The 133,841-nt window shown below is 43.5% G+C and overlaps 1 protein-coding gene across 1 annotated transcript; it reads right to left on the reverse strand.

Annotated features, from left to right (window-relative positions):
• Nucleotides 1–63,388: 63,388 nt before the first annotated feature.
• Nucleotides 63,389–120,917, reverse strand: timm21 (translocase of inner mitochondrial membrane 21). The gene is made up of 6 exons (XM_063035346.1): nucleotides 120,532–120,917; nucleotides 105,602–105,664; nucleotides 92,118–92,215; nucleotides 83,267–83,340; nucleotides 65,602–65,704; nucleotides 63,389–63,801 (listed from the first exon to the last, which is right to left on the reverse strand). The coding sequence occupies exons 1-6, from the start codon at nucleotides 120,836–120,838 to the stop codon at nucleotides 63,709–63,711; spliced, it is 738 nt and encodes a 245-aa protein (XP_062891416.1). The 5' UTR covers nucleotides 120,839–120,917; the 3' UTR covers nucleotides 63,389–63,708.
• Nucleotides 120,918–133,841: the final 12,924 nt, after the last annotated feature.

Consider the following 133,841-nt stretch of genomic DNA (forward strand, 5'->3'; position numbering starts at 1 on the left):
GAGAGAAGGAATTTGATAGGAGAGGATAGTAGACCATGGGAGAAAGGGGAGGAGTAGGGCATCAGAGGGAGGTGATAGGCAGGTGAGGAGAAGAGAAGGGGTAAGAGGAGAGCCAGAATGGGGAATAAAAAAAGAGACGAGTGGAAGAAAACCTTCCATGTGCTTTGCATGTGAGAATGTGCTGATTATATTTAGGTTCAATTCAATAGTTCAGGACATTAAAAATAAAGTGATTTTCCAGATCATTGTATGTAATTTTTGTGAATACTATGAATGACAGGGTAAACTAAAGTGCTGGAGATAAAAGTACTGTCACAAGCTCCCACAGTCCCTGATGACCCAGAGATTTCAGTCTCTGAAGCTGGCGTGAGAGCATCCTTCAGGAGGATGAACCGACGGAGAGCATCTGGCCCAGATGAAGTACTTGGCCAAGTACTGAAAACCTGTGCTGATCAACTGTCTGGAGTGTTCATTGAGATCTTCAACCTATCTCTTCGGCAGTTGGAGGTATCCCTCTGCTTCATGCAGGTTTCAATAATACCGGTACTTAAGAAGGATGAGGAACTTGCCTCAATAACTAGTGTCCAGTAGCACTTACGTTCTCTGTGATGAAGTGCTTTGAGTGACTGGTGATGAAATGTATCAACTCCTGCCTGAGGAGCAGCTTGGATCCGCTCAAATGTTCCTACCTGCTCATCAGGGCCACAGTAGGTGCCCTTTCATTGGCTCTTCTCAACCCTGTAACAACTGGACAGTGAAGATGTATACATCAGGATGCTCTTCATTGACTACAGCTCTGCCTTCAATACTATCAACCCCTCAAAATTAATCAAAATACCCAGGCCTCTATACTTCCTTGTGCAACTGGATCCTGTATTTTCTCACTTGTAGACCCCAGTCAGTTCTGATTGGCAACAACATCTCCACTGCAATCACCATCGGCACAGGCTGTGTGCTTAGTCCCTGGTCTACTCTATTCTTATGGCTGTGTGTCTAAGCACGGCTCCAATGCCACATTTCACCTTGCTGATGACACCACTGTTGTTGACCGAATGAAAGGAGGTGATCAATCAGCATATAGGAGGGCTATTGATGATCTGGCTGAGTGGTGCCAACCACTCACTCAATGTCAGCAAAGCCAAAGAGCTTGTTATCACTGTTTACAGGAGGAGGAAACTGGATATCCATGAAGCAGTAATCATCAGGGGAGTCGGAGGTGGAGAGGGTCAGCAACTTTACATTCCTCGGTGTTATCATTTCAGCAGATCTCTCCTGGGTCCAGCATGTAAGTGCCATTACAAAGAAGATACAGCAGCGCTCTATTTTCTTATAAGTTTGAAAAGATTCAACAAGTCATCTAAAACTTTGACAAGAGATGGTCAGTGATGGAAAGAGTTGTGCATTTAATATTTCAGTGATATCCTAAATATATTATTTGATTAAACATTCCTTCTTGTCCATAATGCATTGTGGGTCATCTGTAAAGGTGCATAACTGGCACATGTCATCACACCACCATAATGTACGAGCGTCCTCACTTAAAGTAAAAACGAAGTTAGACTCACATTCCCAGCTCTTTTGTTTTCCTTTCAACTAGTTTTTATGTTTCGGAGTTACAAGACATAACAGTGGTGACGAGGAAGTTTAAAACAAATCTGAAATGACTAGCTGCCTGTTGAAGTACAGTGGGATGTCTGAGTTTTTAAAAGAAACGCAGCGAGTAAAATGAACAGTGCACATGTGATCTTCAGAAAAGGAGGCACACAAAAAAGGCAAGAAACAGAAGAATTCATGGGTTCATAAACAGTGATAATAATCATAAAAACAGGAGCAGAAATGCTTGGCTACATCAGAAAGATTGACATGTTTGATTGTGCAATGGATAATTGGATAGCAAATTTAGCAGTAATTTAAAGCAAATGAAATAGCTGATGAGAAGCGAGTGATTTTTGCATTGTGCATTGGATTTAAAGGCATACCAAGCTGATGAGAAACAGTGAGGAGCCATTCACGACAAAAATCACTGTTAGTGTGCAAGAACAAGAGACTGTCAAACAGCTTAAGTATCTTGGTGCCATCACCAAGCAAGAAGGATCAAAGCCTGAAATCCTTGCAAGGACCCAAACAATAGCAACGCTGGCTAAACTAGAACCAGTCTGGAGAAACAATAACATCACTCTCAGATCCAAGTTGAAACTCCATCCACATGTGCTCTCCATCTTCTTGTATGCATGTGAATCACGGACTGCAAAAGAAGAGCCAGTCAGTAGAAATTAGATGCTTCCAAAGGCTTCTTGGCATCTCCTATACAGACCACATCTCAAACGATGAAGTACAAAGAACCATCAACTAGCACATGAGATGCTACCATCTACTGTCCACAGTAAAGAAGAGGAAACTGAGATGGTATGGCCGCATAACTCTCAAAGACCATTCTTCAGGGAATGGTGCAGGGGAAAAGGAAAAGGGGCACACAGAGGAAGAAATGAACAACAACCTGGCAGAGTGGACTGGAGAGAGCTTTGCCACAACCCAGGCACTGGCCCACAACTGTGAGAGATGGTGCAGTGCTCTTCTGTGTGTGCCCCTACAGCCCAGGTGAGTTGTGCTATCCGTACGTTTGCTTAGAAATGTGACTGCTCCAACCAAATCAGCCAGAATTAGCTTTGCTGATATCATGAAAGTAATGCAGAAACATTTAAAACTGAAACCATTGTTGATTGCAGAATGTTCTAGGTTTCATAAGCAGAATCAAAAGGGGAGTCCATTTCAATGTATGTAGCTATACTGACGAAGTTGTCTGAGCATTGTCAGCTTGGTAATGGCCTTAATGATGCACTGAGATATTGTTTAGTTTGTGGAATCCTACAAGTAAGCATTCAAAAATGGATTCTAACTGAAGCAGTTCTTATATCTAAAGGAGTAGTTGAAATAGCTGTATCAATGGACGCCACAGAAAAAGACACAATTGAGTTGCAGTCATGAATGAAAATGAATGTGAACAAAATTGAAGTCTCTAAATAGAAAACAACCTGGCCGAACAAGTTGTGTTGCTGTTGTTGTGGGAGCTCACATATACCAGACCAACGTAGATTTAAAGGCATAACAAGCAACAAAGTAGGACATATACAAAGAGCGTTTCAGGCAGACCGAAATAAATAGGCTGCACAGGAAAGAAAAAGATAACAATCAAGTTGCAGTTTCAAAAAGAGCACTAATCTGAATGCTGTTGCCGAACAATCTGATAATGATGAGAATGACACAGGATTGGGTAGCCTTGAGACTTAGTGTATAATGTGAAAACTAACAATAGACAAGCAATATGGCCTTCGCCATATTGAACGTCAAGTTAATTTAGAATGAAATTTCACAAAATTAATTTGGGCGCTATTTCAAAGATACTGAACTGAAGATATCCAACTAAGAACTTATACTGGAAAAAAGTTAACTCCTGTGGGAATAACATTTGTAACAGTGAAATACAACAGCCAAAAAGACACATTGAGTTTGTATGTGGTAAAAACAGGAGGGCCAGCATTGTGGGTGTGTGAGTAGCTGGGGCAACTACAACTTGATTGGCGATCCATCCACCATTTGAATGCCACATCCCCTACAAAAGAGTCAACTTCAGTTAAGAAAGATACTGTCTCCATACTGTCTCTCCCGGTGGTTAACCATCTACTATCTGAATTCTGTTTTCTAGGTCTGACCATCTCAGTAAACGACTCATCTATGAAGTTTCCATTCTTCTGGATAGTCCAGAGTCCATTCACCTGCAGCTCCAGTTCCTTTACCTTGTCAATCAGGAGCTGAAGTTTTGTGCACTTCCTGCATCCTGCCACACTTGTTATGCCTCTAACTTCTCAAACTTAACTTCTACCCTGCGCCTGTTCTCGCTCATGTCTGTTGAGCTAGACCTGACCACTCTAACACTGGCTACTCACACCATGGCTGCTTCTCTCTAGCCACTCTTCTTTTTATTGACCCGTGCTAATTAATCCTAGTTACTATTAACCCAAGCAAACTCCCACTCCACAGGCAAGTCCCACTCCCCTTCTAGATCAGCGAATCAGGAGTTCATGGCCACTTACAAGCTTTCAAATCGTACCTCTTGTATATTGAAATTATAATGTATATTGCAATCTGCAAGTCCTAGAAATGATCCCTGAGGTATTCCACTGGATATAGAAAGAAACTTATTTTCTTTCTGAGAAAGTCAAAACGTTTCACATGTTATCTTCCTCACTTTATGAAATAAATATTTTACAAGCACAATAATCTTATCAGATAAAGATACTTTGCCTCTCACTGCTGAGGGGATGTCTGCGGAAAGAAAAAAATATAGAAATGGCAGGGTAGAATTTTAGGGAGAAAAAACAGAAAATTACAAATTGCATTGCATAACTTGAAGGGATTCACTAAAATAATATAATATGAAGTGCATTGCAGAACCAAACTGCAAGGTGTACTACTTGTTAATTATTAATTATTTGGATGCTTTATTCTTGATTCAAAGGACTTTGATCTAGTGAAAGCTAAATTTCAATCAACACAAGAACCTCTCATCCCAAAGGTACCAGCTTTGATTCCTATTAGAATGATGACTCCAGCTGTCAAATCCTTTCTAATAATGGTCTGCAAGTTCAAATATCAATAGCTAATTTGAAACTGTAACAGTGTCACAGAAAGTGAGCAGCAGGGATAATCTCTTCAGGATTTTTCTAATCTCCTGCTATAATTTTGGCAGAAGGCTGTGAAACACCAAGACAAACATGACAAATAGTAAGAATCAACCGTTTTTATTGCACCTTCAAACTTTCATGTTTGAATAACAACAGAAGATCAGCAGAATGCAATGGGAATTCTCTCAGAATATTTCCTTATTAAACTGTACTCATATGATCTTTACGTATAGCTGTTCCGCTGGCTCACAATGGACAACAAATACTAAACGTTTTGTGTCCTGGTGGGTCTCTTCAGTGCATGTTAGCCAACATAATGTATCAGCTTGGAAATGTAAATCAGTATTTTGTTTAATTTATGCCTGACTCCAGGTTTTGGCTAAAAACTGACTCTAAAGTTAGATTGAAATTGCATCCATCAATGGTGCTGATAACAAACTTTTCCAAAACTCCAGGCTCATGAAAGCAACAACTTGAACCTAATAAACACCCTGATAAGAAAGGACGTCCAAAGGCATTTCACAAATACACTTGAGCGAAGTACACTCAGAGGCCACTTTATTAGGTGACCTGTACACCGGCTCGTTAATGCAAATATCTAGTCAACCAGTCATGTGGCAGCAACTCAATACATAAAAGCATGCAGATATGATCAAGAGGTTCAATTGTTGTTCAGACAAGAGATGTGACCCAAGTGAGTTTGACTGTGGAATGGTTATTGATGCCAGGTGGACTGGTTTGAGTATTTCAGGAAATGCTGATCTCCTGGGATTTTCGTGCACAACAATCTCTGGAGTTTACAGAGAATGGTGCAAGAAGCATCCAATGAGAGGCAGCTCTGTGGGTGAAAACGCCTTGTTAATGAGGGAGATCGGAGGAGAATGGCCAACTATCGCAATGAAGAAACCAGCGTTCCTCGGGTGAAGCTGTCAGTCATTCTGCAGAGCCAGTCCATCTTCCGACCCCGGAGAGATTTGGCCATGACCTGGGCCCTTGCCAAGGCTTCCTCTCTCAATGTTTGTTGGTGTTTGAACTCCAGCCATTCCGGTTCCTTACGGAGCACGGAAAGGTGACCTTCATGTTCTCGTTCCTGCCCTGGGCCACGGCACTTTAGGAGCAAAGCTCTAAGATTTGCTCGGATTCAGAGGAATTCATGGTCGCCATGAAGAAGGTGTTCCATCACCCTGCTGGAGCAGGCTGTGCATCGGATCATCTGATGAATGTGCGTCAGGGTAGTTGGTCAGCAGCTGACTGTGCTATTGAATTTCGGACTTTGGCCGAAGAGAGTGGCTGGAATGGGGAGGCCTTGGCCATTCTTTACCACCATGTGTTTTGAGACAAACTAAAGGATGCCTTGCCTTGGGAGAGCTAGTAGAGGACTTAGAGCCTCTGATCCATTCACCTCGATAATTGCCTGGTGGAGTGAGAATGGGACTACCTTACAAGGTCGAAGAAGAATAGGCTGAGCCCAGCCTCAATGCATCACCGTTCCATTTCCCAACCTGAGACAATGACCAGCCCATCTCCTGTTCGAGATTCTGTCAAGCCCTTGCAAACTGGCTGCACAAGACTCTCAGAGTCGGAGTCAAGATTGTTGCTATTACTATGGGGAAGCAGGTCACCTGCGGGCCACATATCCAAAGCTGCAGCCATTGGGAAACCGAAAAGACCATCTGGTGTCGGGAGGACTGTGACGATAGCAGCTACTTTTCCCAACCCGAATGATTCTGGTGTCCTGCTGAAGGCGGAGATCTCCTGGGGTAAGAACTGACAAGAGGTGAATGCCTTTGTGGACTCTGGGGCAACTGGTAACTTCCTGGACTTGGGGACTGTCTGCTGGCTCGACATACCTCCGCAGGAGTTGAGTCGGCCATGCCCGCACCAGCCCTGGATGGTTGCCTTCTTGGTTCTGGGCTGATCCTGCAGCAGACATCAGTTTTGCAAATGAGGATAGAAGGATATGCAGAAGATATTTGTTTCTGTTCATCTGTTTTCCTCGCATACTACTGATCCTCGGGCACCCTTGGCTGTCCCAGCATAACCCTTACATGAACTGGAAGGAAGGGAGGATCATTGCACGGTCCAGTCAGTGCAAGAGGGTATGTTTTCAGCTTGGTGTTCCAACCCCCAGACTCTCTAAAGAACTGCAGCCAATGAGGAGACAGACTCTAGTTCAGAGTAACCTGGAGCCTCTGAGAGACCCATTCCTGCTGCCAGGACCATGCGTACCCTAACCCTGTCTAGTCGGGAGTGCACTGGAACTATAGAGAAAGGGTCTCCTGTTCAGGATCAAGCCAAAGAGGTGCCCAAGGAGTCTGAAGCTCCAGCAGCCAAGCCTAAAGGATCCAGATGCCAGGTCCTGTCGAAGAGAAAAGCTCCTAAAAGTAGACCCTTTGAGCCTAGTTCCAGGAGCACAAAGACTATTCATAGTGCCTTTTTGCCATTGTCTGAGGATGTGGGTAAGGATTTGGACTCTGATTTGGTCTTTATTTCAGCTAAAGACTCGTGAACCTAGGGTGATCCTGAGGTCTGCCAAATCACCCCTGCTATCTAATGAGCTTCACGAATTATCCTTGAAGGGAGGTTCGGGGTTAGTTGTGACACGCAAGCTTGTCAAAATCCCTTCTGTCTTCAAGGGTTTCGAAGAGGTCTTTAGCAAAGGAAAGGCTTCAACTCTTCCATTGCAACTGTGGTATTGATCTACTGCTTGGTACTTGTCCTCCGCAGCATCAATTATACACATAAAGGAGGCTTGACATGGGATTCATTTGCCCCTCTACCTCACCAGCCGCGCAGGCTTCTCTGTACAGAAAAAGGACAGCAGCCTGTGGCCATGCATTGACTATATAAGGGCTGAATCTCATAACGGCCAAAAACCATTACCACCTTCCACTCATGAATATGGCCTTTGAGATTCTCCAAGGGGCAAGAGTACTCTCGAAGCTAGTCTCATGGAGCGTGTACAATCTGGTCCGCATGGAGGGCAACAAGTGGAAGGCTGCTTTCAACATATATTGACAGGGCCAATGAGTACCTGGTTATGCCCTTCAGCCTTGTAAATGCACCAGCAGTTTTCCAGGCCTTTATAAATTACTTGCTCCCGGATGTTCTCCATAAGTACGCCTTGTCCATGGAGGAACAAATCGTTCACGTCAGAGATATATTAAAGAGGCTTCTAAATCATGGACTTTATGTCAAGCTAGAGAAATCTGAATTTCACATGACCACCATTTCATTTTTGGGTTTTATCATCTCTAATGGCAAACTCAAGATGGACCCTACTAAGACACAGGCAGTCAGAAATTGGCCACAACCATTCAACATGAAATTAGTCCAGTGATCCGGCAACTTTTACAGGAAGTTCATCAGGAGCTTTAGCTCAGTGCTGCTCCACTGACAGCACTAACTATGAGATCCATGGGCACTTTTGCCTCGGATATCGGAGTGGATACAGTATGGTCTCAATGGACACCTTCAGACAATAAAATGCACTGGTGTGTATTCTTCTCCAAGTGGCTATCCCTGGCAGACATGAACTACAACATCAGGAATAGAGAGTTGCTCACAGTCAAGATGGCTTTCGAGGAATAGCATCGCTGGCCAAGAACCAGTATGGACAGACCACAAGAATCTGGCTTATATTCAGGAGGCAAAAGATTGAATTCCAGACAGGCCAGGTGGTCTCTTTTCTTTAACTGCTTCAATTTCATCATGACCTATTGACCAGGGTCAAAGAATCAGAAGCCACGTGCCTTGTCTGGTCAATTTGATGAACCCAAAAGAGAGGAGCAGCTACCATCATTTTGCCGCAAGCTAAGGTGAAAATGCTAATTTGTTTGTTGGGGAATCAACACACTTGTTCACAAGGCCTAGACGCTAGAGAAGGTTCCCAAGAATGGTCTGTTTGTCCCAAGTCTCAGGTAATTCAATGGGCACACTCATCATGAATAACCACTTATTGAAGGATTGCCAGGACCCTTGAGTTCATTAAGAGAAGATACTGGTGGCCTGGAATAGGGAGAGAGGTCTGACAATATGTGCAGGCATGTGAGGTGTGTGCCCTGAACAAGAACCCCTGTACCCAACCTTAAGGGCTCCTTTCACCCTATACCTGTTCTGGACAGACCATGGGCACACATCTGCATGGACTTTTTCATGGGTCTTCTGCCTTCCTTCATCATGGTAATTGTAGATCTATTTTCGAAGGCCTGCTAATTAATTGCCTTGGACAAATTACCATCTGCAGTGGAGATGGCTGAAATTGTCCTGCACCAGGTCTTCAAGATCCATGGATTTCCAGTGCACATTGTGTCGAACCTCAGCCCTCAATTCGTGTCACTTTTTTGGAGGGCATTCTGTAGGCTGATTGGGGCAACAGTGAGTATTTCCTCTGGGATCCCCACTCCCTCTGCCCTACAGACCAACTGCCAGACCAAGCTGGTGAACCCTAAGATGCCTGGCCTCTGAAGAACCAAACCAATAGTGCAGCTTTTTGTGTGGGCAGAGGTCAGCCACAACACTTTACAGCACAGTGCACATGGGATGTCCCCATTCAAATACCAACTTGAGTATTCCTTGCCACTCTTCCTTGAGCAGGAGCTGAGGTTGGGGTTCCTGCGGCCAAAGATCTTGTCCAACGCTGCAAGAAAAATTGTCTGGGGCAGGGGAGATTTTGTTGGTCTACCTGGAAGGCTGAAATAAAGGCTAACCGCAAGAGTTGACAGGGACCAGCTTTGCAGCCTGGACAACAGGTCTGGCTGTCTAGTCAGGATTTGACTCTCCAGGTGGAATCTAGGAAGCTGGTGTCCAAGTTCAAAGTTCTGAAGAAATTAAACCTGGTGGCTTACTCTTTGCAACACCCCAAGACCCTCAAGATCAATCCCACCTTCCACATTTCCAAACTAAAACCTGTAAACACCAGTCCTTTCACCCCACCACCAACAGTTCCGCTGCCACCCAGATATGTCAATGGGGAACAGGTCTTCACCATAGATATGTTCAGGGTGTTCAGCACTTTCTCATGGACTGGGGAAGATTTGGGCCTGTGGAACGGTGCTAGGTTCCTGAAAGGGACATCATGGACCTAGCTCTCATCTATGGCTACCATCATCATCTTTCTGACCAGCCAGGGCAGTCAGGAATCAGTCGTATGGGAGGGGGTCCTGTTATGACATGCAACTGACCACCCCGGCCTCTGAGGGTTGGGTGCTCTAACTCTCTGGAATGTGGATAGCTGGAACAGCCACTTTAAAGATTCAGGCCTGCCCTGTTAATTGACGACCATGTTTTGGGGCCAGAATTTAAATAGTTAAAGAGCACCTGATCTGGGATCGGTGCTCAATCATCAACCCTACTTTGGATTCTCATCTAGCATCTAGATTAGAACCCTCTCCTTTCCTTGTTTCAGTCCCGTATTGTGTTCGGATACTCCAGCACCTGGGTCCAAACCATTGTTGCCTAGGTCTCTCATCACACGTGAGAGCATCCTTCATGGGGGTGAACCCACGGAAAGCATGCGGCCCAGATAGGATACCTGATCAAGTGCTAAAGACCTGTGCTGCTGATTAATATCTTTAATCTCTTGCTTTGGCAGTCAGAGGTACCCAACTGCTTCAAGCAGCTTCACTTCTACAAGTACCTGAGAAGAACATGGTTCCTGCCTCAATGACCATCAGCCACTGCACTTAGATCCACGATAATTAAGTGCTTTAAAAGTTGGTGATGAAACATATCAACTCCAGCCTGAGAAGTGTCTTGGATCCACTCCAATTTGCCTACCATCACAACAGGTCAACAGCAGATGCTATTTTATTGTTTCTTCACTCGACCCTGGAACATCTGTATAGTGAAGATATTTACATTAGGATGCTCTTCATTGACTACAGCTCGGTACTCAATACTATCATCCCCTCAAAACTAATCAATAAGCTCCAAGACCTTGGCCTCAATACCTCCTTGTGCAATTGGATCCTCTATTTCCTCACTTGCAGACCCCAGTCAGTTCAGATTGATAACATCTCTTCCATAGTCACCATCAGCGCAGGTGCACCATAAGGCTGTGTGTTTAGCTGCCCACTCTACTTGCTTTATACTTATGACTGTTGGCTAAATACAGCTCTAATGCTATATTAAGATTTGCTGGCTCCACTGAAAGGTAGTAAGGATTCAGCATATAAGAGGGAAATTGAAAGTTTGGCTGAGTAGTGCCAGAACAACAACCTCTCATTGAATGTCAGCAAGATCAAGGAGCTGATAATTGACTTCAGGAGGAGGAAACCAAAAGTCCACGAGCCATTCCTCATCAAAGAATCAAAGGTGGACAGGGTCCACAACTTTAAATTCTTCAGCGTCATCACTTCAGAGGATCTGTTCTGGCTCCAGCAAGTAAGTGCCATTATGGAGAAAGCACAGCAGTGCCTCTGCTTTCTCAGAAGTTTGTGAAGACTTGGCATGTCATCTAAAACAGTGACAATCCTCTGTAGATGTGTGGTGGAGACTATATTGATAGGTTGCATCATGGCTTACTATAGACACACCAATGCCCTTGAACGGAACAACCGTTGCAGGTAATGTTGCAGCTATATAGGACCCTGATCAGACCCCACTTGGAGTGCTGTGCTCAGTTCTGGTCGCTCCACTATAGACAGGATGTGGAAACCATAGAAAGGGTGCAGAGGGGATTTACAAGGATGTAGCCTGGATTGGGGAGCATGCCTTATGAGAATAGGCTGAGTGAACTCGGCCTTTTTTCCTTGGAGCAACGGAGGATGAGAAGTCACCTGAAAGAGGAGTATAAGGTGATGAGAGGCATTGATCGTGTGGATAGTCAAAAGTTTTTTTCCCAGAGCTGGAATGGCTAGCACGAGAGGGCACAGTTTTAAGGTGCTTGGAAGTAGGTACAGAGGAGATGTCAGGGGTAAGTTTTTTACGCAGAGAGTGGTGAGTGTGTGGAATGGGCTGCTAGCAATGGTGGTGGAGGCAGATATGATAAGGTCTTTCAAGAGACTCCTGGACAGGTACATGAAGCTCAGAAAAATAGAGGGCTATGGGTAACCCTGGGTAATTTCTAAGGTAAGGACATGTTCGGCACAGCTTTGTGGGCGAAAGGGCCTGTATTGTGCTGTAGGTTTTCTATGTTTCTAAACTACAAAGTGTTGGATTCGGCCAAGTCCATCGCGGGCAAAGCCCTCCCCATCGCTGAGCACATCGACATGGAGCACAGTCTCAGGAAAGCAGTGTCCATCCCCAGACCACACTCCCTTCTCATTGCTGCCATCAGGAAGAATATATAGGAGCCTCAGCACTCACATCATCAGGTTCAGGAACAGTTATTACCCCTCAACCGTCAGCCTCCTGAAACCGAGGTATTAAACTTCGCTCAATTTTACTCTACTCATTACTGAATTGCTCCCACGACCTACTGATTCACTTCCAAGGTCTCTTCATCTCATATTCTCAATATTTAGTGCTTATTTATTTATTAGTATTGTTTCTTTGTTTTTGCATTTGCAGTTTGGTGTCTTTTGCACACTGGTTGAATGCCCAAGTTGGTGCATTATTTATATTAATTCCTTGTTTATTTATTATTAATATTCTTTCAACTCAAGCTAGTAAAACTTGAGGTACAGGCATACTCATTTCTCAATTGCTAGGATCTTTAGGACTATTCTACTGGTGTTTAGTATTGTGGCTTTCGGAGGATGTGCATAAATATTGTAGCGTAGGCCTAATTGTTTAATGCTATTGTGTAGTAACTTTGGGATGACACCAGTTGTAGATGTTACTGTTGGGATAATGTACAGTATGCCCTGTTCCTGTTACAAAGTCTTTCAATATTCTCTTTTAATTCAGCATATTTCAGGTGTTTTCACTTATTGATACTTATGCTTCATATTCACCCATAGGTTGTATTGTACCCTGCTACTCTATTTACATTCTACTAGCTCTATTGCGCCTTTCTCTATGCTTAACGTTCCACACTTACCTAGTCCAAAGTTCATGTTAATAGCACTAGAACAGTTCTACTACTGAATTAATTACTTTAGGTTTACTGACAAAGGAGGGTATAATTTCAAATCATCCATGTATAGAAAATATGTCAAGGTATAATTCATTTGGTTGCCTCTGATTTTCTGCCAATTAGAGAGTGGGTTTAAAGCTAGACATAACTATAGTGGGCTTAGACTGTTTCTCTAGAAAAAACCTAGGTTTATTTTGAATATGGTGGTTGTTTTTGTTTTGGTTGTTAATAGATAGGGTGATTATAGTACACCAATGCTTCATCAGATGTAGGAATTTCACGAGTATTTGAAGTCATTTATACATATTAAGAGCTTCTATTAACCATGAGCATCAGACAGAATCAAAAGCTTTTTGGGAGTTATAATATAATTATTATAATTAAGTAATATAATTTTTTTTTATTTGCACGGTTTGTTGTCTTTTGTTCAGTGATTTTTGTCTTGTTGGGTGTGGTCTTTCAATTCTATTGTGTTTCTTGCATTTACAGTGAATTCCTGAAAGAAAAATAATCTTTGTTGTATATGGTGATTATATGTAATTTGGTAATAAATTTATGATGTAATAGGGGGTAGAGGCAAGGTGCATTTAGTTTGGAGTTCAGTTGGGTGTGTGGTGATAGATAGGAACCCAAGGAGAATTCTACTGGTTGTTCGACTGACGTTGGAAGAGGATAACAACTTTTCTTTACTACTTCTTATTGCAAGCATTTCCTGTGGCAAAATATTCTGTGATCCATGATCTATGTAAAGACATTTCATCTGATTCATCATCTCATTTTAGTGACAATTTGAAAGTGATGACTTTTCACATTAATTTCTAATTGAGAATCTTTTCATATGAACTTTATTATAAGCCTCTTCTATTAATCAAGTCCTTTCTATTGGATCCAGTAGTCTTAGTAGTTTACATGTGTTATTGAAATTGAAGTTTCTCTTTACTGCCATCATTTTAGGTGAACTATGCAAAATTCTTTATAATTGTGATATTTTTTCCTATACTGGATACACAATGTTACACACTCAGTGGCAACTTTATTAGGTACCTCCTATATGTAATAAAGTGGTTACTAAGTGTATGTTCATGGTCTTCTGCTGCTGCCGCCCATCCATTTCAAGGTTTGATGTGTCTGTTCAGAGATGATCTTCTGCACACCACTGTTGTAATATGAAGTTATTTGAGTTACTGTCACGTTTCTGTCATCTTCAAGCAGCCTAGCCATTTTCCTCTGAACTCTCATATTAAAAAGTCACTTTCACCCTCAGAACTGCCACTCGCTGAATGTTTTTTGTTTCTTGTATCATTCTCTGTAAACTCTAGAGACATGCCCGTCCCCGGCAACAAGATACTCAAACTAACCCTTCTGGTACCAACGATCATTCCATGGTCAAAGTCATTTAGATCACATTTCTCCCCCATTCTGATGTTTGGTCTGAACATTAACTGAACCTTTTGACCATGTCTGCATGCTCTTATGCATTAAGTTGCTGCCATATGATTGGCTGATTGGGCATTTGTATCTAATAAAATGGCCCAATGAGTGACATAATGGATGTAATTTTGCCATGTTCCCTGTTTTTCTTTCTGAACTGCCTTCCAATTCTACTGCATTCTTTAAAATTCTCAAGATTTTGTTCTTAATTACTAATATTTACCCCCTTCCATTCAAGTATAAGTGTTATATAAGTATACTGTGTAGTTCTACAAAGTTCCATATACTGTAGTATTCCATAAAGAGTCCAGCGTTTCTGAAAGTTGATCTGTTTTAATTTTGTTATTTATTGAAACCATATATCTTGGTCAGGTTTCTACATACCTTACTGAGATTTGCTTTCTATTTTGCACTTCATTACCCTTTCCAAATTTTGCATCACTGAACCCTACAGTTGTGATTTTCCAGTTGGTCTCCTACTACCATGCAACACAGCACAGAAGCACGGTGGTCCGCACAGTCACTTTACAGCACAAGTTGGGAGTGTTGTGGATAGTGTGGAGGGCTGTCAGAGGTTATTGCGGGACATCGGTAGGATGCAGAACTGGGCTGAGAAGTGGCAGATGGAGTTCAACCCAGATAAGTGTGAACTGGTTCATTTCAATAGGTCAAATTTGAAGACAGAATATAATATAAATGTTAAGACTCTTGACAGTGTTGAAGATCAGTGAGATCTTAGGGTCTGTGTCCATTGGACACTCAAAGCTGCTGCACACGTTGACAGAGTTGCTCAGAAGGCGTATGGTATGATGGCCTTCATCAACAGTGGGATTGAGTTCAAGAGCCGTGAGGTAATGTTACAGCTATATAAGACCTTAGTTAGACCTCACTTGGAGTACTGTGTTCATTTCTGGTCACCTTACTACAGGAAGGATGTGGATACTACAGAGAGAGTGCAGAGGAGATTTACAAGGATGTTGTCTGGATTGGAGAGCATGCCTCATGAGAATAGGTTGAGTATACTTGACCTTTTCTCCTTGGAGTGGAGGAGGATGAGGGGTGACCTGACAGAGGTATATAAGATGATGAGGGGCATTGATCATGTGGATAGCCAGATGCTTTTTCCCAGGGCTGAAATGGCTAACATGAGGGGGCATCGTTTTAAGATGCTAGGAAATAGGTACCGAGGGGATGTTAAAGGTAAGTTTTTCTATACAGAGAATGGTGGGTGTGTGGAATGCACTGCTGGTGGTAGAAGCGGACACAATAGGGTCTTTTAAGAAACTCTTAGATAGGTACATGGAGCTTAGAAAAATAGAGGGCTATGCAGTAGGGAAGTTCTAGGCAGTTTCTGGAGTACGTTACATATTCGGCACGACATTGTGGGCTGAAGGGACTGTAATGTGCTGTAGATTTCCGTGTTCTATGTTTGATGTTCTATGATCATTGATTGGGTTGTATGTTCTTCCTGTGACCATGTGTATTTCCTCCATATGCTCCAGTTCTTCCCCACCCACCCCCCCACATTCCAAAGAGATATGATGGATTTTCGGCATGGTGACAATTTCAGGCTGCCTCCAGCACAACTCACAGAATGTGTTGGTTGCTGACGCAAAATGATGTATTTCCCTGTATGTTTTGATGTACATGTGGCAAATAAAGCTAATCTCTTGTTACCTTTATTTTTAAACGGAAGAGATTCTGCAGAAATGCAGAGTAACTCATACAAAATGCTGGAGGAACTCAGCAGGTCAGGCGGTATCATAGAAACATAGAAACATAGAAAATAGGTGCAGGAATAGGCCATTCGGCCCTTCGAGCCTGCACTGCCATTCAGTATGATCATGGCTGATCATCCAACTCAGAACCCCAATGAACTGGCCTCAACTGTTTCCTGTGGCAGAGAATTCCACAGAGTCACCACTCTGTGTGAAGAAGTTTTTCCTAATCTCGGTCCTAAAAGGCTTCCCCTTTATCGTCAAACTGTGACCCCTCGTTCTGGACTTCCCCAACATCGGGAACAATCTTCCTGCATCCAGCCTGTCCAATCCCTTTAGGATTTTATACGTTTCAATATGATCCCCCCTCAATCTTCTAAATTCCGAAGAGTATAAGCCTAGTTCATCCAGTCTTTCTTCATATGAAAGTCCTGCCATCCCAGGAATCAATCTGGTGAACCTTCTTTGTACTCCCTCTATGGCACTTGTTCCACTTGTTCTTTTCTATGGATGCTGCCTGACTCGCTGAGTTCCTCAAGCACTTTGTGTGTTACTCTGATCGTTACTTTCACATCAGTTATTTGCCGACGTCATAAAATAAATGCAAATCAAGCATTGCTTTCCTTGCTGAACAAGAAACATTCTGTCCTAACATGAGATGCATACTTTGACTAAATGAAATAATTTTATCCAGATCAAACCTGAAATGATTAAAAAAACCATTTGTTTAAAAATACACCTTGTATATACAGTCCAGAATTCTAGCACACACGCAACACTCCATAGCTATTAAACGTAAACAGGAATAAACTCATGGCACATCAATATCTTAATAATGATAAGCGATAAACATACTACTTCCTCAAAATATATCTACTAAATGTTTACCAATATTAATAAAACTGAAGACTCACAGATATTGCTTTTAAAGAGAGGATTGTCAACGGGTTCGGACATGGCCTATGCGGAGTGAGAGACGCTGAAGTAGTTGGATAGTTCACAAACTCTTATGCAAACAATGTTAAAGGGAAACAGAAAACAATAAACACTAGGCCACACAGGGCCGTTGACTAAAACACTCAAATGGAAAACGAAGCCTACACTGCAGCTGAAAAGAGAAATTAAGAATAAAACAAATACCACTCGTGTCCAGAATCAGTTGACTCGACAGTCCAATTTCTCAGGCAAGGCGGAATGCAGATAACGAAGCGGAGCTATGTCTGAGTCTTGACAAATACTAGGGCGGAATGAATGGAGTTAAATACTATCACGATGAAATGATAATTAGCTGACACTTGCATATTCACAAGTGCAGTTGCCGAATCCGTGGTTGTGACAAGGATGAGAGAGACTTCTTTCCACTGTGTGCTTCAAACTGAAACCCAAATTAACTCTCATGGGAAATGATATAAAAAATAGTTTAAGTATAGGCAGTGATGTTCATACAAAATGAGCTGTGCCTCTAGAGGCCAGAACTCTCTCCACCTGGCAACCATGGGACGTCAGACTTAACTATTGAAACCAAAAGTCACTGACGGGAAGAGACTGTCGCTGCAGTGTTGATTTGTACCCCGGGTATCCACACAGATCAATATCAAGCTGGTGTGATAGGGGCTCAGCACTCCACCACTACATCAATGCCAGCACACTTGACCAGACAAGAATTTCAATTTCATTGTAACTTTTGAGAGAGCCAAAATTAAGAGGGTTACTGGCTGATGCAAGGAACAAAAAAATGCATATGCCTTTCATAGTATCTCTAAGAGTTTCACCAATGACACTCTCAATTTTCTACAGATGTACCATGGAAAACATTCTAGCTTGCTGTATCACTGTCTGGTATGGGGAGGAAAAATGCTACTGCACAGGATCAAAATAAGCTGCAGAGAGTTGTAAACTTAGTCAGCTCCATCATAGGTACCAACCTCCATAGTATCCAGGAAATCTTCAAAGAGCGATACCTCAAAAAGGTGGCATCTATCATTAAGGACCCCCATCAGCCAGGTCATGCCTTGTCTCATAGCTACCATCAGCACACTCAACAATTCAGGAACAGATTCTGAATGGACATTGAACCCATAAACACTACCTCACTACCTTTTTATTTTTATTTTTGGACTACTTATTTAATTTAACTATTTAATAAACTATATATATACATTTACTGTAATTCAAATTTTTCTATTATTATGCACTGCATTGTACTGCTGCTACAAAGACAACAGATTTCTGACATATGCCAGTGATATTAAACCTGATTCTGTTTCTAAGTTTTATATTCCAAGAAATAATCTTATAGACGAATTATGGTTACAATGTAGGAAATATGGCTGTCACTTTGCACTCAAAGAGCAGACAGATAACCCGGTAATGATCTGGTAACCAGGTAATCAGTCTCAGTCATTTGTGTGAGGATTAAATATTGACCCAGGTCTCCACTGACATGCCTGTTGCTCTTCAAAACAATATTACATGATCTTTAATGTTTGCTTTATGAGTTTTCCCACTGTTAACACACAATTTCAAAGAATAAAATATTATTTGGTGTTGTGGACCAGCCAGTGATTAATGTGATTATTCAGTCAAAACAATAAATGTAAATTCTTTCCAAACCGTCAGAAATGATAAATAAAATAATCACTAAAACAGCCACAACCTCAAGAAAGCTGCAAGAGTTGGGATTAATTTATGAGCTTGACAAAATCATAGATTATGTTAAGAAAAATTCAGGAATATAAAACAGAGTTTAATGCAAACCTCTATACTCGATTAAGGCAACAATACATTAAAGTCACATTTTAAAATGAATCCTTTATAGTTATAAGCAGTTTTGAAGAGATGGAGTAAAAATGTTTGTTTGATAGCATTCAGTACTTGTAAAACAATCAGAAATAATAGTGAAACCAGCAACATCAGTGCCAGAATTGTTCTTTGTTTTGTTATACAGTCATATATCACAATATATAGCAGCACGTTACATGACTGCTAGGCATTTCATTTAAATATTAAATTACCTGCAATAAAATGTTTCAACTCAATGGATGAAATCAATGTAAAAATAATAAATTTAATGAAATACCAGGGGAAGATCTGGCAAAGATTTGAAAATAGTGCTTTGCATTGATTTTTTGGTTGGAATCTCTGCTCAGATTAGATGCTTTTTTTCTCCTCCATTACTGCAAGTTCAGAATGCTTCATTAATTAGAATGGCACTTCTCAGCATCTTAGAAAGTAGAATATAAAGCAAAGGATTCTGAATAAAGAAAATATAATTGCTGAAAGTCAGAACTGCTTGCATTAAGCAGATATTCTTCTGAGTAGGGGAATAGTCTGACATCAATTGGCAAAGGGAATATGAGAGGATCATGGGACAGGGGCTCTTGTCTCCATCCCTCTCCCTCCTGTCTTCTCTTATCATTTTGGATCTCCCCCCCCACTTTCAAATCTCTTACTAACTCTTCTTTCAGTTAGTCCTGACGAAGGGACTCGGCCTGAAACATCAACTGTACCCCTTCCTAGAGATGCTGCCTGGCCTGCTGCGTTCACCAGCAACTTTGATGTGTGTTGCTTGAATTTCCAGCATCTGCAGAATTCGTGTTGTTTGCATTTTTAAGGTATAGGTGTACACTGTGTTACCCTTCATTATTAATATCTGAATTACATCGACCAGTTAATAAGTGGTGCTGCCACACTACATATTTGCATTCTTCCGTGCTAGTTTTCAACATCATCAGACCGTAAGCATATTGTATATCATTTGAAAAAATATATAACTTGATAGTTCTGCAGTTGATTCTAGTAATACCAGATCTAATTTTGATAAAACTGAACATTTTGACTCTTTCAGGATGAGGAAGTTAGTGTTGCATTTTAAAATGTGAAAATATTATCATTTGTTTAAGGGAAAATAGAAAGGGGTTGGCTCCTGTAATATTGAATCAATCTGCTGCATACATATGAACTCCTGGCAAATAACTGCTACAACACAAAAGGGACACTGTCATTGAAATCACTGGGATCAATTCAGATATATGCAATCAATGGCCACTTGATTAGGTACCTCCTGTCCCTAATAAAGTGGCCACTGAGTGTATGCTTGTGGTCTTCAGCTGCTGTAGCCCATCCACTTCGTGGTTTGACATGTTGTGAATTCAGTAATGCTCTTCTGCATACCGCTGTTGTAATATGTGATTATTTGAGCTTCTGTTACCTTCCTATCAGCTTAAATCTGTCTGTTCATTCTCCTCTGATCTTTCTAATTAACAAGGTGTTTTCACCTACAGAACTGATGCTCACTGGATGTTTTTTTTTTGTTTTTTCACATCATTCTCTGTAAAGTCTAGAGACTGTTGTGCATCAAAATCCCAGCAGATCAGCAGCTTCTGAGATACTCAAACCACCCCTTCTGGCACCAACAATCATTCCACGGTCAAGGTAACATTTCTTCCCCATTCAGATGTTTGGTCTGAACAACAACTGAACGTCTTGACCAGGTTGACTTGCTTTTATTCATGTGATTGTTGCCACATGACTGGCTGATTAGATATTTGCATTAACAAGCAGATGTATAGATGTTCCTGAGAAAGTGGCTACTCAGTGGTTGATTAAACGATACCAGGTATAATAGCATACAAGGTCAAATTTACTGCGCACTATAAAAAAATATATATATTGCTAAGAAGCAGATGGCAATGAAATACAGACAGTCTCCGGGTTGCCAACGTGTTCCGTACCTGAGTCTGTCTTTAAATCGGATTTGTACGTAAGTTGGAACAGGTACATCCAGTATTATTTAGCGTCAGTTAGTCAAATGTTTGTCTTAGTGTATAGTATATATTTTACCTTTCTAAGCATATAAAACACTTAAGAAACATATGTATTTCAATAATTAAACTACTGCGTTGCTTGGTAATAATTGTAGCTTTCATCGGGGCAGGGCCTTTCACATGCTCCATTATTCTCACTTTATCCTTCATCCTTTAAAATTGTTCCGATTGTTGACCGACTGTAGCTTAACGCTTTTCCAATGACTGATGGTGTTTCACCTCTTTCCAATCGCCTTATTATTTCCACTTTATTTTCAATCGTGATCGTTTTCTGTCAACGGAACAGAAACACTGTGGATTCAGCGGGCGGCGGGTCCTGTGCTCCCCCGGGTCCTAAAGTCCTCCCGCACTGAGACAGGTAGGGGCGGTGCTGACTGGAAATGTGGGGGTGGGGGTCGGGGTGAATCTTGCTAAGAAATATGTAAGCCAAATACAAAGTTACACACTCAACACAGTGTTAACGGCAACGACTTAAAATGGCGGACGGCGTTCTCCTTCCTCCGTTCATAAGTACAAGTTGTTCGTAAGTCGGACATTTGTAACTCGGGGACTGCCTGTAGTAAAAGTTAATTCAGCCAGAAGTACCATCAAAGGAGATGTAATCAGAAATTAAAATATTGCTCTAGGCAGGTCCTCATACACATTGGAAATTTATTTCCTTGGTTATTGGCTTTCTCAAGTTCACGTAAACACTAACAACATCATCAAAATATGGAATTGAAAACTGAAGTATAAATGGTATGAAGTGTGTATCTTTATTTGCAATTGGTTTTAAATAGTTTGTCTGATCTTACTTTTCTTGACAAACGTGATAAAATTTTATACATAATGTATGTGGTATTTATTGCTTATTATTTAAGTATCAGTTTGAAACTTTTGAATTACAGCAAATGGAACAGAAGCAGATCATCTTTTATCTGACCATATGAAGACTAAAAAGAAGGTATAAAGATTTGATTTTCTCTCCTTAACTTGTTCAACTGTTATCTTTTTCTCCATCCTTGTGATGCAACATTGGTTGGGAATGTCTAGCGCTGCTTGCTTCATGCTTGATACAACTTTGTAGCATGTATGGGACAGCAAATAAAAATAAACAACAACGAGATGGAACAACTCTTTGAGTACAAGAAGGACGAGACTGCTCAGGCGCGTGACGTAACAGGACAGTGCGGAGAGTTTATAAAGGAGACCACCCTATACAGTGGGCAGCTGTTGGAGCGGGCAGCGAAGTGAGCGGTAGCAGAGTGTAGGGCTTTGGCTTCAACGGGCTTCGGCGGTAAATGGGAAGAGGCGAAAGTGAAGCACCAACTCTTTTTTTCTCCCCCCCCACCTTCACGAATCGGCCCGGACAGACAGGAACAGCAGGGCTCTCACAGCTAACGGTTGGAGCTAACAGTTTAAAAAGTTCGTCTGTTTGGTGAGGTAAGTGGGTGAGTAGACTTATTTTTCCCATTTTATTCCTGTAGAATTAGATAGCATGCCTGCAGGGTTAGTGCTTTGTTCAGGGTGTCAGATGTGGGAATCCTGGGAGACCTCCAGCCTCCCTGATGGCCACATCTGCGCCAGGTGCACCGAGATGCAGCTCCTCAGAGACCGTGTTAGGGATCTGGGGCTGCAGCTTGATGACCTACTGCTTATCAGGGAAAGTGAAGAGGTGATAGACAGGAGCTACAGGGAGATAGTCATCCCTAGGCTACAGGAGTCAGAAAACTGGGTCACTGTCAAGAGAGGGAAGGGAAATGCCTGGATAGTGGAGAGCACCCCTGTGACTGTCTCCTTCAGCAACAAATATCTTGTTCTAGATGCTGTTGAGGGGGATGACCTGACAGGGGACGCCCACGGTGACCAGGTCTCTGGCACTGATCCTGGCGCTGTTGTGCAGGAGAGAAGGAGGGAGAAGAGGAATACAGTAGTCATAGGGGATTCCATAGTCAGGGGAACGGACAGGAGATTCTGTAAGCCTGGTAGAGATACCCGCATGGTGTGTTGCCTCCCAGTTGCCAGGGTACGGGATGTCTCGGATCGGGTCCAGAATAATCTGAAGGGGGAGGGTGAGCAGCCAGTTGTCTTGGTACATGTTGGTACCAATGACATAGATAGGACAAAGGAGGAGGTCCTGAAGAGAGATTTCTGGGAGTTAGGAAGGAAGCTGAGAAGCAGGGCCTCCAGGGTAGTAATCTCAGGATTGCTACCTGTGCCACGTGCTAGCGAGGGCAAGAATAGTAGGATCAGGCAGATGAATGCGTGACTGAGAGACTGGTGCAGGGGGCAGGGCTTCAGAATCTTGGATAATTGGGATCTCTTCTGGGGGAAGTATGACCTGTTCAAAATGGACAGGTTACACCTGAACCCGAAGGGGACCAGTATCCTGGTGGGAAAGTTTAATAGAGCTGTTAGGGAGGGTTTAAACTAATTTGGAAGGGGGATGGGAACCGGAATGATAGAATGGAGGAAGGGGAAAACAGAAATAAATCTAAGATAGTGAGCAGTAAAGATGTCAGGAAAGACAGGCAGGTGATGGGGCAAATTTGTATCCATTGGGATGAGTTGCAATGCAATAAAGCTGCAGCAAAATCAAAGCGAGAAGTACCAAATACTGGTCTTAAGGTGTTGTACTTAAATGCACGCAGCATAAGAAATAAAGTGGATGATCTTGTCGTACAGCTACAGATTGGCAGGTACGATATTGTGGCCATCACTGAGACGTGGCTAAAGGATGCATGTCTCTGGGAGCTGAACGTCCAAGGATACACGGTGTATCGGAAGGATAGGAAGGTAGGCAGAGGGGGAGGCGTGGCTTTATTGGTAAGAAATGATATTAAATCATTAGAAAGAGGTGATATAGGATCGGAAGAAGCTTTATGGGTTGAGCTAAGAAATCGCAGGAGTAAAAGGACCCAGATGGCAGTTATTTATAGGCCTCCAAACAGCTGCAGTGATGTGGACTACAAATTACAACAGGAAATAGAAAAGGCTTGTCAGAAGGGCAGTGTTATGATAATTGTGGGGGATTTTAACATGTGAGTGGATTGGAAAAATCAGGTCGGCACTGGATCTCAAGAGAGAGAATTTGTAGAATGTCTGCGAGATGGCTTTTTAGAACAGCTTGTTGTTGAGCCCACTAGGGGATCGGCTGTACTGGATTGGGTATTGTGTAATGAACCAGAGGTAATTAGAGAGATTGAGGTGAAGGAACCCTTAGGAGACAGTGATCATAACATGATTGGGTTCACTGTGAAATTTGAAAAAGAGAAGCCGAAATCTGACGTGTCGGTATTTCAATGGAGTAAAGGAAATTACAGTGGCATGAGAGAGGAACTGGCCAAAGTTGACTGGAAAGGGACACTGGCGGGAAAGACGGCAGAGCAGCAGTGGCTGGAGTTTATGCGAGAAGTGAGGAAGGTGCAAGACAGGTATATTCCAAAAAAGAAGAAATTTTCGAATAGAAAAAGAATGCAACCGTGGTTGACAAGAGAAGTCAAAGCCAAAGTTAAAGCGAAGGAGAGGGCATACAAGGAAGCAAAAATTAGTGGGAAGACAGAGGACTGGGAAGTTTTTAAAAGCTTACAAAAGGAAACTAAGAAGGTCATTAAGAGGGAGAAGATTAACTATGAAAGGAAGCTAGCAAGTAATATCAAAGAAGATACTAAAAGCGTTTTCAAGTATATAAAGAGTAAAAGACAGGTGAGAGTAGATATAGGACCGATGGAAAATGATGCTGGAGAAATTGTAATGGGAGATAAGGAGATAGCGGAGGAACTGAACGAGTATTTTGCATCAGTCTTCACTGAGGAAGACATCAGCAGTATACTGGACACTCAAGGGTGGCAGGGAAGAGAAGTGTGCGCAGTCACAATTACAACAGAGAAAGTACTCAGGAAGCTGAATCGTCTAAAGGTAGATAAATCTCCTGGACCAGATGGAATGCACCCTCATGTTCTGAAGGAAGTAGCTGTGGAGATTGCGGAGGCATTAGCAATTATCTTTCGAAAGTCGATAGATTCTGGCATGGTTCCGGAGGACTGGAAGATTGCAAATGTCACTGCGCTATTTAAGAAGGGGGCAAGGAAGCAAAAAGGAAATTATAGACCTGCTAGCTTGACATCGGTGGTTGGGAAGTTGTTGGAGTCGATTGTCAAGGATGAGGTTACAGAGTACCTGGAGGCATATGAGAAGATAGGCAGAACTCAGCATGGATTCCTGAAAGGAAAATCCTGCCTGACAAACCTATTACAATTTTTTGAGGAAATTACAAGTAGGCTAGATAAGGGAGATGCAGTGGAAGTTGTATATTTGGATTTTCAGAAGGCCTTTGACAAGGTGCTACACACGAGGCTACTTAACAAGATAAGAGCCCATGGAATTATGGGAAAGTTACATACGTGGATAGATCGTTGGCTGATTGGCAGGAAATAGAGAGTGGGAATAAAGGGATCCTATTCTGGTTGGCTGCCGGTTACCAGTGGTGTTCCACAGGGGTCCGTGTTGGGGCCGCTTCTTTTTACATTGTACATCAATGATTTGGATTATGGAATAGATGGCTTTGTGGCTAAGTTTGCTGATGTTACGAAGATAGGTGGAGGGGCCGGTAGTGCTGAGGAAATGGAGAGTCTGCAGAGAGACTTGGATAGATTGGAAGAATGGGCAAAGAAGTGGCAAATGAAATACAATGTTGGAAAGTGTATGGTTATGCACTTTAGCAGAAGAAATAAACGGGCAGACTATTATTTAAATGGGGAAAGAATTCAAAGTTCTGAGATGCAACGGGACTTGGGAGTCCTCGTACAGGATCCCCTTAAGGTTAACCTCCAGGTTGAGTCGGTGGTGAAGAAGGCGAATGCAATGTTGGCATTCATTTCTAGAGGAATAGAGTATAGGAGCAGGGATGTGATGTTGAGGCTCTATAAGGCGCTGGTGAGACCTCACTTGGAGTACTGTGGGCAGTTTTGGTCTCCTTATTTAGGAAAGGATGTGTTGATGTTGGAGAGGGTACAGAGAAGATTCACTAGAATGATTCCAGGAATGAGAGGGTTAACATATGAGGAACGTTTGTCCACTGTTGGACTGTATTCCTTGGAGTTTAGAAGAATGAGGGGAGACCTCATAGAAACAATTTGAATGTTGAAAAGCATGGACAGAGTGGATGTGGCAAAGTTGTTTCCCATGATGGGGGAGTCTAGTACGAGAGGGCATGACTTAAGGATTGAAGGGCGCCCATTCAGAACAAAAATACGAAGAAATTTTTTTAGTCAGAGGGTGGTGAATCTATGGAATTTGTTGCCACAGGCAGCAGTGGAGGCCAAGTCATTGGGTGTATTTAAGGCAGAGATTGATAGGTATCTGATTGATAGGTAACCATCAAAGGTTATGGTGAGAAGGCGGGCGAGTGGGACTAAATGGGAGAATGGATCAGCTCATGATAAAATGGCGGAGCAGACTAGATGGGCCAAATGGTTGACTTCTGCTCCTTTGTCTTATGGTCTTATGGAATAGGGTCAGAGGTACATACCTGGGAACTTTGCAGATTTGATGCAAGTCTCCAATATTTACTGGGATATTGAGGATTTCCGGGTGAATCTTCGGGCTCTTTTCCATTCTTACACCACTTTTCTTACCACAGATGGAAGGACCTAAGGGATGTTATCTAAGGCAGCCAGGGTTGCTGTCACAAGACTTGTCATCATTATGTGCCGAGTCATGTGACATGGGCGATCATGATCTTCCATACGTCTTTATTCTGAGAAGTTCTAATAAGCTCTTCAAAACTTTTATCTGTCCATCTGTGACATAGAAACATAGAAAACCTACAGCACAATACAGGCCTTTCGGCCCACAAAGCTGTGCCGAACATGTCCCTACCTTAGAACTACCTAGGCTTTACCCATATCCCTCTATTTTTCTAAGCTCCATGTACCTATCCAGGAATCTCTTAAAAGACCCTATCGTTTCCGCCTCCACCACTGCCGCCGGCAACCCATTCCACTCACTCACCACTCTCTGCATTAAAAAAACTTACCCCTGACATCTCCTCTGTACCTGCCTCCAAGCACCTTAAAACTGTGCCCTCTCGTGCTAGCCACTTCAGCTCTGGGGAAAAAGCTTCTGACTACCCACACGATCAATGCCTCTCATTATCTTGTACACTTCTGTCAGGTCACCTCTCATCCTCCGGCGCTCCAAGGAGAAAAGGTTGAGTTCACTCAATCTATTCTCACAAGGCATGCTCCCCAATCCAGGCAACATCCTTGTAAATCTCCTCTTCATCCTTTCTATGGTTTCCACGTCCAGAACATGTCGACAATGCTAATTCTCCCCACTAACCTCACCCCTTTGCACAGTTAGCCACTCATCCTCGTTCTGTCCCTGGTCTGGTTTCCTTGTAGTAGTTCCCACACTTTGCACTCCCATTCTTCAGTTCTTGGGAGTTCACCATTAACACACCCCAACAGTGAAACAATCACTAGCTTGGCTAAACAAAACGATCCCTTCAGTTAACATGCTCTACTGGTTTATAACTCATAAGAATAATAATTCTAGACACAGGCATTCCAAACAGTTTCACTTATTTTCACTCACACCATTACATTGATTTGTAGACAGCAGAATGGCCCCAAAAGACCTGAGAGACACTTGGGGCATCCTAAAATAATGCCTGGGTTAGTGGGAGCAGGCACACTACACCCTACACAGGACTTAAACCTCAGTTTGGCTTTGCTGGGAGGTGTGCAGGTTGGATTTGGTGGCTGGTGAATGGTTATATTGGAAAGTTAATGACAAAGTGTGTCATGAAGAAAGCCTCTCTATATTTGAAAATTTTGTACATACGTGTTTTCATTTGCCGATTTGTAAATACTTGTTCTTCACAACGTTTGGGCAGCTTTTGTGTTTTTTTCACCGGGCACTAAATAAACCCCCTTTGTGCTAAGGTGCTGTTGTGGCTTACCATCTGCTTTTTTTCCAATTGGTGACCCTCATCGAGAACGCTTACCCATACCTGCTAGCGAGGAGTGACACCATCCCTTGATACAACTCCCTCTCGACTTTTTCTCCCATCAGTTTTTCCCTTCACTACAAGATGTTCGAGCTTCTCTCTCCTCAATACATGTCCCAAAAATTCCAGCTGCCGTTTCCTGATTGATGATATCAGCTCTCTTCTTATTCCAGCTTTTCACCACACCTCCTCATTTGTAACTCTGTCCTTCCACGATATTTTCATCATTCTTCTCAAACTTCGAGCCTTCCTTAATTTTGCTTTGATATTGTCTAACACTTGCTTCCATAATTTAGTGTGGAATGAACGTAGCACCACAACACTGGGACTTTCGTACCCATAGAAATTATATTAATAGAGCCACAAGACTACTCACTGATAACTCGGAGGCTCGGGTAAGTATTGGGGGGAGGGGGGAACAGCATTCCGAAGGTGCTGTTCCAAAGTACACAGCAAGTTTTGTACTTGTGCTTTTTCACACATAATAGTTCCTGCACTTTGTTTAAAGGAAAGGTGGGTTAAGAATGAAGTTACTCTGAATCAAGTCCATAGTGAAACTGAAAAAGCCAATGTGACACCTGAGGGGGAACATCAACTCAGACCATGAGAGGCCTGCGTCGGGCATTTTCATGCCTTACAAGGCACAGATTGGAAGTCTGCGTGGGGTTCCACTCTGCGCACAGATATTAGAGCAATGTGTGATTAAGTGTCTTGCTCAAGGGCACAAACACGCTGCCACAGCTGAGGCTCGAACTAGCGACCTTGAGATCACTAGACGAACGCCTTAACCACTTAGCCACATGCCACCTGAAATTAGGTCCATCTAATATGATGACCAGTTCAATGTGATCCAAGTTACAAACACACTTGTCACAAATCCTTCTTCAGTCATCAGCTCTTAGACCATCATCACCAACCATCTACATCCGCACATTTTCCACTGAAGTCTATTGAACCTATGGTACTGGGGTTAGCACAACCAACGGCACTATCTTATATTTTAAAATTTATTTAGAGATAAAGCACAGTAACAAAGTGCCAATCAGTTCACACCGCCCAATTAGACAGATGTGCTCAATTAACTTTTTAACCCGCACGTCTTTGGATTATGGGAGGAAACCGGGACACCCACAGGAAATCCATGTGGTCACAGGGAGAATGTACCATTTCCTTACAGGCAGTGGTGAAATTAAAACCCGGATCACTGGCGCTGAAATAGCGTTATGCTACTGTGCTGACTTGTTATTGTAAGTGATCAGAATTGTCCATCTCTGCAATCCCTTGTGATAGAAATCCCAACTTGCTCTGGCAAATTTGCAACTCATTTTCGTAATTGTAACAGGATTTACATTGAGAGGGACTGTAGAGGTGCACAACTTTGATGAAGACAATCCATTCCCAATGTTTGTGTAAAAATTTCTGATCCCTTTTTAAGGTAGGAATGCGATGAGGTGGAGGATAAATGCGTGTCTGAGGGATTGGAGCAGGGGGCAGGGATTCAAGTTTTTGGACCATTGGGACCTCTTTTGGCGCAGGCGTGACCTGTACAAAAAGGACGGGTTACACTTGAATCCTAGGGGGACCAATATCCTGGCAGGGAGATTAGCGGGGTCTACTGAGGTGACTTTAAACGAGAATGTTTGGGGAGTGGGAATCAAATTAAAGAGGCTAGGCGTGAGGAGGTTAGTTCACAACAGGGGGATGGGAACCAGTGCAGAGAGACAGAGGGGTGTAAAGTGAGGGTAGAAGCAAAAAGTACTAAGGAGAAAAGTAAAAGTGGCAGGCCGACAAATCCAGGGCAAGCATTAAAAAGGGCCACTTTTCAACATAATTGTATAAGGGCTAAGAGAGTTGTAAAAGAGCGCCTGAAGGCTTTGTGTGTCAATGCAAGGAGCATTCATAATAAGGTGGATGAATTGAAAGTGCAGATTGTTATTAATGATTATGATATAGTTGGGATCACAGAGACATGGCTCCAGGGTGACCAGGGATGGGAGCTCAACGTTCAGGGATATTCAATATTCAGGAGGGATAGATATGAAGGAAGGGGAGGTGGGGTGGCGTTGCTGGTTAAAGAAGAGATTAACGCAATTGAAAGGAAGGACATAAACCGGGAAGATGTGGAATCGATATGGGTAGAGCTGCGTAACACTAAGGGGCAGAAGACGCTGGTGGGAGTTGTGTACAGGCCACCTAACAGTAGTAGTGAGGTCGGAGATGGTATTAAACAGGAAATTAGAAATGTGTGCAATAAAGGAACAGCAGATATAATGGGTGACTTCAATCTACATGTAGATTGGGTGAACCAAATTGGTAAAGGTGCTGAGGAAGAGGATTTCTTGGAATGTATGCGGGATAGTTTTTTGAACCAACATGTCGAGGAACCAACTAGAGAGCAGGCTATTCTGGACTGGGTTTTGAGCAATGAGGAAGGGTTAATTAGCGATCTTGTCGTGAGAGGCCCCTTGGGTAAGAGTGACCATAATATGGTGGAATTCTTCATTAAGATGGAGAGTGACATAGTTAATTCAGAAACAAAGGTTCTGAACTTAAAGAGGGGTAACTTTGAAGGTATGAGACGTGAATTAGCTAAGATAGACTGGCAAATGACACTTAAAGGATTGACGGTGGATATGCAATGGCAAGCATTTAAAGATTGCATGGATGAACTACAACAATTGTTCATCCCAGTTTGGCAAAAGAATAAATCAAGGAAGGTAGTGCACCCGTGGCTGACAAGAGAAATTAGGGATAGTATCAATTCCAAAGAAGAAGCATACAAATTAGCCAGAGAAAGTGGCTCACCTGAGGACTGGGAGAAATTCAGAGTTCAGCAGAGGAGGACAAAGGGCTTAATTAGGAAGTGGAAAAAAGATTATGAGAGAAAACTGGCAGGGAACATAAAAACTGACTGTAAAAGCTTTTATAGATATGTAAAAAGGAAAAGACTGGTAAAGACAAATGTAGGTCCCCTGCAGACAGAAACAGGTGAATTGATTATGGGGAGCAAAGACATGGCAGACCAATTGAATAATTACTTTGGTTCTGTCTTCACTAAGGAGGACATAAATAATCTTCCAGAAATAGTAGGGGACAGAGGGTCCAGTGAGATGGAGGAACTGAGCGAAATACATGTTAGTAGGGAAGTGGTGTTGGGTAAATTGAAGGGATTGAAGGCAGATAAATCCCCAGGGCCAGATGGTCTGCATCCTAGAGTGCTTAAGGAAGTAACCCAAGAAATAGTGGATGCATTAGTGATAATTTTTCAAAACTCTTTAGATTCTGGACTAGTTCCTGAGGATTGGAGGGTGGCTAATGTAACTCCACTTTTTAAAAAAGGAGGGAGAGCGAAACCGGGGAATTATAGACCGGTTAGCCTAATGTCGGTGGTGGGGAAACTGCTGGAGTCAGTTATCAAGGATGTGATAACAGCACATTTGGAAAGCGGTGAAATGATCGGACAAAGTCAGCATGGATTTGTGAAAGGAAAATCATGTCTGACGAATCTCATAGAATTTTTTGAGGATGTAACTAGTAGAGTGGATAGGGGAGAAGCAGTGGATGTGGTATATTTGGATTTTCAAAAGGCTTTTGACAAGGTCCCACATAGGAGATTAGTGTGCAAACTTAAAGCACGCGGTATTGGGGATAGGGTATTGGTGTGGGTGGAGAATTGGTTAGCAGACAGGAAGCAAAGAGTGGGAATAAACGGGACCTTTTCAGAATGGCAGGCGGTGACTAGTGGGGTACTGCAAGGCTCAGTGCTGGGACCCCAGTTGTTTGCAATATATATTGATGACTTGGATGAGGGAATTAAATGCAGCATCTCCAAGTTTGCGGATGACACGAAGCTGGGTGGCAGTGTTAGCTATGAGGAAGATGCTAAGAGGATGCAGGGTGACTTGGATAGGTTGGGTGAGTGGGCAAATTCATGGCAGATGCAATTTAATGTGGATAAATGTGAAGTTATCCACTTTGGTGGCAAAAATAGGAAAACAGATTATTATCTGAATGGTGGCCGATTAGGAAAAGGGGAGGTGCAACGAGACCTGGGTGTCATTATACACCAGTCGTTGAAAGTGGGCATGCAGGTACAGCAGGCGGTGAAAAAAGCGAATGGTATGCTGGCATTTATAGCGAGAGGATTCGAGTACAGGAGCAGGGAGGTACTACTGCAGTTGTACAAGGCCTTGGTGAGACCACACCTGGAGTATTGTGTGCAGTTTTGGTCCCCTAATCTGAGGAAAGACATCCTTGCCTTAGAGGGAGTACAAAGAAGGTTCACCAGATTGATTCTTGGGATGGCAGGACTTTCATATGAAGAAAGACTGGATGAACTGAGCTTGTACTTGTTGGAATTTAGAAGATTGAGGGGGGATCTGATTGAAATGTATAAGATCCTAAAGGGATTGGACAGGCCAGATGCAGGAAGATTGTTCCCGATGTTGGGGAAGTCCAGAACGAGGGGCCATAGTTTGAGGATAGAGGGGAAGCCTTTTAGGACTGAGATTTGGAAAAACTTCTTCACACAGAGAGTGGTGAATCTGTGGAATTCTCTGCCACAGGAAACAGTTGAGGCCAGTTCATTGGCTATATTTAAGAGGGAGTTAGATATGGCCCTTGTGGCTACGGGGGTCAGGGGGTATGGAGGGAAGGCTGGGGCAGGGTTCTGAGTTGGATGATCAGCCATGATCATAATAAATGGCGGTGCAGGCTCGAAGGGTCGAATGGCCTACTCCTGCACCTATTTTCTATGTTTCTATGTTTCTGTGTTTCTATGTATGCATTAACAATTGATGATAACAAGATTTTTAGCATGCATCACCTGAGTGATATATGCCTAGATACTGGACTTCAGCCGTTTTGGATGAAACATGCTAAATTGGTGCAGCTTTTGCAGTAAGACTGTAAACCATGTGAAATTGACCGAAGAGACATCTGAAGCAACATTCCAATAAATTATACACAGAAGTATGTACTATAACAGACCTGCACTGTTTCTGCAAGATCATACTTAATTTAACGCTGTTGTTGAGGTACTGCTGTACCAGTTCCAAAGGGCACACTCACAGAGTGATTGACAGTAAAAACAAACACCATGGTTACCATGGGTAACAAAGACCACAGGAGAGAGGGTGAGAGCTCTGCGTTTTATACAATTACATCCAGAATTTCATGTCTTATCTCATACTAACAATGGCACAGGAGATTTTCAGCCCATCAGGTCCATGCAGGATAGAGGGGAAGCCTTTTAGGACTGAGATTAGGAAAACCTTCTTCACACAGAGAGTGGTGAATCTGTGGAATTCTCTGCCACAGGAAACAGTTGAGGCCAGTTCATTGGCTATATTTAAGAGGGAGTTAGATATGGCCCTTGTGGCTACGGGGCTCAGGGGGTATGGAGGGAAGGCTGGGGTGGGGTTCTGAGTTGGATGATCAGCCATGATCATAATAAATGGCGGTGCAGGCTCGAAGGGCCGAATGGCCTACTCCTGCACCTATTTTCTATGTTTCTATGTTTCTCCTCACATTCCCGTAAACTGCAGCTGAACATCTCTCACACTTTACTGTGGTCAGTTAATGTATACCTTGGAAGAATGACGATCTAGAGGCTGCTCCAGGTGTCGTATCGAGCATGTGTCAGAGATAAGGAAGCCAGAGGCCAAGAAGGATGCCTTGTGTGTTGGGGTCAGGAGTATTTTTTCATTAGAAAAGCGTAGATATAGGTGCAGTGAAAGCGTCTGGCAGGAGTGAGAATCTCTCAGTGTAACAATAACAAAGAAATGTTATGACCTTCCAAAAAGCAGGAGGTTAATTGGAGTACTGACAGTTCTTTCGCAACGTTGTTTAATTAGACACACAAACACACTCAAGCCATCAGCCGCACACATTTTTATTTGCCAAATTTTTCTTCATTCATCAAGCCATACTTTACCACACCACCCTCCTTTTGCTAACAAAGTACCCCTCCACTGCCACACAGAGCTCAAGTTTCCAAATAGACAAAAAGACACTCTGTGGCCACTTTATCAGGAAACTCCTGTAACTAATTAAGTGGCTATTGAGTGCACGTCTGTGGTCTTCTGCTGGTGTAGCACATCCATTTAAAGGTTTGACATGTGGTACATTCGGAGATGCTCTTCTGCAAACCACTGTTGTAACGCGTGATTATTTGAGTTACTGTCGCTTTCCTGTCAGCCTGAACTTGTCACAACCGCGGATTCAGCAGTGCAGTAATACGGCAATGGTGCTTGTGAATTTGCACGTGTCAGCTAATTATTATTTAACCGTGATTATATTTAACTCCATACTTGTTGTTGTAGTGCTTGTTGAGACTTGGACAGAGCACAGCAACACTTTGCTGCTGTTTGCATTCGGCCTTCCCTGAGATGTTGGACTTTCAAGTCACCTGACTCTGAAGACTAGCGGTGTTTGTTTAATGTTTAGATGTTCTTTTCAGTCGCAGTGTAGGCTTCGTTTTCCTTTTGAGAGTATTAGTTAATGGCCCTGTTTGGTCCAGCATTTATTGTTTTATTTTTCCTTTAACATTGTTTGTATTAAAGTCTGTGAACTATCGACCTGCTTCAGTGACTCTCACTCCGCACTTGGGCCATATCCGAATCTGGTAACAGCAAGTCTCAAACAGCAGAGAGAGAGCAGCTGACTTTGGCCGTGAGGTTCATTGGTCAGGTAGGAGACAAGCTACTGTCACGGTCCTGATCGGTTATTCCCTGGGTCCCTCTAAATTTACTTTGTGTCACGATCAGGACTGTTGACTCCTTGTTTTCCTTAATTCATTGTTTCCCTGTGTTTCTTGGGCTCTGTAATTAAAGACACTTGAGACTCAGCTGAACGAGCGGTATTTAGTGTTGGGCTTACAGATACTCGGCGCAAGATCGTTATCGGACGCCACCGAAGCAAGTGCAAGCAAGTCACCCTGCCGGAACGAGCCAAGTTACATAGCCGAAACTACTCAAGTCTTCTCCTGGAAGCGAATGCCAGTAAATCGCCTCTCCTCGCTGGAGCCAGCCTATTATACCTTGCCTGATCAAGCCGCTATGCTACCTCACTGGAGCAGGTCCATCAAGTTAACCCGCCGGAGTGAGACTAGAGCCACTGTCTGTAGTTCCTGGGCCGTGCCAAGGGCTTGCCATTACTTGGAGCCATTCCGTGTCAAGGTATGAACTATCTATCATTGTGTGGTACCGTCTCTTCGTGTCCTCATCTCCGCTGAGTAGGTCCAGCCGTTTGTCGCTACTCTGAGTTGGGGAATCCTGTCCCTCAGTGTTCAGCATCCTGTGTCTAAAAGAGAAGTCCCAGCTCTATGTCCTGTGACCAAGGAGGAGTCCTGGCTCAGTGCTCCGTGTCCTGTGTCAAAGAAAGGTCCAGGCTCTGATGTTCCGAGTTCTGAGCTCCAAGTCTGGGCTCTGATGTTCCAAATTCTGAGTTCCAAATCCAGGCCCCGAGTTCCATGTTTCGAGTTCCATGTCCGGGTTCCGAGTTCCAAGTCCGGGTTCCGAGTTCCAAGTCCGGGCCCCGAGTTCCATGTTCCGAGTTCCATGTCCAAGTCCAAGTCTAGCCACACATATTCCTGCTTCTGCTTTGCTCACTCCTTGATCTCCTTCGGAACGATCCTTGCTTCCCCGCTTTCCTAGTAACTATTAATAAACTCTATTTTTGTTAACGCTACAAAACGTCCTGAATTTGCGTCCACCTGTGCTCCGCACTTGTGACAGCTACAGGCAATGGAATCTGTTCTCAGTGAAGTTACGGAGGCAATGAAGCAGATAATCTCAGGCCAACAAGCCCAGTCTCACTTGGAGGAACAGGCATCGTCCCTAGCTGCAACTGTTCCACTGCTCACCACAGACAATTGGACTCGGGTGTCTGCGATTTCCGCACTCACGACCACCATCCACGAACTTACTGTGAACAGCCAGCATCAGCTGACAGCTATGAACGTTCTCGCCAGCTCAGTTCAGCAGCTTCAGGCCGCCTCAGTCCCACTCCCAGCATCTCGCAGATAACTCCTTTTCTGCTGCCCCGACAATCTCTGCTACTAATGTTCCCGTGTCCAGACCAGAGCCGACTCCCACGACCGTACAGGAACCAAGTATTCCACCACCAGGCAGATATTCTGGTGATCCCGACGGTTGCAGGAATTTTATTACCCAATGCGAGCTGACATTCCAAGCCCAGCCTACTCGTTTTGGTGGTGATGCGCGAAAATTGGCGTACATGTTCAATCTTCTTGACGGACCTCTACTCAGCCTATTCAACGCTTTACGGGAGCAAGTACGCCCCGCAGTCGTTCCAATATTTCGTGATGGAGTTAAGGGTTTTTGATCTTCCAGTATGTGATCAGGAGGCTGCCTTGGACCTGCGCCAAAGTAGAGGAACGGTGACAGCCTATGCAGTCAAGTTCCGTACCCTTGCATTAGAGACGAGATGGAATGAGAGATCTCTCATCACTGCCATCCAGCGTGGACTGAACGCAGGGGTCTGACATGAGATCGCTGTCCAGGACGAGCAGGACAGTCTGGATGACCTAATTAATCTGGCTGTTCGAGTTGACGAACGGGTGACTGAATGGCGCAGGGAAAGAATGATTCAAACTTCCTACGCGACGACAGGTCACTGTCTTTCCTTGCTCTCTCCCTCTCCCCCACCTGATCACCGTCGTTCCTCGCCCTCTCCCCCTCCCTCAGCACCCAGCACCCAGCCCACGGAGGGGCCTATGCAAGTGGGACACGTGCGCCTGTCTCAAGAGGAACAAGAGCGGCACCAGAGAACAGGTTCCTGCCTCTATTGTGGTGATCCAGGACACTTCCGGGCGGCATGTTCCAAGCGTCCAGTAAAAGAGAATACCTGTCAGCAGGGAGGGAAATCCTGACGGGTCGATTCTCTCTTCAGTCAGCTTCCCCTCATTCTGTAAAGCTGGCAGCTTCCTTGTCGTGGAGGTCTCAGACCCATGAGTTTAAGGCGTCTATTGACTCCGGTGCAGCCGGGAATCCTAGGGATACCTTTCTTGCTCAAAGATGGAGAATTCCAACTCAGGAATTGAGAGAAAAGATCAGCGTCAAGGCACTGGATGATCGACCTCTGGGAACCGGCCAGATCCACCTTTCCACCCAACCCCTCCAACTGGTGCTGGAAGGCAACCATGAAGAAATACCTTTCTATCTGGTTAATTCACCAGAACTGCCACTTGTACTTGGTCTCCCCTGGTTATCCCGACATTAGCCACGGATCGAGTAGTCTCTGAAGGTACTCAGAGTGGGGACTTGTCTGGGTCCAGCTCTACCTCCATCCCATGAATCCCCTCCTGTGTCAGCCAAGGGTGTAGACCTGTCTGGGATTCCGGCTGGCTAAGCGGATCTCCTTGAGGTTCAGTAAAAGAAAGGTCACCACCCTGTCCCCACACCGGCCACACGACTGTGCCATAGACCTCCTACCTGACACTAGTCCTTCCTGGGGCCGGCTCTTTTCCCTCTCTCATCCTGAAACGGTGGCCATGGAGGAATATATTAAGGGGGCATTGAGCATGGGGTTCATCCGTCCGTCAATCTCGCTTGCTGCAGCGGGCTTCTTTTTTGTGAGCAAGAAAGGTGGCAAGCTTCGTCCCTGCATCGATTATCAGCCCCGAACAACATCGCTGAAGAACTGCTACCCTCTTCCCCTGCTGGCGTCTGCGTTTGAACATCTCCAGGGAGCATCAATATTTTCCAGAATTGATCTGTGCAATACTTACAATCTGATTCGCATAAGAGAAGGGGACAAGTGGAAATGGGCTTTCAGCACCTCTAATACTATGAATCAGCCACGATGAATACCTGGTGATACCTTTTGGTCTGGCCAACTGTATTCCAGGCATTGGTTAACGATGTGTTCAGGGACACATTGAACGGTTTGTGTACTTAGGTGACATCCTTATCTATTCCCGCTCTCACCAGGAGCATGTCCACCATGTCCGGAGAGTACTCAGATGCCTTCTTGAAAATAACCTGTACGCCAAGCCTGAAAAATGTGAATTCCATAAAGACCAGGCGTCGTTTTTGGGCTATATAATTATCTCATCCAGTGTTCAAATGGACCCTAGTAAAGTTCAGGCAGTTGCAGAGCGGCCCAAACTGTCTACAGTCAAACAGGTACGGTGCTTCACGGGGTTTGCGAACTTTTATCACCGCTTCATCAGGAATTTTGGCTCTATTGCGGCTCCAATTAATACACTCACCAAGAAGACCTCGGCATGATTCCATTGGACGGACGATGTCGACCAAGCGTTTACCAAGCCAAAGCGAAGTTTCACCACTGCCCCGCTGCTGCAACACCAGACCCATCTCAGCCATTCATTGTTGAGATGGATGCATCCGATGTAGGCATTGGAGCTCTCCTCTCTCAGCGCTGGTCTGCGGATAGCCGGCTGCCCCCTTGTGTATTTCTTTCCCATCGCTTGACTCCGGCCGAGAGGAATTATGATGTCAGGAACCAGGAACTACTGGCTGTCAGGGAGGCCCTGGAAGAATGACGACACTGGCTGGAGGGGGCAGAGCATCCATTCTTGATCTGGACAGATCACACGAACCTCTCCTATATTCAGGATGCTAAGAGACTTGACTCTCATCAAGCCTGGTGGGCTCTCTTCTTCACACGGTTCAATTTCGTCCTCACTTATCATCCCGGCAGCAAGAATACAAAGACTGACGCTCTCTCCCGGCAGTTCGATGGATCTGAGGACAATGCCAATCCAGAGCCGATTCTTCGTCGCTCGTGTATCACTGCTCCGGTGATCTGGGGAATAGAGGCAGAGGTGAGGGCCGCCCAACAATCAGATCCAGGCCCGGATGGGGTACTTCTCAGCTGGCTGTTTGCCCCTGCTGCGGTACGTTCCAAAGTGTTGGAATGGGGTCACTCCTCTTGTCTGGCTGGACATCCGGGAATTCAACGGACTCAGGAATTTATAAAGTGACAATTTTGGTGGCCATCTATGTCCCAGGATGTCCACGAATTTGTATCCATCTGTCCCACCTGCTCTTGGAACAAGACATCACGCCAGCGTCCTACGGGTCTGTTATGTCCACTGCCTGTGTCCCACCGCCCCTGGTCCCACCTCTCAGTAGATTTCATCACTGGTCTGCGCCCATCTAATAGAAACTCCACCTTGTTGGTCATTGTGGATCGATTTTCAAGGCTGCCCACTTCATTGCCCTCCCCAAGCTCCCATCAGCTCGTGAGACTGCCACACCCATGGTTCAACATGTGTTCAGGCTCCATGGTTTTCCTCAAGACATAGTATCTGATTGGTTCCAAGGTTGTCAAGCCAAGGGGTGATAGTGGGGACAAACTCCCACTACCTAAAAGTGCTCCTCACGGTATGCATCTCAAATAGCCTCTGACAACCAAGTCCAACTCCTGGCCTTCTCGTGTGGCTTAGCTTCTAAGCCCGGCGGAACTGTTTCTACTGACAGGAGAAGGGGCGAATGCGGTTACCGGCGCCTTAAAACTAATGCTTCGGGTAGATGGAGCTCGTCAGCCTGGGAAGGCGGTCCATCTAAGAGAGGGAAAACTCTGATTTCAAACTCTGCTGCCTTGCGGCCATACCCACTCATGGGAAAGGCTTCAGGAGTAAACCCTGAGAACAAATCCGGAGCTGGAGTCCCTGAGGCAGTCTGACATTGCCTTCAACCTTGTTCTGGCAACCCCTGAGCCGACACTGCTGCCAAGCTGTATCGGCCCTTGCCTTCTCTTGGACAACATCAGTGTCGTGGAGAGGGGAGACTTGCTGCATGGGCAACTGCCGGTCTTCTATACAACCTCACCCAGGCCTGTGCCCTGGAGAGGACGCTCCAGGCGCAGATCCATGGTCTCGCGAGACTAACGAATGCCACCACAATGTCTGATCATGGACCACAGTTCACTTCCCGCTTTTGGAAGGCTTTCTGCTCTCTTGGAGGAGCCATGGCCAGCCTCTCATCTGGCTTCCACCCCCAATCTAATGGCCACACTGAGAGAGTGAACCAGGAGTTGGAGAGAACCCTGCGCTGTCTTGCCTCTTCCAACCCCACGCCCTGGAGCTCCCAGTTGGTTTGGGCAGAGATCGCCCACATTCACCTCCAGTCGTCCTCCACCGGTATGTTTCCCTTTGAATGCCAGAAGGGATTCCAGCCCCCATTCTTCCCTGATCAGGAGATCAGTGTAGGAGTTCCTGCTGCTGAACAGCTGATCCAGCGCTACAAGCACAGCTGGAGACGAGCCAGGGCTTCTCTGCTGTGCGCCCAGAAAGAACATTCCCGGCAGGCTGATCGGATCTGTCGAAAGGTAAGGCCATTCAAGCCAGGAGAGGAGGTCTGAGTGGCATCAAGGGATCTTCCCCTGTAAGTCGAGAACCAGATTTTGGCACCGCATTACGTGGGACTGTTCGTAGTGGAAAAGGCTGTCCAGGTGTTCTATAGATTGCGTCTTCCAGCATCACTGAAGATCCACCCAGTATTTCATGTTTCCCAGCTCAAGCCGGTTACTACCACTCCCCTGGCTCCAGTCACCCCTCCTCCCTATCCTCCCCACCTGGTAGATGGTTCCCTTGTCTATACTGTGCGGCGCCTCCTGGCATCTTGCTGGATACATGGTAAGGTCCAGTACCTTGTGGACTGGGAAGGGTATAGCCCAGAAGAATGTATGTACTTGGATCCCGGCGAAGGACATCTTGGTCTGTGGCACGTCAGGGGCTGCGCCTGGGTGGGGGGGACCTGTCACAACCACTGATTTGGCAGCGCAGTAGATACGGCAAATGTGCTTGTGAATTTGCACGTGTGGCTAGTTATTATTTAATCGTGATAGTATTAACTCCATACTTGTCGTCGTAGTGCTTGTCGAGACTTGGACAGAGCATGGCAACACTTCGCTGCAGTTTGCATTCGGTCTTCCCTGAGATGTTGGACTTTCAAGTCACCTGACTCTGAAGACTAGCGGTGTTCGTTTAATGTTTAGATGTTCTTTTCAGCCGCAGTGTAGGCTTCGTTTTCCTTTTCAGAGTTTTAGTTAGTGGCCCTGTTTGGTCCAGTGTTTTTTGTTTTATTTTCCCTTTAACACTGTTCATATTAAAGTCTGTGAACTATCGACCTGGTTCAGTGTCTCTCACTCTGCATTTGGGCCATATCCAAACCTGGTAACAGAACTAGTCTGGCCATTCTCCTCTAACATCTCTCATTAACCAGGCTCTTTTGCCCTACCTTTCTATTCTGCCTTCTCTCTCATTCCTTTCCAATCCAGATTAAGGGTTTGGCAAGAAAATGTTGACAGTTCTTTTCCCTCCATAGTTGCTGCCTGACCTGTTAGGTTCCTCCAGAATTTTGTGCGTTGCTCAAGAACCAGCCACTTAGAGTCATAGAAAAGTACAGCACAGTATCACGCCCTTCAGCCCAACTAGTCTGTGCTGAAACATTTAAACTGTCTAGGCTCATCGACCTCAACCTGGACCATAGCCCTCCATACCCCTGCAATCCATGTACCAATCCAAACTTCTCTTAAATGTTGAAATCGAGGTCGCGTGCACCACTTGCACTGGTAGCTCATTCTGCGCTCTCATGTTCCCCTTAAACTTTCATCTTTTCCCCTTAACCCAAGACGTCTAGTTGAGTTCCACCCAAACGCATTGGAAAGAGTGTGCTTGCAATTACCCTATCTATATCCCTCATAATTTTGTATACCTCTATCAAATTTCATTCTACATTCCATGGAATAAAGTCCTAACCTATTCAATCTTTCTTTATAATTCGGGTCCTCCAGTTCAGGCAACATTCTTATAAATTTTCTCTGTACTCCTTCAACCTTATTTACATCTTTCTCATGTAGGTGACCCAAACTGAACAAATTATGTCTCACCAAAGTCTTATATAGTATAACTTCAACATAACATCCAATCTCCTGTACTCTGTACTTTGATTTATGAAGGCCAGTGTAGCAAGAGTTCTCTTTACATCTCTATCTACCTGTGACACCATTATCAATGAATTATGGACCTGTGTTTCCAGATCCTTTTCACAAACAAGAGAAAATCTGCAGGAGCTGGAAATCCAAACAACACACACTAAATGTTGGAAGAACTCAGCAGGCCAGGCAGCATCTATGGAAAAGAGTAGAGTTGGCATTTTGGGCTGAGACTCTTTGGTAGGACATATCGACTGTACTCTTTTCCAAAGATACTGCCTGGTCTTCTGAGTTCCCAGATCCCTTTGGTCTACCACACTCCTCAGTACCTTCGGTTCACGGTGTAAGACCTACTCTGGTCAAGGAGCAACACCTCACACTTATCTGTATTAAATTCCACATGCCATATTTGAGCCCATCTCTCCACTGCAAACTTTAATGGTCTTCCTCACTGTCTACTGCATCTCTTAATCTTGGTGTCATCAGAAAATTTGCTGATTCAGTTAACCACTTTATTATCCAGACCGTTGATATAGATGTCAAACAACAACAGACTCACACTGATCCCTGCAGCATTCCACTAGTCACAGGTCCCCAGTCAGAGAGGCAGCCCTCTACTACCACTCTCTGACTTCTCCCACAAAGCCAATGTCTAATCCAGTTTATAATCTCACCTTGAATGCCAAGTAACTGAACATTCCTGACCAACCTCCCATGCAGGACCTTGTCAAATGCCTTGCTAAAGATCATGTAGACAATATCCACTGTCTTGCCTTCATCCACTTTCCTGGTAACTTCCTCAGAAACTCTAAGTTTGGTTAGACATGATCTACCACACACAAAGCCATGCTGACTATTCTTATTCAGTCTCTGTCTTGCCAAATACTTATATCTCATCTCTTAGGATACCTTCCAATAACTTCCAAAGGTTCGAAGATGAAATTTAATGTCAGAGACATGTATACAATATGCTTTTTCTTCGCAAACATCCACAAAAGCAGAGGTGCCCAGAAGAATGAACGACAGCTAAACGTGAGAAACCCAAAGTCCCATCCAAGCTTCCCCCTCCAGCACGTAAGCGGCAGCGAGCAACAATCCCCCCCACCAGCAAAAAAAACGTGCATCAGTACCGTCACTGAGCCCATGCGTGAGCTAAGCAATAGCAAAAACGCAGACCAAAGTTACCCCAAAGGCTTCACATTTCATCCAAAATTTGACAAACCACAGGTTCTCTCTCTCCCTGGCAAGAGAGAGGGAGGTGTCTTCCATTTTCACAGCTAGCGGGAGACATAACAACAACCCAGCGGTTTATGATGTTAAAAGTCCATTTTGTCACTTTTTTAGAGCTCTGTGTCCAAAGATCGCAAAGATCTCGGGTCTTCAGGCCCACAAAGAAAGATTTTCCGGCCTCCCCAACGACACACGAGTCTTCTGCCGTGACACCGACCCTTGATCTGCCCCTCTCCAGAGTCCCGAGATCTTAGGCTTCCGAACACGATCAAGATCCTCAGGCCAAACCCTTGGTGTGTCATACAATGGCCAGTCGTGGAACTCCAAGTACAGGTCCCATTCCTGCAAAGAACTGAAGCCTGCATGTAACTCCAGGTCAGGGTCTTCAAAAGGAAAAAATAAAGATATTAGATGTAGAAATAGAGCTGTTTTCCACTACTGATATCAGGCTCACTGACTCCTGGTTCATTTTTTATACAGCAAAACAACACTAACTATCCTCCAATCCTTTGGTACCTCACCTTTTGCTAAGGGTGATTTAAACATCTCGGCTAGGGCCCCAACAATTTCTGCACTTGTTTCTCACAGGGAACACCTTATCAGGCCCTTGGGATTTATCTCCCCTAGTTTGTCTCAAGACAGCAAACACCTCTTCTGTAACTTGTATATGGTCCATGACCTTGATGCTGCTTTGCCTCACTTCTTTAGACTCTGTGTCCTTCTCCCGAGTAAACACAGATGCAAAAAATTCATTTAAGATCTCCCCATCCCTTTCCACTCCATGCATAGATCACCAGTCCGATCTTCCAAAGGGCCAATACTGACCCTTGTTATCATTTTGCTCAATATATCTGTAGAAGCCTTTAGGGTTCTCCTTCACCTTGTCTGCTAGTGCAACCTCTTGTCTTTTTTTAGCCCTCCTGATTTTCTTCTTGAGAGTTCTCTTACATTTCTTTTACTCCTCAGGCACATCACTTGTCCCTACCTGCCTATACCTGCTATGCACCTCCTTTTTTTCTTAATCAGGGCCTCAGCATCTCTTGAAAACCAAGGTTCCCAAATGTGTTATCTTTGCCTTTTATTCTGATGGATGCATACATGATTTGTACCCTCAAAATTTCACTTTTGAAGGCCTTCCACTTACCAGAAGATAGTACCTTTGCCAGAAAATAGCTTGTCCCAATCCACACTTGCCAGATCCCTTCTGATACCATCAAAATTGGCCTTTCTCCAATTTAGAATCGCAACCTGCAGACCAGATCTCTCTTTTTCCATATTTACTTTGAAGCTAATGGCATTATGATCATGAGATCCAAAGTGTTCCCCGACACAAACTTCTGTCACCTGCCCTGTCTCATTCCCTAATAGATCAAATACCTCACAATCTGTCATTGGGACCTCTATGTCCTATTTAAGGAAACTTGCCTGAACACATTTGATAAACTCTATCCCATCCAGTCCTTTTATAGTTTGTGAGTCCTTGTCAATATGTGGAAAGTTAAAATCACTACTCTGACTACCTTATGTTTCTTGCAACAGTCTCCAACCTCTATACAGATTTGTTCCTCTAATTCACGCAAACTATTGGGTGGTCCATAATACAGCCCCATTAATGTGGTCATACCTTTCTTATTCCCTAATTCCACCCATAAAGCCTCACTGGATGAGTTCTCCGGGCTGGCCTGACGGAGTTGTGCAGTGACATTTCCCTTGACTAGAAATGGCACCACTCTGTTACTTCTCAAACAATGGAACCCTGGAATATTGAGCTGCCAGTCCTGCAACCAAGTCCCACTAATGACTACAATATCATAATTCCATGTGTTGATTTATGCCCTGAGCTCATCTGCCTTTCCTAGAATACTTGCATTAAAATATACGCAGCTTAGGACACCAGTCACACCATGCTCAATCTTTTGATTCCTGACTTTGTCTGAGGTCTTAGCATCTGTCTCCACAACCTTTTCACTATCTGTTCTGGCACTCTGCTTCCCACACCCCTGCAACTCCAATTTAAACTCCTTTGTGCAGCACTAGCAAACCTTCCCACTGGAATATTAGACCCCCTCCATTTCAGGTGCAAACGGTCTCTTCTGTACAAGTGCCGCCTTCCCTGAAAGAGAGCACAGTGATCCAAAAATCTTATGCCCTCCCTCCTACACCAACTCCTTAGCCACTGTATAATCTTCCTGTTTCTGGTCTCACTAGCATGTGGCATGGGTGGTAATCCTGAGATCACAACCTTGGATGTCCTGTCCTTTAACTCCCTGAACTCACTTTGCAGAACCTCGTCACTTTTCCTACCGATGCCATTGGTACCCACATGGACCACAACCTCCAGTTGCTCACCCTCCCACCTAGAATGCTGAGGACTCAGTCCAAGATGTCCCAGAGCTTGGCATCCGGGAGGCATCATACCATCTAGAAATCTCATTCTTGTCCACAGAACCTCCTTTCTGTTTTCCTAACAAATCCCCTATCACCACAGCTCATCTCCCCCTCCCTTTCCTTCCGAGTCAGAGCCAAACTCAGTGTCACAGACCTGACCGCTGTGACTTTCCTCTGCTAGGCCATCTCCCCCCTCAGCAGTATCCAAAGTGATATACCTCTTGTTGAGGGAGATGGCCAAAGGGATACTCTGCACTGGCTCCTTAACCCCTTTCCCCTTCCTGACTGTCATCCAGTCTCCTGTGTCCTGCACCTTGAGTGTAACTACTTCTTTATATGCCCTATTTACCACCCCTTCAGCCTCCTGAATGATCTGGAGTTCATCCAGTTCCAGCTCCAACTCCTCAATGCGGAGTGTTAGAACTTGTTGCTGGATGCACTTCTTGCAGTCATAGTCATCAGAGACACTGGAGGTCTGTCTATAGTTGGATGCTCCTCTTGTGGGATGTGGAAAGGCCCAGACTGGGTGACAGTCAGGAAGGGGAAAGGGGTTAAGGAGCCAGTGCAGAGTACCCTGTGGCCATCCCCTTCAACAACAGGTATATCACTTTGGATACTGTTGGTGGGGGGGGGGGAATGGCCTAGCAGAGGAAAGTCACAGCGGTCAGGTCTGTGATGCGAAGTTTGGCTCTGTGTGACTCAGAAGGAAAGGCATTCCTACTGTTCTAACTGTGCAAATATAAAGAAGGTTTTATAAGTGCAAGCAAAAGGCAGGGGAGTCCAGTTCAGCTTTTGTGGCTGAACTGAAGAAATTGTCTCAGCATTTTCAGTTCAGTGATGGACATAACGGTGCATGCAAGTATCATTTAGTTTGTGGGATCTAACCAAAAGGCATTCAAAAACAACACAACTCACAACTACAGAGCAGTTGAAATCACTGTATGAATAGAAACAGTAGTAAGAGACACAATTGAGTTGCAGTCAGGAATGAAAGTGAGTGAGAACAAAATTGCAACATCGAAACGGAAACCTGCCTAGGCAAACAAATTGTGTTATCGTCGTGGCAGGGGCTCACGTCCACCAGAACAATGCAGGTGCAAACGCAAAACTTGCAGAAAATGCAGCAGAATAGGATACGTACAAACAGCATATTGGGCAGGCAGAAATAAGTGGACTGCACAGGGTAGTGAAAAAGATAAAATGTCAAATTGCAGTTTCTGAAGTCACACCATTGACGCACAAGGATTACACAAATGTGCAGAGAAAATTCATGCAGTGGTGGATGCCCCGAGGCCAAAGGACATGTCACAATGGTGGTTCCTTTTAGAATTTGTCAATTACTCAGATAGGTTCTTGCTAAACATGGCTGCTGAGCTCTACCGTTGAACTGATTACTGAAGAACAGGAAGAAATGGCAATGGATAAAGCAGTGTGAGGTGGCTTTCCAAAAGGTGAAGGAAGATGTGACATCAGACACTGTACATTATGATCCACATTGTCCAGTGAAGCTTGTCTGTGACATCTCACAGTCGTGTCATGTAATGAGTGATGGATGTGAACGCCTGCCCTTACCACTGCAGAGAAAACTATGCACAGATTCACAGAGAGACCTTAGATATGATTTGGGGTGTAAAACGTTTCAACCAGTCGTTGTATGGGAGAGAGTTTACCCTCGTTACTGATCATCGACCACTAGTGTCCATTTTCAATCCACAGAAGGGTTTCACTAACAGCGGCAGCAAAAACTCAAAGATAGGCTCTGTTTTTTGGAGGACACAATTACGAGTTTGAATTCAAGAGGACGACTATTCATGGAAAAACTGATGTATTGTCCTACTTATCCTTGGAGAAAGAAATACCCCAAAAATTTACAAAAATGGACACTCCTCTTGATGTATACCCCTAAAAGTCTCCCTATTACGGCAGAGATGATCCAAAGGGAAACCAGAAAATACCCCACACTGTCTCAGGTCTACATGGGCTGGAATGAGCAACAGAAATTCCAGTTCTCTCATTTCTAGCAGAGCCAGGATGAACTTGAAAACCAAGGTTCCCTACACGTGTTATCTTTACATTTTATTCTGACAGACGCGTGCAGGATATGTACTCTCAAAATTGCCTTATGTGGGAATTGAGAGTTGTTGTACCATCCAAGCTGAGAGCTAAAGTGTTGGAGGATCTACATGTTTCTCATCAAGGCATTGTCAAAATTAAAACACTGGCTCAAAGCTTTGTCTGGTGGCCTGGGATAGATCAGCAGATTGAGCAGCTTGCTGTGCACTGTTCAGCAGGCCAACACATCCAGAAGATACCAAGTGCAGTACACTCCACATCCAACAACTCACCAACTACGTTGTTCCTGGGTCCTCCCTTGTGCTCATGCTTGAATCTCCTCAAACCCAATCTCAGAAGAGGAGTGCAGGACAAACATCTGAAACAAGGAGTTTCAATAATTTACTCCTGGATGAGCAGCCCTTGCGAGGGACCACAGAAGTGATCAAAAGTGGGCAGTTGGAAAGATTAAGGACAGAACTGGACAAATCTTCTATGCAGCGGAGGTTGCGTCTGATGTCATCTGGTGACAACACATCAATCAGGTGAGGAGACCAGAGTCAATTGGAGACCAGATTGATTCCTGGGATGGCAGGACTTTCATATGATGAAAGACTGGATCGACTAGGCCTATATTCGTTGGAATTTAGAAGATTGAGGGCGGATCTTATTGAAATGTATAAAATCCTAAAGAGATTGGACAGGCTAGATGCAGGAAGATTGTTCCCGATGTTGGGGAAGTCCAGAACAAGGGGTCACAGTTTGAGGATAAAGGGGAAGCCTTTTAGGACCAAGATTAGGAAAAACTTCTTCACACAGAGGGTGGTGTATCTGTTAAATTCTCTGCCACAGTAAACAGTTGAGGCCAGTTCATTGGCTATTTTTAAGAGGGAGTTAGATATGGCCCTTGTGGCTAAAGGGATCGGGGGTATGGAGGGAAGGCTGTACAGGGTTCTGAGTTGGATGATCAGCCATGATCATACTGAATGGCGGTGCAGGCTCGAAGGGCCGAATGGCCTACTCCTGCACCTATTTTCTATGTTTCTATGTTTCTATCACAGAGGAGGCTTAAGAACCTGAGATTGCTTCACAGCCAGAAGTCTCAACTGACGAGTGGGATGACATCCTCCTTGTCAGGAAAGATGTTGTCCCAGTAGAGTCAGAAATCCTCCACAGTGATTAAATCTTTAGGCTTGAATGGGACGATTTAAAACTTACTATGGTGTGGATGTCTATATAGTAGTTGTATTATTGTAGTATACTGTGTGTATATATTAATGACTTAGATGAGCGAATTAAATGCATCATCTCCAAGTTTGCGGATGACACGAAGCTGGGCAGCAGTGTTGGCTGTGAGGAGAATGCTAAGAGGATGCAGGGTGACTTGGATAGGTTAGGTGAGTGGGCAAATTCATGGCAGATGAAATTTAATGTGGATAAATGTGAGGTTATCCACTTTGGTGGCAAAAACAGGAAAACAGATTATTATCTGAATGGTGGCCGATTAGGAAAAGGGGAGGTGCAACGAGACCTGGGTCATTGAAAGTTGGCATGCAGGTAGAGCAGGCGGTGAAAAAAGCGAATGGTATGCTGGCCTTCATAGCAAGAGGATTCAAGTACAGGAGCAGGGAGGTACTACTGCAGTTGTACAAGGCCTTGGTGAGACCACACCTGGAGTATTGTGTGCAGTTTTGGTCCCCTAATCTGAGGAAAGACATTCTTGCCATAGAGGGAGTACAAAGACGGTGCACCAGATTGATTCCTGGGATGGCAGGACTTTCATATGATGAAAGACTGGATCGGCTAGGCTTATACTCGTTGGAATTTAGAAGATTGAGGGGGGATCTTATTGAAACGTATAAAATTCTAAAGGGATTGGACAGGCTGGATGCAGGAAGATTGTTCCCGATGTTGGGGAAGACCAGAACGAGGGGTCACAGTTTGAGGATAAAGGGGATGCCTCTTAGGACCGAGATTAGGAAAAACTTCTTCACACAGAGAGTGGTGAATCTGTGGAATTCTCTGCCACGGGAAACAGTTGAGGCCAGTTCATTGGCTATATTTAAGAGGGAGTTAGATATGGCCCTTGTGGCTAAAGGGATCAGTGGGTATGGAGAGAAGGCAGGCACAGGGTTCTGAGTTGGATGATCAGCCATGATCATACTGAATGGCGGTGAAGGCTCGAAGGGCCGAATGGCCTACTCCTGCACCTATTTTCTATGTTTCTATGTTTTTATGTATAACATGACTAGAGAGCAATGCATTGCATATTTGCATTGAGTTGGAGTTTGTAACTAAGCAGGGAGGTGTGTTGCATATTTGTAAATATATTGGTTGATTAAGCATGCTCTGTTTATTTACATAATTCATTATGGGTTATATGTAAGAAGTATGTAAATGGCACATGTTATGATGCCACCATGTCATATGTCAGCACCTCAGTAAAGTAAGATTTTCCTGGATCCTGAGATGTTTTATCGATTAGTTTTGGAGTTACAAAATGGAACGCCTCTGCACTCCTCAGTGCCCTACCGCTCACTGTGTAAGTCTTACTCTGGTTGCCCTCCCAAAGTGCAACACCTTATACTTGTCTGCATTAAATTCCTTCTGTCATTTTTCAGGTCATTTTTCCAGCTGGTCTAGATCCTGCGGCAAACCTTGATGCCTTCCTCACTGTCCACTAAGCTCCCAATCTTGGTGTCATCCACAAATTTCCTGTTCCAGTTTAGTACGATATTGTCCAGACAGTTGATATAGATGACAAACAACAACTGATCCAGCACTGATCACCGCAGCACACCACAAGTCACAGGCCTCCAAAGAGGCAACCATCTACTACCACTCTCTGACTTCTCTCATGAAGCCAATGTCTCATCCAATTTACTACCTCATCTTGAACGCCAAGTGACTGAACATTCTTGACCAACCTCCCATGTGGGATCTTGTAAAATGCCTTGCTAAAGTCCATGTAGACAACATCCACTGCCGTGCCTTCATCATATTCCTGGGTAATTTTCTCAAAAAACTATAAGATCCCTTATCAGTCCCTGTCTATCCAAATGCAATTGTATATCCAGTCCCTTGGAATACTTTCCAATAACTTTTGCATTACTTAAGTTAGGCTCCCCAGGCTATAATTTCCTGATTTATTCTTAGGCTTTTCTTTAAAAAACGGAACAACATTAGCTATCCTCCAATCTTCCAAGCATCTCACTTATTCCTAAGGATGTTTTAAATATCTCTGTTAGGGCCCCCACAATTTCTGCACTAGTCTCCCACTAGGTTGCAGGGAAAACTTGTCAGGTCCTGGAGATTTATCTACCTAATTTCCCTCAAGACAACAAATACCTCCTCCTCTGTCATCTGTATGCGGTCCATAACCTCACTGCTGTCTTGTCTCACCTTGGACTCTGTGTCCATCTCCCAAATAAATACATATGTAAAAAATCTATTTAAGATCTCTCCCATCTTTCGACTCCACACATCGATGACCATTCTGATCTTTAAAAGGACCAATTTTGTGCCTTGCTATCCTTCTGCTTTTAATATATCTGTTGAATTGTTTGAATTCTCCTTCACCTTGTCTACTAGAGCAAACACATGCCTTCTTTTAGGCCTCCTGATTTCCTTCTTAAGTGTTCTCTTGCATTTGTTATACTCCTCAATACCTCATTAATTCCTATCTACCTATACCTGCTATGCACCTCCTTCTTTTGCTTAACCAGGACCTCAACATCTCTCAAAAACCATGGTTCCTTAAACATGTATTCCTTGCCTTTTTTTCTAAGAGGAACAGAGTTGTATTTTAACAGAATTACTGTACACTCAGTGGCCATTTTATTAGGTACCTCCTGAATCTAATAAAGTGGTCACCGTGAATGTTTGTGATCTTTTGCTGCTGTAGTCCAACCACATCATGGTTTCAAGCATGATTACTTGAGTTACTGTCATCTTCCCGTCAGCTGTAACCAGTCTGCAAATTCTCCTCTGACTTCTGTCATTAACAAGGCGCTTTCACTCACAGAACTGCCACTCACTTGATGTTTATTGTTTTTTGCACCATGCTTAGTAAGCGCTAGAGACTGCTGTGCATGAAAATCCCAGGTGATCAGCTTTTTCTGAGATACTCAAACAACCCCATCTAGAACCAACAATCATTCCACGGTCAAAGTCACTTAGATCATATTTCTTCCCAGTTCTGATGTTTAGTCTGAACAACAAATTAACCTTTTGACCATGTCTACATGCTTTATGCATTGAGTTGCTGCTTCATGATTGGCTGATTTGATATTTGCGTTAGCGAGCTGGTGTACAGGTGTACCCAATAAAGTGGTCACTGGATGTAATACTGCAGAGTTCAGGCAGTTCTAAATGCTGAAATAAAATGTGAACTGGCAGTTTGTGATTCTACAGTGTTCAGAATTCCCAGAAATTGTTTGCTTCAAGGCTTTTGCATATTTGAACTCTAACCTAAAGCTCTCATATTTGATTCCTTCATTTCAAGTCAAGTGGGGAACAAAACAACTGTGACACTTAACCTGATGTAGGGAGACTCAGCAAGTGACCATTTAAGACCACAAGGAGTCCAGATCCCTGATGCTCCTGTGACGAATTACTGATGGCATCTTACTGATATCTGTATTCAGGTGAATTACTCAAAATGTGGAAATCACTGTTGCCCAGGTTACCATGAATGAATGCTTGTGGTTTCATTGAGGATCTAGGATCAGGGATCAACTTTACTCACCACAAACACTCAGTGGCCACTTTATCAGGTGCACCTGTGCACCTGCTCAGTAATGCAAGTATCTAATCAGCCAATCATGTGGCAGCAACTCAATGCATAAAAACATGCAGACATGGTCAACTGGCTCAGTTGGTGTTCAGGATCAAATTGATTCTACTATTTCGTCCTTTATTTGGAATAATAAAAAACCAAGAGTTAATAAGTGTCATTTACAAAAATCCAAGTGATTTTGACTGTGGAATAGTTGTTGTTACCAGACATGCAACAAAAATCATTCAACAGTTATAAAGAATAAGGAATTATATAAAATATAAAGTGAGAGTTGAACTATGGATATGGAATAAAATTTGCATAAATACATAAATACCAGCATATATTTACAATGGAAGCAGCATTATAAAAAGTGGTTTTAAGTGTCTACAGTGCAGAGATGGGGTAATGGACAGGGCTTACTAAAAGATGGTTGATCAGATTAATATTGACTCTTTATTCCTTTCCACAGATGCTGCCTGACCAGCTGAGTACTTCCAGCATTTAGTACGTGTTACTCTGGATTTGCTGCCCAGGAGAAGGAATGTTTAAGGCGTGAAGATTTTGTTTTAATAGCCCTACAGTGCTCTCCAGAAGGAAGCTTTTGGATATAGCAGTTTCATTAACACTTAACCACAGAAATCAAAGCAACATCCCCTTCCTGAGATGCACTGGGTCAGATGAGGACTACCAAGAGCTTACTCCAGCCGCAGCACCATTCGCACTCCTTTGTATTCGACCCATTTAAGGTAAAGGCCAACATTCCATTATCTTCTAAAATTATTTATTGTATCTGTCTACCAGCTTTTAGTGATTTATGTACTTGACGGCTAAAGTTTCTGCTCATCTGCAGTTCCTAGCTTCATGCTATTAAAAAGAATTGTTCGATTTATCTCTCGTAGGTCAAAAGTGGATGATCTCAGAGTTTTTTACATTGCACTCCATCTGCCATATTATTTCCCAGTCATCTATCAATGTCCTTTTACAACCTTGTGCTCTTGCTACACTATTTACTGGACCACCTAATTTAATATCATCACCAAACCTAGATAAAGGTCTCTGTCTGTAAACATACTGAGCTTCCAGTATAGATTCTTAGTACATACCGAATACCTTGAGTGCAAACGTATTGTTCCTTCTATTTGTCCCTAACCTCCACCCAATCCCCTGTGTGAGCATGGTAGCATAGTGATTAGCACAGTGCTTTACAGTGCCAGTGTAATGTGCTGTAAGGCTTTACTGCTAATGTAATGGCCTCTCTGTAAGGTTTCACTGCTAATATAATGATTTCCCTGTAGCAGCAATGTTTGGGTTATGACGAGAGATAACGGGGGCTTTGGAATGTATGCTAGCCAATGAGCGGGATGTTGTTCTTTCCTGTGGGTCTGGGAGCAGGGATTTTGCGGTCTTTTGCTGGGGAGGGATGAGGGGAGTAGACGTGAACGGAGAGAGTTGGTAGACCGCCAGACGAAGTGGACTTGGAGCTGGGATCCGAGGGTCGGCTACGCTCGGTGGAGGTCGACGGGGAGCAAATGAGTGGAACCGTGAGCTCCAATGTTGCACATTAGACCATTCTTGAGAATGGGCCCTTTTCTTATTTTGTTTCCTTACTAACCATATAGTCAAATTAAGAATTATAAAGCTCAATCGTTTAATCGTGTATTGTGTACTGTTCGTTATTTCGTGGTACTGATTTGTAACAGAGGACACATCACACAGCATCCACCCGAACAAGATTTCTTAAATTTGGCTGGGTTGAGGGCTGTCTTCCCCTACATTAAGCGGCTAGCCTAATCGAGAGTTACACCAGCTGTAAGATTGGGGCTCAGTTTCCGCCACTGTCTGTAAGAAGTTTGTACTTTATCCCCGTGACTGCATGGGGTGCCTCTGAGCACTCAGATTTCCTCCCAAAGGAGTACATTTAGGGTTAGTAAGTTGTGGACATTCTATGTTGGCACTGGAAGTGTGGTGACATTTTGGGGCTGCCACTAACTCAATCCTTGCTGATTTCATCTGATGCAAATGATGCTTTTCACCGTATGTTTCTATAAGACCACGGGAGAAGAATTAGGCCATTTGACCCATAGAGCCTCCTCCACCATTTCATCATAGCAGATCCATTTTCCCTCTCAGTCCCAATCCGCTCCCTTCTTCCCCTATCCCTCTTGCCCTAACTAATCAATCTCTGCCTTAAATATACCTGATCGCTTGGCCTCCACAAAAATTCTACAGATTCCCTACTCTAGCTAAAGAAATTCCTTCTCACCTCCGTTCTAAAAGAATGCCTCTCTATTCTGAGGCTGTGTCCTGTGATCTTAAGACTCCCCTCTCCTAGGAAACATCCTCTTCACATCCACTCTATCAAGGTCTTTCAACAGTCAATAGGTTTCAATAATGTCACCCTTCATTCTTGAATTCCAGTGAGTGGAGGCCCAGAGGCATTAAACACTCTTCATATGACAAGCCTTTCAATGCCAGAATCATTTTCATTAACCTCCTTTGAACCCCCTCCAATATCAACAGATCCTTTCTTAGATAATGGGTCCAAAACCACTCGTAGTACTCCAGGTGAGGCCTCACCAGTGCCTTATAAAGCCTTAACATTACATCCTTGCCTTTATATTCTAGCCCTCTCAAAATGAATGCTAACATCGCATTTGCCTTCCTTACCACTGACTCAGTCTGCAAATTAACTTTTAAGGAATCCTACATGAGGACTCCCAAGTCCCTTCGCACACAGTTTTTTGAATTTTCTCTCCATTTATAAAATAGTCTACAGTTTTATTTCTTCTGCCAAAGTCCATGACTCTATATTCCATCTGCCACTTCTCTGTCTAGCCTCCTAATCTGTCTAAGTCCTTCTGTAGCCTCTTTACTTCTTCAAAACTACCTGACCCTCCACCTATCTTTATATTGTCCTCAAACTTGGCCACAAAGCCATGAATTCTGTCATCCAAATATAACGTACAGCGTAAAAATATGGGTCTCAATACAGGCCCCCTGTGGAACACCACTAGTCACTGGCAGCTAACCGGAAAAGGCTCCCTTTATTCTCCTGCCAATCAGCCAATGATTTGTCGATACTGGTATTTTCCCTGTAATACCATGGGCTCTTAACTTGTTGAGCAGCCTCATGTGTGGCATCTTGAAAGTCTCAAGCATACAACATGAACTCAAGAAATACAGCTACGATCTGTGCAAGGTCATCAAGGCAGCAAAACAACAATACATACAAGATTCAGACTCAACTTTCTACCAACAACACTTGCAGCTTATGGCAAGGTCTGCACACCATCGCAGAATTCAAAGTTAAGCGCAGTGGAGTTTCCAACTTTGCTGCTTCTCTCCCAGAGGAGCTAAATCTTTTTTACGCTCAATTCAATGTTGCCAACACTGAGCCCCTGAGGAGACCTGCAGATGATGAAACCAGCAGCTTGGTCATCTCTGAGGCCAAAGTACGCAGGTGCTTCCAACGGGAGGACAGTCGCAGGCTGTGGGACCAGACGGCAGGGCGAGTACTCAGGATGTGCGTGGCACAACTGGCTGGCATATTTACAGACATTTTGAATCTCTCCTTCTCCCAGTGTAGAGTGTTCTCCTGCTTCAAAACAACCACCATTGTTCCTGTACCTAAAAAGACCAAGGTAACATGTCTGAAAGACTGGCGTCCTGTCGCACTCACCTCAATAATAAGAAAATACTTCGAGAGGCTGGTAAAGGACTGCATCTGCAGCATGCTACCACCCACACTGGACCCCCTACAATTTGCCTACCGACACAACCGATGGACAGATGACACAATAGACACAGCTCTACTCCCCATCTTTACACATCTGGAGAAGAATGATACTTATGTGAGAATGATGTTCTTGGACTACTGTTCAGTATTCAACACCATAATTCCCTTCAGGCTCGACAAGAAGCTCAGAGACCTCAGCCTTCACCCTGCCTTGCGCAGCTGCATCCTGGACTTCCTGTCAGATCGCCGGCAGGTGGTAAGAGTGGGCTCCCTCACCTCTGCTTCTCTGACCCTCAACACAGGTGTCCCTCAGGGCTGTGTACTATGTCCCCTCCTTTACTCTCTGTATACCCATGACAGTGTAGCCACCCAGAGCTCCAATCTGCTAATTAAATTTGCTGACAACACTACACTGATTGGCCTAATATCAAATAATAATGAGGCAGCCTACAGAGAAGAAGTCATCACCCTGACACGGTAGTGTCAAGAAAACGAACTCTCCCTCAATGTCAGAAAAACAAAGGAGCTAGTTGGGGATTACAGGAGGAATGGAGACAGGCTAACCCCATATACATCAATGGATCTGGGGTTGAGAGGGTGACCAGCTTTAAGTTTCTCGGCATAAACATCATCGAGAATCTCACATGGTCTGTACATATCAGCTGTGTGGTGAAAAAGGCACCTCTTTCACCTCAGACGGTTGAAGAAGTTTGGTGTGGCCCCCAGATTCGAAAATCTTTCTATAGGGGCATGAGTGAGAGCATCTTGACTGGCTGCATCACTCCCTGGTATGGGAACTGTACATCCCTCGATCACAGTACTCCTCAGAGGATGGTGCGGAGAGCCCAGTGCATCTATAGATGTGAACTTCCCACTATTCAGGATATTTACATAGACAGATGTGTGAAAAGGGCCCGAAGGATCATTGGAGACCTGAGTCACCTCAACCACAAACTGTTTCAGCCGCCTCCATCTGGGAAACGGTACCGCAGCATAAAAGCCAGGACCAACAGGCTCCGGGACAGTTTCTTCCACCAGGCCATCAGACTTGTTAATTCATGCAGATACAATCGTATTTCTATGCTATATTGACTATCCTGTTGCACATAATATTTGTTATAAATTACTATAATTGTACATTGCACATTTAGACAGAGATGTAATGTAAAGATTTTTACTCCTCATGTATATGAAGGATGTAAGTAATAAAGTCAATTCAATTGAACAATCAATTCACTGATTCTCCTTTGTCGACCCTGCTTGTTATTTCTTCAAAGAATTCCAACAGGTTTGTCAGGCAAGATTTTCCCCTAAGGTAACCATGCTGTTTATGGCCTGTTTAATCATGTGCCTCCAAGTACCCCAAAACCACATCCTTAACAATCAACTGCAAGATCTTCGCAAGCACTGAAGTCAGACTAACTGGCCTATAATTTCCTTTCTTCTGCCTCTCTCCCTTCTTGAAGACTGGAGTGACATTTGGAATTTTCCAGTCTTCAGGAACCATGCCAGAATCAATTGATTCTTGAATGATCATTACCAAAGCCTCCACAATCCTTTCAGCCACATCTTTCAGAACCCTGGAGTGTACACCATCTGTTCCAGGTGACTTATCTGCCCTCAGACGTTTCAGTTTGACATACATGTGCCAAATAAAGCTACTCTCTAATAAGTTCCTTCCTGATTACTTCTCCATTGCAAAAAAGGGGCCAGGTTGTCCTGCATTTACTCTTGCTTCCTTGAGGTTAAAAGAAAATTTTTAAAAACTGCCCAGCCTAGGAACTTGAAATAAATAGAATATGCTGGAAACACTCAGCAGGCCAAGCAGCAGTGACAACAAGAAAAACAGTTAATATTTCAGGAAACGGATCCTTCATTGGAACTATGTAGCAAAGAAAAACAAGTTAGTCTACAAAAAAAGAAAAGATGGGGGGAGAAATTCCTTCATCGCCTTCTCTGCTACTGAGAAACAACTTGTCTGCTTCCTTCCCAGTTCTGACAAAGGCTCCGTGAATTGAAACATTATCTATTTTGAACCCTATCAGATCGATTGTGGTAAATGATTCGACCTCCAGTGCCGTTGTGAGTTTGCAGCTCCCGCACTGTAAGTTGTCCAGCATGTACAGTGGCTGAGATGCCTCGGTAAAAACGTTTCACCCTACTACTTCATTGCTGTTTTTGCTCCAGGCGTATGTAACATACTTTCTCTTTCCACTGATGCTACCTGGGCTTCTGGCATTGTCTGTTTTTATCCCTGTGGTTAATATAAGGTTATATACATTATGTCCGACAGTTTAGTTAACTGTTGTGTGAAATTAACCCAAGATGTCCAGTCCGCTTCTCCACAGGTTTCTGCCACCTGGAGTGATCCAACAGAAGGAGGGCACACCATGATTCGTGGTGATCGGGTCCTGATTAAGAAAAGTAATTTTATGTTACACCTTGGCCATCACGTGACTTCAGTCCTTGCTCAGTTCTTTTTCAGTTTACCCTTTAATAAGCATTTAATTCACAGCACTACTTATGTACACAGTAACATCTCCAGCTGCAATGTTGACGTTGTAAAGCATTGTGCTAACCTTATCGTTGATGGGTTCATTACTGCTGAAGCCGTGGAGTTCCTCTGGCAGTTTACATTTTTTTGCTCCAAACTTCACCATCTGTAGTCTTTTACATGCTTACAATTCGTCCTGAAACCTTTGATCCTTTGGAACATAATATCACCCTAGAACCAACTCTCTGAGGATTTGATGATGGATTCAAGGCCCAGTTGAACAGCTTAATATGTAAAATAGGCTTACAATAGAAGATAAGAGATCAAATCGGCTTTGTCTGTCACATATACATTGAAGCACACAGTGAAATGTATTTTTTGTGCCAATCAGAGGATGTGCTGTCTGACCTGTCATGAGCCCTGCAGGCCAGTGCACCTGGATTTGTTAATTGCTGACTTATCTAGCGTTGTTAAGCCCTTGTGCTGTCTGTTTAACCTTGTCAAGTTTATTGTGACTGGATCGGGTTTTCCGCGTACTGTGATTATTTAAAGTGGGTTCCCAATTAGCAGGGTCCTTGTGTTTCAAGAATGATTGGTCTTGTTCTATCGCTTGGTCAAGGCACCCATGTTCAGTTGGAATTCCTATGAATAAACTCCTGTCTCTGTCTCAATATGGGGGTCTGTCGTTCCTCTGCATCTGGAGTCAGTAGTTTTTCAGCGTACACCGTGACAGGAGGCAGCCCCCAAATGTTGCTGGGCTTCCAGCTCCAACATAGCATGCCAACAACTTTCTAAGCCTTACCTGTACATCTTTGGAGTGTGGGAGGAAACCAGAGCAATGGGCGGAATCCATGGGGAAAACGTACAATCTCCTTCCAGACAGCGGCGGAAATTGAACCCTGATTGATTTTACAGCTGGCACTGTAAAGCACTGTGCTGACCACTATGCTACCGTGGTGCCGTAAGGTGATAGATTGCCAGTATCCCTGGGTGGGCTTGAACCATCAACCTTTGGTAAACAGCCTTACTGATGAATGATAAATGTGGTAGTGAGGGAACGCCTCCTCATTGAAGCTTTATCTTTTTGTTTTGTCTGGGTCCTATACACTGCACTATTGATGTTTTCACTTTTGTGCAGAACTTAAAATATGATCAAAGCAGCACTCACAAAATGCTGGAGGAACTCAGCAGGCCAGGCAGCATCTATGGAGAGGAGTGAATGATCGATGCTTTTGGGCTGAGACCCTTCATTGAGACTGCTTTCTCAAGCAATTATACAAGAACTAATGGCCTTATTATAGCCAAGAAATAATGCTGCCCTAGTGAACACTTATCCTTCTACAAACTAAATTAAATTTGATATTCATTAATATAATTGTAGTTTGAGGCATCTTGCTACACTCACTTGTTGTAAACTACTCAGGTCATGGACAGATCTCTATAACAAGTTCTTTTTACCAGTGATTCACATTAACTGAGATGAAAGCAGATTAAAGTATTGTACCTAATTAACACTTTGTAATGCTGTACCTTGCTAACAAATGGTTTATAAGAATATTACACTGCTGTGTTGTGCGAGTTGCCATAGGATGCCACGGTAGCATAGCAGGCAGAGAGACGCTATTACAGCCTGGGGCACTCCAGAGTTCGGAGTTCAATTCTGGCACCGGCTGTAAGGAGCCTGTACGTCCTCCCCGTGAACCGTGTGGGATTCCTCCAGGAACTCTGGCTTCCTCCCACAGTCCGAAGACCTACTGGTTGGGCGGTTATTTGGTCATTGTAGATTGTCCTGTCATTAGGCAGGTGTTAACTAGGTGAGTTGCTCGGAGTTGCAACTCACTCGTATCTCTAAATAAATAAATAAATTCAAAATTTCTCTTTACTTAAGCTTTCATCAGATTACAATATAGGTCAGATATATGTTTTATATAACCTCAAACTACAAAAATACATGACAATCTAATTTAAATTAATTAGTTGATGGTAATATAGTAAGTAAAGACCAACTTGCATGCAGCAGGCTTTCAGAAAAGCAACGTGATGACTTTTTCTGACATAGAGTCTAATGTATACAAACGTATTTTAACCAGAGCACAGGGCCACGTTGGAAATAATGCCCGAGGATCTTTTGAATTAGGGTAAGTGATTTGAGTTTAATACCTCATCTAAAAGGTAGTACTCTGTAATACTACATTATGTTTGGAGGAGAGACGGCGGCACGACACAGCGCGCACAGCCGCTCTGAATGATATCTGTATTTGTTAAGTAGGGTACTGTGCACAATCCTGATTTGATGCAGACAGATGTGAGAAGCACGGAGGAACATCTGGAAAAACTTCTGAAATGCCCACTTCACTGCTGCTGCTACTGTGCAATCGAGAATCTCCGGAGGGGAAGGCCCCAAATCCTTGGGTTTGCCTATTGTTTGGCGGCTGGGGCCGAGGTCGAAGTGCTCGACAGAGATGGTGCTCAGTGTCGGAGCGCTGGTCGGAGGCTCGAAGTTTTCGGACTCAAGAGTCGGCTGTGGTCAGGTGCTTCCAGGGTGCTGCATCGGCAAGTTTGCGGCGCTGGAGGTTCATGGCAGGGAGAGTTTTTCTTCCTTCTACCATCTGTGTGAGATGATGGGACTTTCGAGAGACTTTGAGACATTTTTTTACCGTGGCCATGGTCTGTTCTTTATCAAATTACGGTATTGCTTTGCACTGTTGTAACTATATGTTATAATTATGTGGTTTTTGTCAGTTTTTCAGTCTTGGTCTGTCTTGTGTTTCTGTTATATCATAATGGAGGAACATTGTATCATTTCTTAATGCATGCATTACTAAATGACAATAAAAGAGGACTGCCTGTCCTCATAATCTGATCTAATATGAATATTGGCTTAGCTTAGGTCTTTGGAGCAGCTCTTAAACCCATGATAGAACACAGGGCAGTACCATTCAGGAACAGGTTCTTCAGCTCATGACATGCTGAACTAATTAAACTAGCAATGAAATGTCCAGCAAATCCCTTCTGCCTACATAATGTTTGTATTCTGGCAGAGTATTACAGGCACCCTGTAGAAAACAAACCACGTTTGTCCAACTTCTTCTTGTAGCACATGTCCTCTAATTCAGGCAGTGTCCTGGTAAACTTCTCCAAAGCCTTGGCATCCTTTCTATAATGGGGAAATCAGAACTGAGTACAGAACTCCAAGTGGCACCTAACAAGAGCTGTATAAAGCTTAAACGTAACATTACAACCCTTGAACTCAGTGCCTCGTATGCCATGCTCCTTCCTTCCTGCCCTATCAATATGTGCCAACACCTACAGGAAGCTTTGGACTAGGACCCCGAGATCCTCTCTACATCAGCACTGTGAAGGGTCTTGCCATTTTCAGTGTACTATCCCTTTACATTTGATCTCCCAAAGTGCAATACTTCACATTTGGCCAGGTTAAATTCTATCTGCCATTTTTCCACCCATATCGGCAACTGATCTATATTCAGTTGCATCTTTTGGCAATCTTGTGCACTACCTACAACACCACAAACCTTTGCACCAACTGCGAACCTACTAACCAAACATCTACATTAATCACAAACAGCAGAGGAATCCCTGTGGGGCACCACTAGTCAGGGACCTCCAGTTAGAATAAGTCCTGTCAACCACTTCTATGGGCAAGCCAATGCTGAATCCGAACATCCAAGTCGCCATGGATCCCAAACTCTTAATCTTCCAGATGAGAAGACTCCAGCTCAAATGTCTAGTTCATCTCCAGTCATTAGGGTCAATTGTGAGACATAGAGTGCAATGCACTGATGCATTTGACTCAAATGTACATCAATAGAAAGAATTTTGTTTGGACAAATGTCTAAGAAAAGGGGCAATTGAGGCACAGATGACACAGCTAAAGTTCATAAATAAATCTGTTGCAAGATAGTCATTTCCTCTCTCCAGTTATTTTATCAAGAAGGATATAGATTAAGGTGCTTCACTTTATCCACGATCCACTTCTATGAGATATTGTGCCTCAATTCTTCCAGCATGCACCATGAAAACTCCTGAAACAGTTCAAAGACTCTATTCTACATTCTCAGGACAGGTATTTATATGGTTTGTGTATCGGTGGCATCCTTCTCTCCTCAAGGTCAGTCAGTCTTTGAAGGGGGCTCAGGCTTTAATAAGTCTAGAGGTCTATTTCTTATTACTTAAACTTCGGTGATCTACTGAGATCAATAGGCAAGAGTTTTTAAAACTTCATTTTGACTTATTTCTTGGTTTTTTAACCAAAAACATAATAATTCCATTAGTATTTGCTATGGAGCAACAAAATGCAATTTGCATTGCCAGCAGACCACAACTCGCTGGTAAAATTCTGCTATTAAATGCGATTGCAGGAAGTGCCAAGATTGGCTGATTCACCTCAGGGAGGATGGGAAAGAGTAAGAGGTTGAAAAAGGATATGAACTCCTACAGGCTTGTGTTGGTAGAGGCTTCAAAGTACATTCAGTGGCCACTTTGTTAGGTATAACCTACTCCTTTAATGTTAATATCTATAATCAGCTAATCTTGTGACAGCGACTCATTGTATAATAGCATGGAGACATGGTCAAGAGATTCAGTCGTTCTTCAGACCAATCATCAGAATGGGCAAGAAATGTGATCCATGTGACTTTGGCTGTGGAACAATTGTTGGTGCCAGATGGAGTGATTTGAGTATCTCAAAAACTGCTGATCTTCTGGGATTTTCACACACAACAGTCTCGAGAGTTTACAGAGAATGGTGCAAAAAACAAACAAAAAAGATCCAGTGAACAGCAGTTCTGTTAATGAAAGAGGTCAGAGGAGAATGTCTGGACTGGTTCAAACTGACAGGAAGGCAACAATAACTCAAATACCCACACATTACAACAGTGGTGTCCAGAAGAACATCGCTGAACACACAACACGTCGAACCTTAAAGTGTGAGATACAGTAGCGGAAGACCACAAACATACACTCAGTGTTATTTTATTAAGCACAGGAGGTATCTAATAAAGTGGCCACAGTGTGTAGATTGGTTGTATTCAGCTGAGCGAACAGTGCAAGTCGCGGACAGCTGAAGCAAAAAAGTAGAACACAATTTAGTGCAACAGTCACAAAATACTTTATTTATAAAGTTACTTCATTTTACATACATGATTCGATTTGCTTTGCTCAAAAGGGCCAACAATTGGTCCCTTAAAATAAAAAGAATACATTAATTAACAGACTGTCTATATACCAAACGTTTACAGTAATTATGTTTCAGATTCTGAATCTGACCTTCTCACAAATAAATTGCATTGACAGTCTCTGAGAAAAGATTAATTATCCAAATTATTTCTTATTCACAGGCTTTCTTTAATTTATTAAAGCATGAAAGGATCTCCGGCTTTCTCCCAGCATATCAAAAAATACACATTCATGACGTTCAGCGGTTGTCTTCAACAATAATGGTTCTTTTGGGATAGGTGTCAAAGTCCACAAATATGTAACGAAAGTCATACTTTCCACTTTCTGGGTTCTGAAATAAAGAGCATAAGACATTTCATAGAAACATAGAAACATAGAAAATAGGTGCAGGAGTAGGCCATTCGGCCCTTCGAGCCTGCACCACCATTTATTATGATCATGGCTGATCATCCAACTCAGAACCCCACCCCAGCCTTCCCTCCATACCCCCTGACCCCCGTAGCCACAAGGGCCATATCTAACTCCCTCTTAAATATAGCCAATGAACTGGCCTCAACTGTTTCCTGTGGCAGAGAATTCCACAGATTCACCACTCTCTGTGTGAAGAAGTTTTTCCGAATCTCGGTCCTAAAAGGCTTCCCCTCTATCCTCAAACTGTGGCCCCTCGTTCTGGACTTCCCCAACATCGGGAACAATCTTCCTGCATCTAGCCTGTCCAATCCCTTTAGGATTTTATACGTTTCAATCAGATCCCCCCTCAATCTTCTAAATTCCAACAAGTACAAGCCCAGTTCATCCAGTCTTTCTTCATATGAAAGTCCTGCCATCCCAGGAATCAATCTGGTGAACCTTCTTTGTACTCCCTCTATGGAAAGGATGTCTTTCCTCAGATTAGGGGACCAAAACTGCACACAATACTCCAGGTGTGGTCTCACCAAGGCCTTGTACAACTGCAGTAGTACCTCCCTGCTCCTGTACTCGAATCCTCTTGCTATAAATGCCAGCATACCATTCGCCTTTTTCACCGCCTGCTGTACCTGCATGCCCACTTTCAATGACTGGTGTATAATGACACCCAGGTCTCGTTGCATTCATTATCAATGTGAATTTAGTTTTCTCTCATCCATTGTAACACGGCATGGAAAACAAATGGTCCTAAGGTGATGCTTAATGCTTCTGGAATTGGTTACATCTTCTCTCAACAGCTAAAACAAGGTGAAAGACTCTGGGAATTTATTTTAAAAGTGGTGCATCCTGTTGGATTGGAAACTTGATGGGCTTTTGTTCTGGCAAGATGCAGTCAGCGTTACTGCGAGTTTTGGGGGGGATGAATATGGAAACATTCTGTGGCCAAGACTCCTAAACGACTGCAGGCCTGTATGTGAAATATCAATGTTCCAGGGCATTTAATTCTAAATACATGTTTTAATTTTATGTGTGATTGGCAAAGGTGCAGATTTCAGTACTAAATATTTTAGTGAACAAGTGAAATTTACTTTTAACAGTGGATAATGTATAAAGAACTTTTTAAAAATATTTTAATAGTGTAGTTTTATTCATTTATTTAGTATTGAGATACACCGTGGAGTAGGTCCTTCTGGAACTTCGAGCCACACTGCCCAGCAATCCTCCAATTTAGTCCTAGCCTAATCATGGGACAATTTACAATGAACAATTAACCTACCAACCAGTATGTCTTTGGGCTGTGGGAGGAAAGCGAAGCACCCGGAGGAAACCCACGCATTCACAGGGAGATTGTACAAAATCCTTACAGGCAGTTGCAGGAATTGAACCTGGGTTGCAGGTACTATAAAGCGTTGTGTTGTTACGTGTGTTAAACCATGGTCTAAATTCCCATTCTTCAGTATGCACTGATTTACACCTCTGCTACCAACCTACTTCGAGACCCCCACTAATAACAAACCACACAGCTATCACTCTTGCCTGGATTACCCCAGCAAAGAATTTAGCATGTAGCATTATATTGCCTCCAAATCCACTGAATGAAACTCAGAGGCTGTGGAAAACAAACACTTAAAAAAAACCTCAGTTTTTTCAGCTTAAAAGAAAGACCTAAGAATTAGCGAAACAGGCTACACAAAGCAGTACAAAAAGCGAAATATTAACTAACCTCCTTTGCATCCAAGTGCACTGTTCCTTTTATAGGCTCAGAGCCTTCAATGTAAAATTTGAGTTGCATATGCTTCACACCATGCTTCACATACTCTATGTGACTGAAATAAAAGAAAAACAGAAATACATCTCAAAGGTTTAAAAAGAACAAACATGGATTTATATTCCTTTTTCATATCATCAGAATATCTCAAAGAGCTTTTCAGTCAGTGACTATTGAGATATAATGAGTTTGATTTGCTGGCACAGCTGCTGATTTTTTCTTAATATAAATATTAAGATGCTGAACATTTACTATTGACCAGAATGCTACATCATCTGGGCCATGCTACCTTCTCACTAGGCAGGAGGTATAGGTGCTTTATTCCTCCACCACCAGGTTCAACAACAGTTAGCTTATGGGATGTTAGCTTTCATAAGTCGAGGGATAGAGTTTAAGAGTCGCGATGTAATGATGCAGCTCTATAAAACTCTGGTTAGGCCACACTTGGAGTACTGTGTCCAGTTCTGGTCACCTCACTATAGGAAGGATGTGGAAGCATTGGAAAGGGTACAGAGGAGATTTACCAGGATGCTGCCTGGTTTAGAGAGTATGGATTATGATCAGAGATTAAGAGAGCTAGGGCTTTACTCTCTGGAGAGAAGGAGGATGAGAAGAGCCATGACAGAGGTGTACAAGATAATAAGAGGAATAGATAGAGTGGATAGCCAGCGCCTCTTCCTCAGGGCACCACTGCTCAATACAAGAGGACATGGCTTTAAGGTAAAGGGTGGGAAGTTCAAGGGGGATATTAGAGGAAGGTTTTTTACTCAGAGAGTGGTTGGTACGTGGAATGCACTGCCTGAGTCAGTGGTGGAGGCAGATACACTCATGAAATTTAAGAGACTACTAGACAGGAATATGTAGGAATTTAAGGTGGGGGGTTATATGGGAGGCAGGGTTTGAGGGTCAGCACAACATCGTGGGCCGAAGGGCCTGTAATGAGCTGTGCTATTCTATGTTCTACGTTATTAACCCTACAACCATCAGGTTCCTAAACCGGCATGGATAACTTCACTCACCTCAATTCTGAACTGATTCCACAGACTCACTAAGACAGTACAACTCAAGTTCTCAGTATTACTTATTTATTTTTTTATTTACACGATTTGTCTTTTGCATATTGGATGTCTGTCAGTCTTTATGTAAAGTTCTTCATATACTCTACTGTATTTATTCTCCTGTAAATGGCTGCAGGAAAATGAATCTTAACAAAGTGTATGGCGTCATCTACCTACTTTGGATATAAATTCACTTTGAACTTTGAATGGCAGGAAAAATCTGGTGCCTTTGAAAAAGTAAATACTATGGGATCGTTTTCATACTTAGTCAAGAAGGTAAACATCTCATCCAAAGGGCAATGCCTTCTTTATACTGTTTTGGTTGAAGTGGTGGTGTGTGATTGGTGTTGCTGCCTCATAACTTCTGGAAGTCATGCTCGATTCTGATCCTTAATGCTGTGTGAAACATGTATGTGTTATCTCCCCAACTCAATAACATGCTAATTGCCGAATAGCTACCAACAGCAACCAATGGCTAATTGCTGCGTCCTCTGTTTCACGGAGACATGGCTCAATTCGGACTGGCTGGATATGGCTGTTAGACTCAAGGGCTTCTCAATCCACTGGATTGACCGGACTGCTAATTCAAAGAAGGCAAAAGGTGGGGGCATGAGGTTCATGATAAACTCTTCGTGATGCTCAGACATAGCAGTCTTGTTGGCCTCTTGTTTCCCCAACCTGGGAACATCTCATGATTAAATGCTGTCCATTCTACTTACCAAGAGAGATCTCCTGTGTGATCCTGACCATAAGACACAGGAGCAGAATTAGGCCATTTAGCTATTCGAGTCTGCTCTGCCATTCTATCATGGCTGATCCCGGATCCCACTCAACCCCATACACTTGCCTTCTCGCCATATCCTTTGAAGACCTGACCGCTCAGGAAATGATCAACTTATGCCTTAAATATAGGCGCAGACTTGGCCTCCATCACAGTCTGTGGCAGACTTACTACTCTCTGGCTAAAAAAAAAAAATCCACCTTACCTCTGTTCTAAAGGGTGCCCCTCAATTTTGAGGCTGTACTCTCTAGTTCTGGATACCCCCACCATCACCACATCCACCCCATCCAGTCCTTTCAACATTCGGTAGGTTTCAATGAGATCCCCCGCATTCTCCTAAATTCCACTGAGTACAGGTCCAGAGGTGTTAAATGCTCCTCATATGTTAACCCCTTCATTCCCGGAATCATCCCTGTGAACCTCCTCTGGATTCTCTCTATTAACAACACATTCCTTCACATATTACCAAAGGCCAATGTTAAGAAAGCACTTCATGTATTGAGTGCCACAATTCATAAACAAAGAACTGCCTACCCTACACCTTTCAAAACTTTGCTGAGGACTTCAATCATGCTTGCTTGAAGAACTCTCTGCCCAATGATTATCTGCAGAACTAGGGGCACTTGAATGGAAAAGCCTACAAAAAGTAATGGATATGGTCCAGTCCATCACAGGTAAAGCCCTCCCCACCATTGAGCACATCTATAAGGAGCACTGTCGCAGGAAAGCAGCGTCCATCATCAAAGACACCCACCACACAGCCAAGCTCGCTTCTCTCTGGCTGTCAAGAAGGTGGTACAGGAGCTCAGGACCCACACCACCAGGTTCAGGAACAGTTATTAGCTCCTCAACCATCAGACTCTTGAAGCACAATGGATAACTTCACTCACCCCATGACTGAACTATTCCCGCAACCTATGAACTCACTTTCAAGGACTGATCGTCTCATGTTCTTAATATTTATGGCATTATTATTATTATTATTTTGTTTTGATCTATTTTCATTTGGTGTTTGCACATTGTTGTCTTTTGCGCATTGTGGTGTGCTGTTTTTCATTGATTCTATTGTGTTTCTTTGTATTTACAGTCAATGCCCGCAAGAAAATGAATCTCAGGGTAATATATTGTGACATATATATAATTTGGTAATAAATTTACTTTGATTGTGATTTGACTAACCAAAGATACCAGGAGAGATACTAGGAGAAATATACTAGAAAAGGTTGGTGGGGGATTGGGAGGGTTAGAAGTAAATATGTAGACATAAATCGAATAGGGTTATGGTAGTGGGTGTAGGAAGATATTAGGAGAGATCGGTGGGGGATGGGTTGTGGTTGGGGGGAGGGGGAGGTGGTTGATGTGAGTGAGAAAAGTAAGTGAAAGAATGGGATTGACAGGTCCTGACAGCCACCAAGCTCTACTCAGGTCAAGAGGCCTCCAGCAAATTTGTAAGGAAATAGGGCTCTTATTCAAGATTATTGCAGGTCAGAGAGTATGTCCTAAAATTTCCCAATTCAAAGGTGAAAGAGATACCATGAAATGAGTGTTGAAAAATATGTTTAAATGTTATTTGAATGTTTTGGTGAAATAAATAATCTGCTGGCTCTCATCCTATGACTGATTCTCGGATTGATCCACTCTCTCGGGAGCTAATTTGTAACAGTCAAGCACAAATGATTAGCATTCTAAATGCAATTAAGCAAACCACTGCAATAGTTACCTTAAGCTTCATGCTTGGTAGCAACATGGAGCCAACATATTTCTCCGGGTGACAATATTTTAAAGAAATAAACAAAGATATCTAAAGGAAAATAGCTGGGTTTTACCACAATCTGCAAACAGTTAGATAGGATAAATTTGGAAATACAAGTAATGTTATGACTTAAAAACCTGTCCTTGATGTAGAACCAAAAATGAGAAAAATGAGAAAAATGAGATGTTGGAAACATTGGTTCACAATCCCTGAGTGGCCATGACCTGGTAGGGACTGCCAAGGTAGTGAATATAGACACTGTAGAGTTGTTAAGAGATAAATTTTGGAGGTAAAATATATCAGCTTAAATTTTTAAATCAGAGTTTAGTGAGCTATCAGGCAAATCTGCCTCAGCCTTGTTTCTGATGGAAGGCCATCAAGTTGGACTGTAACCCTGCTTCTCTTTCCAAAGATGTGGCAGGACTCAACTTTTTTTCAACTTTAGTTACTGCCTATCTGCCACTTCTAACAATTTGCTCTTAGCTCAGCTCTTGAGTATTGCAAGATGTGATTAAACACAAGCTCACATAAAATTCAAACACGAGGAAATCTGCAGATGCTGGAAATTCAAGCAACACACACACAAAATGCTGGTGAGCGCAGCAGGCCAGGCAGCATCTCTAGGAAGAGGTACAGTCGACGTTTTAGGCTGAGACCCTTCGTCAGGACTCACATAAAATTTCTGTCAGTTTACAGGCACACACTTTGTGCAACTGGATCCGCAATTTCCTCAATTACAGACCCCAGTTAGTTCAGATTGGCAACAACATCTATTCCGCAATCTTTATCAGCACCGACGCACCACCAGACTGTGTGCTCAGCCCCCTGCTCTACTTGTGTTATACTTATGACCTAATACCATATTAAAATTTGCTGATGACTTCACAGTCCTTTGGCCGAATCAAAGTTGGTGATGATTCAGCATATAGGAGGGAGATTGAAAATCTAGCTGAGTGGTGCCACAACAACCACCTCTCACTCAAGGTAATACATACAAAATGCTGGAGGAACTCAGCTGGCCAGGCAGGATTTATGGAAAAGAGTAAAATAGTTTAATTTTTTCCATAGGTGCTGCCTGACTGTTACATGCCTCAAGGAGATCTGTGTTTTTTTTTGTGAGAATGATGTAGTGGTCTTTTGAAGGTCACCTGATGTAATTTTCCCGCCGATGTGAAGGTCACGTGATGACATGTGCACACGGGTATATAAGGGTAGACCCCAGATGACGCAGTTAGTTTTTAGTTTTTAGATTTCCAGATAGAACGTGCTGTGTCTCCGTTTCTGTTGTGTGCTTGTTTTTGCGACACATTTCATTTTTAAAATGGAGTGTTGCGTTCTATTGCAAGATACAGTATTATTAGACTGGAAATTTTTGGCCAGATGTGCTGATTTTCCCTATGCCAACAGTAGAAGGGAGAGTGAAGACTTTATCGAAGTACAGGACTGAAGGATTGAGAGGAGTTGGCATCGTTCAGCAGTTTAACAAAGGATCGACCTTATTGAGTCCTCGTTGAAGGAGTAGCGACCTTTATCGGAGATAACTCTTGCCAAAAGAGCAAAGAGTTCATGCAAAGGTTTGCTCTCTCTAAAAGAAATTAAAGTCAGTTGTTTAAAGCTGTTTATTTACTGCATTGCGAATCCTTCGGACAGAACCAGCAGGAAAGTCACGTCTATGAAGAAATCCTTCTCCAGAGAAGTCTCTCCCAATTGAACGTATAAGTCTGTGGGACTTGCGAATTTACCATTTTACAAACTATATCTGACTTTACCTCTTTAAGAACTTTTTCTGCATTTAACACTTTAAGAACCAGTGCCGAGTGACCACTTGTTGAACGGCTGCATAGCAGTTAACTTCTGGTTAAGGTTTTCGTTTGTTTTTTTTCTTTATTGTTTATGTGTTTAATAAATGTTTGGTTGTTTTTATATAACCTGTCTCGATTGATATTCATTGTTGCTGGTTACGTAACATAATCTGCGGGGGCTCACGGGTGATGTTCCGATTTTGAGTGTAAGTGCTGGTAATTGCCATTTTGATTTGGAAAAGGGAAATATCCGATTTTTTTTAGTTTGGTTGGTGTGTGTGTTGTATTCGGCAACAATGGATATTGACGGGTTTATGGAGACGCCTAACTCGGGGTCTTTAGAGAATGCGAGAAAACCTGAGGTATTTGAGATTGCGAGGAAGTTGGATATTAAAGGAATTACGAGGAATTCCGCCAAGGCTTTCATACAAAGAAAAATCACCGAGCACTATATTAATTTGAAATTGTTTGATGAGGAGATGTTAGGTAAGTTTGCAATGAGTAAGCTGGAAATGCAGTTACATCTTGAACAAATAAAGTTAAAGCAATTAGAAGCTGATTTGGAAGAGAGTTGGTTAGAAGCTGTAAATAAACAGAAGGAATTCGAAGCTAGGGAGGCTATTAAAATAAGGGAATTTGAAGAAAGAGAGGCTCTTAAAAAAAAAAGGAAATTTGAAGAAAAAGAAGCTGAAAACCAGAGGAAATTTGAGCTAGAGATGCAGAAATTAAAGTCCGGGAATCAGTCTTCTGGTTCTACGAAACAGTTTATTGCTAGTCGTGAGGTTATTTCGGCTCCTCCATTTAATGAAGCTGAAGTGGACAAATATTTCCAGCATTTTGAAACTATTGCTCTAGTTTAAAGCGGCTGAAAGACCAATGGCCAGTGATGTTACAAAGTGTACTCAAAGGCAAGGCACAACAAGTTTATACAGCTTTAGATGCTGAGCAAGCACAGGATTATGATATTGTTAAGCAGCATGTATTAAAGGTGTATGAGATGGTTCCGGAAACGTATAGAGAAAGATTGAGAAATGTGAAGAAATCGGTGGAAAAAACTTATGTGGAGTTTGCCTATGAGAAATCTGTGTGTTTTGAGAGATGGGTTTCCTCTAAAAATGTGAATGGGGAGTACAATAAATTAAAAGAGTTGATTTTGCAGGAGGAATTTAAGAGAAGCATTCCTGTTGGAAGTGAGAACATACTTAAATGAACGGGACACTGCTGCATTGCAGGAGATTGCTAAGTTAGCTGATGAGTACGTTTTAATTCACAAGAATAAATTTTGTCCAGGTAAAATTTTTAAAAGGAAAAATAGCACAGAGAGTCAAGGTAAATCAGACATTAAATCTGAAGTTAGTGAGAAAAGTGAGGGTGAAGGGAGACATGTGAAGGAAAGACATTTTGTTATTATTTGTAATTATTGTAAGAAGCCTGGACATGTAACAGCTAATTGCTTCCGATTGAAAAGGAAAGAGAAAGAAGTAGCCCCAGATACTAGTGTGCAGCATATTGAAAAAACCTGTAAAGCCACAGGGTTCAGGAAATATTAATGAAGATGTGTCAAAGTCTGACCAAGTTAAGAAGGGATATGAAAATTTTATAACAGAAAGATTAGTATCCTTGAAAGAAGGATCCAATTCAGTACCAATAAGGATACTTAGAGATACTGGAGCTTCTCAATCACTAATATTAGACAGTGTGCTAAAGTTTAGTGATGAGTCTGACATTGGTGAGGTAAATTATATAAGAGGAGTTTGGACTGCCCTTATGCCAGCACATTTACATAGAGTAAATTTAAGGTCAGGATTAGTTACAGGGGTTGTTAAAGTAGGATTACAATCCAGTTTACCTGTGAATGATGTTTCTCTTTTGTTAGGGAATGATTTAGCAGGTGGACAAGTTTTTCCTGAAGTGCATTTGACAACAAATTCAAATTTTGAGGAACCACAGAGGGATTCTAACACAGATTCTTCCTGTGATCTAACAAGAGCTATGGCTAAAAAGACTGATGTAAAGGATGAGGTTGTTACCCATGACAGTTCAAATCAAGATTCAAATTTTGAGGATGCATCAGAAACTTTCTTACCTACATTATTTGATCAGGATTTTGGTGGTAAGTCTGATCAGGAAGATTTGTCTTTATCTCGGAAGGAGATGAAAGCAGAGCAGGGTAGAGATCCTGTGATAGTTAAATTAAAAGAACAAGCTCTTCCAGATAGTGAAATTGGAATAGTACCAGTAGGATATTATTTTGAAAATGGGGTACTAATGAGAAAGTGGAGATCGCCTACAATTCCTGCTAGTGAGGAATGGGAAGTTAATCATCAGTTAGTAGTTCCTAAAATTTACCGAAATGAGATTTTAACTATGGCTCATAGTATTCCTTTGGGTGGTCATTTAGGGGTAAAGAAAACTATGAAACATAGAAACATAGAAAATAGAAAGAATAGAATAGAAAGAACAAAGTTTCTAAACATTTTTATTGGCCTAATTTAAGACAAGATGTTGCAACATTTTGTAGAACGTGTCATACGTGTCAAATTGTGTGTAAACCTAATCAGGTTAGCCAGTGGCCCCACTGCAACCAATTCCAGTATTCGGTGAGCCATTCTCAAAAATCATTGTAGACTGTGTAGGTCCATTGCCAAAAACTAAAACTGGACATCAATATTTATTAACTATTATGGGCACAGCGTCTAGGTTTCCAGAGGCAGTACCTCTTAGGAATATAACAGCCAAAACTATGACAAAGGCTCTTATAAAATGTTTTACTTATTTTGGGTTGCCTAAAGAAATACAATCAGATCAAGGTAGTAATTTTATGTCTGGGTTGTTTCAGCAGATAGTTTATAAACTGGGAGCAAAACAGATAATTTCCTCAGCCTATCATCCAGAAGCACAAGGAGCTTTGGAGAGATTTCATTCTACACTAAAAACTATGATTAGGACATATTGTGTGGAAAATGAAAAGGACTGGGATGAAGGTATACATTTACTACTTTTTGCAGTAAGTGAGGCAGTACAGGAATCATTAGATTTTAGTCCTTTTGAACTTGTGTTTGGACATAGAGTTTGAGGACCTTTGGCCTTGTTGAGGGAACAGTGGATTAATAAAGAAGTACACACTAATTTTCTAGATTATGTTTTAAAATTTAAAGAAAGATTGTATAAAGCTTGTAGCTTGGCCAAGGAAAATTTAAAATTAGCTCAAGAGAAGATGAAGACTTGGTATTATAAGGAAGCTAGGATGAGGTCATTTAAGCCTGGAGATAAGGTGTTGGTTCTTTTCCCAGTGCAAACGAACCTGTTACAAGCTAAATTTCATGGTCCTTATCAGATTAAATCTAAGGTAAATGATGTAGATTATGTGGCAAAAACGCCAGATCAGAGAAAGACAGCACAGCTGTGTCATATAAATATGATAAAACCGTATTATGAGAGAGAAGATGCTATTATGACTGTTGTGATCAATAATGAGTCTGATCTTGATAAAAACTTAACGGAGGATTCATCTGAAACTCAGTTTAAACCCAACATTATTTCAGTCAGGTTACCAAATTCAAAAATTCTAGAAAATATTGATGAAAAATTAGCTCATTTACAGCCACAGCAGAGACAGCAGATGAAACAATTAATTTTTAAATATAGAGATTTATTTCCAGACGTCCCTAGAAGAACCACCGTAGCTACGCATGATGTAGTGTTGGAGATGCAAAACCAATAAAACAACATCCGTATCGAATGAACAGGGAAAAATGTGAACTTGCTGAACAAGAAATTAAGTATATGTTAGAGAATGATATTATTAGACATTCTAATTCGAATTGGAGTTCCGCATGTGTTATGGTGCCTAAGCCAGACAATAGTATTAGGTTTTGTACGGATGACAGAAAGGTGAATGCTGTGACAAAAACTGATGCATATCCAATCCCTAGGGTAGATGATTGTATGGGTAAAGTTGGACAGGCCAAATTCCTTACAAAAATTGATTTGTTAAAAGGTTATTGGTGTGTTCCATTGACGGATAGAGGTAGAGAGATTTCAGCATTTGTAACCCCATCTGGGTTATATGAGTATAATGTTCTTCCATTTGGGATGAAGAATGCACCAGGTATTTTTCAGAGGAGGATTAATAGTGTGATTCAGGGATTAAAAGATACAGATGCCTATATTGATGATTTAGTTACTGGAAATAATACGTGGAGGGCACATATTACTGCAGTGGAGGAACTATTTGAGAGACTTCCAAAAGTTAGCTTAACTATTAACTTAGTTAAAAGTGAATTTGGTCATGCCACTGTGACTGTTAAAGAAAAGGGTTAAGGAAATTAGACTCCAATTTAATAACACAGTCTAATGTTACAGGAGTACAATATTCTGATCACTCATATTAAGGGTAAAGATAATGTGATTGCTGATTGTTTATCTAGATGTTAAATGAACAATGAAAATTTGTTTTTTTTTGGAATGGTATTTTCACATTTGTAACACTCCTACTGTACATTAGTTAGTAAAGTGCTGAAAGATAAGACTATATATATTATGTTGTAAGTTTTATACCTTTGTATTTTTTTTGTAAATTGTTAATTCTTAAAATTTTGTTCTTTAAAAGACCAATTTTTTTTTGGAGGTAGGTGTTACATGCTCAAGGAGATCTTTTTTTTGTGAGAATGATGTAATGGTCTTTTGGAGGTCACCTGATGTAATGTCATGTGATGACATGTGCACCACGGTATAGAAGGGTAGACCCCAGATGATGCAGTGAGTTCTTAGTTTGTAGATTTCCAGGTAGAATGTGCTGTGCCTCCATTTCTGTTGCGTGTTTGTTTTTGTGACGCAGTTTCATCTTTAAAACGGAGTGTTGCATTCTATTGCAAGATACAATATTATTGGACAGGAAATTTTTGGCCAGATGTGCTCATTTACCCTATGCCAGCAGTAGAAGGGAGAGTGAAGACTTTATTGAAGTACAGGACCGAAAGATTGAGAGGAGTCGGCATCGTTCGGCAGTTTAACAAAGGATCGACCTTATTGAGTCTTCGTTGAAGGAGTAGCGACCTGCATCGGAGATAACTTTTGCCAAAAGAGCGAAGAGTTCATGCAAAGGTTTGTTCTCTCTAAAAGAAATTAAGGTCAGTTGTTTTAAACTGTTTATTTACTGCATTGTGAATCATTCGAACAGAACCAGCAGGAAAGTCGCGTCTATGAAGAAATCCTTTTCCAGAGAAGTCTCTCCCAATTGAATGTATAAATCTGTGGGACTTTCGAAGTTACCATTTTACGAACTATATCTGACTTTACCTCTTTAAGAACTGTTTCTGCATTTAACACTTTAAGAACCAGTGCCGAGTGACGACTTGTTGAACAGCTGAATAGCAGTTAACTTCCGGTTAAGGTTTTTGTTTGTTTTTTTTCTTTGTCGTTTATCTGTGTTTAATAAATGTTTGGTTGTTTTTATATAACCTGTCTCGATTGATATTCATTGTTGCCGGTTATGTAACACTGACCCACTGAGTTCCTCCAGCACTTTGTGTGTATTATTTGACTTCCAGCATCTTTTTCTTTGTGAACTTCTCACTCAATGTCAGCAAGGCCAAGGAGTTGATTATTGACTTCAGGAGGAGGAACCCAGAGGTCCATGAGCCAGTTCATATCAGGGTGTCAGAGGTGAAGAGGATCAGCAACTTTAAATTCCCTGGTGTAATTAGTCCAGAGGATCTGTCCTGGGTCCGTGTAAGTGTCAATATGAAGACAGCACAGCGGCTCCTCTATTTTCTTAAAAGTTCTCAAATAATTCAAGATGTCATCTAAGACTTTGACAAACTTCTATAGATGTGCAGTGGAGAGCACACTGACTGGCTGCATCTCGGCTTGGTATAGAAACTCCGATGCCCTTGAAAAGTCTACCAAAAAGCCCAGTCTATCATGGGTAAAGCCCTCCCCACCTTTAAGCACATCTACAAGGAGCACTGTAACAGAAAAGCAGCATCCATCAAGGACCCACACCACTAGACCATGTTCTCTTCTCACTGCTGCCAACAAGAAAGAGAAACAGGACCCACACCACCAGGTTCAGGAACACTATTAACTCTCAACCATCAGGTTCTTGTACCAGACAGGATAACTTCACTCACCAATTACTGAACAGTTCCCACAACCTAGGGAATCGCTTTCAATGGCTCATCATCTCATGTTCTTTAGATTTATTGCTTATTTATTTATTTATTTGTATTATTATTTTTTGTTTGCACTTTGTACAAACCCCATTTCCAGAAAAGTTGGGATATTTTCCAAAATGCAATAAAAACAAAAATCTGTGATGTGTTAATTCACGTGAACCTTTATTTAACTGACAAAAGTACAAAGAAAAGATTTTCAATAGTTTTACTGACCAACTTAATTGTATTTTGTAAACATACACAAATTTAGAATTTGATGGCTGCAACACACCCAACAAAAGTTGGGACAGTAGCATGTTTACCATTGTGTTACATCACCTTTCCTTTTAATAACACTTTTTAATCGTTTTGGAACTGAGAATACTAATTGTAGTAGATTTGCAATTGGAAAATTTGTCCATTCTTGCTTGATATAAGACTTCAGCTGCTCAGCAGTCCGTGGTCTCCGTTGTCTGATTCTCCTCTTCATGATGCACCATACATTTTCAATAGGAGATAGATCTGGACTGGCAGCAGGCCAGTCAAGCACACGCACTCTGTGTCTACAAAGCCACGCTGTTGTAGCCCGTGCAGAATGTGGTCTGGCATTGTCCTGTTGAAATAAGCATGGACATCCCGGGAAGAGACGTCGCCTTGATGGCAACATAAGTCTCTCTAAAATCCTAATATACACCTCAGAGTCAATGGTACCTTCACATACATGCAACTCACTCATGCATAACAATCTGGATGGTCGTTTTCATCTTTGGCACGGAGAACTCGACGCCCGTTTTTTCTGAAAACTAGCGGAAGTGTGGACTCATCTGACCACAGCACACGGTTCCAGTCTTTCGGTCCATCTGAGATGAGCTTGGTCCCAGAGAACTCACTGGCGTTTCTGCATAGTGTTGATGTATGGCGTCCTCCTTGCGTAATACAGTTTCAAGTTGCATTTCTGGATGCAGCGACGGACTGTGTTGAGTGACAATGGTTTTCCGAAGTACTCCCGAGCCCAGGTGGCTATACTTGTCACAGTAGCATGACGGTTTCTTAGACAGTGCCGCCTGAGGGCTCGAAGACCACGCGCATTCAGCAGTGGTTTCCAACCTTGCCCTTTACGCACTGAGATGTCTCTGAATTCTCTGAATCTTTTCACAATATTATGTACTGTAGATGTTGAAAGACCTAAATTCTCTGCAATCTTGCATTGAGAAATGTTCCTTTTGAACTGACTAACAATTCTCTCACGAATTTTGGCACAAAGGGGTGAGCCACAACCCTTGCTTGCAAAGACTGAGCCTTTGATGGACGCTACTTTTATACCCAGTCATGATACCTCACCTGCTACCAATTAGCCTGCTTAATGTGGAGTCTTCCAACCGGTGTTACTTGAATATTCTGTGCACTTCTCAATCTTATTTTAACTCTGTCCCAACTTTTGTTGAGCGTGTTGCAGCCATCAAATTCTAAATTTGTGTATGTTTACAAAATACAATTAAGTTGGTCAGTAAAACTATTGAAAATCTTTTCTTTGTACTTTTGTCAGTTAAATAAAGGTTCACGTGAATTAACATATCACAGACTTTTGTTTTTATTGCATTTTGGAAAATATCCCAACTTTTCTGGAAATGGGGTTTGTATTTTCACAGTTTGTCGTCTTTTGCACATTGGTGTATTGTCTTTTTTTGTGTGTGGATTTTCATTGATTTTCATTGTACTTCTTTGTATTTACTATGAATGCTTAAAAATGAATATGTTGTACAAGGTGACATCTATGTATGTTGACAATTAAATTTACTTTGACCTTGAACTTTGAATCATTGCCGTGCTTGCTGACCAACACAATTCCCCTCAATATCTTGACTTTAACATTCTTATCACTATTTCCAAATCCCTTTGTGTCCTCAATCTTTCCCATCTCCAACATTCTCCAATGCAACCACTGTTAGAGATACTAGACTTTGTTTTACCACTACTATCTTTCTGGCAATGTGACACATTCCATCATTCAGACAATCAGACCATAAAACACAGGAGCAGAATTAGGCCAATCAGCCCATTGAATCTGCTCCGCCATTCGATCTTGGTTGATTTATTATCTCTCTCAACCTCATTCTCCTGCTTTCTCCCCATAATCTGTGACGCCCTATAGAAATTAATGCTAACATTGCATTTGCCTTCCTTACTACTAACTCAACCTGCAAGTTAACCTTTAAGGAATGCTGCACGAGGACTCCCAAGTCTCACTGCACCTCCAATCTTTGAGTTTGCACCCCATTTACTAAGAAAGGTTCATGCTAAATTCCTCCCACTAAAGTGCATGCCAATACATTCCCTACACTGTATTCCACCTGCCACGTCTTTGCCAGTCTGTAACAGCAGCAGATGTGAGTAAGACTCTGCAGAGACCCCCCATAAGATGGACCAGACAACATCCCAGGTTGAGTACCTGGGGAATGGGGACACCAATTCACTGGCGTCTTCAACGCTTCACTCATCCAGGCTACTGTCCACACACGCTTCAAATCAGCCACCATTACCCCTGTACCAAACAACTCTACACCTTCAGAACTAAACGACTACCACCCGGTCGCACTGGCATCAATCATCACCATTTGCTTTGAACAGTTGTTAATGGCACATATCAAAATTCCATTCCTGCCACATTGGGACACTCACTAATATGTTTATTGACAGAACCGCTCTACAACAGATGGCATAGCATCTGTCATGCACCTAGCCCTGACACACCTAGAAAACAAGGACATTTATGTCAGAATGCTGTTTCTGGATTTCAATTTGGCATTCAACACTATTGTCCCACAGATCTTGACGAACAAACTCCCACTCCTTGGACTAAGTACACCACTGTGCAACTTGGCGCTGGACTTCCTAACCAACAGACCTCAGATAGTCAGGATGCCGAACTGCTCCTACCTAAAAGAGAGGATAGAGTAGATATCAGGCAGTTAGGAAATGACACTGGAGAGGTAGTAAAAGGGGCCAAGGAACTGACGAGTGAACTGAACAAGTATTTTGCATCAGTCTTCACTGTGGAGAACACCAGCAGTATGCTGGACATTTGAGAGTGTCAAGAGGCACGGATGAGTGCAGTTACTATTATGAGGGAGAACATGCTTGGGAAGCTGAAAAGTCACCTGGACCAGATGGACTACATCCAAGGGTTCTGAAAAAGGCAGCTAATAAGATTATGGAGGCATTAGCAATGATCTTTCAAGAATCACTAAATTCTGGCATGGTCTTAGAGGACTAGAAAATTGCAAATGTCACTCCACTCTTGAGGAAGGGAGGGAAGCAGAAGAAAGAAAATTATTGGCTAGTTAGCCTGGCTTCAGTGCTTGGGAAAATGTTGGATACAGTTCAGGATGAGGCCTCAGGACATACGGAGACACATGCTAAAATAGTCCAAAATGGTTTCTTACGGGAAAATCTTGCCTGATAATTAGTTGGAATTGAGGAAAAAACAAGCAGGATGGACAAAGGAGAATTAATGAATGTTATGTACTCGGATTTTCAGAAAGCCTTTGACAGAGTGCCACACATGAGGTTACTTAACAAAAGCCTATGGTATTACAGGAAAGATACTAGCATGGATAGAGGATTGGCTGATTGGCAGGAGGCAAAGAGTGGGAATAAAGGAACTCGTCTCTTGTTAGCTCCCGGTGACTAGTGGCATTCTGCAGGGGTCTGTGTTGGAACTGTTTCTTTTTATATGTCAATAATTTAGATAATGGAATTGATGGATTTGTGGGTAATTTTGTGGATGATACAAATGTAGGTGGGAGGGACAGGAAGCAGGGAATCTGCAGAAGTTCTTGGATAGATTGGGAGAACGTGCAGAGAAGGGGCAGATGGAATACAGTGCTGGGAAGTGTATGTTCATGGGAGTTCTTGTGCAGGATTCCTTAAAGGTTAACTTGCAGGTCGAATCGGTGGTGAAGGCGGCATATAAAATGTTAGTCTTCATTTCCAAAGGACTCGAGTATAAAAGCAAAGATGTAATGCAGAAGCTTTATAAGGCACTGGTGAGGCCTCACTTGGAGGATTCTGAGCAGTTTTGGGCCCCTTATCTACGAAACAACGTGCTGACATTGAAGAGGGGTCAGAGTTGCACAAGAAAGGATTACAGTAATGAAAGGGATATCATATAAGGAGTGTTTGATGGCTCTGGGCCTGCACCCACTGGAATTTAGAAGAATGAGGGAGGATCTCTTTGGAACCTATCAAATGTTGAAAGACCTAGATAGAGTGGATGTGGAGAGGATGTTTCCTATATAGCGGGAGAGTCTAGGACCAGATGGCAGAACCTCAGATTAGAAGGGTGTCCATTTAGATGAGGGTGACTTTCCTTAGCTAGAGGGTAGTGAATCTGTGGGAATTTGTTTCTTCAAGCGACTATGGAGCCTTGGTGTTTGAGTGTATTTAATGCGGAGGTTGATAGGTTCTTCAATAGTCAGGGCATGAAAGGTTATGGGGAAAAGACAGGAGAATGGAGGTGAGAGGGAAAATGGATCAGCCTTGACAAAATGGCAGAACAGTCTCGATGGGCTGAATGCCTAATTCTGCTGCTAAGTGTTATGGTCCAAATTCACACATTTTGCTTTGCAGCTGCACTGATTATGAGCTGTCAATGAATTCTTTCTTCAGTTTGTTAAATGTCTTGCTCCGCCAGCTCCATCATGGGCACTCGCCTCCCCGAAATCGAGGACATCTTCAAAAGGCAGTGTTTCTAAAGACAGCATCACCCCCATCACCCAGGAAATCCCCTCTTCTCATTACAACCATCAGAGAGGAGGTACAGGAGCCCGAGGACTCAATGTTTTAGGAACAGCATAAGTCCACACCAACATCAGATTTCTGAATGGAAAATGAAACCATTCACTACTTTTGCTCTCTTTTTACACTATTCATTTATTTATTTTTTATGCATATACACACTTAGTTGCCAATGATGTCCCAGTCTAAAATATCGACTGTTTATTCACTTTCATACATACTGCCTGATCTACTGAGTCCCTCCAGCATTTTGTATGTGTATCTCTAGATTTCTAGCATCTGCAGAATCTTGTGTGTTTAGAATGGGGAAGAAATATGATCCAAGTCTCCTTGACCATGGAATGATTGTTGGTGCCGAAGTCTCAGAAACTGCTGATCTCCTGGAATTTTCACACACAACAGTCTCTAGAGTTAGACAAACCTTGACCACTTTACTACAAGATGTTCCAGGTCAGCTGAGCAGAATTGAGACAGAACTGCCATGTCTGTGCAGCACAATGAGTTAATCATGAAGTATATGCCAACTCCTCCACCTTTAACTAACTCAGCTGTCCTGTCTTTGCGGTGGATGGTGAAGCCCTTAGGCTGCAGTGCTGCATCAGAATAGCAGGGCTAAGCCATGTTTCTGTGCAGCAAAGTACACAGCAGTATCTGATGTCCCTCAGGTACGGCAATCTTGCTCTGAGGTATTCAAATTTTATTTTCCAGAGGCTATACATTTGCCAACAGCGTAGTCAGGAGTGGGCGGGGGGGGGGTGAAAGGCCTCTGCATTCTAATTGTACCTGTTGCCCAGCAAATCTTGCTCACTTCCTTTTTCTTAAAGAGAAACTGCACTGGCAACCAGAGTCCGCTCTCTGGAGTCCACCAATTTTGTGGATCGATAGATTTTTTTTTTAAATATCCGGAAATGATGTTGCTTACTGAATTGACTATGGATTTCAGGTGTAGTAGTCCTAAACGGGAATATTTGAAGATTCCCACTGGAGCTGCACACAGTTGTCACTTTCCCAAGCCACCTTTAAAATACTTGCAATTTTGAACTCAAACACAGATGTGCTTGGTGCACCAGAAATAGGCGCATCTTTCTCAAATATTTGTCAAATTTTGTTATTAAATGTGCACTGAAGTAGGTTAAAATATTTTTCTCTGGTAAGGATATTAAAAATGTAAGTTATTTTTCTTCCCACAACTGTTCAACAACCAGGAAAGCTATTTAATATGTTGTCTTTTATAAAGATATAATAATCTTCATAAATATGCTCGAACTTACCTGACATGACGCCTTCTACCCCGCCGAGTTGTCTCTCCATAACCTTTTATAGGCTCTCCCAGCACTGCAATTATCTGTTGACACAAGTTGTTTTTAAATCTTAATATTCAAATTTTAACAGTATCAATCTAGTCTATTTAGTGTTCATTGGAAAATAAAAACTGCATTAGACTTTGTTTCTATAACTTTCCCATTGGCCACAGCAGAAATGAAACGTGGAACTTGAGAGGACTTTGCTTCTGTTACAATTATATTATACTCAGTGGCCACTTGATTGGTTAACTCCTGTACTTAATAAAGTGAACACTGAGTGTACATTCATGGTCTTCTGCTGCCGTAGCCCATCTACTTCAAGGTTCGATCTGTTGTGCGTTCAGAGATACACGTGGTTATTTGAGTTACTGTCACCTCCTTGTCAACTTGAACCAGCTGGTCATCTCCTCTGACCTCTCTCATTAACAAGCCCAAAGAACTGCTGATCATTGGATTTTTTTTTTTTGTTTTACGTACTATGCTTTGTAAACTCTAGAGACTGTTGTGCATGAAAATCCCAGATCAACAGTTTCTGAGATACTCAAATCACCCATCTGGCACTAACAATCATTCCACAGTCAAAGTCACTTAGATCACATTTCCTCTCCATTCTGATGTTTGACCTGAACAACAACTGAACCTCTTGACCATGTCTGCATACTTTTATGCATTTTGTTAGTAATAAAAAATTTGCATTAATGAGCAGATGTATGGGTGTACCTAATAAAGTGGACACTGAGTGTACGCTGAACACATCAGTACTTACATCTTTCCTGCCTATTTAGTGTATACATTTAAGTAGGTGCATACATATCTAATTATTTTGTCAGAAATACACAACTTATTGCCAGCTTCTAAAGCAATGCACATCTGATTCTCATTCATCTCAAGTAAATATTCCCTCATCAGCAACTCTCAGCATGCAAGTCAAGCAGATTTACAACACGTCTGTATGTAGCCTCTCACTCAAGCCTTGGTCAGCTCAATGCCATTTGGGAGGCAGCAATGGGAGTTTAACGAGATCTTGAAATTACACAAGCATACAATACAATGAGTTCTGCTGACAGTCTTTCACCATTACATTGTGTAATACTATTGTCACATTAAGGACCTTCACTATCCAGGGCATGTTCTCTTCTTGCTGCTGCATTCAGATTCAGGAAGGAGGTACAGGAGACTTCCACATCACCAGGTTCAGCAACAGTTATTACCCTTCAATCATCAGGCTCCTGAACCAATGTGGATAACTTCATTCACCTCAATGCTGAACTGTTCCCACAATTTATGGACTCACTTTTAAGACCTCTATAACTCATGTTCTCAGTATATTTGATTGTATCATTTATTATTATTTGTTTCTTTTGCATTGGACAGTTTGACGTCTTTTGTACATTGTTTGTCAGTCTTTGCGTGTAGTTTTTCACCTACATTGTATCTTTGTTCTGCTGTGAATGCCTGCAAGAAATTGAATCTCAAGGTGGTATATGGTAACAGATACATACTTTGATAATAAATTTATTTTGATTGTTTTATATTAAGTGGGTTAGTATCACTATGAAAAAGGCAGAGCAGAATTTCAAAAACAAATGTTATGTGTTTGTACTCTTAGTCACAAGGAGATACTAAAGATGTGCGCGCGTGTGTGTGTGTGTGTGTGTGTGTGTGTGTGTGTGCGCGTGCGCACGCGCGCAAAGGAGCATATCTGGCACATTATGCTACAGATCTCAAGATCAGGAAAAGAAAACAAAAAGGTAATATTTCAATTAATAGTTACCGAGTGGTTATGCTGTCACACTATCAACCCAGAAGTTGAAAGCTCATTTCCCACTGCAAGATGTGATACTGAGTTCAGCAAGACTATTTACATTAATCTGAATTTGTTGATTCTTTTCCACCTTGAGATTCAAACCTCAAAGTAAATTTATTATCTAAGTACATATGTGTTGCCATGTACTACTCTTGAGATTCATTTTCCTCCAGGAATTTACAGTCGAATAGAGAAATGTAACAAAATCTATGAAAAACTACACACAAACATATACATATGTGTCATGTTAAATTCATTATACCTTTTTCTCCTCTCACCTGGAGGTCTTGAAAAAGATCAAAGTGGAATCAGAATTCCAAATAAACTTAGTAATGAGGATTAGTGGTGTTTAAAACTCAGAGAAAACCACAGGAATTTTGGAAGAGCAATGGTAGCTGGTAACTTGAGGGAAAGTGCATGATGAGGGAGACAGAGTAATCAAAGGTCACAGAAGGAAACTGAAGAAACTATAAATAGAACAATTTGCCGGCCAAAACACTCAATAACCATGGAAAAACCTGAACTCATTCTTTTTAATTGAGATGTAAAACCTGTTTTGCATCATCTTAAAATAATCAGTGGCAAGGTAGTCACATCTGCTAATTAGGAACAGGTTACAAGCTATTTCAGACTGATCAGCAAGAACTTGGGAAAAATGTTGTTGTTGTCAAAATGACACATTAAGTTTGAAACATTTAGCCTAGGCAAGCCCCTAATTTCTGTAGGACTGGTTTAGAAGAGTGTTCTATAATGACCGAATGGATAGTTGATAATCATCAAACAACCAGCAATCACTAGCGTGGACAGCCAAAGGTACTACTTTCAGGGAGATACAAGCTCTCTTACAGCTCTATCTGTCTTATTCTCCTATTCCCAAAGGAATTAGCAGAAAGCAGATGAACTTATTAAAAATTGAAATCCAGTCAACATTAGAATACAGGCTTGTTCAGGAGATCATAAATTAAACATCTTAGCTAACTTTACAGAATACTGCAGCTAATTTAGAGTTTAAAGGAGTTTTAATCTGAATTTTATCACAATTATGACTACTTAGGAGCAAAGTAGTTTAAAAACTATATTCCACCCTAAATTAAATTATTCAAATGCACAGAATCTCAGAGTTGGTGCCTCTGCTAGAGACAATGTTGCAACACAGAGTGTCATTTATATTAGCACCAATTTATTTCCAATTGATTAGTAATGGTGGGATGGGTTGCTCCTTCCTGGCTTCTGAATGCTTGCCACTTATTCAGGTAGAAAAGGTCAACAAAATTTGCTCAAATAGATTACAGAAGATATTTAACGTACATGGCATATTTAACCATATAACCATATAACAATTACAGCACAGAAACAGGCCATCTCGGCCCTTCTAGTCCATGTCGAACTCTTACTCTCAGACCGACCTGCACTTAGCCCATAACCCTCCATTCCTTTCCTGTCCATATAGCTGTCCAATTTAACTTTAAATGACAACATTAAACCTGCCTCAACCACTTCTGCTGGAAGCTCGTTCCACACAGCTACCACTAAAGAAGTTCCCCCTCATAATACCCCTAAACTTTTGCCCTTTAACTCTCAACTCCTGTCCTCTTGTTTGAATCTCCCTCACTCTTAATGGAAAAAGCCTATCCACCATCTATCCCCCTCATAATTTTAAATACGTCTATCAAGTCCCCCCTCAACCTTCTACGTTCCAAAGAATAATAAAAACCCAACTTGTCCAACCTTTCTCTGTAACTTAGGAGATGAAACCCAGGTAACATTCTAGTAAATCTTTAAGTTTTCATTAAATATATAATATGTAGTATAAATTTTAGAAAGGCTTTAAAGATAACTTTATTTGTCACACGTACATTGAAGCATCAATACAGAAATTGCATTGTTCTGCATCAAATCAAATCAGGAAGGGTCGTGTTGGGCAGCCTGCAAGTGTTGCCACTTTTCCAACATAACATGCCCACAACTTACTAACCCTAACCCTTACCATACGTCTTTGGAATGTGGGAAGAAATCAGAGCATTTTGTGATCTCAGGGAGAACATGCAAACTTCCTTCGGGCAGAGGCTGGAATTGAGCCCTGACTAGTGATTGTTGGCCCTTGAAAGCAACTGTGCTAACCGCTACACTATCATGCCACCATATTTAATATATGTAATGTGGAAAACAGAGCATGTTTTCTTTTAATATATAGTACACATCTTCATTTGGCAAATCTGTTAAGAAAAACAAATAACAGGCCAGTAAGCATCTTTGGAAAGCAGAGACAGCTTATTGTTCTGGGTGTAAACCAATAGATTGCAAGTTAAGAGGATGACCAGTCCATCAATACAATTAGAAATCAGAATCAGATTTATTAGCATCCTACGTTGTGAAATTTGTGTTTTGTGGCACCACAGTGCATACATAACAAGTACTATAAATTACGATAAGAAATCTATATATGTATAAAATTAATTTAAAATTGAATAAAGAGTGTTGCAAAGAGAACAAAAAGTAGTGAGGTTGTGTTCATGGGTTGGTTCATTGTCCATTCAAAAATCTTAAATCTTCTGAAACTGATATCAAAACTGAGCTCTTTTGAGAGATGTTACTGAATCGGTCTTCACCACCTATGGCAGTAGATTTTAAACTCGTTACAAAAAAAAATAATTCTCTTATATCACTTTTACATTACTTGGTGCCTGCATTAAATGTCTTGTCTGGTTAACCAATGCATCAGTGAAATATTTCCTCCTCAGTTACTCTGTCAAAACGTACAATCTCCCATTAAGCACTTCTGCAATAAAGAGAGCAACCCTCGCATCGAGCAGTGGTCCCCAACCACCGGGCCGCAAAGCATGTGCTACCGGGTTGCGAGGAAACGATATGATTTGGCGATATGAGTCAGCTGCATCCTTCCTCATTCCCTGTCACGCGCACTGTTGAACTTGAACGTACGCAAGGTCATTACCCGCACATCATCCACGTCAGTGCGGGAAGGAGATCAACTCCTCAAGCTTGCAAATAACGGCAGGCTGAAAAGTATGTTTCACATAACATTGCTGCCGGCATTCTGGATCAAAATCAAGGCTAAATATCCTGACAACACACATCAAAGTTGCTGGTGAACGCAGCAGGCCAAGCAGCATCTATAGGAAGAGGCGCAGTCGACGTTTCAGGCCGAGACCCTTCGTCAGGACTAACTGAAGGAAGAGTGAGTAAGGGATTTGAAAGCTGGAGGGGGAGGGGGAGATGCAAAATGATAGGAGAAGACAGGAGGGGGAGGGATAGAGCCGAGAGCTGGACAGGTGATAGGCAAAAGGGGATACGAGAGGATCATGGGACAGGAGGTCCGGGAAGAAAGACGGGGGGGGGTGACCCAGAGGATGGGCAAGAGGTATATTCAGAGGGACAGAGGGAGAAAAAGGAGAGTGAGAGAAAGAATGTGTCCCTCTGTCCCTCTGAATATACCTCTTGCCCATCCTCTGGGTCACCCCCCCCCGTCTTTCTTCCCGGACCTCCTGTCCCATGATCCTCTCGTATCCCCTTTTGCCTATCACCTGTCCAGCTCTCGGCTCTATCCCTCCCCCTCCTGTCTTCTCCTATCATTTTGCATCTCCCCCTCCCCCTCCAGCTTTCAAATCCCTTACTCACTCTTCCTTCAGTTAGTCCTGACGAAGGGTCTCGGGCTGAAACGGCGACTGCGCCTCTTCCTATAGATGCTGCTTGGCCTGCTGCGTTCACCAGCAACTTTGATGTGTGTTGCTTGAATTTCCAGCATCTGCAGAATTCCTGTTGTTTGCGGCTAAATATCCTGAGATAGCCACGAAAGCACTGAAAACGTTGCTTCCATTTCCAACATATCTCTGCAATGAATGCAACGAAAACTAAACTGCGGAATAAACTGGACATAAGGAACCCCCTTCCAGTATCGCTGTCTCCCATCACCCCTCGATGGCACCATCTTATTGCAGGGAAACAAGTATTCAGCCCATGGCTCCCACTGATTCAGCAATATTGGTGTATTACAATGATATTATATGTTCATACGGGGAAAATATGTATTGTGTGTTTAATATCCAAATGTTACTTAAAATGTTATGATGCTATTGACTTATATAGTTATATAAGTCACTTATAACAATTACAGCACGGAAACAGGCCATCTCTGCCCTTCTAGTCTGTGCCGAATGCTATTCTCACCTAGTCCCACCGACCTGCACTCAGCCCATAACCCTCCATTCCTTTCCTGTCTATATACCTATCCAATTTTTCTTTAAATGATAATATCGAACCTGCCTCTACCACTTCTACTGGAAGTTCATTCAACACTTACTTCAAGCTCCCCTGTTCTCCCCTGATAATTGACTTATCACTATATTCATGCAAGGAAAATATGCTGTGTGTTTAATATTAAATTCGTTAGATAAATCATTTTAGAAACGAAATTGAGTGTATTAGCCACTTATCACCTATATTCCGGTCATGATTAACACCCCCCACCCCCGGAACAGAATCGCCAAAAATGATTTGTAGAAAAAAAATTGGCACGTACACACATGCACACTAGTGCCCGCGCAAGGCTTCATGGTCATTGGAGTCTTTCTCGGGATAAACAACGTATTTGACTGCTGCTCTTGTCCGTTGGCAACCCTACCCCACCCCCACCGCGCCCCTCCCCCCGCCCTGGTCGGCCGGTCCGCAAAAATATTGTCAATAATAAACCGGTCCGCGTTGCAAAAAAGTTTGGGGACCCCTGGCTTAGAGTTTTGCTGACACTTCAGCTCCCATAATTTTATTGATGCTGTCTCACTTCAAAGTTGAATTTCAATCTCTGGCTTCTTTCCTCTCCAACGTTTTAAAATAGATCAACAGCTCGTGGAACATGTCACTTAAAGTAAACACACCTAACTTTCTTTCTTATGTAGAGATACAGCAATGTAAAAGGCCCTTCCAATCCAGTGAGCCTATATGACCATTAACCTACTAACCCATACGTTTTTGGAATGTGGGAGGAAGTCGGAGGACCCGGAGAAAATCCATGCGGGTGGGGGGGGGGGAAGGGGGAACGTGCAAAATGCTTACAGGCAGCGGTGGGAACCGTACCTGGTGCTCTGGCGCTGTAATAGAGTTACACTAACTTCTACACTACCATGCTGCCTCCTTCATTTCTGTAAGTTATTTTGGTTTCATGAATTTGAATCAAAAAGCTACTGGTACAGTTTCCCAGCAAAGCTGATGCATGGCCACATCACAACGCAAGAACTATACTCCATGAACTCCATCCCCGCACCCCCACCCAACCTACCCCACCTACATCCCATCATAGTTGCAGCCCCTAATATGGTTATAATGGACAGAGCAGGCAGATTTCACACAAGTCCAGCCAAGCTGTAAAATTATTTGCTGGGAATCTCAGGGTTGTGTATATATACTCTGATAATAAATGTACTTTGAAAATTTGAATGTGCTAGTTCCCCACCACTTAAAAAGGATTTTCAATAATTACACCTTAGCTTCCCTGCATGCACCATCATGTCCAGTTAACACACACAAAATGCTGGAGGAACTCAGCAGGTCAGGCAGCGTCTCTGCTGACCTAATGAGTCCTTCCAGCTTCTTGTGTGTCGTACTCCAGATTTCCAGCATTTGCAGAATTGCTTGTGTTCATGTCTGGTTAATAGTTTTGGTAACAGTTGCAAGTTTGCCTGATCTGGAGCAGACTATTTAAGGGTGTGTTTAACTTTGGTGAAACAGGCTTCATTTTTAACTTAATGCAAACCTGAGGATTGATTCAGAATTTAATTCTGAAACAATTTCCCTTGACGTGTTGATACCTCTTCCTATACAAACCAATTGTTCAACTCAATACCTTTTCTGATTATCCGGCTCAGATATGTTACTCTCCGTTATGTGAGATAGACAATGGCTGTCATCGGGAAGTTACAAAGAAAATTGCTGCTGCAAAAATAACAAAAATTGCAAATAAAGTAATAATCAAAAACACAAAAGAGATTCTGCAGTTACAGGAAATCCAGAGTAACACATTCAAACTGCTGTTGGAATTCAGCAGGTCAGGCAGCATCAATTGTTGACATTGTGGGTCGGGACCCTTCATTGGGTCTGGAAAGGAAGGGAGAAGAAGTCAGATTGAGAATGGGGGAGGGGGGGAATGTGTGAGTACAAACTTGAAGGCGATAGGTGAAGTCAGGTAGCCAGGTAGCCAGGTGGGTGGGGTGGAGGAGGGGGAACTGATGTGTGAAGCTGAGAGGTGATAGGTGGATAAGTTAAAGGGTGGAAGTAGAATGAATGTGATAGGAGGGGAGAATGGACCATTGGAGAAAGAGAAGGGACACCAGAGTTCAAAGTTCAAAGTAAATTTATTATCAAATTACATATGTCACTGTGAGATTCATTTTCTTGCAGGCATGCTCAATAAATCCATAATAGAATAATCACGATAGAATCAATGAAAGACCGCACCAACTTGGGCACTCAACCAGAGTGCAAAAGACAAACTGTGCAAATACAAAAGGAAAGAAATAATAAAAATAAACAAATAAACCATAAATATTGAGAACATGAGATGAAAAAGAGTCCATAGGTTGTGGGAACATTTCAACGATGGGGCAAGTGAAGTTGAGTAAAGTTATCTCCTTTGGTTCAAGAGCCTGATGGCTGACGGGTAGTAACTGATCCTGAACCTGGTGGTGTGACTCCTCAGACTCCTGTACCTTCAACTTGATGGCAGCAGCAAGAAGAGAGCATGACCTGGGTGGTGGGGGACCCTGATGATGGATGCTGCTTTCTTGTGACAATGCAGGAAAGGTGATATTAATCAAGATGTGAATTTCACTGCTGTTTATTAGCCCTGTCAAAGCTAATGCCATTATCACCAAGTTTACCGTACAACACAAAAAGATTTGCAATGGTTTTTGGAACATGTCCCATGTGAATATTTAAGGTTTGAAGGTAAAAGGTAAATTTTGGTCTTTAAAAATAAAAATCACATGACACATAAAACCATACCTCTGGATGGGCTCGACACTTCTTCAGAGAATCTCCATATATTTTACTTGGACTTGAGGAGGAGAATAGCTCTTTAAATATCACATAGAACAATCCTCCTGAAATAACAGAAACAGATGTTGAGAGAGAAGATTTGTGAAGTGAATGCAGTCTTGGAAAATTCTCATGTGTGAAATTCTTCCATTTTTCACAGGATTTGAAAGGGATTTATTCCTTAATATTTCTTTTTTTTTAACTTATTTTATATTCAGCAGGGCTTCTTTTCCTTCAGAAAACTGTGGAACACAAAACACATCTAGGCTCATTATTCACCCTAATTACTTCTAGATGCACATTCAAAGCAAAATGTTATCATATCGTAGGTAGTTCACTAGGAGCAGCCTATAACTTGTCTTAGCAGAGCCATTCTTGGGTGTCGAAGGAAACATGAGATGGCAAGGTTCTACTGGAATCAAACCGGGACCATGCCTTGTTCCACACTCCATCTGAAGCAGTTCCACCTTTGTACCAGTAGCTGTACAATCACTCAAGTCAAGTATGCTGTTGTCCAAGGGGTTGTCTATTGGTGGGTCTTCAGAAGACTATAGACGCCAATCTGAGATTCACATATTACTTATATTAATATTACCCCTTATTTTGAAACAGTGAGATCTGATTCTAGATACCCCAACTGGAGAGAGAGAAGAGAAAACTCAAGAGCTATTTAATTGAATTGCTTGGGTCCTGAGGTGGGACTGAACTTGGGATTGAAGCTCATTAGCACAAGCTTCTGAATTACTAGTTTAGTTTTTTCTGTGGGATGTGTCTAGTAGCACATCCCACAAACAAAAACTGAATAAAAATCTCTTGCTGCTTTAAGCGCGCATTGACAAGAAGATGATACTTCATACAAGTACATAGCTGGCTGGGGTAAGAGTAGGATGGACATGTATCCTTTCAAAATCATCAGACTTTCCCAAATATGGAATACCCCAGGGAGAGAATCTGCTAATACTATAAAGCTGCAAGAGTTGCTCCACTGATATCTTGCTGGTGACTTACTTTAGAGTTAAGATTGGTAATGAATTGTCTTTATATTCTGTTTATGAAAATTCATGCTGACAGATGCTCAGAAGCAGATCTAACTCTTACAGTCATACGGGTAGGTATTGGACAGGGAAGGGCCATAACCGCTAGTAGGAGAGATGTCTGCTCATCTCAGTTCTTATTTTGAACAGTGAGATGTGATTCTAGGTTTCCCAACCAGAGAGAAAACAGTTCCCAGTTATTTAATTGAATTTAAACTGCTCAGGTGCTGAGGTGGGATTGAACTTCTGTAGGCTTATTAGCCAAGGCTTCTGATTACTAATGCACATCCTCGTAGTACATTCCACAAAATAAATAAACTGAATAAAGATCTAAACACGAGGAAATCTGCAGATGCTGGAAATTCAAGCAACACACAAAAAGTGCTGACGAAGGGTCTCGGCCCGAAATGTCGACTGTACTTCTTCCTAGAGATACTGCCTGGCCTGCTGCGTTCCACCAGCATTTGGTGTGTGTTGCTTGAATAAAGATCTACCTTGGTGCTTTGTCCACATAGACAATGAGATGATACTAACTGAAATCACCTAATGCGATAAAATTGATAAGCATATTCACTGATTAATGTCAGATATAGTTCAGGAACAAGGTTTCAGGATTATAATTCATTTCGCTGTGCCTTACTACACACCCAAAGTGCCGGGAGGGACCTGAGAGACCTATCATGTACCCAGCCCAGCTGACAGTGCACAGAAACCAGAACTTTGGAGTGAAGGAGGGTAAGAGGTGACTTGATAGGAGGTGTACAAGATGATACGAGGCTAAGAGGCAAAGAGGCATAGATTGAGTAGCTAACCAGAGACTTGGGTCCAGGGTGGAAGTGCATTATATGAGCATAATTTTAAGGTGAAAAGATGATAATACTGGCTGAGTCAAACACCCTCTGCAGCCCTTTTCGAACCAGTGCAATGCAGCTTCCTTATGTTACACCCAGTCAGATTGCTCTCCACTGTAATGCATCTATAGAAAGTTACAGGAGTCTTTAGTAACATACTAAATCTTCTTAAACTCCAAACAAAACAGAGCAGCTATTGTGGCTTTCCTTGTGATGATATCAATGTGTTGGACCCAGAAGTGATCCTCTAAGCTCATCCTTTCCACAGCTCACCCCTCAATGAGGACGGCTGAGTGTTCCCCCAAATTCCCCATCCTGAAGTCAACAATCAATTCCTTAGTCTTGCTCTCCGTCACCCAGCTGACCTATCTCACTCCTGTGCACCTCCCTGTCACCCAGCTGATCTATCTCACTCCTGTGCACCTCCCTGTCACCCAGCTGATCTATCTCACTCCTGTGCACCTCCCTGTCACCCAGCTGATCTATCTCACTCCTGTGCACCTCCCTGTCACCCAGCTGATCTATCTCACTCCTGTGCACCTCCCTGTCACCCAGCTGACCTATCTCACTCCTGTGCACCTCCCTGTCACCCAGCTGATCTATCTCACTCCTGTGCACCTCCCTGTCACCCAGCTGATCTATCTCACTCCTGTGCACCTCCCTGTCACCCAGCTGATCTATCTCACTCCTGTGCACCTGTCACCCAGCTGATCTATCTCACTCCTGTGCACCTCCCTGTCTCCCAGCTGATCTATCTCACTCCTGTGCACCTCCCTGTCACCCAGCTGATCTATCTCACTCCTGTGCACCTCCCTTTCACCCAGCTGATCTATCTCACTCCTGTGCACCTCCCTGTCACCCAGCTGATCTATCTCACTCCTGTGCACCTCCCTGTCACCCAGCTGATCTATCTCACTCCTGTGCACCTCCCTGTCACCCAGCTGATCTATCTCACTCCTGTGCACCTGTCACCCAGCTGATCTATCTCACTCCTGTGCACCTCCCTGTCACCCAGCTGATCTATCTCACTCCTGTGCACCTCCCTGTCACCCAGCTGATCTATCTCACTCCTGTGCACCTCCCTGTCACCCAGCTGATCTATCTCACTCCTGTGCACCTGTCACACAGCTGATCTATCTCACTCCTGTGCACCTCCCTGTGACCCAGCTGATCTATCTCACTCCTGTGCACCTCCCTGTCGCCCAGCTGATCTATCTCACTCCTGTGCACCTCCCTGTCACCCAGCTGATCTATCTCACTCCTGTGCACCTGTCGCCCAGCTGATCTATCTCACTCCTGTGCACCTCCCTGTCACCCAGCTGATCTATCTCACTCCTGTGCACCTCCCTGTCACCCAGCTGATCTATCTCACTCCTGTGCACCTGTCACCCAGCTGATCTATCTCACTCCTGTGCACCTCCCTGTCACCCAGCTGATCTATCTCACTCCTGTGCACCTGTCACCCAGCTGATCTATCTCACTCCTGTGCACCTCCCTGTCACCCAGCTGATCTATCTCACTCCTGTGCACCTGTCACCCAGCTGATCTATCTCACTCCTGTGCACCTGTCACCCAGCTGATCTATCTCACTCCTGTGCACCTCCCTGTCACCCAGCTGATCTATCTCACTCCTGTGCACCTCCCTGCCACCCAGCTGATCTATCTCACTCCTGTGCACCTCCCTGTCACCCAGCTGATCTACCTCACTCCTGTGCACCTCCCTGTCACCCAGCTGATCTATCTCACTCCTGTGCACCTCCCTGTCACCCAGCTGATCTATCTCACTCCTGTGCACCTCCCTGCCACCCAGCTGATCTATCTCACTCCTGTGCACCTCCCTGTCACCCAGCTGATCTACCTCACTCCTGTGCACCTCCCCGTCACCCAGCTGATCTATCTCACTCCTGTGCACCTGTCACCCAGCTGATCTATCTCACTCCTGTGCACCTCCCTGTCACCCAGCTGATCTATCTCACTCCTGTGCACCTCCCTGTCACCCAGCTGATCTATCTCACTCCTGTGCACCTCTCTGTCACCCAGCTGATCTATCTCACTCCTGTGCACCTGTCACCCAGCTGATCTATCTCACTCCTGTGCACCTCCCTATCACCCAGCTGATCTATCTCACTCCTGTGCACCTCCCTGTCACCCAGCTGATCTATCTCACTCCTGTGCACCTCTCTGTCACCCAGCTGATCTATCTCACTCCTGTGCACCTGTCACCCAGCTGATCTATCTCACTCCTGTGCACCTGTCACCCAGCTGATCTATCTCACTCCTGTGCACCTGTAACCCACCTGATCTATCTCACTCCTGTGCACCTCCCTGTCACCCAGCTGATCTATCTGACTCCTGTGCACCTCCCTGTCACCCAGCTGATCTATCTCACTCCTGTGCACCTGTCACCCAGCTGATCTATCTCACTCCTGTGCACCTCCCTGTCACCCAGCTGATCTATCTCACTCCTGTGCACCTCCCTGTCACCCAGCTGATCTATCTCACTCCTGTGCACCTCCCTGTCACCCAGCTGATCTATCTCACTCCTGTGCACCTCCCTGTCACCCAGCTGATCTATCTCGCTCCTGTGCACCTGTCACCCAGCTGATCTATCTCACTCCTGTGCACCTCCCTGTCACCCAGCTGATCTATCTCACTCCTGTGCACCTGTCACCCAGCTGATCTATCTCACTCCTGTGCACCTCCCTGTCACCCAGCTGATCTATCTCACTCCTGTGCACCTCCCTTTCACCCAGCTGATCTATCTCACTCCTGTGCACCTCCCTGTCACCCAGCTGATCTATCTCGCTCCTGGGCACCTGTCACCCAGCTGATCTATCTCACTCCTGTGCACCTCCCTGTCACCCAGCTGATCTATCTCACTCCTGTGCACCTCCCTGTCACCCAGCTGATCTATCTCACTCCTGTGCACCTCCCTGTCACCCAGCTGATCTATCTCACTCCTGTGCACCTGTCACCCAGCTGATCTACCTCACTCCTGTGCACCTCTCTGTCACCCAGCTGATCTATCTCACTCCTGTGCACCTGTCATCCAGCTGATCTATCTCACTCCTGTGCACCTCCCTATCACCCAGCTGATCTATCTCACTCCTGTGCACCTGTCACCCAGCTGATCTATCTCACTCCTGTGCACCTCCCTGTCACCCAGCTGATCTATCTCACTCCTGTGCACCTCCCTGTCACCCAGCTGATCTATCTCACTCCTGTGCACCTGTCACCCAGCTGATCTATCTCACTCCTGTGCACCTCCCTGTCACCCAGCTGATCTATCTCACTCCTGTGCACCTCCCTGTCACCCAGCTGATCTATCTCGCTCCTGGGCACCTGTCACCCAGCTGATCTATCTCACTCCTGTGCACCTCCCTGTCGCCCAGCTGATCTATCTCACTCCTGTGCACCTGTCACCCAGCTGATCTATCTCACTCCTGTGCACCTCCCTGTCACCCAGCTGATCTATCTCACTCCTGTGCACCTGTCACCCAGCTGATCTATCTCACTCCTGTGCACCTCCCTGTCACCCAGCTGATCTATCTCACTCCTGTGCACCTGTCACCCAGCTGATCTATCTCACTCCTGTGCACCTCCCTGTCACCCAGCTGATCTATCTCACTCCTGTGCACCTCCCTGTCACCCAGCTGATCTATTTCACTCCTGTGCACCTGTCACCCAGCTGATCTATCTCACTCCTGTGCACCTCCCTGTCACCCAGCTGATCTATCTCACTCCTGTGCACCTCCCTGTCACCCAGCTGATCTATCTCACTCCTGTGCACCTGTCACCCAGCTGATCTATCTCACTCCTGTGCACCTGTCACCCAGCTGATCTATCTCACTCCTGTGCACCTCCCTATCACCCAGCTGATCTATCTCACTCCTGTGCACCTGTCGCCCAGCTGATCTATCTCACTCCTGTGCACCTCCATGTCACCCAGCTGATCTATCTCACTCCTGTGCACCTGTCACCCAGCTGATCTATCTCACTCCTGTGCACCTGTCACCCAGCTGATCTATCTCACTCCTGTGCACCTCCCTGTGACCCAGCTGATCTATCTCACTCCTGTGCACCTCCCTGTCGCCCAGCTGATCTATCTCACTCCTGTGCACCTCCCTGTCACCCAGCTGATCTATCTCACTCCTGTGCACCTGTCGCCCAGCTGATCTATCTCACTCCTGTGCACCTCCCTGTCACCCAGCTGATCTATCTCACTCCTGTGCACCTCCCTGTCACCCAGCTGATCTATCTCACTCCTGTGCACCTGTCACCCAGCTGATCTATCTCACTCCTGTGCACCTCCCTGTCACCCAGCTGATCTATCTCACTCCTGTGCACCTGTCACCCAGCTGATCTATCTCACTCCTGTGCACCTGTCACCCAGCTGATCTATCTCACTCCTGTGCACCTCCCTGTCACCCAGCTGATCTATCTCACTCCTGTGCACCTCCCTGCCACCCAGCTGATCTATCTCACTCCTGTGCACCTCCCTGTCACCCAGCTGATCTACCTCACTCCTGTGCACCTCCCTGTCACCCAGCTGATCTATCTCACTCCTGTGCACCTCCCTGTTACCCAGCTGATCTATCTCACTCCTGTGCACCTCCCTGCCACCCAGCTGATCTATCTCACTCCTGTGCACCTCCCTGTCACCCAGCTGATCTACCTCACTCCTGTGCACCTCCCCGTCACCCAGCTGATCTATCTCACTCCTGTGCACCTGTCACCCAGCTGATCTATCTCACTCCTGTGCACCTCCCTGTCACCCAGCTGATCTATCTCACTCCTGTGCACCTCCCTGTCGCCCAGCTGATCTATCTCACTCCTGTGCACCTCTCTGTCACCCAGCTGATCTATCTCACTCCTGTGCACCTGTCACCCAGCTGATCTATCTCACTCCTGTGCACCTCCCTGTCACCCAGCTGATCTATCTCACTCCTGTGCACCTCTCTGTCACCCAGCTGATCTATCTCACTCCTGTGCACCTGTCACCCAGCTGATCTATCTCACTCCTGTGCACCTGTCACCCAGCTGATCTATCTCACTCCTGTGCACCTGTAACCCACCTGATCTATCTCACTCCTGTGCACCTCCCTGTCACCCAGCTGATCTATCTGACTCCTGTGCACCTCCCTGTCACCCAGCTGATCTATCTCACTCCTGTGCACCTGTCACCCAGCTGATCTATCTCACTCCTGTGCACCTCCCTGTCACCCAGCTGATCTATCTCACTCCTGTGCACCTCCCTGTCACCCAGCTGATCTATCTCACTCCTGTGCACCTCCCTGTCACCCAGCTGATCTATCTCACTCCTGTGCACCTCCCTGTCACCCAGCTGATCTATCTCACTCCTGTGCACCTCCCTGTCACCCAGCTGATCTATCTCGCTCCTGTGCACCTGTCACCCAGCTGATCTATCTCACTCCTGTGCACCTCCCTGTCACCCAGCTGATCTATCTCACTCCTGTGCACCTGTCACCCAGCTGATCTATCTCACTCCTGTGCACCTCCCTGTCACCCAGCTGATCTATCTCACTCCTGTGCACCTCCCTGTCACCCAGCTGATCTATCTCACTCCTGTGCACCTCCCTGTCACCCAGCTGATCTATCTCGCTCCTGGGCACCTGTCACCCAGCTGATCTATCTCACTCCTGTGCACCTCCCTGTCACCCAGCTGATCTATCTCACTCCTGTGCACCTCCCTGTCACCCAGCTGATCTATCTCACTCCTGTGCACCTCCCTGTCACCCAGCTGATCTATCTCACTCCTGTGCACCTGTCACCCAGCTGATCTACCTCACTCCTGTGCACCTCTCTGTCACCCAGCTGATCTATCTCACTCCTGTGCACCTGTCATCCAGCTGATCTATCTCACTCCTGTGCACCTCCCTATCACCCAGCTGATCTATCTCACTCCTGTGCACCTGTCACCCAGCTGATCTATCTCACTCCTGTGCACCTCCCTGTCACCCAGCTGATCTATCTCACTCCTGTGCACCTCCCTGTCACCCAGCTGATCTATCTCACTCCTGTGCACCTGTCACCCAGCTGATCTATCTCACTCCTGTGCACCTCCCTGTCACCCAGCTGATCTATCTCACTCCTGTGCACCTCCCTGTCACCCAGCTGATCTATCTCGCTCCTGGGCACCTGTCACCCAGCTGATCTATCTCACTCCTGTGCACCTCCCTGTCGCCCAGCTGATCTATCTCACTCCTGTGCACCTGTCACCCAGCTGATCTATCTCACTCCTGTGCACCTCCCTGTCACCCAGCTGATCTATCTCACTCCTGTGCACCTGTCACCCAGCTGATCTATCTCACTCCTGTGCACCTCCCTGTCACCCAGCTGATCTATCTCACTCCTGTGCACCTGTCACCCAGCTGATCTATCTCACTCCTGTGCACCTCCCTGTCACCCAGCTGATCTATCTCACTCCTGTGCACCTCCCTGTCACCCAGCTGATCTATTTCACTCCTGTGCACCTGTCACCCAGCTGATCTATCTCACTCCTGTGCACCTCCCTGTCACCCAGCTGATCTATCTCACTCCTGTGCACCTGTCACCCAGCTGATCTATCTCACTCCTGTGCACCTGTCACCCAGCTGATCTATCTCACTCCTGTGCACCTCCCTATCACCCAGCTGATCTATCTCACTCCTGTGCACCTGTCGCCCAGCTGATCTATCTCACTCCTGTGCACCTCCATGTCACCCAGCTGATCTATCTCACTCCTGTGCACCTGTCACCCAGCTGATCTATCTCACTCCTGTGCACCTCCCTGTCACCCAGCTGATCTATCTCACTCCTGTGCACCTCCCTGTCACCCAGCTGATCTATCTCACTCCTGTGCACCTCCCTGTCGCCCAGCTGATCTATCTGACTCCTGTGCACCTCCCTGTCACCCAGCTGATCTATCTCACTCCTGTGCACCTGTCGCCCAGCTGATCTATCTCACTCCTGTGCACCTCCCTGTCACCCAGCTGATCTATCTCACTCCTGTGCACCTCCCTGTCACCCAGCTGATCTATTTCACTCCTGTGCACCTCCCTGTCACCCAGCTGATCTATCTCACTCCTGTGCACCTGTCACCCAGCTGATCTATCTCACTCCTGTGCACCTGTCACCCAGCTGATCTATCTCACTCCTGTGCACCTCCCTGTCGCCCAGCTGATCTATCTCACTCCTGTGCACCTGTCACCCAGCTGATCTATCTCACTCCTGTGCACCTCCCTGTCACCCAGCTGATCTATCTCACTCCTGTGCACCTCCCTGTCACCCAGCTGATCTATCTCACTCCTGTGCACCTCCCTGTCACCCAGCTGATCTATCTCACTCCTGTGCACCTCCCTGTCACCCAGCTGATCTATCTCACTCCTGTGCACCTGTCACCCAGCTGATCTATCTCACTCCTGTGCACCTCCCTGTCGCCCAGCTGATCTATCTCACTCCTGTGCACCTGTCACCCAGCTGATCTATCTCACTCCTGTGCACCTCCCTGTCGCCCAGCTGATCTATCTCACTCCTGTGCACCTGTCACCCAGCTGATCTATCTCACTCCTGTGCACCTCCCTGTCGCTATCTGAGATCTTACCAAGGACAGTGGTGTCATCTATGAATTTATAAATGACATTTGAACTGCGTGTGGCCACAGTCATGTGTTTAGAGAGCACAGCAGTGCGTGGGCTAAGCAGGCATCCTTGAGGTGTGTCTGTGTTGATTAACAAAGAGGAAGACTACTGATCTGTACTGACTCCCGGGAGCGACAGAAGCCCAGGTTTAGAAACTCAGTGATTAAATCTGAGGGGATAATGGTATTGAACACTGAGCTGTAATTGATGAACAGCAAGCAGCTTGATGCAGGTTTTGCTGCTGTCTGGGCTCTCCAAAGGGGAAAAAAACATAAACAACCATGTACACAAGAGATTCTACAGATGGAAATCTTGTGTGTAGTGATTGTCCTCGCTGACAATCAACAAACACAAAACGCTGGAGGAACTCAGCAAGATAGGCAGCACTTATAGAGGGGAATAAACAGGTTGACGGTTTGGGGCATGACCCTTCGACAGGACTGAAAAGGAAGAGGGCAGAAGCCAGAATAAAATGATGGGGGAAGGGAATGAGTACGAGCTGGCAGATAATAGGTGAAACCAGGTGAGGGGGAAGCTGAGTGAGTAGGTGAATGGGGATGATTTAGGGAGCTGGGAGGTGATAGGTGGAAGCAATAAAGGGCTGACAAAGAAATCTAATAGGAGAGGGCAGTGGACAACGGAAGAAAGGAAAGGAGGAGGGGAACCAGAGGAAGGTAATAGCCAGATCGTGGGTGCAGGTGTGGAGAAAAGAAAGGGTGAGAGGGTAACCAGAATGGGAAATGGGAGAAGAGAAGAGGAGGAAGAGGGAGGAATTAACAGAAGTTAGAAAAATCAATATTCATATACTAAAGTAATAGACACACGCGTATGCAAAACACTGGAGGAACTGAAGCAGGTCAGGCAGCACCTACAGAAAGGAATAAAGAGTCAGCAATTCGGGCTGAGGCCTGTCATCAGGACTGGAAAGAAAGGAGGAAGAGGCCAGAATAAGAAGGTGGGAGTGGTGGTGGGGGGGGGGGGGGGAAGAGAGAAAGGAGTACAGGCTGGAAGACCAAAACAGGTGAGGGAAGGGATAAGGTGGGTGGATGGGAGAGGGGTGATGAAGTAAGAAGCTGGGAGGTGAGAGGTGGTAGAGGTAAAGGGCTGAAGAAGGAAGAATCTGACAGAAAAGCAGAGTGGATCACGGGAGAAAGGAAAGGAGGAGAGCCAACAGAGGGAGGTGATAGACAGGTGAGGAGAAGGGGTAAAAGGTTAGCCAAAATGGGGAATGGTAAAGGAGAGAGAGGGGAGGAGGGACAAATTACTGGAAGTTGGAGAATTGGATTTACAGTATATGACAGTTCAATATGTAACATTACAAGTGAAATCTTTGTGATACACATTGCCACAAGCTGGATTTAACTGATCCCTTGCAAAAGGCTTTAGGGTTTGATAATACTTACTATTGGTTATATTAGTGACACCCCTTTTTACTGGGCTTCTCTAGAGATGCGGATCGTTAGCTGCTCGCTAACAGCCACTGAACTCAGCATTGAGAAAACCACCTTTCACAAACCCTGTACAACATGACTTGGGTCCTACCAAAACCAGGAAGTTGAGATGTCTTGACCAACTGAACCCTGATTGGTGCAAATACTGTATAAATACTGCCCTCATGCAATTAGCCTTCAGCTAGAAATAACAGATCATACAGTACAAATAGTTATAAAGGAAGTGTATTTATGAATGTCAACTTAACCAAATCATTATTAAAGAAGAAAGAGAAAAACAAAAGGACCCATTATAATTAAAACAGTCAAATGAGCAACAGGTTGGAGCTCAGATCTTCCAAAAGCTGGATGTGTCCCTTACTCATGGCACCAACACCTATTCACCAATCACCGGTGTTCCCATCTTGGACTCCATCGAACCACGCATTGCAGTTGGATTCTATGGTCGGTTCTCTCGGCTTCTTGTCTCTCCATCTCCCGCTGAAACGACCTGAACCCATCCCACTCACAAAACCTCTCCACCCAGCTTTCTCTAGAACCTTCTTCCAATTCCGCCATCCTAACTGGCTGACTCGACATTCCTAAGCTGAACATCACAACCCCTTGCCTTTAACGGTAACCCAAACACTACCAGCAGAACACACTGCTCCTGCAGAAAGCCATTAAATGAACTACCGGAGCAGTAAGATCTTAACCAGGGCATTACATTAGGAAAAGCTGGGAATTCACCTCAACACAAAGATAAATATCAGCGTGGGCCAAGAGGGAGGAAGGGAAAGAGGGAAGGATAGATAAATAAGAATTTATGATAAATAAGTAATTTGAAGACTATTCATTTTCAACTGGCCAGAACAACAACTTAAAATTAAAGATGGTAATAATTTTATACAATTAATTTTCAGGTGTGTACACAATTCATTATTGTTCTATCACTTCTTCTCCTCTCCCTCCCTTTTTACGATACTCCTTGCAATTCTAAAGTGGCCACTTTAGGTACGCCTTGTACAGCTGCTCGTTAATGCAAATATCTAATCAGTCCAATGTGTGGCAGCAGCACAATTTATAAAAGCATGCAGACATGGTCAAGGGGTTCAGTTACTGTCCAGACCAAACATCAGAATGGGGAAGAAAAGTGACTTTGACAGTGTCAAGATGATAGGTAGTTTGAGTATCTCAGAAACCGCTGATCTCCTGAGAGTTTCATGCATAAGCGTTACAGAGAACAGTGTGAAAAACAAACAACATCCAGTGAGCAAACGTTCTGTGGGCAAAAACACCTTGTTACTGAGAGAGGTCAGAGGAGAATGGCCAGACTGGTTCCAGCTGACAGACTGGCAACAGTATCACAAATAACCACACGTTACACAACACACATCAAAGTTGCTGGTGAGCGCAGCAGGCCAGGCAGCATCTCTAGGAAGAGGTACAGTCGACGTTTCGGGCCGAGACCCTTCGTCAGGACTAACTGAAGGAAGAGCTAGTAAGAGATTTGAAAGTGGAAGGGGGAGATCCAAAATGATAGGAGAAGACAGGAGGGGGAGGGATGGAGCCAAGAGCTGGACAGGTGATTGGCAAAAGGGATATGAGAGGATCATGGGACAGGAGGCCCAGGGAGAAAGAAAAGGGGGGGGAACCCAGAGGATGGGCAAGGGGTATAGCCAGAGGGACAGAGGGAGAAAAAGGAGAGAGCGAGAAAGAATGTATGTATATAAATAAATAAAGGATGGGGTACGAGGGGGAGGTGGGGCATTAGTGGAAGTTAGAGAAGTCAATGTTCATGCCATCAGGTTGGAGGCTACCCAGACGGAATATAAGGTGTTGTTCCTCCAAGCTGAGTGTGGCTTCATCTTTACAGTAGAGGAGGCCGTGGATAGACATGTCAGAATGGGAATGGGATGTGGAATTAAAATGTGTGGCCACTGGGAGATCCTGCTTTCTCTGGCGAACAGAGTGTAGGTGTTCAGCGAAAGTCTCCCAGTCTGCGTCGGGTCTCGCCAATATATAGAAGGCCACATTTGGAGTACCGGATGCAGTATATCACCCCAGCCGACTCACAGGTGAAGTGTCGCCTCACCTGGAAGGACTGTCTGGGGCCCTGAATGGTGGTAAGGGAGAAAGTGTAAGGGCATGTGTAGCACTTGTTCTGCTTACAAGGATAAGAGCCAGGAGGGAGATCAGTGGGGAGGGATGGGGGGGACGAACGGACAAGGGAGTCGTGTAGGGAGTGATCCATGTTACACAACAGTGGTGTTGAGAAGAGAATCTCTGAAACGACACATCCAAACCTGAAGTGGACGGGCTATAGCAGCAAACATACACTGTGCCCAGTTAATTAGGTACAGGAGGCACATAATAAAGTGGCCGTTTAAATACAAAAAAAATTGCAAAACCTAAAATAGAGATTAATACTTGACAACTTCGGTTAATATCATACATATATTTATATAAAGATGTACATGCACAAGAAAAACTTACCTGTTATGCCAATCCCAACCAACACGACGAGAAGATAGGTAAGGTCTTTTCCAGCTTCTTTCACTGAAGCATTCAAGGATTTGAAACGTGTTAGTCAATTAACAGTAAATCTTGTGGTTTTAAAATAATAAGCAACCTGAGAACAGTTCTGTTAATCATTTGTGAGTGTTTACATGGAAAAGTACTTAATTTTTAGAATATAAATTGATTGCTTTCTACATTTAAAATAAAAAATTGCTTTTACATTTCTTATTTCATTTATTCAGGAGTAATTTGAAATTGTTGCTTCACCACAACAAAGCTAGCTACTTTGTAATTCCTCATTTATTTCGGCATCTCAAAGTAATAGTCCAATTTAGTAGCACCGCATAATGTTCACAAATCAAAAAGTTAAAAATATCTGAGAATTGTATTTTTATCATCATAGGAAAGATTCTACCCATATACCTATCTACTGGTGGTGAGCAGAGCAAATGCAATGTTTTAGCATTCAATTCGAGAGGACTAGAATATCAAAGCAAGGATGTAATGTTGAGGCTTTATAAAGCACAGATAAGGCTCCAGTTGGAGTACTGTGAGCAGTTTTCTGTCCCTTATCTAAGAAAGGATGTGCTGACATTGGAGAGGGTTCAAAGGAAGTTCACAAACATGATTCTGAGATGGAAAGACTTGTCTAATGAGAAGTATTTGCCTCTACTCACTGGAATTCAGACAAATGAGGGGTGACCTCATTGAAACCTACAGAATGGTGAAAGGCCTTGATAGAGTGGATGTGGAGAGGATGCTGGGGGAATCTAAGACCAGAGGACAGAGCCTCAAGATAGAAGGACATCCTTTCAGAACAGAGATGAGGAGGAATTTCTTTAGCCAGAGGGTGGTGAATCTGTGGAATTTGTTGCCACAGATGGCTGTGGAGGCCAAGTTATTGGGTATACTTAAGGCAGAGGTTAGTCAGGGCATGAATAGATATGTGCAGAATGCAGGAGATGCGAGGAAAAATGGATCAGGCATGGTGAAATGGCAGAGCAGGCACAAAGGGCCAATAATTCCACTCCTATATCTTATAGGATTATGGTCTTGTATTATTTATGTTTATTATCTATTTCTTGGAAATAAGAGGAAGGATTGAATATAACGCTCAGTAATACATCATTCTCCATTTTTCAGATCTGGTATGAAAGTGGGACAATAAGAATAACCACAGGGATGAGGGACAAGTTGTCTAAAATGGATTGGGAAAATATCTGTAGGTTAAGAGACAGACAAGAAATATCTCATAATTCCCAATGAATATAACATCCACTGGGAAATAAAGACCCCATTGGAAAAGTAGTCCATCCATGGCTAATTAAAAACAAAGGATAACAAAGGACATTAATATGAAAAAGTTTTATAGAGTTACAAAGATTAACAGTAGGGCAGAGGACTGGGAGATCTTCATAATGCACAACTCATATATAAAAAAAGAAAATATGTGTATAAATTACAAACATTTCCAAGAATACAAAGAATGTTACAGAAGATTAAAAATAGGGAATAAGGAAACACCAGTACTATCAGACAGTAAGTGGCATCCATCACCAGAGCAAGGCGTAGAAAACATAAAAATGCATGTGAACAAGTGGCTACCGGGAACAAAGACTCATAAAAAATACTCTTAAGTAAAGCGATTAAGTTCGAAAGGGACTATGTGCAGACAAATCATCTGAACAGAGGTGGCAACAGTGATAATGGATGTATTGGTTGTAATCTTGTAAACTAGATTCGGCAATAGACCTGGGAGATAGAAAAACAGCAAACACAACACCATTAATGAAGAAAATGAGGAGGCAAAAAGGCTGCATTTTAAGTACTAGTTAGCCTAACATCTGTTACGAGAATACTGGAATGCATTAAGACCGTGATAATGCAAAACTTAATGATTCTATAGCAACTGCATAATTACCCTCTCAGTTCCTATTACTTATCGACAAAGGAATGCATATCACTTTCTTTTGACTTAAAAGAACAGAATCAGTGCCTACAACCTATTGCAGATAATGGACTGCCTTCAAACAATGTTGTCGATGATCGCATTCTCCAATTCTTCATTCTTAATTGTTGACATTCACAATGATTATCGTGAACAGTAATAATGCAGGGTCAGGCTGGTTAGGTCAGAGATCATCAATGAAAATGAGTAAAGAGTCAACGTATCAGGCCGATCGTATCCCTAGTACAATGAGGACTGGAAAGGACAGACACATTACTTTTCAACAACCATAATGCACTTAGAGCAAAGTATAAGGGAACGGTGGGTTAGCAAGAGATGAGATGATTATGTGATCATTCAGTTCTTAAATTTAGCCTGTAATCCTTCAGATGCCCCCCACTGCTCCCTATATTTATATTGCCCCCTAAGAAATGCCCACTGCCAAGCCGGGGAGGGGTGAAACCTCCCACTTTGGGAACCACTGCTTGAAACAATGTGGCCTGTATAATACAAAGAGTATTTCTTAATCTATCAATCATTTCAAGTTGCATTATGGAAAACACCTGGCATAGCAGAACTACCTGTATTTCATTATATTAAAAAACTACTTGAACAAAACAGAGAAAAAGTCTTGGAATATGCTCCCGAAATGGGTTACCATCTGGTCATGATCTTCCAAGAATCACTTGATTCTACTGTATTGTCAACAGTTTTGGGGCCCCATATCTCAGAAAGGGACAGAGTCCAGAGGAGGTTCACAAGGATGATTACAGGAATGAAGAGGTTAACATTTGAGGAGCATTTGGCAGCTTTGGGCCTGTACTCACTGGAATTTAGAAGAATGTAGGCGGATCTCATTGAAACCTACCAACTGTTGAAAGGACTAGATAGGGTGGACATCGAGAGGATGTTTTCTATGATGGTGATATCCAGAACTAAAGGGCACAGCCTCAAAATTGAAGGGTGACCTTTTAGAACAGAGATAAGGAGGGAGCACTGAATCTGTGGAATGTTCTGCCACAGACTGCGGTAGAGGCCAAGTCCGTGAGTATACATAAGGCGGAAATTGAGAGTTTCCTGATTGGTCAAGGCATAAAAGGATATGGTGAGAAGGCAGGTGTATGGGGTTGAGTGGGATCCAGACTCAGCCATGATAGAATGGTGGAGCAGACTCAATAGGCTGAATGGTCTAATTCTGCTCCTATGTCTTATAGTCTTATGACTCGTCTTCTCCACAGACAGCCACGAAACAAAGAAAACCATGGAATGCATTCAAAGAAAAACATCAAGCCCCCAACCATGTGCAAAAAAAAGAAACAAAGTGTGCAATGGCAGCCAAATAAAAAGGGGACAAAACACAATATAAAACACAAAATCGAAAGAGACCAGGCACATTCTGTTCACCTCAGTGTTTGTTACTTCAGGTCGCCCCAAGTCAAAATCACCCAAAATAGTAACAAAAAAAAGGAGTGACCAGAAAACAAAAATACATCGTAATGTAAACTACAGAGTCCAAACCACAAACCCAAGGTCTCCGTTGTGCTCTGTGAACCCATCACCAGATAACATCTAGCAGACTGAGGACTTCATCTTGCAGCTCAAGATTGGACATCGTCATCAGTTGAACAATATTCCACCATAATCACAACCTCATTGTTGAACATAACACTCGGGACCATTCAGCAGATCATGGAAATGTGCCTCCCTTCCACGGTCTCTGTCTGTACTTCTCGCTATCTCAGTGAAGCAGTCTGTATAATCAAAGACCCCAACCACCCCAAATATTCTCTCCTCTCCCCTCTATCAGGCAGAGAAGCCTGAAAGCATTTACCACTAGTCTCAAGGACAGTTTCTTCCCCGCTGTTATAAGGCTATTAAATGGTTCTCTAGTACAATGAGATGGATTCTTGTCTTCACAATCTACCTTGTAATGACTGTGCACCTCACTGCTTATCTGCATTGCACTTTCGCTAGTCCTGCTACTGTTACTATTTTACCTCATCCTACCTTAATGTACTGAATTGATCTCTACGAACAGTATGCAAGACAAACATTTCACTGTACTTCAGTACATGCCACAAAAATAAACCAATAGCAATTCCAAGGAAATGTTCAGGCCTACCAAAAGACCATGTCAACCCTATGAAGATTCAGGTCAGAACCACATAATCCTAAATTTAATTACGTCCTGTTACACCCTTAGGGCAGCAATGAAGCTCCTCCATCTTTGACTGTATAGAAGGATTCTTCATTGCTGTTTCCATAAAATTGCTTTTTGACCAGTCAGGGTTGTTAGCTCTGAACTGGCATCCTAAACAGAGGAAGCAATATGTTATAGATGTTTATATAATCCCTCAATCACCATTCCTGATTGGATGAGGCAGGGATTGATCGCACGTAGGATCACGTGACTGCCTATAGCATATTACTTGTACTGTTCAAAATGTATATACATCATTGTCACATTAGTACGTCCTTTTTTGGTTACACTTCAACACATTCTTGGCATTATCTATATACTACTAAAATACTCATGCTCTGTTTGTGACCTCCAATTAGCCCGAATGGTGCAATACAGCGGCACCTTTTTTGACTAAAACGACTTAAAATGTGCTAACTTACAGAATGTATGCAAAGTTCAGGGTTATATATTCGAATAAAATTGCTCACTCGTCAATCAACAGGCCCCACTTTCCACAACCTGAGCCGATTCCAGCTTTAATGGAAACCGCAACATGACACCTCGACGCATGCGCACGGCCAACCTCAGCAGCTCCTCACGATGCTCACAGATCCAATTCCACCTTTCATGGAAACCACGACGCATGCATACGGCCAGCCTCAGCAGCTCTTCATGATGCTCACAGCAGCGACACCTACCGGAGCAAAAGGGCAGGGCAGCTCTATTTCGAGGGGTCACATTCTGCTAATCATCATCATCATGTGCAGAATTGGGACAGATCAAACCACGACCCATCAATAAGAGATAATTAAATCTTACTGTAATGAAGTACTTCGAAATACCCACCAAACCCTTTGCTGCAGTCAAAGGACAGCGGAGACGATATCACGTCCATTTAGGAGAGCGCTAACCATATCATCAAGAGAAATCAGCATCCTGGAGGCTTTGGTGTTATTGTTTCGTATCTTCTATCCAGCATTAAGGTAAAAAAAATATGGTCAGCCTAATTATGCCGTGTGGAAAGAGAAGGGGGACATTACGGTCAAGAGATTACGCCAAACGTCGTTGGGAAGCGGCAAGGAGAGGGAGCGAACAAGAATTGGATGAGGTCAGGGCCGCACGACTCCAGGATCAAAGAGTCAGGACAAAAAAGATAAAACAAGAGACAGAGGAGGAGAGGCATGCACATCTCCAAAATGACAACAACTGGCACAGAAGGAGGAGAGAACAAGAATCGGATCAGGCCAGGGCTGCACGACTCCAGGATCAGAGAGAAAGAACAAATGGTAGAACAGTTGAAGAGACGAAGGATGAAAAGGCTGCACATCTCCAGAATGACAACAACTGCCAACAAAGTTGCTGTCATTATACCGAACAGCATCGAACCTGAAGCAAGATCATGGCATCCCATAATTTCAATGAGGAACTTGGATCCACCAAGGCTTTGCAATGGAACGCGAATGATGGTGGAAGAACTGCACGACAATCTCATTGTAGCAAAGATAAACACGGGTGCGTTCAAAAATGACATTGTCATGATCCCAAGAATTACTCTCAGTTTATCAGAAGGGGAAGATGTCCCTCTTCAGCGGAGCCAGTTCCCGATACAGTCATGCTTTGCTATGACTATACATAAGGCACAAGGCCAAACCATGGAGAACGTGTTGATTTATCTGGAGAAACCGGTATTCCAGCATGGTCAGCTGTATGTGGCTTTAACCCGGGGAAAAAGAAATGAAAACATTAGAGTATTCTTGAAGGGTGGCAGATCAACCAGAAATGTTGTCATCAAAAGTGTCCTTCGTTAAACGAGGAGGAGCTATATTTGTCTGGCTACCCGCCTTTCTTCTTTAATAAACTGAGCTTTTCTTCTTTAATTTCCAAAGCAAAGCGATAGCAATAGCATTCAGGGAAACCTAATGTTCATTCTGGTCACATCAGACTGCACTACCTTTCTCTCAAAGGGTGCCTCAATGGGTCATCCCGTTGTCTAGTTTTTTAACTAAAGAGCATGAACAGGGGGCTCAGTTACATTCCTACCTTCACCAATGGTGAGACTGACAAGGAGCAGAAAAAAATAGAAGTGAAGCATTATTCAGTTTTCGCCAGAAGTGCCAAGTGGACAATCAGCCTCAAATTCTTCACGAGGTCTCTACCAGCCCCACTATCACTACCTTCAACCACTTCTTTACTCCACATAGTAACGGGTAGCTGAACACACTGGATACAGTTTTTTCTGTCCCCCTAGGGTGGTGAACCTCTAGAATGTTCTGCTCTAGTGTTATACAAGCTAGCCCATTAGTGAGGGCTGTTGAGAACTGGCACAGGACTTAAGACCAGGGTTACCCAGCCATGATTATATTGATTAGCAGGACAGGCCTGAGGGTCCACATGGTCTATTCGTGCTAATTTCTTGCGTTCTTGGGTGAAGAACACAACGACAGGCTGGTGCAGTGCTGACAAGTCTGTACTCCTACATTAATCCCATCTCCATACAAGACCATAAGACATAGGAGCAGAATTAGGCCATTGGGCCCATTGATTCTGCTTCGCCGTTCCATCATGGAATCCCCCTCAACCCCAGGCTCCTGCCTTCTCCTCATACCCTTTGGTGCCCTTACTAATCAAGAAACTATCAACCTCCTCTCTAAATATATCCAATGACTTGGCCTCCACAGCTGTCTGTGGCAATGATTTCCACAGACTTACCACCCACTGGCTAAAGAAATTTCTCCTTAACTCTGTTCTAAAGGGACATCCTTGTATTCTGAGGCTGTGCCCTCTGGTCCTAGACACCCACACTGTAGGAAACATCCTCTCCATGTCCACTCTATCCAACAGGTTTCAATGAGATCCCCTCATTCTTCTAAACTCCAGCAAGTACAGGCCCAGAGCCATCAAATGCTCCGCCTATGTTAGCCCTTTCAGCCCCAGGATCATTCTCGCAAATCTCAGTCACTTGCCTCCCTCCAGACCATGATTCTGCCATATGTCTGAACACGGGCCAAATTTCAGAGGTGAAGCAAGAACTTAACATCAAACTGGCCTTTGGCCGAGCGTAGGGTCAGGAGCTGAAGTAAAATCTAAGATTACGCATGTTGAGAAGATGATTTCTCCACGGGCTGAAAGCCTACTTAGCAAATGACTGGGAAAATGACGGTGGTTGTAAAAAGCCACAGGAGTTTAATTGAAGAGGTCAGCTCCTTAGTTAACATTCACCAGCTGTTCCATCAACAGCTTTAGCTCCATTAAGATCAGAGTGGGGATGCTTGTTGATTATTGTATGTAGAATCTGCAGTCAGGTAAAGGTTAAGGTAATATCCAGTCAAAGATATCTTTCAGACAGTGTGCAGTCAGCCGAGGCAAGAAAAGTCTTTGAAGAACATCACAGCAGGGGACTGGACCCATCTGGCATACCGCGTAATTTCCAGAAACAGCTTAATTTCTATCTTTAATGTCTCCTTTTCAAGTTGGATGGTGTTCTGGCAGCTCCCTTGACCTGCACCTGCACTTAAACTGCGGTTCTTTAGGGCAACAGGACCTGCTCCTGGGGCTCACCAACCGGCTGTTTTCCGAAATCCCATGGGCACAGCCCAGAAAGCGAGCGTGCCTCCAGGGTTCTGACGCTTTGCAGCCCTGTGGACAAGCCGATTCCTGGCTGGTGTCGGTGACTGAAGTGTCACGGGAGAAAACGGAATATCGGGAATGGCACATCAGCTGTTGGTGGCCTCTGTACTCGGCGAAGCGCTCTCTTTCTCTCGTTGCTGGGGTAAGAGTTTGCTGCCGATTCTTGAGTCGGGAGAACTCGGGAGAAAAAGCGACAAGGCGGACTTTAACACCGTAATCAGAGAATTGTTCTGTTTTTGTCTCCCCTCTCACTGAGTGACACCTCTCCGTCACTTTATTAAGGGGAGAGAGATAGCCTGTGTATGTCAATTTGCCAGGTGAACAATTAGCTATTGTTGTACTGCAGATCATGGTCTCTCGTTGGGGGCTTTGCTATTGCTTGCCTGGTGGATGGTGGGTGCTGATACTTCTTGCTGAAATAAGTGGGGGAGGGGGGAGGGTTGACGCTTTGCGGCTGCTTGTGCATGGGAGAGGGGAGAAGGGGACTTTTGGGATTTCTAACATTTTTACTGTCATTCATTCTTTGGGGTACTCCTGCTTTCATGGATGTCCCTGAGCAGCAAGAATTTCAAGCTGTACATTGTATACATTCTCTGATATTAAACAGAAATATTGAACTTCAAAGATTGTTGGCTTGTCATTTCTATTGACTATTAACACTTACATTATTGTAGTGTGAACGGTGACTGATCACGCAAATAAGGAATTTGAACATACACAATGTTACCAATTGGTCAAAATCCAATCCCGCTAGTCAATTCTGTATAAAAAAGGGTATTTTTTTGTTCAAACTTCAGAACAGTGTGGTAAACAGGGGCCATGATGTGCTCCTTGTGCCAGAGTTTCAAAATAAAATTTGTGTCTGAGGTATCAATACAAGATCTGAGGGGCCAGTTAATCGGTGACAAATGCAGTGTTCAATTCTGTTGATATTCCTTGGACTATGTGGTGTGATGTAGCAAGATGTTGACAACTTTCTAGTATTGCCTGATGAAGCAGAAAGGTACATGCCAGAAAATGACGATCTCCAGCAAGAGTCCAACCAACTCCTTTCAACATTAAATAACATTTTCATGAACTCAGGAGTCATCAATAATTAGCACCTTAATTAGACTGGCCCTATAAATACCGTGCCAGCAAAAGATCATCAAGGGCCACATAGCCTGAACTATCATTCACCTCCTGAGTCAACAAAGCATTTCTACATCTAAGCGTGCAGAATTCATGAACGAATCAAGAAGGGCTATCATCAGGAAGGAGGTACAGAAGGCTGAAGGCACACACTCAGCAGATCAGGAACAGCTTCTTCCCCCCTCTGACATCGGATTTTTGAATGGACACTACCTCACTACTTACTTTTATTTCTACTTTTGCATGACTTACTTAATTTAAACATTTTATATATTTACTGTAATTCAGTTTTTCATCTCCGTTATCATGTACTGCTGCCGCAAAGTTACCAAATTTCACGACATATGCCAGTGATATCACATCGGATTCTGAAACTTGACATCTCCGGGACGCGGCTAACTAACTGATTGGTTTGTGCCCTGTCCACCGCCATTAGCATTTATTCTTTTGGCTGCCAGGACTAGATCGGCAGAAGAGCTTGTTTCTGTGCTGTTGTGCTCTATACCTCTATGTTGTTGTACAACGGATGTGGTGCCAACTACAAAATGTACTGTAGCAACTTGCCCATTCTCTCGGACAGTAGGTCCTTGACCACAAACATGCAGAAGTTGGAAATATGTAGGAAAACACCAGGTATATGTTCCCCTTGAAGCCACCAACATGGAAATACATAAATGCTCCTTCATTGTAATAGGATCAAAATTCTGTTAACTCCGTCCTATATAGTTCAGAGGGTGCTCAAATGCAAATTTCACCACCAGCATCTAAAAATCAAATAACAGTGAGGCAATAAACACTAGCCTTCAATTCAAGTTTTTAAACTGTCATTCAACCATACATGAATACCCATGAATTCAGCCAAACAAGACAGCGTTACTCCGACGCCAAAGTGCAAAACACAATACCAACAGTCACACACAGCACAAGGTACACATAGCACATACAAGATATCAGTAAAATACAGCAAGGTGAAAAAAAATAGTCCTGACCCCGAGTCCATGCATGCCGCAGAAATCTGCAGTCAACAACAAAGCAGCTTTTCTGCCAAGCAAATATGGGGGGGGGTGGCAGCATGGACTCTCACCTGGAGTCTGCGCCACACTGCCCCCAGTGGAGCACACCGGCTTTGGCGACTCTCTGTTGGTGGCTGTAAACAGGTGACACTGCGGTTTGAGGCTTAGTCCTCAGTATAGTCATAGTCATACTTTATTAATCCCAGGGGAAATTGGTTTTCGTTACAGTTGCTCCATAAATAATAAATAGTAATAGAACCATAAATAGTTAAATAGTAATATGTAAATTATGCCAGTAAATTATGAAATAAGTCCAGGACCAGCCTATTGGCTCAGGATGTCTGACCCTCCAAGGGAGGAGTTGTAAAGTTTGATGGCCACAGGCAGGAATGACTTCCTATGACGCTCGGTGGAATGAGTCTCTGGCTGAATGTACTCCTGTGCCCACCCAGTACATTATGTAGTGGATGGGAGACATTGATCAAGATGGCATGCAACTTAGACAGCATCCTTTTTTCAGACACCACCGTGAGAGAGTCCAGTTCCATCCCCACAACATCACTGGCCTTACGAATGAGTTTGTTGATTCTGTTGGTGTCTGCCACTCTCAGCCTGCTGCCCCAGCACACAACAGCAAACATGATAGCACTGGCCACCACAGACTCGTAGAACATCCTCAGCATCGTCCAGCAGATGTTAAAGGACCTCAGTCTCCTCAGGAAATAGAGACGGCTCTGACCCTTCTTGTAGACAGCCTCAGTGTTCTTTGACCAGTCCAGTTTATTGTCAATTCATATCCCCAGGAATTTGTAATCCTCCACCATGCCCACACTGACCCCCGGCTGGAAACAGGGGTCACTGGTACCTTAGCTCTCCTCAGGTCTACCACCAGCTCCTTAGTCTTTTTCACATTAAGCTGCAGATAATTCTGCTCACACCATGTGACAAAGTTTCCTACCGTAGCCCTGTACTCAGCCTCATCTCCCTTGCTGATGCATCCAACTATGGCAGAGTCATCAGAAAACTTCTGAAGATGACAAGACTCCCTGCAGTAGTTGAAGTCCGAGGTGTAAATGGTGAAGAGAAAGGGAGACAAGACAGTCCTCTGTGGAGCCCCAGTGCTGCTGATCACTCTGTCGGACACACAGTGTTGCAAGCGCACGTACTGTGGTCTGCCCGTGAGGTAATCAAGAATCCATGATACCAGGGAAGCATCCACCTGCATCGCTGTCAGCTTCTCCCCCAGCAGAGCAGAGCGGATGGTGTTAAACGCACTGGAGAAGTCAAAAAACATGACCCTCAGAAAGCTCGCTGGCTTGTCCAGATGGGCATTGACATGGTTCAGCAGGAAGACGAGGCCACGTGGTTCCCCTGCCATCTGCCCCTGCTGCCTGCCAATAAATCAGTGAACAAGACTTGCAGAATTCCACACTAACGATGCCCAAAGGGGTAAGACGATCACTGGCAAGAAAAGTGACCAAGACTGTCACTTGCTAATAGACTGCATGCCTTCTTCACACAACGAAGCTTCTATGACACAAACGGCCGCACGATCCGCACCTCACAGACTTTCGTGTATTACAAAATAATGTTTCTTCAAATTCAGACTCTGTTGCAACGTGACAGCCAATTTATACAAGGCAAAACATTACAATGAGCAGTGAGGCGATTGTGTTGCTGACAATATTGCTTTGAGAATAAGATTTATACGGGAAAGGTAAAAAATCAAAACAAGCATTGGCCTGGAATCCAATAACTGAGACTGTACCAGTATGTCCAATTTTATTATTTCACTTTTAGCGGTTGCCATCTGCTGTTAGTGGAGACCCAATAGCTTCAGGTATACATTGCCTCATTAAAGATTTCAGCCCCAACTCTTTGTTCACATAAATGAGTATTACAATCAGGGATTTTGATCAATTTAGCTGAGAATTTTTATTTGTGAATCTCATGCGCTTTTTCCCCCCACAGTGGAGCCCAAAAATACAGAGAAAATTATAAAGCATGAAAAACTATAAGTTCAAAAACTGAAATGTCAACAGTTCAAAAGCATTCATCCCCTTTGCTCAGTACTTAATTGAACCACTCTCGCAGCCATTACAGCCAGTCGTCTTTCTGGATAAGTCTCTATTAACTTTGCACATGTGATGGAGCAAGACTTGCCCATTCCTCCTTGCAAAATTGCTCAAGATGTGTCAGATTAGTTGGGGAGAGAGGGTGGCTTTGGATCATTGACCTGCTGGAAGATGAAATTTGCTCCCCAGTTTAAGCTATCTGGTAGAGGCTGGCAGGTTTTATCCAAATAACAGGAATTCTGCAGATGCTAGAAATTCAAGCAACACACATCAAAGTTGCTGGTGAACGCAGCAGGCCAGGCAGCATCTCTAGGAAGAGGTGCAGTCGACGTTTCAGGCCGAGACCCTTCGTCAGGACTAACTGAAGGAAGAGTTAGTAAGAGATTTGAAAGTGGGAGGGGGAGGGGGAGATCCAAAATGATAGGAGAAGACAGGAGGGGGAGGGATGGAGCCAAGAGCTGGACAGGTGATTGGCAAAGGGGATATGAGAGGATCATGGGACAGGAGGCCCAGGGAGAAAGACAAAGGCTGGGGGGAACCCAGAGGATGGGCAAGGGGTATAGTCAGAGGGACAGAGGGAGAAAAAGGAGAGTGAGAGAAAGAATGTGTGTATAAAAATAAGTAACGGATGGGGTACAAGATCTTCTCTGTATTTAGCAGCATTTATTTTCCCATCATTCCTGACCAGATTTCCAGTCCCTGCAGCTGAAAAGCATCCCCGTAGTATGATGGTACCTCCACCATACTTTACAATAGGGATGGTGTTACCTGGCTGATGCACAGTATTAGATTTATGACACACGTGTCACTTTGTGTTGAGGCCAAAAAGTTCCACTTCAGTCTCATCTGACCACAAGACCTTCTTCCACATCTTTACATTAACTTCTAATTGACACTTTGCAAAGCCTTTACAGGTAAGGATGTGCCTTTTTTTAGCCAAGGCTTCTTCCTTGCCACTCTTCCATAAATACCCTTTTTGTGCAAGACCTTAGAGACTGTGGAGCCAAGAACAATCTTCAATTGCAGCCAGTAACTTCTCACTTAGACTGTTGGCATCACAGTAGCAGACAAAGTCATAGAGTCATGGAAAAGTGCGGCACAAAAGCAGGCCCTTTGACACACCTAGTGCATGCCAAACCATTTAAACACATGTATCATAACCACTGCACACAGAATTCATTAACAGTAATATAACGTTGACATACAAAATATAATCTCATCAGTAACTCAAATACCATCGCAGAGAAAATCATCAACAGGAGATTCTGCATATGCTGGAAATCCAGATCAACACACACAACATGCTGGAGGAACTCAGCAGGCCAGGCAGCATCTATAGAGAGGAATTAGCAGTTGACATTTCAGGCTGGGAATTTTCATCGTATTTTGTGTGTGTTGCAGAGAAAACTAGAGTGCAATTTTTCCCCTATTTGTGTACCTTTCTAAAGCTGAAAAAATTAGTGTGCGCTAACTAGTCATTGTCCCCATTTATTTCAACAGGGATGAGCAAATGAACAACAAACTCACCATCTGGGACACTGGAGTTAAGAGTGCCATTTGGACACAGCTAAATTCTTTCTTCCCCCAAACATTATGGCTGCAGTAGAAATGAGTATCCTGTTTATATACAAGTGCAGACTTTATGAAAGTAAATTTATTATCAAATTACTGGCTGAGATTTGTCCTCTTGCGGGCGTTTACAGTAAACACAAAGAAGCCCAACAGAACCAATGAAAATCCACACTGAAATGGACTGCCTCTCTTACAAGTGCTACTCGACTCCAGCGACTAAGTTTAGAGGAGTGTCCTGACCTAAGCAATGTGATTATGGTTTCACAATGGACTACACTGAGCTCAGATAATCTTTTTACCTTTCCCCAGACTTACTCTTCACCATTATCATTTCCCTGACTTGCCTTGAATGCTCTTTCGTCTTCACTTTGGTTTGGTCTGCTGAAAATCTACCATACTGTCAGACCTTACCAAGAGAGGGGAATTTAAAAATAGGCATCTGTTAGTCTGGTGAGACTATGGATTTGTGCCTTGGAAGGTTTCCAGGGCGCAGGCCTGGACAAGGTTGTATGGAAGACCAGTAGTTGCCTATGCTGCAAGTCTCCCCTCTCCAAGCCACTAATATTGTCCAAGGGAAGGGCACTAGGACCCATACAGCTTGGCACCAGTGTCGTCACAGAACAATGTGTGGTTAAACAGGCCACAACATGCAGTCACTAGACCGCCACCTTAACCAATTGGCCATGTGCCAACACACTGAGGGAAATTTATTCTTAACAATTCATTGAAAACAGGTGACCCTCCAAATTCGGCCCGAAACATCCACTGTACTTTTTTTTCTGTAGATGCTGCCTGACCTGCTGAGTTCCTCCAGTACTTTGTGTGTGTTGTTTGGATTGTCTCGTATTTGTGAGCCTCCAATTCACTACATTAACAAACTAGGTGAGGTGGTACAGTAATACCTTGTATTTTAGCTGAGGAATGTTGGCATAGTAATTACAAAGGGGATGAATACTTTTTCAGCCTCAGTTTTGGTTTTTAAATTTTTAGTAAATTGTTGACAGGTTTTGGAATTTTTCTTTTGACTTGACATGGCGCACAACTTTTGCAGATTAGATCAAAAATCATATTTCAATACTTCTTAAATTTAGAAAAGAGATAATAAAATGTGAAAATAGTTGTGGGAGCTGAATACTTTTTCAATGCACTGTATAGTTTCTCATAAATTACATTGTATCTCTTTACTTTCCTGCAAATGCCTGCAAGAAAATATATCTCAAGGCAGAATATGATAACGTATACGTACTTTGATAATAAATTTTACTTTGATTTTGACTTAATTCGGTGTAGGCAATGCTAATATTTTTCTTTCACACGTCGAAACTTTGAATTCAGAGGCCCCTTTCTGCAAGGATTACCTTTCTGGGCTGTAGACGCGGGCGGCGAGCTCCTTCTTAAGGATACTGTGTTGTTTTGCTTCCTCTCTGGAACGGTATTATTTGTTCTCAGACTGGTCTGTGTAAAAATGCACCGACTGGAAACCGATCTAAAAGAGTGAAGTGAATCCAGCTTTTGTTGCAAAGAACTGACTGTCCCGGGCCTCAGTGAGACAGAACTGCAGATTCCAAACAGTCTCGAGTCACCTAATCGAAACTGCACCTTAAACTGTGATACCAGTCTTAATCTATGCGTGCACGCTGCTCGCAAAAGTAAAACACAGGCCATGTTGTTTACTATACAGAGCTAAATATACTTCTCCCACAATAGTTGCTACGTCCCGACCATTCTTTGTCGGAATCGGAATTCGAACAGCTATCTGGGACGTGTAGTTCATCGTGTTTAATGCTTGCAAAATTACTACTGGGTGTAAACCACAACTCCCAAGATGCATTTCTTCCTGCGGTCTGTATCGCTTATGACTGTAATAACTGTAGAGTCTTCCGAAAAAAAATGGGAAGTGTATTTATTTTATTTGGGTTCGTAATTATTTCTTTCTTTTATAATATTTTTATTAATTTTCAAGTTCATAAACATAATAACAGTACTAATACAAAAAGATTGGGATTACATTATTGGTAATTGACATATGCAAGTAAAAACTACAGATAATACAAGTATAATAGACCTCCCAAACTCTTGATATAGTTAACCATGATAAAAAGAAAAATGAAAAAAATCACTAGAAAAAAAAACCCCAAAGTAAAAAAAACTAAGAAAAAAACTAAACTTAACGAAACCAAAAACTGATCTAAACAAAACAAAACAAGGCTGGGCTAATATATTACATCGAATACAATCATTAATGTTGTTAACTCTGCTCCTCTATCCATATATTCTAGGTTAATAAGAAGGATTTGGAAAAGGTCAAGCTACGTCATATGAAAGTGTTGAGTAAATGGCCTCCAAGTCTCATCAAATTTAACCGAAGAATCAAAAGTGACACTTCTGATTTTTTCTAAATTTAAACATGATATAGTTTGGGAAAACCGGTTCGTAATTATTCCAAGTCACTGAAAACTTGCCAGCTTCTAGACAGTAATGTATAATTGTCTCTTAAAAATGTTAATTAAGATAATGCAGGTGTTACCACAGGAAAGCAAATGATAAGAAGGATATAAGGATATTTATTACAAAAGGATACAATGACTAAAGCCATAACGCATTTAAACTGTCGTAGCAGACTCGATGGGAAAAGTGGCCTAGTTATGCGCCTATATTTTATGGTCTTACGGTATGAAATGTATTTCAACAAGTACAATGTTGGTATTCAAGAATAAATTGGAGGGGAGGAGATGATGGTGGCGCGACGCAGACACTCCAAAATTATATTGTATTTGTTAAATAGTATGTGCACAATCCTGATTTGATGGAGATGAACGTGAGAAGCATGGAGAAACTTCTGAAATGCCTGCTTCGCTGCCGCTGCTACTGTGCGATCGAGAATCTCTGGAGGGGAAGGCCCCAAGTCCTTGGCTTTGCCTATTGCCTGTTGCCGGGGTCGGGGTCGAAGCACTCAGCAGAGATGGTGCTTGGTGCTCGGTGCCAGAGGGCTGGTCGGAGGCTCGACGTTTTCGGACGGACTCAAGAGTGGGCTGTGGTCGGGTGCTTCCAGGGTGCTGCATCGGCAAGTTTGCAGCGCTGGAAGCTCATGGCAGGGAGAGTTTCTCCCTTCTACCATCTGTGTGAGATGATGGGACTTTCGAGAGACTTTTTTTTAACGTACCCATGGTCTGTTCTTCATCAGATTATGGTATTGTTTTGCACTGTTGTAACTATATGTTATAATTACGTGGGTTTTGTCAGTTTTTTAGTCTTGGTTTGTCTTGTGTTTCTGTGATATCATTCTGGAGGAACATTGTATCATTTCTTAATGCATGCATTACTAAATGACAATAAAAGAGGACTGCATGTCCTCATAATCTAAAAAAAATTATTATCAAAGTATATACATGTCACCATATACAACCCTGAGATTCTTTTTCTTGCAGGCATAGTCAATAAATCCAGAATAAAATAATAACCATGTACTTATCTAGATAGATAATCAATGTTGCTAATTCAAAATTCAAAGTTGTTTATTGTCTTTCTTCAGTAAAGGAGAACAGAATAATTATTACAAGGAAATGATTGTACTCCACGCTAAATATAAAGGCAATCCTATGAAGCACAACGTACAAGTAAGATGGCAGAGTGGGGGGTGCTGAGAGGCAGTGGACAGCTGTGGCTGATGTGGATCTGGTGGGTTAATGGTGGTGTTGGTCAGCCTGACAGCTTGGGGGAAGTAACTGTTTTTGAGTCTGGTGGTCCTGGCCTGGCTGTGCAGTCCACAGGCAGGGTGAGGGATCCTCCAGGATATTGCTGGCTTTTTTCCCAGCACCTTTCAGTATATATGTGTGTCCTTGATGGCGGGTAGGCCGATGCCAGAACTTCAACCACGATTCATGCAGTTCTTTCCAAAGCTGCATCAGCTTTCGCATGAAGAAGCTGCCCCTGATGTCCTTTTTCAAATCTCTGTTCTCAGATCTTAAATTTATGTACTCTTGTTTTTAGCACCCAGTTCCTGGGCAAAAAAGATCATGTGTTTTCGCTCTGTCTATGCCCTCATATTCTTATAAACCTCAATCAGGTCACCCTTTAATCTCTTAACTTTGTGTGAACAAAGTCCTAGTCCATTTAACCTCTGTGTAACTCAGGACACCTGGTCCAGAAAGCATCCTGGTAATTCTTTTCTGCACTCTTTTTCAGTTTAATATCCTTCCTTTAACAGGTGACAAAAAACTGTACACAATACTCCAAGTGCAGACTCACCGATATCCTGTATAACTGCAACATAACTTACCAATTCCTAAACTTAACATGCTGATTGATGAAGGCCAGCATGCCAAAAGCCTTCTTCATCAACCTATTTACCTGTGATGCCACATTCAGTAAACAATGCAATTGTAATCCTAAACTCTCTTTTCCATATTACAACCAGGGTTTGACCATTCACCCTATAAGTGAAACTCAAGTCAACCTCCCAAAGTGCATTGAAATCTGTTTGTCCGTTTCAGCCCACATACCTTGCTGATTAAGAACCCCCTGTAATTTTTCATAACCTTCTGCACTGTCACCTATTTTAATGTTATTTGCAAACTTACTAATCATGCCTTGTACAATCACATCCAAATAATTTATATAAATTACAAGCAAGAAAGGACGCAGCATCTCTCTAAATATCTGGCCTCCAGTTCCCATTGTCTATGGCGGGGGGGGGGCTATAACGGAGGTGATCATTAGAGCATCTCAATGGGTGGTTGGAGGACAGCGCATAAGACCTGGCCTGAGGCTGCTGCCTATCAGAGCGTACATGGACGATCTCACAACACTCACCACGACCAAGGCTTGTACTGTACGCCTGTTGAGAAAGCTTCAAGAGAACATCAAGCAGGTTTGGCTGAAGATCAAGCCGAGCAAGTCCAGAAGCATCTCTATCGTCAAGGGAAAGCTGGTGGACCAATGCTTCTACATGGGCCATGAAACAATTCCAACAGTCTTCAAGAAGCCTGTGAAGAGCCTAGGTCGGTGGTATAACACATCCCTCAAAGACAAAGAGCAGGTAGATCAGCTCAGCAAGGATGCCATCAGTGGCCTCGAGAGCATTGACGGAACCACATTCCCTGGTGAGTTGAAGCTCTAGTGTAGGCAATTTGGGCTCCTTCCACTTCTCATGTGGCCACTAACCCTGTATGAAGTTCCAATCTCGAAGGTGGAAAAGCTGGAGAGACTGATCAGCTCGTACGTAAGGAAGTGGCTTGGACTTCCCAGGTGCCTCAGCAGCGCAGGGCTCTACGGCAAAGGAGTCCTAGAGCTACCCATTTCCAGTCTTTCAGAGGAGTACAAGTGCACCAGAGAAAGACTGGGGATGATGTTAATAGGGGCAAGTGATCCATTTGTAGCACAAGCTGCCCACGTCCTGGATACTCTGAACCCTCCAGAGGTGTCGTGGGCCCATCAGCGAAACACTGAGGAAAGAGGGCGCCCACTTGATAACCCAGAAGATGCCACCACTCACTTGGCCACCCCACAGAGTCTAGGCAGCATGGCTCGGGAGTGCAAATAAGGGATATTAACATCTAGTCCTACATAACATACCTGATTCTCAGAGTGAGTATCTCCTTTCTAATTCCATCCGGATGTCCTCACCTAATGATTCCCAAAAATATCCTCTTTAGTAACAGTGTTATGTCCTTTTTCGTCAAGAACACAACCCTATCTTCTCTCTTACATGACCCTTGTAGCATCTGTATCCCGAAACGTTGAGCTGCCATTCCTGCCCTTCACTCCACTGTGTTTCTGTTATAACTATGATGTCCCAGTCCCCAGAAGCAATGCATGCCCTGAGTTCATCTGCCTTACCTGTCAAGCTGGTTGTGTTGAAGTGAATATGGTTTAAACTAATAGTCTTTACTGTGCTTCTGTCCATCTTGATAACTAAATTTGTTCTCAGTATAAATTGGCAAATTGGTTTATGATTGACGCATGTACCAAGGTACAGTGAAAAATCTGCCTTTGCTTATAGCAATCAATTCATTACAACAGTGCTTGGGAGTGGCATAGGCTAAAACAATCAGCGAGTCGAGAGTACAGTGTGACCATCACAGGGAAAGTGCAGTGCAGGTGAACAATAAGGTGCAAGGTCATAATGAGTTATATTGTGAGATCCATCTTATAATTTTTTAAATATTTATTTATTTATCGAGATACAGCGTGGAATAGGCCATTTTGGCCCTTCAAGCCACTTTGCCCAGCAACCCCCCAATCTAATCAAAGCCTAATCACAGGACAATTTACAATGACCATTTAACTTACCAACCGCTGGGTCTTTGGACTGTGGGAGAAAACTGAAGCATCTGGAGAAAACTCACGCGGTCATGGGAAGAACATACAGGCAATGGCAGGAATGGAACCCAGGTCGCCTGTACTATAAAGCGTTGTGCTAACCACTACGCTACTGTGCTGCTACTAGGGAGTTGTTCAACCGTCTGGTATCAGAAGGATAATAGCTGCTTTGCACCTAGTGATACACCTTATCAAGCTTTAGACCTTTTTGGGAGGGGGAGAAGAGAGAACATCTGGGTGGGTGGGGTTTTTGATGCTGCTGGCTGCTTTACAGAGGTGGTGAGAAATGGAGATGGAACCCATAGAGGGGAGGCTGGTTTCTGTGATATGCTGAACCAGGTCCACAACTCTCTGCAGTTTCTTGTGCTCACAGGTAGAGCAGTTGCTGTCGCAAGCCATGGTGCATCCAGATAGATGCTTTTACAGTGCATCCATAAAGGTTGATAAGGGATGAGGGAAATTTGACAAATTTTAGCCTCCTGTGGAAGAAGAGGCCCTGGTAAGCTTTCTTCGCTGTAGCACGAATGTGGTTGGATTAGAACAGGTTCTTGGTGATGTTCATTCTGGAGAACTTGAAGCTCCCAACCTTCTGGACCATAGCACCATTGAGGTACATAACCCCCTTCATGAAGTCAATGGCCAGCTCTTCTGTTTTGCTGATACTGAGGGAAAGGTTATTGTCATGACCCCATGTCACTAAGCTGACTACCTCCCTCCTGTACTCTTGCTCATTGTTATTTGATGATATTCAGCCCTCTATGTAGATTGAGTTAGAGCAGGATCTGGCCACACAGTCACGAACGTATAGGGAGCAGAGTAGGGCACCAGTGTTGTGGATAATCACGACAGAGGTGTTGCTGCCTATCCTTACTGACTGAGGTTTGTTGGTCAAGAAGTGAAGCATCCAGTTGTAAAGGGAGGTGTTGAATCCCACGTCTAGGAGTTTGGAGAGATATTGGTTCAGAATTATAGTATTGAATGCAGAGCTGTAGTCAATACAATAATCTGACATAGGTGTGTTACTCTCCAGATACCCAGAAATGAGTGTACGCCCAGTGAGATAGAATCTGCTTTAGACTTTTTTCAGCATTAGGCAGATTGCAGTGGATCAAGGTTGTCTGGGAGACTGTGACCAGCCTCTTGAAGCACATCATGTTGTTGGATGCCAGAGACATCAGGCCGTGGTTATTAATGCATGCTACATTGTTTTTTTTTAGGGAGAATAATGGTCTTTTTATGGTTGAGAATCTCAGAATGAGATTAAAAATGACTGCAAATACCCCCACCAACAGATCTGTATATGATATAAGGACATCACCTAGGACACCATCCAGGCCAGTTGCTTTCCATGGATTCACTCTCTGAACAACTGTTCTTATGACTGCAACGGTGACTGGGTTGAGGTACATTGAAGGCTGTTGGGGTGACGGTGACATTCCAATCACACTCTGTTTGAACGTGCATAGAATGCATGAGGTTCATTGGGAAGTTGTGTGCTGTTGTCGACAATGTTGCCCAACTTGGTCTTCTAGCCCGTTATAGCATGTGAATGCTGATACAACTGGCGGCTGAGTTGGGACTTGATTTTGGACTGGTATTGTCTTTTGGCATGATGGATAGTTTTACAGAGATCATATATCGATTTCTTGTAAAGGTCAGGGTCACCTGATATAAGCACTGCAGTTCTAGCCTTCTATAGGGACTGGATCACCCAGTTCATCCATGGGTTCTAGTTTGGGAACACCAGAGTTGTCCTCTTTGACACACAAGCCAACACTACCTGCCTCTCCACCTATTTTTGTATCATCTGTTACATATTTAGCAATGCAGTTTGGAGTAGGCCCTTCTGGCCCTTTGAGCCATGCTGCCCCACCAAGCCCCGACAAACACGATCAACTAGATAAAGCCTCTCTATATAATAAGATTTTTCCAGAAAGGTCTTCCTGAAACATAGCATCACTTCACACAAAAAGAGGTGCCAGTGAGAGACAGGATATCAGAATGACGTGAAACATACCCAACAACTAAGACTGCATTGTCTTTACTACCTTCAAAATTTCATCGGCTTGTTTGTTAGAAGTTTCGATTGACTTTTTGCGCCTCTAATGTGAATGGCAATTGATCTTGAGAGTAAAGAATTCAAGCATACAATATGGAATAATCAATACCCATAACTGAGAAGTGAATTCTGTATAAAAATAGCAGGTTTCTGTTCAGACTTCAGAACAGTGTGGGTGGCAGAGGTTCTCCTCCCTGACTGTTCTCCTTGTGCACAAGTAAAAATAAAAGGAATTTTATTAAATAACTAAAATTATATTTTAGTTATTTTATTATCGACAAGGCCTGTTACTTGTATCTCTAGACTGTATTCCATCTGCAACTTCCTTGCCCATTCTCTCATCCATCCAAGTCCTTCTGTAGACTCCCTGCTTCCTCAACGCTACCTCACTACCTATCCCCCACCTGTCTTTGTATCATATTATTATTATTTATTTATTTAGCACCACAGTGTGGAGTAGGCCCCTCTGGTCCTTCGAGCCACGATGTCCCAGCAACCCTGGACAAACCCAATTAACCCTTACCTAATCATGGGACAACTTACAATGACCAACTAACCTATCCAGAATGTCTTTGGACTATGGGAGCAAATCGGAGCAATCAGGGAAAACCCACTGGGAGGATGTACAGTCTCCTGCCAGTATTTTCTCAAAGAGTTCCAACAGCTTTGTCAGGCAAGATTTCCCCTTTAAAAAATCCTGCTGACTTTGGTCTGGTTTATGATGTACCTAGTACCCTGAAAACTCATCCTTACTAATGGACTCAAACATCATCCCAACCACTGAGATCAGGCGATATGGCCGCTGCTTTCCTTTGCTTCCCTCCTATATTAAATAATGGAGTGACATTTTCGATTCTCTAGTCCTCCAGAACCATTCCAGAATCTAGTGATTCTTGAAAAATTGCTACTAATGTCTCCACAATCTCTTTAGACCGCACCCAACAGAACGGACAACAAACGGAAAACAGGCCCCACTCCCCACCACTCTAATTTGAACCTTCCTGAGTAGCCTTAGTAAATCTCGCAGACAAGATATTGCTCCCCGTCTCGTCCGGTTGCAACCCATGTCTCTTGTACATCATCTCCCTCCACCCTAGAAGAGATCCCAATGATCCAACATCTGGAATCCTTGCCCCCTGTACCACCTCCTCAGCCACACATTCATTTGAGCTATCTTTTTATTTCTATCATCACCAGCACATGCCATTGGGAGTAATCCAGAGACTACTAAACCTAGAGGTCCTAATTTATTGATTCTCTAATAACTCCCCGTATTCAATGTGCGAGACCTAGTCCATTTTTCATTCTGTGCCATTGGTACCACCATGCACCACACTTCCATTTGAGAATTTTCTGCAGCTGCACTGAGATGCCCATGACTGGTGTCTCTTTTGTGGCCCCAGAATCTCCTGTCTGACCCCTCAACTATCAATTTTCACTACTGCCCTTCCTGACTTCTTTCCCATTGCATCCCAAGTCAAACTTGAGTTTATTATCATATGCACGTGTAAGGGGTTTCTTCTTTTGTGTTACTGCGTAGGCTAATTAAAATGGCTTCTTTGTTATGTTATACTTAAAATGGCTTCTCTGCGATGTTAACTGCTGAGACAGTGGTCCTCTTTCTAGCAGCTTGTTTGGGTTATATTACTGATAAGGATGATTGTATCCACTTTTGGGGGGGCTTGTGGGATTCGCCACTTGCCTGGCCTCATAGTCCCCCAAGGCGAATCCAAACTCCAGCTGGTCATCCACATATGCCAAAACTCCAAACACCTCCACATCTCCCATGGTCTTCCTCATGCCCTGCAGGAAGGTTGCAGGGGCTCCGGATATGCCCTGGGGCATCTTTTCAGACCGAAAGAATCCTAGGGAACCTATAACAGCTGTCCTCTCCTCATCGTCTTCACTCATCGGGATCTGGCAACATCCACTCCTCAGATGCATTCCAGTCCCGTCTGTATCAAGGGTGCAGAGGTGGAGACAGCCGAAAGCTTCAAGTTACCAGGTGTAAATATTACTAATAATTTTTCCTGATCCAACTATGTTGACATTATGGCCAAGAAAGCACATCACCGCCTTTACTCCCTCAGGAGTCTGAGGGAATTCAGCATGTTGCTGATAATTCTTAGCAGTTTTTACATTGACACAATGGGAAGCATTGTAGCTGAATGCATCACAGCTTGCTATGGCAACTGCTATGCTCAAGACCACATATACTTTCAAAGAGTCATGAATGCGGGCCAGTCCATTATGCAAATCCAACTCTCCTCCATTGACTCGTCTACACTTCCCACTGCCCTGGGAAAGCAGAGAGCATAATCAAGGAGAACTCCCGTCCTGGTCAGTTGCTCTTCTCCCGTCAAGCAGAAGTTATAAAAGCTCAAAAGCACATACCACTAGACTCAAAGACAGCACTAATCTCTTGTTGTCAGATTCTTGAATGTCAATGGATTTTTGAATGGTCCATTCACACTAATTTGCTATCTCTCGTTTGCACTACTTATGTATGTATGTATGCATTTATTTATTAGTGATTATATGTATGTATTTAGATAAAACAGTGCAGGTCCTTCGGTCCATGGTGTTGTGCTGACATTGTAACTGACTCTGTCTAATGCAAGGATTTCCAACTTGCGGTCCAGGGACCCCTTGATTAATGGTAGGAGTCCATGGCATAAGAAACATTGAGAACCCCTGGTCTAATGCTTCCCTCCCACATAGCCCCCCATTTTTCTATCATCCATGTGCCCATTTAGAGTCTCTTAAATGTCCCAGCTGTATGTGGCTCTACCACCGCCCCTGGCAGTGCATTCTATGCACCCACCACTCTGTGTAGAGAGAAAAAAAATACCCCTGACATCAGCCCTGTGCTTTCCCCCAATCATCTTAAAATTACACCCCCTCATAAAACCATTACCTCTTTATGTATTTATTTATTTATTGTAACTTGTAATAATTTTTTATGTTTTGCAGCAACACAACATATTTCAGTGATAATAAACCGGAGCCTTATTCTGATCCTGACCTCTCAGATGCAGAAAGTGCATTTTTCGGCTTCTTCGTCTACCTTAATATGGCTCTTTATCTGAACTTCACTTTTTTCTGTAGTTGCTAAATATATTCTGCATTTTATTTTCGTTTTACTGCCTCAATGTTCTTATGTATGGTGTGATCTACCTGGATGGCACGCTTACACAGTTTTTCACTGTATCTCAGTACATGGTCTGCCTGGTTGGAACGTTTACACTGTTTTTTTTCATTGTAGTCATTCAGTAAATGTACTATAATAAACCAATGAACTAGTAGATTATGCAAGGGATCAGTTGTGAAGGTGTAGCACGGGATGAAAGCTGTTTTATGTGATACTTTGCTGACAATAGTAGAGAAACCAAAAGAAACTGCTTTATGTTGCAAATATGAAATAAAAAGATAAAATGCTGGAGATTCTCTGCTTGACACACACACCATCTGTATAACAAGGCAATCAGAATTAATGTTTCAGGTTGAAGAACTTTAATCAGAGCCAAGAAAGTCAGAAAACAAACACATATAAAGTTGTAGAACAAGTTGAAATCCAGAAAACAATGGGAACAACTGTAAAAGGGGAAGACCCAAGTGCAAATGGATGACAGTCTGGTGTCAGCTGAGAGAGGACAATGAAGACTTGTTACTGGCATTCAACTTGTCTGCAGGAGGTGTGAAGAGGAATGATGAATGAGGAAGGAGAGAACTTGTCTTCTGAAGTGGTGTCTCAAGAGTCCACAGATGTTGAAAGATGCAACGAAAAGCAATGGACTACAGTGTAGACTCCTTCCACTGCAGCACATGACGAGGGTGGGGTTGGATGGTGGAAGCCCCTCGAAACATCAAATTACCTCAGGGAGTGGCAATGGTGCTGTCTTTGTATGTGTTGCTTTTCTCTCTTTAGAGTTTACATTACTGAATGTAACAAACATGAATGCAAAGGTTTTATACCATTTCTTCCTTTATATATGCACTTTTTCAATCATGAATATAGTCTATTTTAATAAAAAAGAAATAATTCAGCAGGTTAAGCAGGATCTTTGGAGGGAAATGGATAGTTGACATTTGCTGCCTGCCCTTCAGCTGGACTGTCCAGATAAAGGGTTCAAATCCAGAATGTCAACTGTCTATTTACCACCACAGATGCTGCCTGACCTGCTGAGTTCCTCCAGCAGCTTGTTTTTACTGTCTCAGGAATAAGAAATGGCTTGTTTCCACTGCTGTTCTGTGGGATCTGAAGGAAATGAAAGACACTGTTAGAAAATGCACGGTTATATAAATTCATGTGTGGACTGTTTTCTAAATGGGGGGAAAAAATCCAAAAATCTGAGATGCAGAGGGACTTGGGAGTCCTTGTGCAGAACACCCTAAAGGTTAACTTGCAGGTTGAGTTGGTGGTGAGGAAGGCAAATGCAATGTTAGCATTCAGTTCAAGAGGTCTAGAAGACAAGAGCAGGGATGAGGCTTTATAAGGCACTGGTGATGTCTCACTTTGACTATTGTGAACAGCTTTGGGCTTCTCATCTAAGGAAAGATATGCTGGCATTGGAGACGGTTCAGAGGAGGTTCACAAGGAAGATTCTGGGAATGAAATGGTTATCATACAAGGAATGTTTGATAGCTCTGGGTCTGTACTTGCTGGAATTTAGAAGGATGAGGGGGATCTCACTGAAACCTTTTGAATGTTGAAAAGCCTAGATAGAGTAGATGTGGAAAGGATGTTTCCCATGGTGGTGGATACTAGGACAGGAGGACATAGCCTCAGGATAGAGGGGCGTCTATTTAAAACAGAGAGGTGGAGAAATTTCTTTAGCCTCAGGATGGTGAATTTGTGGAATTTGTTACCACAGACAGCTGTGGAGGCCAGGTCATTGGGTGCATTTAAGGCAGAGATTGATAGGTTCTTGATTGGATACAGCAGCAAAGGTTACAGGGAGAAGGCAGTGCAGTGGGGCTGAGGAGGGGAGAGAAGGATCAGCCATGATTGAACGGGAGAGCAGACTCAATGGGTCAAATTCTACTCCTTTGTATTAGTCTTTTGGACCTAAAGACTGTCACCATAGTTCTAAAGAAGTTTTAAGAACATGGGAGTGGTGAAGGAGGGCAATTACCAGAAGTTCAAGAAATTGATGTTCATGCCATCAGCTTGAAGGCTACCCAGATGGAATATAAGGTGTTGCTCCTCCATCCTGAGTGTGGCCTCATTGCGGCAGAAGACAAGGCCATGGACAGACATATTGGAATAGGAACGGTCAGTAGAATTGAAATGGGTGGCACTGGGAGATCCTGCTTTTTCTGGCGGAGTGCTCAGCTAAGTGACTTCCCACTCTACGTTGGGTCTCACCACTATACAAGAGGCTACCCCGGGAGGTCCAGACACAATATATGACCCCAACAGACACACAGGTTAAGTGTCGCCTCACCTGGAAGGACTGTTTGGGGCTCTGAATGGTAGTGAGGGAGGAGGCGTAGGGGCAGGTGTTGCACTTGTTCCGCTTGCAAGAATAAGTACCAGGAAGGGAGATCAGTGGGGAGAGATGCATGGAGTCGTGCACAGAGTGATCCCTGCGGAAAGCAGAAAATGGGGGGGGGGAGGAGAGGAAAGATGTGCTTGGTGGTGGGATCCTGTTGGTGGTGATGGAAGTTAAGGAGAATTATGTGCTGGATGCAGAGGTTGGTGGGGTGGTAGGTGAGGACAAAATGAACCCTATCTCTGGTGGGGAGGCAGGAGGATGGGGTGAGGGCAGACATGCACAAAATGGAAGCGATGCAGGTGAGCGCAGCACAGAAAGGGGCTTTCCTTCCTCCACCATCAATGCTGCCAGAAAAAGTGGGATCTCCCGATGGCCATCCATTTCAATTCTACTTCCCATTTCCTTTTTGACATGTCATTCGATGCCCCCCTCCACTGTCGTGATGAGGCCACACTTAGGTTGGAGGAACAACACCTTATTTTCTGTTTGGATAGCCTCCAACCTGATGGCATGACTATCGATTTCTCACTATCAATTTCTCGAACCTCTGGTAATTCGCTCCCCCTCTCCTTCACCATTCCCCATTCCAGTTTCCTTTCTCACATCTCCTTACCCGCCCATCAACTCCCTCCACCTTCCCTTTCTTCCATGATCTTCTACCCCCTCCTATCAGATCCCCCCTTCTCCAGCCCTTTATCTCTTTCATTGATCGAATTCCCAGCTCTTTACTTCACCCCCCCTCTCAGTTTCACCTATCACCCACCACCTTGTACTTCTTCCTCCCCGCCTC

The sequence above is a fragment of the Mobula hypostoma genome, chromosome 1 (genome assembly GCF_963921235.1).
Source record: "Mobula hypostoma chromosome 1, sMobHyp1.1, whole genome shotgun sequence".
In the NCBI taxonomy this organism is placed as follows: Eukaryota; Metazoa; Chordata; class Chondrichthyes; order Myliobatiformes; family Myliobatidae; genus Mobula; species Mobula hypostoma.

Excerpts from the sequence above, each read along its gene's own strand:
- timm21 (XM_063035346.1), bottom strand. The coding sequence starts at position 120,838 with ATGGCCTGTGTTTTACTTTTGCGAGCAGCGTGCACGCATAGATTAAGA. Across the intron at positions 92,216-105,601 it reads GGTTGGGATTGGCATAACAG|GAGGATTGTTCTATGTGATA; the intron begins GTAAGTTTTTCT and ends CTGTTATTTCAG. Across the intron at positions 65,705-83,266 it reads GGTAGAAGGCGTCATGTCAG|TCACATAGAGTATGTGAAGC; the intron begins GTAAGTTCGAGC and ends CTTTTATTTCAG.